We start from the raw sequence: 121,914 nt of genomic DNA, 5'->3' as shown, positions 1-121,914 counted from the left end.
TCCATAGTCCATATAAATCATAAATTAATATAGGCTACATGAAATGGAAACAAACCTGACAGATGTAAGGGTTAGTCAGAATTAAAACCAACAATTTAATATGGGCTACATCATTCATGTACACCCACAGCCTATTAAAGTATAGCCTACATGAACTAAAGGAAATAGGCTGAATCTACTTTGAGTTTGCCATACTGTGTGTGTGTGTGTGTGTGTGTGTGTGTGTGTGTGTGTGTGTGTGTGTGTGTGTGTGTGTGTGTGTGTGTGTGTGTGTGTGTGTGCGTGCGTGCGTGCGTGCGCGCGCTGTTATTCAAACGAATATAAATAAAGGTGTTAGGCGTAACAGCTGCTGCAGCAGATGCACTATATAAGCAATAATTAGTTTAGAGAATTTACCAAAGTAGCCTAAAACAACATTAACCTATGGTGTGTAGTGTGTGTAGGCTATATAGGCTATTAAATGTATATATGGGCCTACAAGAGTAATCGCATACTCAGCCAATGGTGATAAACAGTTGACAGCCAGCTCGGGACGGGGGGTAGCCCAGTCTAGCGCTGAAATAATCTTCCCGCACACGCGTTAATCTGCTTTATCCTATGGTCAAGCCTCATGCAGTCGCACTCGCACATGCAGTTCATTTAAATAAAGAGTCAAACGCAAATCGGAAGTAGAGTATAGGTTATGAGAATGGGAGTAGGCTAAACTAAACCACCGACTTTGAACAATGTTGTCATATTAAGTAACCGCGCGGGCGTTTGAATGAAGCCTGATCCATATTAATAATCTGTGTGTCCAGACAGAGGAGCCTGACGCCCCCGTTTGCGCATAGCCCATGGAGAGAGTAGCGGCGTCTCCTCTCTGATTGTTGAAGGAAGTTTACACTCCGCCAGCCAGACTGCTGCTCTGACGGAGTCAACACGCAAGAGCTGTTTTTTTTAGGGAGGCAGGTGAAATATTAAAAGTTTACACTGGGTTTTATCATTACTGGGAAACTGGCAGCGGTGATTTGGCCATGGAAAGGACAACGTCGTTTTGGATATTCCTGATAACAGCCTTTGTTGTTCAAGGTACGCCAACCACTTTATTCTGGTATTTTGTAAGAAGAGAAGTCTCCGTTATTTTATTCAATTTAGTTATTTTCCTTTAAAATCGAATTTTTCATTGAATGAATTGTTTTATTTTAATAGCACATTTTAGTAAACTGCGTTTTATTCCTTTTGTAGGCTATATGGCTACAATTTTGTTTATTGTTTGGGCTGTAATAGCCTATTTGTTTTTATAAACAGTCATACAGAATATCATCATAATCATGGATAATAGTTGGATAGTTTTAGCTTTCAGTTTGACTGCTATAAGAACATTTAAATAAATGGGATCAACAAACTATAACATGACCTTTTCTCAACTGTTTCTCCGGTTAGTAGGACGAGAACATGAAGTATAGCCTACAGTAATACAGATAGATACAGTGTTATCTGATAGTCAAAAATACAAGATGGATGCATCATGCAGGGGATGCAATAAAAAAACCCATTCAAATACAAGATCCATCTATCAACCAATAGACCAACCAATCAGGGCCCAATGTTGGCTGAATATATCAAAATAAATTAACATTATTTGGATCTGTCTTTTAATTAATCTCTCTTAGCGCTTTAGAAGAGGTTGAAAGCTATAGTTAAAAGGCTCAACATTCTGCAAAAAATAATAGTAATAATAATGAAGTTAAGACTCAAAGGCAGAAAGGGAGATTTAACCCACACTGTCTGTTTGTAACATTGTAACAGGTGCATTGGTGTAATCACTCTATGCTGAGATGTGGCCATTCCACCACACAGCTGGCAGAATCAACATGTAGTTTTAGTTGTGTGGTTTTGAATGAACACATAACTCCTTGCCTGATCGTAACAGGTGCAACTAACTGGTGTAATCAGACTAAGCTTGGCCCCCCATAAAACTGCCTGCAGGAGGAGAAGTGTAATTGTAAGAGGGGGGGGGGGGGGGGGGGGGGGGTGCATGGGGGCATATATTGCAATAATAAGAGGGATTGTCACATAGCATATGGATGTGTCCAGCCGATTTGACATGTGGTGTGATTGCTTTTTTCACTCACCCAGTGATGAAAACCCTGCTGCCAATTGAGCCAGTAATTTGAGTGTGTGTGTGTGTGTGTGTGTGTGTGTGTGTGTGTGTGTGTGTGTGTGTGTGTGTGTGTGTGTGTGTGTGTGTCCGTCCATTATGTGTAACAGTGTATTTGCAATGAGTTTGTGTCTAAGCTGGTGCCATGTGTTTAAGATTGCCATGTTGAGGGATTAGTGCTGCAGTGGGACCTGGCATGGTGTGACAGTGACATCCTCAGTGAAATATTACTTCCACCACGTCAACTGTCAGCTGCTGTAGGGCTAGGCCACTTGTGCATGTCCCAGCACATTGTTACTTACCGGTGCCACCAAAGTGATGTGGGCGTGTGTGTGACAATTTATGTGCGCATCTCTCTCTCTCTCTCTCTCTCTCTCTCTCTCTCTCCCCCACCTACGTACCCATCTATTTATCTATCTATCTATCTATCTATCTATCTATTGTGCAACACCCCATACGAATCATGGGTTTATTCTCTTCCCTCTTCTGTCCCAAAACACAGATAAAACATTCTATAATCTATAGTTAACACTCAAAATACACTGAAGGTTCTTTTGTCTTCCCATGCAAGCTGATGCTTTGGTCCCACATAGCGTTGATACATGTTTGGGGCTGGGACTTCATAGTACTCCGAGATGAAGTGGCTTAACCACTTGAACTTTCTATATTATGGGGGGAACACTATCCAAAAATAGCAGGTCATCTAGAAGCTCACAACACGTCCCTCTATACAAGCTTGCAACGGGTTGTTATTGGCTATTTCTGAGTGGTGCAACCACACTCCAAGGAACAGCAATGTCCGTATACACCCGTGTATGTGTCCTTGTGACGTTAATGAGCACGAGAATGAGTACCAGTAGGGGCGCTGTTGTGCGCTGTTGTGCCAGAAACAGAGAGAGAGAGCTGCACTGTTGCCTGCTAATGAGAGAGAGAGAGAGAGGGGGGGGGGGTGGGGGGGAGTTGCACCACTCGGTTCACACGGGTGTGATTTCTTTTAAAGACGTTTGGTATACAGTCAGCAGAGCTCCAGTTTACAAAATCTGTGGCCTTCATACATTTATGCATTCACGTGCACCTTCCAAAACACACACACACACACACACACACACACACACACACACACACACACACACACACACACACACACACACACACACACACACACACACACACACACACACACACACACACACACACACACACACACACACACACACACACACACACACACAAACCCATGTTTGGCCATGCTCATAGTTAGTACATACGACGTACATATGACTTTCATGACAAGTTCAGGCAAATGTATCAAGATGGGCGAGAATGTGTGTCACAGCCAGAGACAAGCATAGTGGGTATTCTCATCTGGATAATCTCTGATCAATCACAGATTTGATGTTCTAAAGATTAAAAAGTTAATCTCTCTCTCTCTCTCTCTCTCTCTCTCTCTCTCTCTAGCTCTCTTTTCTCTGCCTTTTTGTATCTCTCCTACTCTTCCTCCATCATTCCAACACTCTCTTCTAGTCCTATTGATTAATTGAGTGATTGAGTGATTGAGTGATTGATTGATTGATTGAATACTATATTAGTCAGAAATGTAAACAGCATGAGACATTTGGGATAAAAGTCCTCAAGACTTGTTTCCATTGTGGTCCCTTGTATTCAATGAATCAACATAGCATAAAAATAACACCAAAATACAATATCATCAACAAATATAAAACACTATACTGTATGTACAAAGTAGAAAAGGGGGCAAAAGGAGCAAAATAAAATAAAGAGAGAATATCGGCAGTGAATGCCATCACCTTTCTATGGGAAAAATATGTTTACCTCCCCTTTTGGTCTCCTGAAAGATGGATTTCCAGGCCTGTTTTGAAGGAAACCAGTGATCCACATCCCTAGTGCTTAACTATACTCTAACTAGTATAGTCTTATGAAGGAGTCACGTATCGAAAATAGCAGATACAAGCTTATAAATCATGTATTTCTGATATGCTACACCATCGTACGACAAATATCAGGCTTTGTCATTTCCCAGTATGGAGTGTGTCACTAGACCTTTTTCTACAGGAACAGGATAGAGACACTATTCAGTTTGGAAATATAATGTTGACGATTAACAATTTAATTGTGTTCTTGGCATTGAACATTGTAACATATTATAAATAAAAATTACATTTCTGTTTGTCCTTTAGGCTTCATAAAAAATAATTGATGACAGATAACTTAACTTAAATACACAAAGGAATGTCATATATTTAAAAACTTTCGAACTTTCGAATGTTGAAATCTCTGATCTACAAGCTCACAACTTGAATGATTATGTAATAATTGTGACAGGCCTAATTACTGCTGTCATTTAAATGACTGTTTCAAACATACTCATCTGTCAAACTATATTAAGTCACTGTCAGGCATGGAATTCCATCACTTTACGGGGCAAGGCCTCTTGGCCTTTGGTGTCGTTAATGTTTTGAGGGCACAAAGGCCAAAGGTCAGGGCATTTGGCCCTTGTTTGAAGATAGGGATGGAGATAGGGATAGTTGCAGTACTGTGCACGGTTTCGGGGTTCCTTGGACCATATGGTGAATGTTTGGCCTCCTTTTGGTGATGCCAGCTGGTAGCTGCCACTGCTTCTTGGCTTTGATAATCTTTAGGAGCACTGCAGCCACATGACTTCTCTTGATGAGGAGGTATTTTTCAATGGTGGACAGAAGTTCACTCAATCACAAGTTTGCAAACACATAGATTTGTTAATTTAATTCTCCTGGTTGGTCGGTATTTGTGTCAAACTATTTAACTAACTATTTCATAAATAGACTGTACATAGGCTAGCAGTAGTCGAAATAGAACCACTGGTTACAGTATGTGTGAAGAAAGAATCCAATAAGAATTCAGAATATTAACAAAAGACTCAAAATTATATCGACAGGAAAAGGGCAGAGGAGAAAAGGGTGCAATCAGCTGAGGAAATGCCACTGTAGCCTCATGGCAATACATGTTTTGAAGGGGATAAGACCAGATTGACCGGGCACAGAGGCCATGGCCCTCATGACCTCCATGAAATTCCTGCTCCATAGCAGCTACTCAGACTGTCCCATTATAAATGACCCAGAGTCAACTTTGATGTATTGTAGCAGCTAGTCCCCCTTTGGGATCAAAGTGCTGGACGGACCGACCAACAAATCTAACATTGACGTCCTTAGAGCCCTACATACTACAGGAAACACAAATATAGTAATTCATTAATAAAATAAAGCAAACTAATTCAAAATATATTATGTGTGTGGTCATGTATGGCTGATCAGTGGTTGGGATGGGTGGCGTGGATATAAAAGGACAGGCGATTTTCTGGCAGTTATTTTTGTTATTATGGACAATCTAATATCACTTCAGTCTGTATTCTAATAGCATAGTATAATAGTAGTAATACAGTCTGTATTCTAATAGTATGCATGACCACATGGCTACAGTTACTGGCTTCTACGTTAATGTGCATATAGTGATGTCAGTCAGCCACTCTCTGCCTTCATAAAAGGGCCATCAGGGATGGCCATTTACAGGACTGCCAATATGGGAGTGAACATCCATGTGCCATGTCAAATTGTCCTTGAGCCAGACACATGAACACCCATCGGATCAGTCATTTCAGTGCACTCTGGCTAAGTCAGTAAAATCATGATGTTATCAACATGTTTTACTCATTTTGTCCCTGTTTAGTAAAATGTGTTGATCCTTCCAAATGAGGTCATGTATTCATATTTCAGTGCCTTTGTTTTCACTCTACTGACTGACTGTATGCTAATTTGTCAACCACTAACAGACACTTCCTCCTAGACTAAGAAAATGCAGTAAATCCTGAGTGTTCATTAGAGTGAGAGGCCCACTTGTACACTCTGAGTTAAACAAAACACCCAGGAGTTTACTGTGTATATTTGTGATTGTGCACCACTGACAGATACAATACTGCACCTTCACTTCTGTGTACCGTCGGCATCCATTGACTATCTGATGAACTCCAGCTGTAGGTACAAGATAAGGAAGTTAGTGGTGAGGTAGTCAGAAAGAAGAATATGTCATTGTAAGGTTTCATATGAGACGAGAGAAGATGGAGGTTCTTTACAGATAACAAATAGTGGCTGTCAAAGTTGTTAGGATTTGCCCAAGTGCATCTTTGGATCCTGCTGTGCTCTTACTATACCGTCCTGTCACACATCCTGCAAGAGGAGGTGTGAAACAATGCCACTACTGTTCTAATGTTTTCCCATGGACTCTTTATGGGTTGTTGTTGTCGTCTGAGAGACATCTGTGCCAGTGAGGTCATTTCCCAGACTATTTTGACAATAGCAGAATATGAATGCACTCCTCTGCGAGGAGGAAGGTAAGAGTGGGGTCAGAGATATGGGGGCATGACAGACTAGAGGAAACTTGACAGATAAATACCCGCTCACTGTATAAAAAACTAGAAAAAGTGCCCTTCTCTGCACAGGTCTCCACCAGGAAGATAGGAGTGTGTGTGATGTTTGGCAAAATGTTTAAGAGTAATATAAACATGTTGCACGTGTGTGTGTGTGTGTGTGTGTGTGTGTGTGACGTGACGTGACCCGTGGCCTGTTGTAGCGCCACCATGACGCTGATTTGAAAACTGTCAAGTCAAGTGGCATTTCTTCCTCAGCCTAGTGGGAATATGCATGCACAGTTTCATCGGACGCTGCGTTGAGGAGTTGTACAAAATGGGTACAAAACGGGCTACTCCTGAAACCTTTATAAGCCAATCAGGATGGATTATGAGAAATCAAACAAACCCGTCTTGATCACATGGAGAGCATGTGTACCGATTTGTCTGAAATTTGGAGTAATTTCATGTACATATGTCGGCCTCCTGGTGGCGCTATAAAGAGCAGATGTGAAAAATTCCAGGCAAAGATTTTTCCTAGGTCGCTAGGGAATGTGAATACAAAGTTTTACACAGATCCGTGCAGTACACTAATCGGCCAATTATAGCGCCACCATGAGGCTGAGTTGAAAATGTTCCAGTGACATTTCTTCCTCGGCCTAGTGGGAATGCGTATGCACAATTTCACGGAAATCACACAATGTGTTCTTGATTTGCGGCATTTTGTTTGAAACGGAGCACTCCTGCGAACTTTGGAAGCCAATATTAGCCAATCAGGATGGAGTCTGAAAAATCTGAAAGGCTCTAGAGAGACTAGGTACCAATTTGCGTGATGTTTGGACAAAATTTGTAGGTGTACTGTCCAATTTCCTAAGATCTTCGTCAGTGCTGATATAACACTGATGAAGGTCTTAGGACCGAAACGTTTGCTACTTTTAATTGCACTTTGAGCACAGAGCACTTTATGAGTCTTTTTCTGTCAAGTTTTCCAAGTTTTTGAGACCACCGCTCCTGTAGTCAAGTCTGAAAAAAAGGACGAAGAACAGTTTTCTCAGTGCTTCGGCATGACAGACACAGCACATAATGTGTGTATGTGCAGTGCATGCGTGTTTGGATGCGTGTGTGTATATATTCGTGGTCGTACAGGTGTCACCGTGTCAGGGAGGCCTGCTGTCTGCTCCTCACCTAAAGCCAATAATGAGCTCAGCAGCAGTGCTCAGTTGAAGTATGTGTTTTTGAGTGTGCGTGTGCGTGTGCGTGTGCTGTGTGTGTGTGTGTGTGTGTGTGTGTGTGTGTGCGTGTGTGTGTGTGTGTGTGTGTGTGTGTGTGTGTGTGTGTGTGTGTGTGCCATTGTGCATGTTTGTGTGTTTATAGTTGGACAATGGACATGCAGGTGAAGTATGTACGATTTATAATTTCTCAAGCACTCCAATTATAGTGATTGTATATAAGCTATAGCTGGCCCAGTTTAGAATGTGATTGGTGACTCAGTTTAGGCATTGTTTGTGCAACTAGTAGCTGCACACTCCTAATAGCTGCACACTCCTCCTCATAATTACAGTGACATTTATTATTGCAGCAACATTTCGGTCACCCTGTCACCCTGAATAATAAATATTCTGCTGGTTGGGTTTGTGGGCTATGAGCTGACCACCCAAGTATCCCCGGTCAGAGAGAGTATGTGACACCAAGGTATATTCTCAACAAGGTCAGGTTTATTATCTCCTTAATCCATGGTTTCTACAAGCAAGATATAAGAAATGGAATACATATTATTAACTATCGCATGACAATGAAGGACCATATTGAATGACAGGTAAATATGCACTAGAACATATGTGAACAATCATAGTATATACAACATAGCATAGAATAAATCAGTCAATACAGTACAGGGGAACAAAGGCTTACTTTGGTCAAGTACGCATGGCTGGAGTAGTGGATAGACTCAGTGAGGTCTGCAGGTGCTGCATGTTGCCTGTGTGAAGGCTGGAGACTGAGTGAGGAGTGTGGGGTGAGTTGCTGGTTATATGTGGCACACCTAGACTGTGATTGGCTAATGAGTTGAGTGGTGTAATGGCAAACACATGTGTGATTGTGGATGCAGGGAATGGGGAGTGTCCACCAGAGGCTGCCAGTAAGACAGCATGCAGATAATTCACAACACTGAATGTGCCAAACGTTGGTTATGTGTGGCTATTTCTTTGACCAGTAGTGTATGTTCCATAGCCTGGATCTCATTAGGTGTGCATCCTTTCTGCCGTTGACCTGTGTAAATGTGAATACCAACCAAATGAATGTGTGTTGTTCTGTAGTTCAGTTCTGTTTTTGTGCGCTAATTGATAAAGCAGAAGAACTCAGTAGAACGTGAATCTGTCAGGAGACATGCTTCATCGTTCTGTCTATCTGTGGCATGTGATCACAATGTTTTGAGGTTCTCTGTGTGTGTATCTTTGCCATTGTTTTATCATTTTAACTACTTATTTTTATTGTATTCTATTTTTGCCCTGTGAAGCACTTTGCGCTACATTTATGTATGAAAGGTGCTATACAAATAAAGTTTATTATTATTATTATTATTATTATTAAAAGGGTAATGACTAATGGGGAAAGGGATCAAAAAAAGAACTAAACAAACGAGACCCTATCATGTAATCATGGATATTCTGTGCCGAGTGCCGACTGGCATCTGGTCCTCGTCTGGTCCTATAAAATGCCCTTTCTGTTGTTGCGAACATGCTGATGATGGCTCATTTGTTGATGATGATGTATCTGCGAGTGCTGTTATCCTGTTATTGTTTTTTAACTTGTCTCAGCCATGCACCCATGCAACATGGTTTAAAGATGGAGTGCCGTAACTCCCCCCCCCCCTCCCTCCCTAAAACATGATCATCAGGTATTATGATTATACTAGAATTTACAATTTACAATTTAGGCATTTAGCAGACGCTCTCTCGACTTACATTAAGCAAGAACAAAAAAAGCATGGGAATACATCACATAAAAACATTTATCATGAAACATGCGTAAGCTAAGAAAGTAACAGTGGAATATCTATAATGAAACTATACATATAAGCTATACATCTATACTACTATGCTATACATATGTACTATGATGTGCTATGACTACATACAATGCACTTATGTTGTCTACATAACATGCTATAAGTCTGTATCAAATGCTATCTAAGTCTACAGAATTGCTATCTAAGGGGGTGGGGTAAGTGCTATGGGCCATGATGGAGTCTGAAAAGGTGGGTTTTCAGACTACGGCGGAAGATTGGGAGTGATGCTGCAGTTCTGACTGCAATACTAGGGGGAAGATTGTTTTCAAAAACGTGTACAGAAAGTGTTAAAATTATGTTTTTATTTGGCCACACACACCAGTTCATTAAGTAAACCTGGTTTTCGCCTTTTGACTCAAAATGTGCTTTTGTGACATGACCATTTGTCGGAGCAGGTCACATACTGTATGTACAGACAGAGACACTAGTCACCAACTAGTAAAGTATGATGATGATGTCTCTCACATAATGTAATATCCTAAGTGCACATGTGTGACCTTCAAGACCTCCCACATGCATACAATAATACCCCACCCCCACACGCTTCATATAGTCAGTGCATAGCCATCACACAGGCCTGCAGACAATAGTAATAGTGGCCATTGAATTATGGGGAACATTTTGGCTCAGTTTCAAGCCAGTCAGTGTGATGTGTATTACAGGAACAGTAAGGAAAAGACTGTACATAGATTGATCTCATTACATCTGGTCATGACACTGGCGATAGCAGCATGACAGCTAGGGTTCGGAAGTTTAATTGTACAGATGGTTAATGTGACAGGAACATAGACTTAGACATAGACAGGAACATAGACAGAGATGAAGAATAGGCAGTGGGTGGAGGAAGTCTGTTCAATGCATTTAGAGTTGAGATATCCTGCTTGTCATTGTCCTACACATAGGAAATACACATTAAACATATCAACCCACAAGCTTGTATGCTAATACAATTAGAGTTGGAGGCGATTGGAGATGGTCTCCCATCTCTTCTATTGAGACATTTAGAACCTGTGTAGGAGGAACCTATAGGCTGCAGGAACACTACTCATTGACAGGTGGTATTGCCTGAAGCTCAAACGCAATATCATGTGGGCTTAGTTCATTGATAAAACTATTGTCTCTCACACAGGACACTTGTATTAATGTGTTAAAGAATATACAGAGTGCCTTTGCTGGTATTAACAATGTCAGGGCAACAGGCACTGCCATTCTTTGTCTTCCATTAATGACTCATTGTCAATTTGTCACCACTACCACCTCAGATTATCATCTTCTGATTATGTAAAATATCAGCATAACAGCATCATGGGAGAATATCATCTCCCGTGATGTTTGCTTGGCTATGGCCAAGTAAACATGCAAGGCAAATTCAAACGCTCGCACTGCCTCATTATACAATGAGGTCTTGTTGTGAGTCAGTGCATATCATATCTGCATTTCATCATATCTGTGAAATACTCCCAGGACAGGAAAGGGGAGCCAAAATGTGGCATACACAGCTGCCTACTACACCTCTTTGTACAGTAATTTGGCTAGGAGAGTTTTACATTCAGTTGTTTCAAATGGTTATATTTGAGGTCACAGCAGCTATGGCTATGCTGAAAAGTTGTCAATGATGTTAGTTCTATTGATTTGCAAAAAGCTTTATTATTGATTGACAGAATAAAACATTTCAAGCTGATGACCTTAAAAACTTAACCTTGGTCATTCTGAGATCATGTGACACACATGTGGGTGCTCTATGTGGAATTAAGTAAGATCAAGACAGATTTCTGATTACAATCTTCTAAAGTATATTTCATTTTAGGGGCAAAATAAGCAAAAAAAGAGAGAGAAGATCACTTTTGACTTAGTATTGTAGGTTCACAGTTATTCAGGCTCCTATCTATACACAATCCACATATATTCAGGAACCTTACTGTGCAATTCTTTGTACAAGTGATTATTACCCATATCACATCCGCCCTCTCCTCTGTAGTGATATAATACAGTAATCTCATACATTAAAGAGGTTCACTGTGCGTTTTGATAATACTAGGAACAGTGGTAGGGAAAGATTGACACCATTTTGAAACATCTTATACAGTGTATATTGTTTTATTTTTTCCCACACTGTTGAGGAGGCTCTATGGGTCTAAGGATTGTAGGTAAAACCACAAAATAATATGCAGTGTTTATTCTTTGGTCAAGAAATCACACAAATCAAGGTTTTTTGTTAATGCCAGATTTGTCATTGTGGGAAGTGATAGGCAGACCATCCTTGACAATCTGAATGCACTAAAGAACAGACATTTCTCTCTTTTCACACGTTTGACCTTGAACTTCAATGACTTAAGTTTCAGCACAATGAATGTGCTACTCCTCTGAAACTTCTTCCTGAAGGAGGATCCTCTTCAAAGTCCTGTTTTATGGTTACTCATTTTGTTGATTTATTGTTATCAAGTTCAGTGAGGTGGAAACACATACTCATCATTAATTTGACTTAGAATTTTAATTTAGCAGCGCAGCCAGCCAGGTGAAACTGACATATAATTAACAATGCTGAAAAACAAAGTCAGTGTCTCTGAGGTCAGGGACAGGGCAATGTGAGATAGTATAGAGGAGGACGGACCTCAGCCTATTAGTCTCAGTCTATTAGTCCTATAGATGCTACTGGGAATCTCCTCTAATATACAGGGAGCTGTTAGTCAGTTCCCGTTAACAGATTTAATGAAACATCAGCAACATGCCAGTAACATCCCAACACCCCTGTGTACTGACAAGTCTCTCAGTAATTTACCAGTTGATACTCATAATTCTTGTAGATAAGCACCAATAGAATAGCGATAGAACGCTTGGAACCACACAGTACAAAACAACCAGGATAACGTGTAGACATCAAACCTAGCATCTACTTACGATTCCTAAATATATCAGTCAAGTAAACAACATACATGTACATGCCATGTAGGCTATCTAAAGTAGAAATGATAAATAGAGTAATACTTGGTGAAACAGAACCGTGTACAGGGCACATATAGGCCCTAGGGCCTAGGCCTAGAGATGTCAATTTGTGCCAGTGTGACACAAAGGCTATATGTGAACTTAAAAATCACACACGTGCCATACATCATATAAAGTACATCACATTCCATGCTCACGCACGCACGCACGCACGCACGCACGCACGCACGCACGCACGCACGCACGCACGCACGCACGCACGCACGCACGCACGCACGCACGCACGCACGCACGCACGCACGCACGCACGCACGCACACACACACACACACACACACACACACACACACACACACACACACACACACACACACACACACTAATGCTGGCATAGAGATGAATCCTGTCCTCTCATTTCTCCCACCGACCCTGTCTGCCTGTCTCTTTTCTTACATTTCATACTGGCTTCAGAAACATTGCAGAGGGATGGGGTACGGGGGTGGGGGAGCTGTCTGCTTTCTTTTAAAAAGATCAACTTCCTAAGCTGACAGGAGTGACAGGGCATTCTCTGGATCCACATTACTGTCTTGTTAGAGCAAGGGATAAAGTGGGTCTAGTCTCTTGTGACAAGAAAGGAGCTTATAAGATCATCTTGCTTATGAAGTTAAGGAATTACATGAAGTATATGAAAGCATAATTATTTTCTTTCTATATGAATGGAGCTTTTATCAATGAAAACACAAGCGTTATTATGTTCCAGATCTTGAGGAAAAGGTTCAATGATTTCAGTCAAGGAATGTTTTGTTTGTTGACGTGAGTTATTAGTGTAGATGCCATCCCAGAGACAATGAAGTTGCTTTGAACAAAACGGTGTAGAACAATAGTTGACCTCATTCTCACACACACGCACACGCGCGCGCACACACACACACACACACACACACACACACACACACACACACACACACACACACTCACACACACACACACGCACGCACGCACGCACGCACGCACGACGCACGCACGCACGCACGCACGCACGCACGCACACACACACACACACACACACACACACACACACACACACACACACACACACACACACACACACACACACACACACAATTGTGTGCAATTAAGTTTAGTGGGATGGACTCTGCTGGTGACTGACCACTAAAGTCTGTGTGAGAGCAGTAGCCAGTCAGATCACACCTATTTATACCTCCCTCAGTCTAATCTGTGACCTTTCATCACGCTGTTGGGGGAAGGGGCAGCAGTTTCTAGGAATTATAAACATTATAAACATACTTAGAGCATTATAAATTATAATCTGCTTATAAGACTGAGAATTATAGTTACAAAATCTCAGAAATATCCACAATTCTTTATAATAATAATCATAATACAGAAGCCTGTGCACGCATCCGCTTCGTTGGCGGCAGACTGCTGGGCGAGCTCTGGCACTTTGGCATGGGGGGCCTTAATTTTCGGGCCTGTTGAGAACTCTAGTTTTCGCCGGCTGCCGGGCGCGGCTGCACTAATAACGTGCGTGCGTCTTGTCATGTGTGTGCTTACTTCGCTCTGTGTGTTTGTTTGTACATATTATTTAACCCCTGTATTTCTGTCCCTAATAGTGAATGGCCAGTCTGTTGAAATGGATGATGAGAAGTCAGCGCTCATGGGGTCAAAAGTGGATCTCCGCTGTCGGTTTGTCAACAGTGACCCACCAGTAAAAATCTCACAGGTATAGTCCTCCTGGACATAACTCCCACGCACACTATAATTAGTCAGTGACATTTTAAGATTTCCGACTCAAATTTGCCACGGCCATTTATTTAGTTTGGAGATCTTTGAGCAAACTGCATCAAAGTACTCACATGTATAAAGGTCCTTGCAGACTGGACAGGTTTTTTGGAAAACACTGCTTAAAACCTGAAGAATGCAGCAGTGTGTAGGGACCTAAACAGTTATTTTCCTGCAATGACAGCTTTCATGTTACATTGTAAGAATTATCCTCAATTTCCTTTTGCATATCTATATACAGCATGATGAATGTGTAATTAAAATGCTCATTATTCTTTATTTAATTTCAATTTAATTTTGTAACTTTTGCGAGCGATAAACTGCAGATTGTTTCCATCACTGGGATTAATACGGTATAATATTTTAATAGAATGTTTGATTTTCATGTTTAAACTAATAGTATGAAGAAAAAGCAATCAATGGCTGTCAACGTCATGTCAAATATTAGGCTATGACTACTGCTTTGAACATACAAGCCCTCCAAGTCCTATGGCCTCAGTATTTTTTTATGGGAAACCAAATATGTAACCCTCACTCATGAAATCGCAAAATGAACACCACCCCTGTGGCCAAGGGCGATATTAGGCGCACAGGCAGGGCTACCTTGCTGAACTTAATGATCTCATCTCATCCCAGGTGACATGGCAGAAACTGGTCAACGGTATTAAGCAGAATGTAGCGATCGCCAACCCCTCTCTCGGGGTGTCTGTGGCCCCACTCTACCGGGACCGAGTCATCTTTAAAAGTGGAGCGGTGCGTAGGCGAACTCCAGTGCTGGAGGACACCACCATCACCATCTCCTCGCTCCGCCTCTCTGACGAAGCCATGTATATCTGTGAATACACCACATTCCCTGCTGGGAACCGAGAGAACGCAGTGAACCTCACTGTCAACAGTAAGACTATTTAAGTGAAATACAGACATACTATATTAATCTACTAACTGAACCTATCAATGATTTTATTTAGTTTTTGTTTAATTGTTAATAACATTTTTACGTTGTTGTTGTTCAGCTCGCCCTACCACGGAGATGAGTCTGTCCACACCCACGCAAGTGGCTCAGTCGTCCAATGTGAAAACACCAGTGGCCAGTTGTACGTGTTCCAATGGGAAACCAGCTTGCACTATCAGGTGAGATATGATTGATTGATTGATTTGAAGTATTTATTAACGGTTTGCAGAATTACAGTACATTTCAAGCACAACTCAATAAAAAACTGTTAATTGTGAGTGGACGACACCATAAAGCATTACACTTGTTTACAAGAGGGTCCACCGTTTTCAATTCATCATAACATTTAGAGACATACAAATATACACTTCTACGTATATAGCCAAAAACAGGAAATCATCATAAAGGAGGTAAAAAAAGGGGGGAAAAACATATACAGTGAGGAGAAAAAGGGGTGGGTGGGGGATTCAGATTTTACGGGGGACAGTTTCGGCAGCCGTCCGTAGGTGACCTTTGAGAGCGGTTTTGAAGGAGTCAAGGGATTCACATGTCTTAATGACAGTTGAGTGTACAGTATGTGTGTGGGTGTGGGTGTAAGTGTGCCTGTCTGTGCCTGTGTATGCGTGTGTTCTATCTTTGGTGTATCCTGTGAGTTAATATGTTTTTTTTATTTGGGGCGGGGTAGCCGATCTATAACCTCACAAAGCGTTGTACGTTGCACAAAGCATTGCATGTTGTGAGCGTGTAGATGCGGCTTTATTTTTTTATAGAGGGACAGACAGTAGGCTGACAGGAAATGGGGGAGAGAGATGGGGGTGACATGCAGTAAAGGCCGTCGGGATCGGGAGTCGAACCCGCGGCACACTGCCAGATTTGGGGTACGGGCCAAGGTGCCTGGACCGCTGAACCACCAGGCACTATTTAAACCATTTAGATTTGTTTTTGTGGTTAACTGGTAAACTAATCCGACCTAATACTGAGCTAATATACCCGGAAAAAACTAAAAAACCTTTGACCGTTTGGTTTGGATGACATGAACAGGTGGGATACCAGGGTGGAAGGTGAAGCCATGACCCAGGAGTACAGTAACCCGGACGGGACGTTCACGGTGCAGAGTGACTACATCCTGGTGCCCAGCAGAGAGACACACCAGGAAGTCCTCACCTGTGTCAGCACATACAACGAGGAGGAATTCACAGACAGTGTCACCCTTGATATCCAATGTGAGACATTCACTATGCATCCATTCATTGTTTGTTTCTTTAGCTTTGAGGATTATTTTGTTCCTTCCTCCTATTCTGTTTGTCTACGATTGTTCCTGTATTTGGCTGTCTGTGACTTTCTTTATAATAATAGCCTTCAGAAGGATTTTATTTTGAAGGATTGCTCTCTATGAATTCCCAAGTGGCATTACAAACAGAGCAAATCTACAATCTCACAATGCGTCGTGCTGCCACACGTTGTGAGCTTGACAGTGGGCTTGTGGTTTTAGTGTCCGACCTTGAAACTGGGAGGTCGGGGGTTCGATCCCCGGCTGGGTCATACGAAAGACTGTAAAAACGGGACCCAATGCTTCCCTGCTTGGCACTCAGCATCAATGGGTTGATTGGGGGACAAATCAACGAATGATTCCTGAGTGCGGTGCACACTGCGACTCACCGCTCCAAGAGATGAGAACAAATTTCACTGCGGTAACGTGTGTGACTAATCGTACGACTTTGACTTGGAGGTTTGCTATTTTCCAGCTATCATGAATGATGCTATGTTAAAATGTCGATCCGCACAAGTATAGTAATATCAACGTGTGTGTGCCCCAGATGAGCCGGAAGTGTCAGTCGATGGGTTTGATGGAAACTGGTACCTGAACCGAGACAACGTTCAGCTGAGTTGCGAAGCTGATGCCAACCCAGCTGTCTCCCTCTATCAATGGAGAGTGTGAGTACTGCTGTTTGTAAATGTTCATGTGTGAATTTACTAGTGAATTCAACCTAAAATGTGTCAAAACTTGTACTGCTGAGCCAGTGCGGAAAGCCATTAAGCAGAAGATACAATATATTTCGTTTTGAGCTTCATGCATTCAGAAGGGGATCTCTAGCTGAATGACAAAGAAGAGGACCCGCACACTGACAGAAACCTGCACAAAATAAAAAGCTCTTTATTCAATGTTTTGGTCGTTAGACATTCATCAGAACAGACAATGTGCAATTCCAATTGTCAACCATAGTGGTTGGACTCGTTTCAAGTTTTCAATATAAGAGCAGGTAGACCAACTACAAATACTGTTGTGGTATTAATATTGTATTAACATACCAAATGTACAGATTGGTCAAAATACCTTTATATTCATGCAGAAAGGCTTTAATGTGGTTAAGGTCTTTGTGAGCGCAGAAAGTGGGCAGATGTGTGATATCCTCTCTGCTTTTCTCAGGGTAAACGGCAGCATACCGAGCAGCGTGGAGATCAAAGACAACCTCCTGATTTTCAAAGGGCCCGTGACCACTGACCTGGAAGGAACTTATGTGTGCGATGCAACCAACAGCATCGGGACGCAATCGGCCTCTGTAGCGATCAGCGTGATAGGTAAGGGACAACAAGGGTGGCCTTGGAAGCTATAGTCCTGAAACGTAATTTATGAAAGGTGTTGTGCTTATCAAATATTGTGCTTTCGATAAAATCCAAGCTAAATTGTGATTCCTCAAAAGTGCCAAATTTGTAATACATTGTTTGCATTTATGAATGTAATCTTCATTGAAACTTTCTTTTTCTTATTTAGAAAAGCCTTTACCCCTGGTAGCAACTGGTGATCTCATTGGTGTGATTGCCTTGTTATTGGCTGCTGGCACGCTTCTGGGAATCACCATTACGGTTGTGATTCTCAAGATAAGGATTAACATGAAGAAAGACGGAAACTCGTATGTACATATTATGTTACAGTATCTCTTTACCTTTATCTGACATATTCTTTTTTCCTGGAATTCCTTTATTTGTTTATTTAATTTTTTAATAATGTGTTTATAAAGTGTTTATATTGTAGCAATATGTATCATGCATTCTCTTATCTGTTGTCTAATTATATTGTTTATTGTGTATGTCCTACAATAAGCAGTTGCATTATATGTGGATAGCAAATTAAATGTAATTTTATGAACCTTATATTCTTACATTTCTTATGTTGATTTTCTTTTCCTTTTTCAGTAAAGACTCACCATCACAAAAACCTTCTCAGCCTGCAAGGATGAAGCCAGGGGATGATATTCAGGTGCTGTTTTATATAAATTAAGATTTAGAAACCCATATAAAGGTGTGGTCAGTCACCAAACCTTTATTCTAATTGCTTAAAGGCAATGGAGTTTTCACTTTTCACATACGTTGGCGGCCCCAAGTGGCAGCGGGGGTAATTGTTTTGATATGCCAGTACTAGACCACTGAAATTCAGTGAGGTACTGGTATTGTAAATGTACAGCATTCTAAATGGTGGCAATGGGCTGAGCAACCCTTACATTTTTTAGACTGATAATGTAAATTTGTATGTATTTTCACATAAGTATAATAATTGCATTTCTCTCTGTCAAAGCATATTTATACAGCCCCAGATACGTATAAATATACAAGTAAATAAGTGTAAAAGTAAAAATAAGAAGGAGAAAAAAAAGGAATATAACGAATATTGGGTCAGACCAGGTGTAAGCATTATAAGCACAGTACAGTATTGTAAATGTATATTCTGGGATGACATAGTAGGACCTAATCACAGTGTATGTCATGTACATGTATCATAATATTGCAACAACAAACAATTAGAAATATAGTAATAATATTGCAGTGATTACACTGCACACACGGTATATTGTATTTGTATATATTCTTGTATGTATATAGACATAAATGTAATATTGAACATGTTTTCCTTTTCATATACTTTTATTTACCCAACATACTATGTTACAATTAATACGATCAAATAAGTTGGTAGTTTACCACAGGGCTGGCCAGAAAGCCGTGGCCATGGACAAACTGCAGCGTGGCTGTGCATTGGGCATTGTTAGGCCCCTAAATCGATCAGTGTTGTTATTGTTAAACATGTGCCATAAGGCTTGAATGGCCACACCACTGTGCCATAGGCACCATGGGCTTCAATGTATCCGTGCTTGTTCTTAAAGCTGTCTGTAACTTAAGGCCATCGTTGAAATAAAAATTGGCAAAAATGATTGACTATACAAATGATTGACAACAGCTTTGACAACACCGTTGCAGACAGGACCTTCTATATTTAATTATTCAATTTCAGGTAATGTTTTATTCTTCTTTTTCTTTTTGAAATGGATACATCGTGTGTACTCTTCCACTGTAGAGCCGACTGTGGTTTACAGACAGGCAGTGTGTTTAGTAGAAATTGCATGTCTAAGTAGCTTCAAAACAGCATGCGGCCAGCGCATGTAACTTGGAAGTCATGACAGAGCATGCTCATTTACAGATTAGTTCTGTCTGTCTGCATGCACTGTATGCAGGTAACCATGTATGTAGTGTTGTACGTTGTGTGTAGTATATAGTATATACAGTATATTTGCATGTGTGTTCCACATCCTGACATGCCTTTTTCTCCACCCATCCACAGTATTCTGGAAAGTTCTATGAGGAGCTTCCCAACACAGCTGACTACGTCAGCTACAGACTGGCCTGTAACAAGGAGGATTACCCAGAGCCCTTCTCCCCTCCCATCATCCCCCCTCTCTCATTTCTACCTCAGCATCCCTATAACTCCTCACACGGCACCACTGGCCCCACCAGTACAAACAACACCTCCTGCACCCTGCCCAAATCTAAAAACACCTACTTTCCCCACACATCCATTCAGGGCTTGTCCTCTCTCCCACCGGGAGTAGCCCCATACACTTTTCCCAAAGAACAGTATGTCTGAATTGACATGCTTCCCTCCTCAAGTACAACTACAAACTCAGTCCTTACCAGTAATCACAAGATGAGCTGGCTCTACTTCAGTGGTTCTCAAATTTTATTTATTTATTTCAAGGACCCCCATAACTCTGAGAGTGTACACATGGAACCAAATGGACCCATACATGTCCATTGGGTTCCATGTGTACTCTGTCAGAGTTATAGACCTGTAGTGTACTGTACGGGTTCATTTGGAAACCCCTCAAGGAAGCCTGAGGGTCCGTGGATGCAACTTTGAGAACCACTGCTCTACTTCGATGCTTGACTTTTACCACAAGATCAGAGTTTGATGAAAAAAAGTAATGCCTGGATGTGAACGAACAGTGACAGACAGAAACCTCCTCAGCTGCTCACGGCATCGGAAATGTCGCTGTTACCTTGCCAGTTAGAAGTAAAGGGACAGTGGAATTCACATCAGCAATGATCAGCTTGTGTTTTGTTTTGTTTTTTTGTAATGATTGAAGAAATGTTTTTTTTTTCTTTTTCTTTTAATTGAGTAACCTTTTTCTTATTTTCTTTGTCCTAATAATGTTTTATAATTTTCTTATTTTCTGATGGATGAAGATGGCTTTCAGTGGAGATGCATTCGAAATGAAATATATTTTCAACGCAACGATACTGTATATAGGCTGGAAGTTACATAATTTATTGTTTTATTTTTTAAGGTCGCTCTTACTCTCTCCATTTTAGTTTTTATGCCCCCCTCCCCCCCTCCCTACTCCAGTAAACTGAGTCATTCCTTTGGAGAGAAGAAGACCATGCCAATTTAAATACTTCCTGTCTCGTAATATTTGTATTGTAATTTCACTGTATTTGTTTTGTATTATTTATGTTTTTCCATTAATGTATTTATTTTTTACTGGTGTTTTTTGCTGGTTAAACTCTTTTTTTGTCATCTACTGGTATTATTAAAAACTGATAAATAAAACTTGTCATGTAAATATCTGTCAACGCTGTACTGACTGAAACACAAAGAAACTCAAACTTACTTTCTGTATTTCCTAAGGTTTTGTTGTGTATGTGTCAATGATGTTATTTAGTATCAGGGAATGGGATGGTTACGTTGTAATGCATTAAATTGCCAATGTTTATCTGCATATATCATAATTGTAAACTGTATTGTTGTCCAGTGGACACATTCAATCTGTTCAGACAGTGTTGTTCTTATCTACCTTCAATATAAATCATGTTACATCAAGACACATTACATTTCGTTTCAACCCATTAAGACCTGAGGTTGATTCTACAAATGTCTTCTAAAGCCAATGGTTTTCTGAAAAACTTACGTTGCTATATCAGTGGTGCTCAAAACTTTTCATGTCAAAGATCTCCAAACTTACATGGGGCCTCCGACCTCCATCTGAAAAGGTTTTGTTCCAGGGTCCCCCAGAAGCAAAGATTTGAGTTAAAGATGTTGGCTAATATTCAAAGATTTGTACACATTTTGATGATTTTTCAAGAAATAGCAGATCTACAAGCTGCTATTTTTGAATATCCATAGAAATCACACAGATGCTTTCCTGGTGTTAATGGGTTAAATCAGTTTATTTTTAATCCATTACTCCAATCCTGTTTAGGTGTCAAATCACAAAGTGAGTCTTGTGTTGTCTGTTTTGATTTTTTATGTTTTTTGTACATTATTTTGATTCACAAACTAGCACGCATTTATTCTGGAATTCTGTGTACGAATCATATTGTGAATAAAATAATTTTATAATAACCATTGTAAAGGCACTCTAAATATTCTCACCTGGAAAAGTCTGGGCAAAAAACTAAATAGAGTATCTATGTGAAAGGGTTGGCTACGCTAACATTCTTACAAGTAGCTAAGCTCCTACCATAAAGAGCTTGATTGATCATATAGGCCGTATAAAATCTATTATTGATTATTTTTGTACAATACATGCAAAGCAGTCAACTGTATAATCTGTCAGCTATATCCAGCCTCATACTTTGCCTTATACTAGTAATAGGTTTAAAGGAGTATTTCACTTTCAAACATGTTTTAGGTCATTTTACTGTCTACTCTGGCTTGTGAACACCCCAAACAGTTTTTAAATTGCTTGATTCAGTATTTAATTATTTAACATTCATTTTAGCTGCCCCTCCCCCTTCCTATAACATTGTAACTTCCAACTTCTAACCCCTCCTTGGTTCTGGAGACTGATATATGATATTGTCCTTCTAATACTGGTATTTATTATTATTCCCTTAATAATATAGCCTACAAGTCCCGCTACCCAGATCCCTACTCCAGGAGTGGTTGCACCACTCAAAAAACATCCTCCTCTTATTGTGGCGCATAGTAACTTCACTAAAGTTCACCATTTTGCCAAGTCATTCTGCCAAGTCCACAGTCTTGCATTCATTCATGACCAGCTCGCATTACACAGGCATGATGATATTTCAAACATGATGATGACTAGTCCTCACTCTATCACTCTGCTCTCCTTCTCTTTGTCTCTCTTAAAGGAGGATATACTGTAGCCCTACAATTACAGCACGTGAGTTTAGAAATATGTTTGGATATTGGCTGGATATGGGTTTATAAACCTTAGATGGATAGTTCAGGGGGGAATGGAGGTGGTCGCTGCATGCTGTGAGGAAACAAAGGGGTATTGCACCATAATACCAGATTTCTAAATCTAATTTAATCCTAATCCCATCAGTGGCATTTTATGACCTCACCTCCCCCAAATTATTATCCCCGTACAGCCAACAGCAGCAGAGCACACAGCACCTGCAGCTCCTTATCCTTGGTGCTCACTTCTATTTAGCATTGAAACCAATTTTGAGCACTGAATAAAAATAAAAAGGCCTGAATTGTGAGTTTCAATCTCACAGTTGAAAGTTTATATTATATTATTAAATATTTTACGCCAGCCATGCAGGTGCAATGTTTTCAGTAAAACCATGACCATGACTAAGTATGGTATGTTCAGCTGACTGTGTTCATTGATGTGCATCGTCCCGTCCTAATAAACAAATAAAGTAATGTAAATTAAGTAAAGTATGCTGTTGGAATGGAAATGTACAGTAATCCGTTTCATTCTTCTTCTATTTTTCAGCGTGTACTGTGCATACAGTAGGCATTTCATGTTCTGGGTTATATGATAGCAGCAAACCAGATATGTATGCCCACAAAACATGTGTATGGCTTCAATTCACATTTGGGCAAGACTGACGTCATTGATGATGTCATATTGTTAACTAACTAACTAAGTAACTTGTTAAGCTACAGGTTGCACACTGCTGGGAATCCACGTCTTTATTAGACCGTGTCTTGTTTTAGTGTGTTGGAATGCTAGACTGTTCATCCATCCGTTCGTCTTCTATAATACATGAGCACAGGACCACAATGTCATTCTAGCCCTGCTGGGGAGTGGGTGTGTGTGTGTGTGTGTGTGTGTGCGCGTGCGCGCGCGCGCGCGCGCACACGCGTGTGCGTATGTGTGTTAATGACTGAGAGATACAGAGAGGGAGGGAGGGAGAAAGACGGAAAAAGAGAGATAATCAGGAACAAAGAGGGAGCCAGGGAGAGAGGGACAGAGGGAGGGAACAAGAGAGAGGTAAGCATGTTAATAATTCAGTTCAAATCAGTGGGGTGACCCTCATCCCTTCCTACTCTCAGTCTAATGAAGACGGTGGCTGGAAGTACATCCAGTCAGATTCCTTCATCATCGAACCGCTGACTGTCAAAAACAACATTAAGGGACATGTAGCAGTTATGGGGGAAAAAACTAAACTAACTTGAAATAGGTTGTTATCTTCTTCTTCTTGTCCAGAAGCTACGTTTTGACATTACATTTTTTGATGGAGTGGTTGTGAGACTGAAGATCATCATGGTACCATGGTGGTCCAACTGCTAGGGCTGCCGTCTCTGTGTCTGCTTGCCAGTCTGTTTGCCTCTCCAACAAATGCAGTAACAAACCGTAAGTCATTAAAACCTATTATTTTGTTCCTGTTTTAATTGGAAGTGTCTGTCTGTCTGTCTGTCTGTCTGTCTGTCTGGTCTATCTATCTAAAAAAAAAATTTATTACAGATAATATTGTATGCATACAGTCAGTTTGACCCATCAACGCAATTATTATTTGAACCCATTTAGACCTGAGGCCAATTCTATAAAAACGTAGAGTTTAAGACCAGGTCTAAATTGGTTAACTTATAATTTACACTTTTACAGCGGCATAAAGAAAAAACATATCTATCTATCTATCTATCTCCCTATCTATCTATCTATCTATCTCCCTATCTATCTATCTATCTATCTATCTATCTATCTCCCTATCTATCTATCTATCTATCTATCTCCCTATCTATCTATCTATCTATCTATCTATCTATCTATCTATCTCTATATATCTATCTGTATCTATCTGTATCTATCTATCTATCTTCTGTCTCTGACACACACACACACACACACACACACACACACACACACACACACACACACACACACACACACACACACACACACACACACACACACACACACACACACACACACACACACACACAGTGTGTAGTAGGCCTATGTATGGCAGTAGGCTAACTGTAATCCCATATCCATTGCAATTATCCCATTTACGTTTATCGGAAAGCTCTTGGCCAACATTCAGTGTAACCCAAGCTGTAATTCAACACCGTAAGGCCTAAGGGGCCAACCTACACCACCATCTCCTTTACCTGCGTGCTGCGCACACGCACATTTTTGCCAGTCAGAGTGTGATTGGATAGTTGCTTATCAGGTAAGAGATAATCGCTGCTTTCAGTTAACGTATAGCCTTTCAACTAGCACAGTTATTTAATTGTGTTTAAAGTCATGCAAACTATAATTCATTCATATAATAGTATTAATGTACTGGGTAAATTGCTACATATTTCCACATAGCCTCAACCTGAAGGGAGGTTCCAGCAAAAACAAAATATCTCATTAAGAGTAGATCAAGATCATAGACACCGTCACAGAGGGTGATATTGGTCATTGCATGTAGTCCTACAGGCTGGGGCGGCACCTGTCAGCAGGGAGTGTTGGGCAGGAGGAGTAGGATGAAGGCCCTATGTCCTCCTGGTGGGGGCTCCTCACTGCCAGGTGACTTGGTAGGATACAACAATAGTGACAGAAATGTGTGTGGGGAGGAATTAATTGGAATAATGACTAAATTGGGGAGAAAAAGGAGGTAAAACATTATTGGCTAGTCTATATATATATTTTTTTTAAAGAGTAGGTCCTAGAGACTGTGGGCTGTATTTTGCGTGTCTTAAGTACCAGGTCTTATTCCCTAACTTGAGTAAACTAAAGACCTGGAGGCGTAATCAATGCTCTTTGGCCACTCAGAATAGCCAAATGGCATTGATCACGCCTCCAGGTCTTTAGTTTACTCAAGTTAGGGAATAAGACCTGGTACTTAAGACACGCAAAATACAGCCCTGTAGGTCTAGAGTACTCAACCTTTCCTTCTCTATTCCACAGCAGTGAATATCAAATACACCGGTGAGGTGACGTACAATGACCGCAAGGTGTACGGGGTGGTGGGCAGAGCAGTGATTCTGGAGTGTGGCAACGAATTACCTGACCTGTACATCTGGAGTTTCACTAAACCCGGCACACAAAACATCCGGGCCATCGTTTACGACATAAAAAAGGGTCCGAGGATCCAGAAACTGGCACAGACACTTGGGGACCTGAATGTCATCTCCCACAGCGCCGCCATCGGCATCGGGAGGTTGCCACTCGCCGCACAGGGACTCTACACATGCCAGGCTTTCTTTGATAGACCTGAGGGAATCAGGGCACACTATTACTTTGTCCAGCTAACTGTCCGCGGTAAGATGCGCCTGCACTGTCATTCATGTCACCTGCAGTCATCTAGATTAGTTGATGTACACCCAATTATATTATTCAGAAACTTAACCTTCTTAAGGTTTGACATGTTTTCTAGGCTTAACACCTTAACACCTTTTGTAGGCACACCTCCCTCCAATAAAATCAAGGGATTACCACTGTGTTTAATTAACTGCATTACAATATTCTGATTGTGAAGTGTATTTCTCAATATTGATTGTAGTTCTAATTGAGATTCTGATTTTGTTTCTCACTTGAGTGTAGTTCCGATCAGCAAGCCTTATGTTGTGCAGATCGGTGGTATTCCGGTGGAGGGACTGTCACTGTGGCTGCGCTGCGCCCTGGAAAATGGGACTGGACCCATCAACTACATGTGGCAGCACGAAACCCCCAATGGTCAAATCACAGACTTTGCTTGGAGAAACAGCAGTATGCTCAACATGACAGAGGTTAGCCGGAACCACTCCGGCTCGTTCCGCTGTAAGGCCAGAAACCCTGTGAACTCAGTGCTCTCCGAGCCCATTTGGCTGAACATCTTCTGTGAGTTGATCATGTAATATTATACGTATGATCACTATATGTCAAACTTCAACATGTAACATAATGAATGCATGGTGTTTATATTTTGTAAGGGATTCATGTGACAGACTTCATTGTCAAATGTCCAGTTTGCAAACCTTGAATTGAGGTTGTAGACTTATAGTTTTTCTAATTGTAACACCCGCCCGGTCCCCATGCATTGTTTCAGCCAATACATTAGTAGCCACTAGCCATTGTAAAATTATAAAGACTGTAGACGAATCTTTCATATTAGATGCAACTAACAACTTTAATGTAACACAAAAATGGTTTGTGTGTGTGTCTGTTCACATATACACAACAGCATTAATGCCCCTTTCTCCACAGTTGCTCCGGATATCCCTCATATAGGCGTGACTCCGTACAGTATAACGGAGCGGGGATTCTCTGCACTGGAACGACAGACAGTTTCTCTGCTCTGTCAAACCCAGTCCAATCCTCCCAGTGAGTACGTATGGTTCTACAACTCCTCCCAGGTCTACACTGGACCCCAGTACACCATCACCAAGATCCTCCGCATGCACACAGGATACTACGCCTGTCTGGCAAAGAACATCTACCTCAACACCCAGCACAGCTCCAGAAAAACCATCAGCCTGACTGTCTACTGTGAGTTTGACCTCTTGACCCTTAACATTTAATCTTGCGGTCAACCATCCTCATATCTTCTACAAACCTCAACTGTGTGACGTCTGTTCTAATCCGGTGTTCTTCATTCTTGTTGCGGCCAGTATGAGCATGCATGAAATCTGAATTCATTTTCACCCCTTTTTTTTAATCTAATTATTCAAACCGCTTACAGGACTGAAGAACCCAACCGTGGCCTTATAAATACTTGGATCTTCATTCTACATCACTCTATCTTTTGTTACATCTTTAATTAATAACACTCTCCTGTTGACAATGTTAAGCGTAAACCACTTTTCTCTCGCTGCCCTCTCATGTTTTCCTTTCGTCATTCTGACCCTATTCAGTACATTCACCTTTCTCAAAGACTCAAACACATCCGAGTCTGCCATGTACAAACACACCCCGCCCATACATTCACAGAAACATAGACAGACACACAGCAGAGTTTGGAAGTGCAATTCGTGGCCTCCAGTTTGGACCAGCGGGGAAGGTGCTGGAACTCTAACAAGGTTCTGACAGGTACCCTGCTGTGATGTCACAGCCATGGCAAGCACTGGCTGGCCAGAGGGCCACTTCTTGTCATCATAATCACTCTTCTGTGTTGTGTTGTTGGCTTCTGATTTCTTCTGTTATGAGTTGTGTATGATTTTAAGCTAGCTACAGTATATATTTATAGCCATTATTAATACTGACTGATGATTTTTCAACTCCTTTATAAATACACAGGATCTTAAACACTATACCATATACTATTAAAGGTGTATGCCTATGTACCAATTTTCCACTGTATTTTAATCAAATCCACTGCATCATACAGTGAGCAATATGTAGGGGTTCGGTTCGGTGCCTTGCTCAAGGACATGGATTTTTAACCGGCCATATACAAGGCAAAACACACCTATGGTTTGTTTCCAAGTAGGGATCAAACCATGTCGTTTTCTGTCATGGAAAACTCTCCAAGTACTAGTCATCCCTCTCTTGTTATGGTTGTATCTTATCCCCGCAGATGCACCCGATGGCATGCCTACATGCAGTGTGGAGCCAGCTCTGAACTACACCTCCGTGAGACTGCTGTGTTCCTGGCCAGGTGGACAGCCTTCTGCCTCCCTCCAATGGACTGGAGGTGCTCTGGGCCTGATGGGTCAGAATGAGGCCCAACTGGAAATGACTGACAAAGTAACCAACAATGCCACCTTGTTGCTGTCGGGAGCCCAGACCAGCAAAAACACCTTGTTCAACTGCCTGGGCTCCCACCCCGCCCTCAACCATACCTCAACGTGCAGCGCACAAACATGTGAGAGCAGAGAAAGTGGATTGTGTGTGTTTTTCATCATTTTATTTTGTACTTTTATTAAATCAATTTACGGCATGGTTCTGAAAGAGGCTAAGCTGTCTATAAGGGTCTGTCTTCTTGTGTACACCGTCACTAGCCCAACGTACTTTTTGTTTACATATTATATACATATTCTAGTATTTAATGTGTCCAGTCATACATCAATTATGTCATGACTGGTCACGTGAAGTCAGAGATACACATGAAGCAACACCATTACTGGACCCAGTCTTTTAATTGTGAAACACTGCAAATAAACGTTTCTTTTGTTTTACACCAGATACTCCCCCAGGGGAACCTGCTTGTTTTGCCTATGCTACCCGTAACAACAAGATACTGATGCTCTCCTGCACCTGGAACGGTGGGAGCCCAAGGGCCTTACTGTGGTGGCAGGGCCCGGGTGGCCAGGGCCAACCAGGGGAGGAGAACTCAAATATCCTGGTTCTTCGCTACGGCACCGCCCACAGCGGCCTGCCCTATACTTGCCACGCTAAACACCCTCTTCTGGCCCAAATCAAGACCTGCAAACTCACACTTGGTTAGTACACTTTGAAACACAATTGAAAACCACTGCCCAATAGCCCATAGAGAATAAAGCATGTATACAGAGTACCTGCTTTATGTTAATTCATTCATTGGGTCTTTGGGTTGCAGAGGCTCCTGTGTTGATGACACAGCGAAGCGTTGTGTCAGTGTATGAGGGCAGCGATGTCCAGCTCACCTGCATCCTGAGAGACAACTATCTTCCATCTAATGAAATCACCTGGTTCAACAACCACAGACAGGAAGTGTGGGACACCTCTAAGAAGTACCTGCTGCAGAGGGCCGCGGCATGGGCCAACCTGACTGTGCGAGAGGCCGATGAGATGCACGACAGCGGCCAGTACTGGTGCTCTGCCTCAAACGCAGTGGGAGGAGCCGAGATACCCATCACACTAAGGGTCATGAGTAAGATTCCCTTAACCCATACTTAAGAGGGCATATTTCATTTTTTGTATTGCAATTTTAGCTTCCATGGTTAACGACAAGACTCTTTGCATATCTCGTCCTATCATACATGGTTGATAGGAGGAGAATAACAATAACAACACTCTGTTTGGTTGCCTCGTTCTGTCCTACAGGATATCCTATGCCACCTAACGTAACCCTGGTCATGGTCATGTACAGCAGTGGCCAGCGCACAGAGGTGGAGATAGAGTGGCAGATTGAAGGTGAAAACGAAGACGGCAGTCAAGAGGAACGCAGGGGGTTCACAGGCTTCATCCTGGAGCAAAGATGGGTGGCAGAGCGGCCTTTGAGGCGGGTCAACAACGATTCCACAGAAAGAGGGAAGAGGGAGGAGAGTGCCGAGAGAAGGAAGGGCTCCTCGGCATGGCTCCGATTTGAGATGCGTGACCCGGAGACAAGAGCACACATTCTGGGCAGCCTGGCCCCCACCACCAAGTACCAGTTCCGTATCAGGGCAGTGAACCACCGCACCATCGGACACCCATCTGTGGCAAAGACTCCAGGTAAGTGAAGCGGTGTGTTGAGGTGTGTATTACATACAGTATTATGGTTGAAGGGCAGAGAGGGTCGCATGAGAGACAAAGAGAAAGAGAAAGTGGAGCCTTACGGGATAACAGGACTGTGTTTTTTTTGCAGTGTCATCTTTTATTACACCATCTATCTGAGTTAATCACTCAACTTAAGCACTATATATTCTGTCGTACGACATAGCGAAAATAGACAATCAAGCCCAAAATGCATCAAGCTTGTAAATACTTTTAAAACATACAACTTCTATGTATAAGTTTATATAAAAGCATATGCCTATAATGTCATAATAAGGACACCAGGTTGAAAGTGGTCAAGCAACAATGCTCAGGTTTATGCAGTGTGTGCAGTGGGCCTGGGGAGGGTCAAATTAAAAAAGCGTAGATGTGTTATACGAATTTGTTGTTGATGCTTTGTGCATTGATCCCATGATTAATGTTAATGATGAACTATTAACGAGAGTCTAACATTTTTGTTTTTTTCTGTTTTGTTATCCACTTAGGTGAAAGACACACACTCATACACACACAAGTAGATGAGCACACTTGCTTAACTCCTTACCACCACATAACACACACTTTCTTAAACTTTCCCCCTGGCACCCTCAATTCCTTCCTCATTCCCTCTGTATCCCTGTTCCTCGCTGTTCCTCTATCTGGTCTGTGTGATGTCTGTTCTGTCCCAGTCTTGGTGTTTTAATGTACAGAATAAGCTAGATTCTCACTGCTGCCAATATACCCAGGTCACTCTGTTGTTGAGGATAGAGGATCACAGTTTAGTACAGGGTAGGTTAGTGGACTAAGTCAATTGTTTGGAATTATTGGGTCGAGTGGAAAGTCATCTCTGAAATGTTGTATTATTGCACCTGGTTTCCCATGGTTGAAACAATTCTTAACTACTGTAAAAAGTTGAGGGCCACTGTTAGATGATACCTGCCTGAAACTACAGCACGCTACCAGATACATTAACCATTTAACCAGTAACTTAGATTTTCTTCACTGTTGAAAGTGTACTGCATTGCAATGTTAACTGTGCTGTGTTGCAGCGGACCCGCCATTCAATCAGTACCCAGCTGTCATTGGGGCAGCCATTGGAGGAATGATCTTCGCCGCCCTCTTGACACTGCTGCTGCTCCTACTCATAATACGCAACCGAAACAATAACCCACGTGAGTCTCGAATACATAGCTAACATTGCATCCTCTGAACTTTATCACCATTCCACTGTATAGTACAGCATTATATTGTTAGATCAAAACTAAATAATCTGTGCTGTTCCCCACAGGACTGCATGACCTGCTGTTTGGCAGCAGGTGAGTATATCTAGTTCAAAGCAAAGATGGACAGTATAAAACGCTCAACTTGTATTTTCTATAGTGCTCTGGGCATTGGCTCAAAGCAGCTTTTCAAAATACATACATTTACAAGTCCCACTGTGTAACATCTATTTTGGTATAATTTTTGGTTCTGTTGGAATTGTGATTCCCAGAATTCGACTTTAAAGTCAATGTGAAAATCAAAGTCGTACGATTAGTCACACACGTTACCGCAGTGAAATTTGTTCTCCGCATTTGACCCATCTCTTGGAGCGGTAAGCCTAAATACAAAGGGAAGATCATTGCACATAACAACCACACCAATGGGTCTAATGAAGTACTGTACCCTCATAAACATGAAAAACGGAAGAAAATAATAATAATCACGGCACTCCATCTTTAAAAAACAAGTCAAGTCAATCGAGGCATCTGTGGTCTCAACAGGCCGCTTCATAAATTTAATTTCACTGCCATTAATTTCTTGATTTACCCATCAGATTTTTTTTACGTCTTTTAGATTTTGTTGTGTTACTTTTTTTTAAGCTACAACCAAGCATTTAGCATCCAAAGAATTTAGTCCATCCAAAGAATCAAGCACAAACTGAGAGCAAGGTTGCAGTTTATCAGATAATGTGCTTGTTTGTTCATTTTGCTTTATTGTTAATTTAGTCTTATGAATATTTTTATGGTGAGGCAGAGTCATTCGTTTTATTATATCTTTTCTTCTCCGTTTCCAATCATTTTAGCACTTCTTTTTCACTGTACATATAAAACTACACTAAACGACACGTTTTTTTCTGTCCATCTATCCAGGAACAGCCAGTCGAGGGAGAACATTAACTTCCCAGAGGATGAGGTGGTGGAAGGATTAGAGGGAGGAATAGAAGACCATGGTCTCTCAGCCACCACAGGTAGTGTTCAATTACAAAATGTCTTTTCAATATACTTTCACAAATGTACTGAACATGGATTTAGCCACTGAACATATATTTGCTGATGCTGGTTGAATAGAAAACGAAATTGTCGCTGATTGCGAACGCAGTGAGCACTTACTATGAGACCTAGCAGATCATGTCTGTGCGTGCGTCTGTCTGTCTGTCCGTGTGTCTGTCCCGCTATCCAAATATGGAGTGTGTTGCATCAGCAATCACTCAGCTCCTATTATGGGCACAAAAGGGGCCAGGTCCACTCAGCTCCATATATGGGCACAAAAGGGACTGTTTTCACTAATTTCACAGTACTACACAGTTCTCACTAATTCGTAATTTATTCTAATTGTTATTGCAATTTACGATCTGCGTTCGCTTCCCGCGTTCGCGCGTCTTACTCGTGCTGTCATAAGACGACTTATAAAAGGGCATATAGGGCATTAACTTGTGAAAAAACATAAAATTAAACATGATTGTACAGCAAACAAAATGACAATGTTGATCTTTTTCAGGCCTCCCAACAATGGTTCTGCCCAGAGCAGCCTCACCCTCAGCACCTTCACCCATAGTCGTCACCCCCTTGAGTGCCACGGCCACTCCTGGCCAAGCCTCTGGAGACGATGACCAACCTGTCAACGTCACAATCTCTGTCATGGCAACGGGGTCCTAATCATACATTGAGGACAAATTCACCGTGTATTACATTTTGTATTGCAATGGTTCTCAACTACTCATCCTGAGACCAGGTGGAATGCAATTAAACATCTGGTAGATTATCAGCACCCTGGGTCAGAGTTGAGAACCTTGAGATGACCCTATTTCTTTTTTGTATCTATGTAATTTGCACTTGCACTCACATCTCTAAGTCTGCAACGATAATAAATTCACGCTAGAATTCACCTCGTTTTCACTTTCCCTGGAGCTAAAACATTGGAGTGCATAGTGAGTCTTAGGCCTGTCACAATGATTACATAATCGTAATTGAGATCATTGCAATATCTTTTGCATAATCGTTATATTCATTCCCCCCCCCTGATATTTTCAAAAATGTAACAAGTGTAAATAGCACTACAAACTCTAAATGCATCGCGATGGATTTCGAGCTTGTAGATCAGCTATTTTAGTATAAAGTAATTAAATGTCATTTTATTGTCCAATCTGCCCTGTGCAACTTCTGTTTACGAAGCCTAAATGCCAACAGAAAAATTTTTTTCCATTACGAATCTCTTCCACGGAAATGGCAGATCTACAAGCTCACAACATGACATGCGGTGAGCTTGTACTAGATTAGCAATTATCACTGAATGTTTGCCCCAGAATAGGTATGCTACTAGGGCTACATGTGGTTAAAATGTTGTTACATCATTCTGAACACAGTTACAAATCCTCCAGTTTTATTTTCATCCTGTCCAAATTGGATGTGTGTCATAATTGTCTTTCAAAATAAAACACTGAAATAAGTGAGCCATGCATTTCTACATGAAACGGAGTATGTGTTATTTTCTTAATGTTGCTTTTCGGACAAAAAATATTTGAAAAGGTGCATCTTCTTGCAGCAATTTATTATTCTCGACTCTCAACTCAAACATATTTAGAACACACTTATCTTCTCAAAGAAGCAACACAAATATATTATGAATGCATACACTGTCTTATGCAAATACATAAATTCAAACCAACACACTGGAAAAACTAAAATATGGCACAACAGACCAAGGTATTTAAAATGATAAAAGGTATTTTCAGAAGTTCAGAAGTTAACTATGTACATGTTTATCTCCAACGCCCTGTAATAGACGGGTTCTGTTCTGTCCTTCCCCTGGTTTTACATAAAGAGGCATGTTCAAAAGCAATCATGTGGCAGGGAGCTGGACCTTCTGGCTGCTGATGATGTCACCAAGCTTCTGTTTGATCTTCAAGAAGTGGCGCTTAAACTCAAGACCGTCGCCCTGTAAACCATACACAAGACGACACGGGGTTGGTGACTGACTATCTCCGTCTAGCTAAAGAGCACACTCACACATAATAACAAGAGTAAGGAACAAGCTCTCGCAACACTGACAAACTGAAGCTCCCTTTTAACGAACATGGGTTTCAGATAGTGTTGTGGTTGGTTAGAGTGTCCACCCTAAGATTGGGAGGTCTGGATTAAATCCCCGCCGTGGCATACCAATGACTAGAGAAAATGGAAACCGGAGTAAGTCCCTGCGACATGCTAGCATCATGGCTGGGGGATGTACAGTACATCAAGCCGTCTCACACTATAGGAACAGGAGATAGACTCCTGCCCTATGGGCCACATGGCTTGGTATATGGACTTTTCGGCGTTCAGTTTTAGGTTTATTTTGTGCACAGCACACATGATGTAATTTTCCTTGGCTGTGAGAAATTGTATGCGTGAGCTAAACATAATGGCTCAACGGGTATGAAGAAAGTTCCACATTTTGTGGTCATCTAAGTTAGTCGTATATATATTGAATATTACTTAAATCAATATGTTTCTTTGTCGATGAACAGGACAACTGGTGACTTGTGACCCAAATGAGGGCTCTGTTACACTGGTAGAGGACCATGGTTTTAAGGATAAAACATGCAGAGACAAGGACACACTTTAACAATTACGTTTAAGTTATTTCCAGCCTTAACCACATGGTGGCAATGTTGCATAATACTTTTGCCTCACTTTGAACTTTGGTAGGTTCATTCAAGAGACACCAGCCTAGTCATTCATTTGTTTTTTCCTGTTGGATTCCTACCCATTAGTCCAGGGTTCGTATCCATTTTATAACGTTACATTCAAACACCAGTTGGGGTTTAAGCACATTAGCTATATAAATGTATAAAGCTTTTTCCCTTCCAGTGCTAACCTTGTTTGCTTCTACCCACCTTAGACAGCCTGAAGTCCACCAGAACTCTCTGATCCATCTCCAGCAGATGGACTTTGAAGATTAGCTTGCTGTTGCGTTTGTCATATGTGCTCACGGTTACCTGGTGGGTGGAGGTGGGGGAGGGCAATTATATAGGGATAAGCAATATGAATTATATCACGATTATTTAAAACTTTTGCCTTGACTAACGATTATATGAACATTAAAAAAAGTCAGTTACTGCTTCAAAATATCTGTTTTGATATATTTTTGGTTAATTGCCCAGACCTACCATTAAAGTCATTTTACAATAACTCTACTGTAGCAGATAAATACAAAACAAATGCAAATACTCAAAAAGAAAGCAAACAAAGAGCAGGCAAAATTAAATAAAGATTTAAAGTAACAATAATAATAACAATCAGCATAGCAATAATTACTGGGAATGCAAATAGAGTATGTAGAATAGATGTATATTCAAATATCTTGAGTTTAATTTTAAAAAAGTATATTTTGAAGTACAGTATAAGCTATAAGTGAAGTATACGTATGAAGTATAAGCTCATGATCATGTGTAATAGATAGCCGATAGTAGTGATACAACTGGGAAACCACTGGCGAACATTTCCATTTTATTTTAACACCGTTGGCCTTGTGGTCTCTGTCCATGAGATGATTGGCACAGTTTAAATACAGTTGTGCTACATATTTGATGCAGTTGCAGGCTCATAATGTGCACCTTTGGTATAAATAGATTACGCTACAGTTAACCCCCAAACACCCATCCATAGGTTCAAGAAATGTGTCTGCACATTGCTTATGTGAAAATGAGCGATGTGTGTAAACATTAACTTGTGTGAAAACATGAGAATGAGATGAACTCAGACAGAGTAGAGGTTGAGAGTGATTGAACCGAGTTGCTGAGTTTCTAAGGAAGCCAGATACAGAGAGATTTATAGATAGATATTCTGTAATAAGATTGCAATAACACCAGTGTTGAACTAAAACTATGATGGAAAATCAGGCATTACGATGCCATCAAGGCCTGCCAAAATATATTTTAGTAAAAAAAACAATCACCTGTAGATTAAAAAATAATAAAATATATTTAGTCAACCTAAAACTAGACTAAAATTATCAGATGACAAAAATGTGACTAAAACAAAACTTTAGTCAAAATACTATGACAAACTAAATGAAAATGTGCTGTCAAAATCAACACTGAATCAGACAGAATGTCTGCGCAGATGTCAGACGAACGCACCTGGTTGGCACAAGTGTGTTTGAAGGTGAGCCCCAGACCAAGGCAGGCATCTCTCAGGGCACAGAAAGTGCCATCTGGGTCCAGAGTGGTGAAGAACCTCGTCATCCTCCGCACCAACCTCTGCCACGGTGTCTAGACAAGGATGGACCAGGAAGACTTTCAATGCAGGTACTACGTACTGCAATACGGCTGCTGCCACCCAAAATTACTTTCACTTATCGATCGATCATTTCTTAACCCTCAGGGCTCTATAATAGTGAGTTTTCAGTTTTCACTCTACATTAAATATCCTGAAATGCATCTGTCCGTCAAAAACACAACATTAACTTTAATATATGGAACATATTCAGATTTTGGTGGAGTTTTGGTGGAGAATGTAACTTACCGTACCGGTAATACATTTTCTGTCAATCGATCAATTGGTTTCAACCCTATTTCAAGCTGCTTTGTGTAATACAAATAGAGATTACTGTATTTACCTGGCTGGCTCCTGGTGTACCCAGTAGCTGGCTACCCAGCAGCATGTGTTCTGGCTTGGATGGCTGGGAAAAGGAGACCTCCGCTTCCCTAAGGCACACTGTGGTCTCCCATGTACTGCTGCCTGGGGGAGGATCAGGCTGGGAGCTGGAGAACTGCATCCTGTCATCACTGTGGAAAGACACAACCATGACATCTAACCTGACCAAGTACGTTTTACATACAAAGAAAATATCATCGTTGTTGGGCAGAAAACCTGAATTTCCAGTTTTTTTTTCATAAATGTATTTTACTACTGGTTGTTATGACAGTGTCAAAAGTAAATAATCTAAATATTGAACCAATCAAAAGTACAAGAGCTGGTGATTTAATAACTACTTTGGATCCAATGGAAAACAGATGGTGTGGGTGCTCTCATCTGTCATATTGAAGAAAAAGAAAGGATAGGTATACATAGCCTCCTCTAGAGTGTATGCATAGTCTTTGCAATGTACTTTTGACTGATTATAGCAATAGTGTCTTAGGGATCGCGTGATAAGAATCGAGAAATACATCCACACACAAAGCCCAAAAGCTCTGACCTGCTGGTTCGAGATATTTGTCCTGAATCGGATTTAAGGAATTTGTGTGCAGGTCCGTGGGAATGAGACTGTCGGTTTCCACCTAACAGAGCAGAACAGTGAATATATTGTACATTCAATACAACATCAAATTATCGGACTACTAATGTCTATCCTAGCGCTGTTTGTAGTCATTGCAAACAATCTACTGTATGAAAGGTTTATTATTACATTTTTAAAATGTGTTAAGAGTTAATGATGGGGGAACAGTTTCAAAAGCTATGCTTACCTGCTTTATAGGTTTGAGTGAACCAACGGTCTTTCTTTAAGTCCAGGATTGATAGGCGTCCCTCTGGACTAGCCAACAATAATTTAGACAACAGACCTATAGAGAAACAACTGATCATTATATTTAAACATGCCATGATGAACACACCAAGTGTGTGGATGTTTTTTTGTTTTTGTTTCGTCTCATCAAGAAGGGACATGGGGACATGTTTTAGGTCTTACTAAGTGGCGTTGGTGGGATCTTTTTCCAAGGTGGCAAGTAGGTTTTCTTCTGGAGCCAATCTGCATACTCTTGACAGCTGTCACTGGGCTGGTCCCATGGCAACTCTGAAAGAAGCAAAGGACATGAGGCCGAGTCTGAGAACACTCTGGTTAAAGGGATAAATTCATCATTGAATCTGGATATAACCAATTGTAAATAGTGGCAGATGTATTAGCACAGACTAGCCTATGTAAGAAATTAAGTAGCCTTGGTAAACCGATGGTTCCCAATCCAAAGCCATGCCCAGAAGTCAGGAGCCCTCCGTTTCCGTAGTGTGAGGCAGCTTGATGTATAGGAACATTCCCTGGACATGATGCTAGTATGGAAGGCATTGGTCACCCTGGGCAAGACCTACGCTGTAGAGGCTATCATTTGTTTGGGCGGAAGTTGCGGGATTATAGCGGAAGTATCGCCCAAGGAAATGACGTTGATGCTTTACAAATCAGTTTACATTCTCTGCGAATGAAACAAGTGTTGTGATTGGTCGGGAGAAAATAAACCTGACAGATTTCAGAGGATTGCACCCCAACCTCCCAGTCTCAGGGCAAACAGTGGCACTGTTAGAGTGCCACTGAGCTGGTACAGAATAGTCCATGTATCATGTATGTACTATGTGAACATTTTAAACTGTCAGATACCGTATGTTGATGTTATGATGAACAACGAAAAGGCTTTCTCTTCATTCCTACCTCCGGCAAGCATGGCTGTGAGAACTATCCCACAGGCCCATACGTCTGCAGGCTGGGCTCTGAACTCTGTTTGGCTGAGAAGTTCTGGGGCCACGTAGGGAAGTGTTCCACAGAGCCTGGTGAGAAGGCGCTCACGGCCTTTGTGACGAAACATAGTGGCCAAGCCGAAATCCGTCAGCTTCAGGTTATCTTCACGTAAGAAACACAGTGAAGCGTTAATAAACAGGACTCACAAATAGACCAAGAAGACTCATAGATAAATAACAGCACCATAGGCAAGCAAATAAATCATTCAAAAATTAAGCTTTTAGTGTGCCGTAAATGTATTCTGAAGTTCTGCTGTTGTACAGACTACATTGCGGTAGTACAAGGAACAGCGAGACACTTTCATCAAATACAATACTGAAACGCAACTCACCATCATATGAAATTTTAACTGGCCTGGTCTCCTTATTTGGGCATGCCTCACCAGGAACTCCATATGGGGACAGTGCCGACCGATTACATGCTTCTCAGCGTCAAATTCGCGATCAGTAGAGGTCGCCCCTGTACATGCGCGTGCGAAATTTGCCGGGTTTGTGCGTTTCTTTGGCGTTATGTGGATATCTTTGGCCTTTCTCGTCCAAACAATAAGCATTTGCTTCAACATCTGACAACATAGTTACATAGGTAGTTTAGTTAATTTCATATCATTCTCTTCACTCTCTTTTGAGTGCCAGGTATTATTTAATTCATCCACCAATGTATTCCAGTGTTTTTTTGGTCAGCGAGCGATCGATGCTTGCAGAATGTCAACATGTGGACGAATGTCTTTATTCCACCGAGAAAATACATTTTATAAATGCGATCATCGGTTGTTTAGTTGTGGGCTGTTGAAGAAAATCTCGTTTTGAACAAAGAAAACTGGGAGAAGTGGCAGTGAGGAGTCCTTCTGTATTAATTTACCTCTGAACAGAGGTTACCTCCCAACCACCGGTACGGGGATAGGGAATTCCAAGTTTTCCCGACCATGAATTTATAACCTTGCATCACCAGGACGCCACCATGCGAGGCGCCCACCAGAGATTTTATTTTATTTGTGTTTTTTTTAGTGATACAGAGCCCCTACCCCTAGCCGACCTGGTGCCCTAGGCTGGAACTGTTCCGCATGACCGACCGGCCAGGCCTGCATGAAAGAGACAAAGACAAACATACAGGCACAACGGGTATTGCATAACCAGGTGGGGCATGCATTCGCGACTTGCGTGGTCCCAGAGTAGGCGGGAATATTCAGAGAAAGGAAAAAGAGCAATATACACATTCCCTCACTGTAGGAGCTGATCTATAATAGGCCATCACATCATGTATGTGCCATCATGCCATGTCTAATATTCCTGTTAGTGTGCTTTGTCACCCCCTACAGACATGGCAGAGAGGACATAAATTACCTGGCCATCAGAGGGCCAGGTGTTGTTGATTGGAGGTTCACAGTTTTTTACGTCTGGTTTTTGTTCAACACCTCCTTCTATTCTCAGTTACAGTTATATGCTAAAAGTATATTTATTTTTTGTTTTCAACTTGGATCAAATAAACCTTTTGAGTTCAACTTCAACTCTACGTCTGGACATTCCTCATTTCCCTTTTTTGGTTAAGTTTGCTGCACAAAGCCAGTCAGTTAGAAAAAGGTACTCTCAGTCAACCACCACAAGGACAAAAGGTCTCTACACTCACCTTTGTCATCCAGCAATATGTTCTCAGGCTTTATGTCTCTGTGTGTGATCCCAATACTGTGGAGGTACTCCTGTAATGGGTTGAAAAACAAAACATGTGCATCATGAAATGTGGAGGTGATCTGCACCGACATGCATTCCCCTACAACAGCTGAAAGTTGCCTGGAAACTTTGGGAAGGGGACATCTGGATTCTAGACTGTTAATTTTCCAATTTCCATTTCAATTAGATTGTTTTCTTTTGGGTTTTTTTTCATTTTCGGTGACCCTGATCTGGAGAAGAAGCATGAAAATGGATGAATGACGTCTGTTGGTCATTCATCTGAAAGACAGACACTCACCACGGCTGCAATCAGCTGCAGGAAAAGCCTGTGCGCTTCTTGCTCTTCCATGCCCACATCAGGTTCTAACATGGAAAAAGATCACACCCGTGTGAAGTGAGGGGCGCTCTTATCATTATACATCATCATACATCATCTCATAAACAACTGAATTTATGTGTTCGGTTAGCCGATTTGCTCATCTACATACAGTATGACATAAACGTTCCCTTGTAAAAGGCCTGTTGTGTACATTCCAAAGGCTATAATGGCTGAAGGCATACAGTATTTATAACATGTGTGATAGTGTTGCACATTTAGAGCAAACTGTGTGTGTGTGTGTGTGTGTGTGTGTGTGTGTGAGTGAGTGAGTGAGTGAGAAAACATGGTTGGGTGAGTGACTGAACCATTTTTTGAAGGACTAAAGTATGGCCATTGCAGTTACATATCGGCAGACTAACTGAGTTACCAGGACAGCCTGGGGACTATCTCACCTATCCGGTCAAACAACTCTCCTCCACTGCAGTACTCCAAGAAGAGATAGACGGTCAGACCCTCTTTTCGATGTCCAAAGAAGCGCACAATATTGGCATGGTTGAGTGCCTATTGAGCAGAGCTGGATGTTACATCAATTGACCACAGACAAGTAGAATTTATGATCCACTGACAGTAATTGCACTTAGTTACTTAATTACATGCTAACGTACAAACATACAGTATATAAAAATAAATGTCCTTTTTGGTACATACATTTGCATTTTTGAGACTAGAACCATGCAAGACCAACCTTGTGAATGCAGATCTCCTTCTTCACATTGTCAGCACACTCCTTAGCCTGAGAGGTGTCTATCACTTTTACTGCTACCGCCTCCTCTGTCTGTCTGTTTACCAGCAACCTCACTCTGGTAAAGAGGAATGAGAAAAAAGCATGACAGCAGTGAGAAGAGGATGTCGTGCTGCCTTGGCTACAACATACCAAATAAGCTAGGAGGAGGGAGGGTATAGTGAGAATGAGGTATCCACAATAAATCTGTCAGTCTTTGACACCAAACTGACTAGTTGTCAAGGTCAGAGCTATAATGCTCACTGCTATAACCGTGGTGGTTTCTGTGCTTTTCAAAATAAATCAAATCATCATGCTCCCAGAGATGTTCTGAGTCTGACATTGATTTCGAACCACCCACAATGTATTATTTGGGCTATACTACATTATAATGTAGCATCATGCTTTGTACAATGCCCTGAGTCTGACCTATAGGAATACAATGTCTACAATACCTCGATACAGCAAATTAGTTGCATTATGTTGAAATGCTGTGTGAGAGCATTTCACAGAACGTTTATACCACCAAAACAAAAATGACACCCACAGCACAAATTCCAAAAATACACAGGCTTTTCCACTACGTTAGTACTTTAAAGTTGTTAGTATCATGGTGTGTAAAACGTGACTGAATGACAGACACTGAATTAAAACAGGGAGATTATGTAAATGAAGACAATACAGTCAAAGAATCATAACTTACTCTCCATAGGCTCCCTCTCCTAATGTCTGCACCAGGTCCCAGCCCTGTACGAAAGGCACCGCCATGCTAATATACGACATACAAATACGATTACTTTTCACGTTATAATATGGAAATGCATTTGAATCATAATCGCTAAATTGTGGACTAAAGAAAGAAAACCCCGTAGAAGACTGTACCACTTTCAACCTGGTGTCCCTATTTTGGCCTTGTACTTGTGAAAACATTTTAAAAGGACCGTTGTGAGGTTGTAGTTCGGCTATTTGTAATATTGCTAAACCTTATAACTATATGGAATAAACTCTGAAGTTGTCAAGTCATTGCGGATGCGGTGGTTTACCTGGACGTATTTCACTCGAAACCAGCGGCGAGCAACAGACAGTCAGACAGAAACAGTGACATTTGTTAAGGAATACAGTATGAAGTGAGTTGTTGTCATAAAGTTGGCGCGCTGCTGGCTTCTTTTGACCATTTCCGCCATGCGCATGCGTAGCACCGGCATCGTCACTTCCGCAGATCTAGAGCGGATCTTAGATATCTATGGAGCGGGTGACTCTATAGTAGGCGGGGCTTTAGACCGGATCTGAGCACTGAGCAGTAAATAGACACCAATAACCTTGATCGACACCAGGAAAAAAAGCCTGTTGAATCGAGCCAGAGCAGGTCACGTTACCAGGGGTTTCTTATATATTTAACCATGTGTTAACTTCAAATGTATAAATGTAGCAATGCAATGACTGTACTTTGTATTGCACTTTATTTCAAAATCAAGCATATGCATAACAGGTTGTAGGGTGGATGATTTAATTGTACACACATAATTCACCATACAGTACATGAGGCACCTCAACACCACCAGCACAACCTCTCTGTCAAGTCGAAACCTTGACCACAGAGGCAGTGCAGGTTTCTTGGCAGTTGCCAGGCAACAAGTGGAATCTATTTATATTAAAAAACTACAAGGAATCAATATTATAATGCAGAGTAGGACTGGGCAATAAAATATCAATATCTTGTTAGGAGACTAGATATATGGGATTTTGGATATCACAACATTGTGATATGGCATAAGTGTTATTTTTCCCAGGCTTTAAACGCTCCATTACCATAATGTAATATTCGGAATGCTTGACTTTTATAAGTGTTCTATTATTTTTCCTTTAATGACTTAGTTATTAGTCATTACTGATGGTTATTTATCAAAAAATATCACTGTATATTCTGTGAAAGCAGCAATAGAAGTCATTGCAACAATATTGCCCTACAGAGCAAGAGAAGACTGAGATCTTGTGATCAGTGTAGGCCTGTCACTTATTACATTATCGCCCAATCGCAATTATTTGATAATCGCAATTATTTCAGATAATGATCAATTGTGCATAATTGTGAGAATCATTTCCCTTCATTACTGTATTCATCTGTTGATTTGCGTTGTGACTCGTGAGCTTGTAGATAAGCTATTTGTACTATTTTGTAACATTTCTGTAAGTATAAAATGATTAAATGCATGGCCTGTTTTAACCTTAATACATTCTTTGTATTATGGTTTGGTACTGGTCATTAGCAAGTATCTGCCCTTTTTCTTTACAAAGCCTGAAAGCCAAACCAAAGTGTGTGTGTGTGTGTGTGTGTGTGTGTGTGTGTATATAATATATATTCTTATTTTTTATTTTACAATATTCAATTTCAAAAAACACAATTCAAACATTAATACCAATTAACTGTCAGCTAAAATGTCATGATCGTGACAGCCCTAGTGATCAGGACCAGGTCTCACTCTGGAGTCGACCCGTCTGCTCCATTGTGGTGAGCATCTGGTCTGCCTCTTCCGAAGACAGACCTCCCCCTTGCTTAAATACATCTTGCAGTGCTTCACGCACACTGGCCGGCATCTCTTTGGCACGGCCTGCTATGTAAAAACAGCCACCCCTATTTGCAATCAAGTCCCACAAGAGTTTAGTCTGCTCTTTGACACGGTGCTGCACATAAATCTTGTCCTCCTGGTCTCGCGAGAAGGCAGTGAAGCAGGTCAGATGTCCAGCCTTGGTCGTGTCCTGCCAGTCTGAGTGGAAGAAATAGTCCTTGAACTCAGAGCGAGAGCCAAAGAACAACACATTAGAAGTTTTGTCCTGGGCTACTCTCTCTTGCAAGGCTGATCTAAAGGGTGCAACCCCGGTTCCAGGCCCAACCATGATCACAGGGGTCTCCTGTTTGCGTGGGAAACTAAAAGTTCCCTTCTTAACCCACAAAGGCACATATACTTCCTCATGTGCAGGGTTCAGGGAAGCTAACCAAGTGGAGCAGAGGCCATTACGAGGTTTATGCATCTTGGTTTTGTAGCGTACCACAGCTACTAAGATCTGGATGCGGTTGGGGTGTGCCAGGAGGGAGGAGGCGATGGAGAAGGAGCGTGGCTGGATCTCAGGGACCAGATCCAGGATGTAATCCACCTTCAGTTCTGCTGCAGTGTGAGGGAAGTCCAACAACACTTCTAGGGCAGTGCGTCGCGGCCGTGTGCAATAGTCATGCAGGTCGTCTTGGCCCTGGGCAGTGCTGAACTCAACCAGCTTCTCCTTTTCCAGGTCGTTGGTGGCAAAAGTGGACAGCAGCTCAAAGTAGGAGCGGCGTGGTACAGCAGAAATGTCCAAGTAATGTTTCACCAGGTGTTCAACTGTACAGGGCTGAGGTAACCTAGCTGGAACTGTAGTGTTACTGTCTGTTGCCGTCAGAGTAAACTGGGCATTTGGATCTAATCTTAGCAATTGACAAAATTGTTGTACATCTTCTTGTGTGTTATATGGACGCATCATCACCACATCACCGGCAGCAAACTCAATGTTGGAGCCTGTGATGTCAAACTCAATGTGCCGCACATCTTGGAAGTGGGAGGCATCCGTTACTCTCTGATTGTACAGCATTTTAGCTGGGAAGGAGTGGACTTGTGAAGGCACCATTTGTCGCTTTGGAGACATGTGATCTGGATTTTCTTTTACATCATCTACGAAGTGTAAAATGTACCTTGGAGGGAGTGGTTCATCTTCTCTGAGCGGAATCACATGTCCAAGAGATGGGTACAGAACTAACACTCTCTCCCAAAATGATCTGAGCCATGGGTCAACCACAGCATCTGGTCCCAGGTCATGTTGATCATCTGAAAGTCCAGCTGGCAGCAACATGCTGGCACCCAACTGCGCAAGGCGCTTATGAAGCTTCTTAGCTACAAAATTGAACTTTGGATACGAAGAGTCTCCTAGGCCCAGTACTGCACATTCTAGTTGACACAGAGAGCCAGCAGGCAAAGATTTCCGGAAGAGGAACCTCCAGAAATTATTCATATTGTCAGGAGGGTCTCCTTGGCCAGTGGTGGCGCACACAAAAACAACCAGAGGCTCGGAGATCAGATTAGCTACATTGTAGCTATCCAGCGGTGAAATTTGGACGTGCAGCCGCTTCCTCTGTGCCTGTCTCCCAATGCGATGTGCAGTGTCCTCGGCTGTACCCGTCTGGCTCCCGTAGAGAACTAACAGCGTTGGGATTGACATTTTGACTTTCCTTAATGTCTTCTCCAATCCTTCGTTTTGGTTAGTTCCTTAATTGACTTACATGCGAACTGATCACAGACTTAAATCACGATTAATGTTCAACCATGAGCATACTAGAATGCCGATTCTGAGGGGTCCTACATCGAGTGAAGTAACGTCCACTTTTACTTGCGTCAGCGGTTACGTAACAAGCAACTAGCCAATCCCAGCCCCGTCCGTCCGTCGCCAGAAATCCACAGTACTTGTTTCCTGTTTCCATCTATGGTTTCCATGCGTTTCCATGCTTGTTTCTATCATAGGTTTCTATTTGTAAATTGTATTTACTGTCTCTTGCTCAGACCCGGTCTAGAAACCGCCTACTGTATCCGGCATTTGCAGGATAGGCATATAACTATGGCAACAGGACGTGGGGCTGTTGGGCTACACGTAAGGTTTCCGTTATTCCGTATCCTATACACTCAACAACCTGAAAAGCGAATATAACTCTGATTAATCCCAGTTTTAGAAGATTATTAACAAATAGTAGCGCAGCCAGACAACTATAGTCCACAACCTGCTGAATGCTATATATCTTTAGCAGCAATTTCAAACCAAATGTGCAAAAGAGGGCATGCAATGCATTATATACCTACATAAGAAAGAAAGTCTGTTGTATTCTGTTAAGTTTAGTCTTTATATTTTTGTTTTTTGACCATGTCCTCATTAGGGTTCTGACAGCCACAGTGAAAAAAAACGTTTTCTAAGCCTTGCACCTGGGCTGTGAGCCGGTGTTACAGTTTGACATGTTGCCTGGTTTGTCTGGTTCCCTGGGCTGGCTTTGCGCGTGCATGAGCCGTCTTTCACAGCTGTTTCATGAAGGGGGCGGAGCTATCTTCTATCTTCTCAGAGCTCGGAGCTATCTTCTATCTTCTCATTAAATATCCATCCGATTGTTTGTGGAATCTCACTTGTATGAAACAGTGACAACATGCACTTATAAAACACAGTTAGAATGATGAAAATAAAAAATAAATGAAAATATCTGTGGGATTCGAACCGTCTTTGCAATGAACCAAAATAACCTGGCAAGCTGTGCGCAGCGAATCACACTATGATGCGCTGACAACTGCTGTAGGAAACGATGTAATTGATCCTATGTGTGTCTGTCTGTCCAGGCGTGAACTTGGGAACAGTATAGTCACAGCATGCCATTTCATCTTGTGACTCTGGTTTTTTAACGAATATAACCACTCCGATTGAACTGATCAATGAATAGCTGTAGAAACAAGTCAATGATGTTGGTATAGTCACATCATGAAACACAAAGGGCCGATTCATACTCCTATTTTACGCTGTTTCGGCGCTGTAGTGCCGAAAATGACAATGCAATGGCAAGAGTTTGTTTCACGTGTGACTATACCATATTATATCACAGTCACAAGTTGACATGTTGCACTGCCTGCTAGACAACAGCAGGTGGTGCTGTTTTATGCTCTGCACAGTGTACTCAGTTAAAGTCGTCTCTTCGGTGCTACTGAAATTTTCTGACGAGCCGAAATCATTTTCGGCACTACAGCGCCGAAACAGCGTAAAATAGGAGTATGAATCGGCCCTTTGTGTTTCATGATGTGACTATACCAACATCATTGACTTGTTTCTACAGCTATTCATTGATCAGTTCAATCGGAGTGGTTATATTCGTTAAAAAACCAGAGTCACAAGATGAAATGGCATGCTGTGACTATACTGTTCCCAAGTTCACGCCTGGACAGACACACATAGGATCAATTACATCGTTTCCTACAGCAGTTGTCAGCGCATCAGTGTGATTCGCTGCGCACAGCTTCCCAGGTTATTTTGGTTCATTGCAAAGACGGTTCGAATCCCACAGATATTTTCATTTATTTTTTATTTTCATCATTCTAACTGTGTTTTATAAGTGCATGTTGTCACTGTTTCATACAAGTGAGATTCCACAAACAATCGGATGGATATTTAATGAGAAGATAGAAGATAGCTCCGAGCTCTGAGAAGATAGAAGATAGCTCCGCCCCCTTCATGAAACAGCTGTGAAAGACGGCTCATGCACGCGCAAAGCCAGCCCAGGGAACCAGACAAACCAGGCAACACCGGCATCTCAAGCGGTAAGGCAAACATCCTGTGTTTTTCTGAAACTAAGCTTGACGAGTCCACTAAGGACCCAGAGATAGAAATAGAAAACTATACTGTCATTAGGAACGACAGAAACAGGCATGGTGGTGGCGTGTGCATGTATATTCACAAAGACACTGAATATGTTACTCGTACTGAATTACAGCATGATGAAATTGAAACTGTGTGGGTTGAATTAATTTTCAAAAATGCTAAATCAGTACTAGTTGGCACCGTCTATAGACCGCCTGATCAGCACGGGTTCTATGATATTCTTGAGGGGTGCTTAGCTGGGGAGGAATCTGTAGAGAAAATCCTGATTGGCGACTGGAATACGGACATGCATCGTAAGGAAGTGCCTGTGTTTAAATCGTTTAGTCGGCTCTGTGATCTGCATGGTTTCAGCCAGCTAATTACCCAACCCACAAGAGTGTGTGATTCTACTCAAACTGTCATTGATCTCATTCTGACCTCGGACAAATCCAGAATCTCCAAGAAAGGGGTTATTGTATGTGGGCTCAGTGATCATTTTATGATTTTCTGTACCCGCAAAATACAGAAACTAAAATTTGACTGTCACAAAACAGTCATATCTAGGGACCTCAAAACCTACTCTAGTGAGGCCTTTAACCTAGAACTGGAGAGACTGGATTGGTCCGATGTGCTCAGGAGCTCACTAGTCGAAGAAGCATGGCTTGGCTTTAAAACCAAATTTACAACAGTACTAAACAACATGGCTCCTCTGAGAACCATCAGGGTCAAAACCCGCTCGGAGCCATGGATGAATTCGGACATACTGACTGCAATGAAAGCCAGAGACAACAAATGCTCTGAACTTCTTAAATGCAAGTCCAAGCTAGCTAAGCGCTTCGACAGTGATCTCCAAACCAAACTGTGCATCCTTAAAACCCAATGTAACAAGCTAAGAAACGGTGTAATTGCCATGACCAAATCAGCCAAAAGTAACTTTATCAATGATAAAGCCGAGGAAATCAAAAACAATCCTCGGGAGCTCTGGAAGCTACTAAACAACCAACTAGGCTGTGGTCAGAAACTTAAAACCAGGTTTACTAACATAAACATCAAATCAAATAACACCCTCATCACTGACAAGGTTGATGTAGCCAATCACTTGAACATCTTCTTTACAAACATTGCAACAATGCTGGTTAACAAACTGCCCTCCCACTCTGGGCGTTTTGGTGTAGAGCACATCAAAGGCTTCTACAAAAACCTAGGTGTTTGTAAAGATGATTTTAAAATGACAATGGTAACAACTGAGGAGGTACTTAAGAAACTGAGTGCCCTCCAACCCCACAAGGCCACTGGCCATGACAATATTCCCTCCAAATTTCTCAGAGACTCAGCCATTTCCATAGCTCCAGTCATCACCCACATAGTTAACCTCTCCATCAAACAAGGACAGGTCCCCAGAGATTTTAAACTGGCCAAAGTAACCCCCCTGTACAAAAAAGGGAGCAAATTAGAACCCGGCAACTACCGCCCTATTTCTATTCTAAGCTCCATCTCGAAAGTGATGGAAAAAATAGTCTATGAACAGGTTGAAAAGTATCTTGCCACTAATAAATTGTTGTACGAGTTCCAATCTGGTTTCAGAACATCCCACTCCACTGACACATGCCTTCTCTATTTGAGCGACCACATCAAACACGAGGTGGATGCTGGAAAATACTGTGGCATGGTCATGCTGGACCTCCAAAAGGCTTTTGACACCGTGAACCACTCCATACTGGTTAACAAGCTTAAAGCTATTGGTTTTGATAGCACATCAGTGAGCTGGATGCAATCCTACCTGGAGGGGAGAGAACAGATGGTGGAAGTGAACGGAACACTGTCCCCCCCCCTCCCAGTGAGCTGTGGCGTCCCACAAGGAAGCATACTAGGGCCTTTACTGTTCCTAATATATGTAAACGACATGACTTCAGCTTGTGACTGCAACTTGTTCCTGTTCGCAGACGACTCAGCACTGCTGGTCTCGGACAGGAACAAACTGCAGGTTGAAAAGACCCTCAGCTCTGAACTCGGTAGAATCTGCACCTGGCTCGCTGATAACAAACTATCCTTACACCTGGGAAAAACTGAATCCATTCTCTTCGGATCAAATAGTAATCTCAAAAAGGCAGATGGCTTCTTGGTTAGAGTTGGTGATGATATTATCACACGGAAGGATCAAATTACCTACCTAGGTTCCATCCTGGAGGCCAATCTTTCCGGTGATAAGATGGCCACCAACGTAATCAAAAAAGTCAATCAAAGAACAAGATTCCTCTACAGGATCTCCTCACTGGTCGACAAAAACACCTTGAAGACCTTAACAGGAGCCCTTGTACAAGGTTTCTTTGACTATGCATCCACCTCCTGGTACCACAGCACCTCAAAGGCCCTTAAAACAAGGCTCCAGACCTCCCAAAACAAACTGGTCAGGCTCCTACTTGGCCTCACCCCCCGAACCCACCTCACCCCTGCCCACTTTGACAGGCTGGGATGGCTTAGGGTCGACGACAGAGTACAGCATCTTGCAATGGGTCTGGTCCACAAGATTAGATACACCACCAAGATACCCATGTACCTGTCTAAATACTTCCTTAATGTAAACGAAGTCCACACCCACAACACCAGAGGGAGTGCAACAAACCATGTACAACCCAGATTCGGCACAAACAAGGGACTAAATTCTTTTCGCTCCTATGCGACCAAAACGTGGAACGCCCTACCAACAGTCATTAAGACATGTGAATCCCTTGGCTCCTTCAAAACTGCTCTCAAAGGGCACCTACGGATGGCTGCAATTCGAAACTGGCCTCTGTAAAAGCTGAATTTGTATCTGGATTGTACTATGTTTTTGTATGGACGTGGTGTTGGGTGCCTGCACATATGCACACATGGCATCAACGCATGGTGTTGTGTGCAGGCGCCCTACACTCTGTCTTTGTACTATGGATTGTACTATGTTTTTGTATGGACGTGGTGTTGGGTGCCTGCACATATGCACACATGGCATCAACGCATGGTGTTGTGTGCAGGCGCCCTACACTCTGTCTTTCGTTTTCTTTTCTTTTATCCCCCTGTTCCCCTCACTGTATATATACTTTTTTCCCTTTTCGCTTCCTATATGATGAATTCCTGTTCTGTTCTTTAACTACATAGAAGTGTCTATTTGTTTGTCTCTAAATGTTTTGATGAATTGAACAATGTGGACCCTGTTGTAAACAAGTGTAAGGCTTAATTGGGTCGTCCACTCACAGTTAACAGTCTTTGTATTGAGTTTGTGCTTGAAATGTACTGTAATTCTGCAAACTGTTAATAAAGATTTCAATCAATCAAAAAAAGCGCTTCCCATTTCGCATCAAAGTCTACTGCTCAAGCACCTGTTCGTATGTCCTGCAGATCGAGTTGCGTGGCGCAGTCAGCCAACCTCACAACCTTCCACAGCAGTGTAGGTCATGGGAAGAGCCATGTCCATATAGTGATAACTCCCTGACAAGATGCCCTGGGTTATGGTGGCAGAGTAGCATCTTCTGTGACACCTTGAATTTCTTCAGGTGTTTGATGCTTTCTTTTGCCACAACCTCTGTGTGCATGATGTACCCTATGGATGTACCTCAGGGTGTTGTGCACCTGGAGGTAAATTGAAAATTACGAGAGGCAACAGTCTGGTAACACGAGACTATTTACAACAGTCTTAAAATTCAGCAGAACACGTGTCAACAAACCGCATTACCAAAATATAAATAGTCATAGTGGATCCATCCATTTCAAATCAAATATACTCGTAAATTTCCCGGTGTAGGTATTGATTTACTTTAAACGCCATGTGTTCTTTTGGTTGTGGGACAAATGACAGCATCAATTTGAGCAGGTCAATTAATCATTACTGGAAAACTAACAAAACTATGCTAAGTATGCTTGGGGTTGGGGAATTGGCAAGGTTGTTTGTACTTTGACTTAGTTTCTCAATAGTTTTGTTTATCAGACATATGACCTTAAGTTCACTCACAAAAACAGATGAAACGATAAAAACCCATGCATGTGATCCACTGCATGGGAAGTTCTTTGCTTGCCACATTTCAGAATTGTTCCTGGGCTAAAAATTAACAAGTTACAAAGCGGCAGACCTTACTCTCACTTGCACTGCGGCACTGCTTCCATCTTTATATAAATCGTTGTCTTTTGTCAGTGGAATCAGTCCATTTTCAATTATTCTCAATTATTATGTCCTTTTCCATTGACTGGTGTTGGCTTACTGCACTGTTATGTCTTCAGTTAATGGGTGAGCTTATTTACACTATACATATACAGTACAATTTGCAAATAATTATTTACTATATTGTATTTATTACAGGTATAGACTCTCTTGTTATCAGATTAGGCCTAATTCCAATATTTGACAGCATGTCTTGTTTTGATTGTATTTTTTGTTTGGAATAAGTCGTATTTTCCAAGACGCATCATACTTCATGGAAAGAAAATTAAGTTTACATTGGTTGTACTACTGGTTTCTATTTGCAAACATATCACAGTTTGAATACTCCTTGCTAGTTTTACAAAGGACCTTGATGCTTGAGCATTTTGTTTGTGCGCTTTCCCATAGAACCAGTTTGTATACCATATACATATTAGTTAACAGTGTACACAATTTGACATACTTTAATTTACTTAAGTACTATTTTACTTGACTTTATTATTATTTTCTTTATTTATTTGTTTGACATTTGATGTATATTTCTTATGATAGCCTACTATCCATGCACCACACCTCAGGCAAATATTGTACTTTATACTCCATTCAAATTATTTTGTCAGCTTCAGTTATTAGTTAGCCTACTTTGTTGATTACATAATTAAAACAAACATTCATAAACTGATACATTAGATTAGGTTATCCAATTGCAACATAAGGTGATGAACGCAACACATTGATGCATTACTAAAAATTAAATTCTGAAATGGGCCTTTTGAGTATAGGCCTAGTTTTAAGATTGGCACGGTAACTATATTTTGATAGCAATACCTTTGTACTTTTAATCAATGCAGGTATTTTTACTTGTAGTAGGCCTAAGTAGGCTATTCTACATTCTGGTATGCCTTATATACATACTGTATAGCTACTATAGCTCAATATAAATCACCAATATACACATATACTAGGCAGAGGGCAAATTCCTTTGCAATAATCTTGATTAAGAGATTAGGGATATATTTATTATTATTATTATTATTATTATTATTATTATTTTCTAGTTATTATTATTATTATTATTACTAGCCTACTACTACTGCTACTACCACTACTACTATGCTTCACCCATAGATGGCGGCAGTAACTAGCTATTTCAAATAATTTTGGAACAAACATCTATAGCCTATTGAAACAGCTGAAACCCCTATAGCCTAACCTTTATCAGCAGGTACAGTAGGCTGTATATTATTCAATTATATTGAATATTCTGTAGAATATCTGCTTGTGATATTGGGTTTTTAATTTTCTATTTAGGCAGGGTAAGAATAAATAATTATTAAGAGCTTGTTCAGTTATCAACGGGTATGGCTACTGGCCCTTTCCAGAATGCTAGCCAAACATTTCCACTTGGAGACAAGATATATCAAAATCAAATGCGACTTGCCCAAACCTACAGATTTTGGTGACCCTATGGCCCTTAATCTAGCACCACATGCAGGCAAAAATGTCCTATTGTACAGAAACTCAAAATAAGTATTTTTCTTTTATGTTGTTCTATGTTTCGTTCTATGGTGTCTTCCTATTTATTGTCTTTTGTTTGGGTTGTGCATTTTCTATTTTAACATGGTAAACCTTGAATGAGATAACCATTATTGACCTGAATTAAAGCAGCAGTAAGAACGAAACATAATCATCTCAATTAATTTGTTTTTAAGGTGGTGGAGCAGACCAGAACTGCACTGAGGAAAAAAGGGTACAGATCGAAGGAGGTCATTACACCCTCACTAACGGACTGAGAACTAACAGCAGGTTGGAATACCACTGCCCCCCAAATTACTATCCATACCCTGCTTTGTCTCGCCTATGCCAGCCCACTGGTACCTGGATCCCTAAGCCGAGGTTCCGTCCACATCAGACATGTAGATGTAAGTTAAGTGTCAATTGTGGCCACGTCTTTCGAGAAATTAGAATTTATTTGACCATTTATTCTATCATGTCAGTTCATACGCCATGGCTCCATAACTTAACTGGTGTTCAATCTTACAACGTGATGCAATGCGTTATTAGCTTGAAGATCTGTTCTTTTAGGTAAGCGTGCAGACTACTCTAGGCCTACAGAGTATAATTCTTGGGGGTTAAAGCCAAGGTAAGGAACAGTATGGTATAGGTTTGGGGTTTGGAGATACTTTATTGCCGTGATGTAACTTCAAAGGTGGGTGAGATATTAATAAAATAGTTGCTCTGCTGATTCTTACAATATAGAACGATTGGTATTGTTTTAAATAAAAAAATTAAAGAAGAAAATAGTTTTGCTATTTTCATTAAGAAGAAAACCCAGACTGGATCTGCGGATCCGGATCGTCAAATTGTTTTTTATTCTAAAAAAGAAAAGAAAAAGAAACGGCCTCAGGTTCTGTGATGTTCTATATGGTCAGGATTTATTTGAGTTCATTTACAGGATAAAGGAGTGAGAGTGACTTTGTTTCACTGTGGAATTAAGTGAATGAGGAGCATATTTTGAATAAATTTCTAATCGATGGAGCAACTCTTTTTTTAATTCCTCATCCACCTTTGGACCTACATCATAGGTATACTACACAACCCAAACTTCTACCAAAGTATTCCTTTAATACACAGTTAAAGGAGCACTTCACTCATTCTCAACCTTATTTTCATAATAATAATTCTCATTGGTGGGGTATACACAGTTCAGAAACCTGCCTACCAATGACATCATTGATGGAGATTCCAAGCTAATAGAAACTAGAGCCTTTCATTTCTTGGAAAGTAGGCTACCTGAAATGAAAAAGAAAAACATTAATTACCAAAGATTTCTGAACTGTAGAGTAGACAGAAATGGTACCATCTTTACTGAGCATTTATTGAGGACTATAAGATAATGTTGGAAGTGGTCTTAAAAGACCACTTCTTTATGAAACCTCAATAGCTAAAAGTGTACTAAAAGTGTGACTTTGAGACTTGTTTTACTTAAGTTACAATGCAATGTAAGTCAATGGAGATATTATTTTGGATTTACAATCATTAATATACGGAGGTGGAGCAACTATTTAAGATATCTTGCCAATATTGGAGACCTGATACATAATGCAAGGCAACTACACAAACATGACCAAACCTCTACCAAAGTGTTATTGTGATTGAACTAACTGTTTGTTTCTATGTTCAGTGATGGAATGTCCTGACCCAACTGTTCTGGAGCAAGGCAGTGTCTACCCTGCTGAGGAGAGGTACTATGTGGGCAATGAGACAACATATGAATGCTGGTCTGGGTACACACTCCATGGCTCAGCCTCTCGAGTTTGCCAATCAAACGCCAAATGGAGTGGAAAAACCCCTATATGTGGCCGTAATAGTAAGTCCTAAACAGCCTGGTGAATACTGTAACATCAGTACAAGTTTTATGCGTTTCTATTCATCTGTTTGAAGCAACAATAAATTATAACAAATGTACACTACAGTCAAAATACGTTGTATTTTTCCACAGCGGACAGTACGTGTGCTGATCCTGGTGTTCCAGCTGGAGCCATGAAGGTTGGGCACATATATGACATTGATGAAAAGGTGACATACAGCTGCAATAACAACTTAATGCTGGTGGGCTCGCATGAACGAGTGTGTCGAGAAAATGGCCAATGGACTGGCATGGAACCTGCTTGTTATTGTAAGATATCATCTCCTTTTCATGCCCATTTTTAAGATTTAAAGCCCAAGTAGGACAATTATACTACACGTATCTGTAAATTATAGAGGTTAAGTCTTTATGTTATTGCCATCTGACCATGGTCAGTAATTACTACATGCAATCATTCAAATTGAGTTGCCATATAAGAGGTAAAAAGCATTTAATGTCAACATTGCTGTTCATTAGCAATATATACAGTTAAAATACTAGAGTGTTAAAACCGTAGGATAGTAGAACCTATTTAAATCTGTAATAAATAAATGAATCATGGCTAACATCTTATAACGTATGTGATCTTTGCTCCTGTTACAGACAAACATACATATGATACTGCACTCGAAGTCTCTGAGGCTTTTGGTACTTCAATCAAACAAAGCCTCACAGAGCTACAAACTGGTACGTGTTTGGAACCATTTTTCATGTAACATAAATGTCATTACCTTTTTGTGTGTATAGCACAGCAACGGTGATATTGCAATCACGCCTCCTGTTCTTGTATGTGTGTCTACTGTATGTTCGTAGCAGACAGAATTAAACAACACCTCATTTGAAGGCAAGGGAAAAAGTCTTTGCATAAATACATGCGGAATAAATAATGTCTGTGTTTTTCAGAGGACACACAAGAGGGGAGAAAAATCAGGATAGCAAAAAATGGGACACTCAACATCTACATCGCCATGGATGTTTCAGCAAGCATTAATAAAACAGAGTTTAAACAAGCAAAAGAGGCAGTTATTAAACTTATTACCAAGGTGAATCAAAGCAACAAAACGTATTACTAAGGTGAATCAAGGAAACAAAACAAAAACAAAACAGACAAGACAAACACACGCACGCACGCAGTCACGCACGCGCGCACACACACACATACACACACACACACACACACACACACACACACACACACACACACACACAATAAAATGATATATATCACAGAAAATATAATAATATATAATATATATTATAGCATATAATATAAATATATAAAATAATTTCATATCATACCAATGTTCTCTATGTCTGATACATCCACACACCAACCACCAGCTTGCAGGGCATGGGTCTATTGTTCCTTGGATAAAGTATTTGCGATAATAATTACAGATGTTAATTCACATGTTCTGATGGATTCAATGTTGTCTAGCAAAGATCTACAGTAGTGTGTTCAACAAACAAATTATCTTTCATGTCTATGCAGGTTTCCTCTTTCTCCGTCAATCCCAATTATGACATACTCTTCTTCTCCTCTGACATCAAAGAGGTTGTCAACATAAAAGATTTTTTTAGTCCCAACAAACCATCACTTGACCATGTCCGGAAGGAATTAAAAAAATTTGACATAGAAGAAGGTGAGCAAAGTACATATTTAACTAAATGGGTCAGAATGTTATTTTGTAACAAATGCCTGCTTCTAATGTTATAATATTACAACTCTACCCTTAAATTGTGTGTGTGTGTGTGTGTGTGTGTGTGTGTGTGTGTGTGTGTGTGTGTGTGCGCGTGCGTGTGTGTGTGTGCGCATGTGGCGGCGTGTGCACGTGTGTGTGTCCCATTTGTGTCTCAGGGATAGATGATCTTGGGACAGACCTGAATGCGGCATTTACAAGGATCTTGGGGAGAATGTCATGGATAAAGCAGAACACTAATAAAGACTTTGTGGAGCATCATCATGTCATCATCCTCTTTTCTGATGGTAACTTCAGACTTACTATATTTAATTCTAACATCCACTCGCTTTTATTGAGAGACAGCTTTCCCTGTTTTCTTTGGTCATTTTCTTTATACAGGTGCTAACATTTAGCTAAAATGTATACAAGGTCTGAATAACCATGTATTTGTGTTTGAATTGTATGTTATGTTTACTGTACTCAGGGTGTCATTGGAAAAGAGAGCTAGCTGGCTCTCAATTGACCTCCCCTGAATAAATATAGGTGAAAGAAAAGAAGGTCGAACGTCTATGCTTGAGGCATCAACTAGAATCATAATAATGTAAAGATAAAAGTCAGCATAACAGATTTTGTCTTCAGTGTTTGGCCATTGTTGGCCTTCATGATGACTTTTATCTTTTCATATCGTCATTTTGTGTCCAGCACCAGCAAGGAACTGGATGTGCGCAACCCACTTGTTTTGAACTAGCATCAACTATTCAGCCCAGTACGAATAGTTTGGTCCATGGCATGCAACGATTCACAAAATGTACTACCACGGGTGTAGTACTATTTGTTTACAATCCTTATTATTCAGCAAATCTGTTATTTGTCATCTTTGTGACTGACAGCTTTGTTTCTGTTCATTGCAGGTGGATTTAATGAAGGAGGTTCACCTAAAGCCACTGTGGCTAAAATAAAACACATGGTCTACCACAACAAAGCTGGTAAACTTGACGAGGAAAATAGAAAGAAATATCTTGGTGAGGTTCAATGTTTAGTTTTTCATGTTATGCTTAACATTAAACGTACATGTACAGTATAGGCAAAATATTGTTGAAGTAAAGTTCTATATTAAAAATGCCTAATGGGTGGGTTGGTTGATGGTCCACTTGTTCCCAGGGAATCCTGTCGAAAGTCAAACGCACATACTGTATATGGAGATCAACCTGCATGCACTGATGTCATGTACAACATAAATCATTATGTACACAAACATACAGTATTTAGATTCGATTTTCAACATGAACTGAAACCATGTATGCATATAACCATGTAAAAAACCATGTGGGAGAACGTTTTTAGTTTAGAAAGTCTCTTATGACCTGGAAATAAACTGTTCCTGAGTCTGCTGGATGTATTACAGACCCGATGCTCTGTAGAACCACTGTTCTCCTCTTGATGTAAGAGGTATTGGATGTTGGTAGTACTGTTTTAACCTCTGTAAAGCCTAGCATTCATGTTGTGGAAACACAACCTAATGTTACTGTATGTATAATTTTGGCAACTATATCTTGTTTCTTGCAGACATTTATGTTTTCGCCATTGGATCTGATATCTATGATGAAGAGCTAATGCCTCTTGCAGCACCTGAGAGTGCTGATCATTACTTCAGACTAGCGAAAATTAAAAACTTAGAACAGACCTTTGACGACATTATTGGTGAGTGCTCTGCTATACTGACTAAATAACCGACCGACCGACTCACTCACTCACTCACTCACTCACTGACCGACCGACCGACCCACCCACTCTACACACACAGGCATGCACATACACAATGATACTGTATATTGTATCTCCAATTGTTTTTTCACAGTTTTGCAAGTATAAAAGTGGGTGCAATTCGTTTTTGTGCATTAGTTCCCATCGCGCGGGGGGGGGGGGGGATCAAGGCAGGAAAGAATGGCGCTTTTACCACAAAAAGTACAAAGGGATTCAGATCATTTGGAAGCTTGTTTCACAAACAAGGAAGATCTAAAGTCCAAGTCACCAATCCTGGTATAATCCACAGTAGGTTCAGGAAGAGGGAAAAAAGGTCTTAGGCCACTGAGCAGGGCATCGCCTTTCATGAGGTTGCTGGGCATGGCCCTTGCCTTCCACGGGAAGAACGTGATTGATTCATCTTAAGCAACTTTTCTTGATTTAAACTGAATGTCCTTTTTGTGTTTTATTTATGTTTTTCTCATGCAGATGAAGAAGATGTTGTAGCTTCATGCGGTCTTTACATTGTAAAAGATAATGTTACGACGACGGACTGGGCAGCGTACAAGTATCCCTGGAAAGCGGAAATTAATATTGGGGTAGTTAAAGTTATTTTATTTTTTACAGCTTGTAGTTGTTTGTTATATATTTGTTGCATTGTTGTATATTTGTTACAGTGACGTTTGACTTATTTCAGTAAGCACAAATATTATAACATAATAACACTAATAGTATATGTAATTAAATTGATAATATGCGAGATATATCTTCATAAACAGTATACTACACAGTATATTAATTGTATGCACAGTGTATATTAAATATACATATCCTGTATGTTCAATTTAGACACGCAAATGCCTTGGTTCTCTGGTGAGCAGCAGATTTGTCTTGACTGCTGCACACTGCATCCACTTTGAAGATACAGCTCAAAATATTAAAGTTTACACCAGTGATAGACAGGGTAATGTGTAACATGTTTTTATTTTATGCTTAATCTCTGCAGAATTCATACTGTGGATTGTATTATATAATCATTTGTTTGGCTCACTGCGGTTTGCTAATTGATTTATTTTCCAGGATTAGCGTAACCTAAACATTTCCGTTAGCTGTAACATGCTAATTCTCTCTTGATCTTGTCCCCTCACAGCTAGAAATGTAGACAAAATCGACCTTCATGATCTCTTTGATATACGAAAAAGGACTAAACAAGGAGTATTAGAATTCTTTGACTATGATGTGGCTCTCCTTAGACTGACAGAAAAAGTAATTTTTTCCTCTCAAGTCAGGTAAGCATTTACAACAGTTATTTATGTATTTGAATTACCAGCAAATTATGATGTCAGTACTGTACATCCCCAGCTCATAGTTGTACTACTAACTAACATAACTATATATAGGTGTGTGTGTGTGTGTGTGTGTGTGTGTGTGTGTGTGTGTGTGTGTGTGTGTGTGTGTGTGTGTGTGTGTGTGTGTGTGTGTGTGTGTGTGTGTGTGTGTGCGTGCGCGTACGTTACTTTCACGTTTTAATGTTAACGGATGTGGAATGTCCCAAAACGTGAGATTGTTTTTCTTTACAAGAGTGATTAACAGGCCTCAAAGCGATCTGAAAATGTACAGTAATGCACACATGCGGAACACATGAATCATGAATGACAGTCAAAATATGATAAATATGGATACCTGATGCCAGCCCAAATTGGCACATCAGTGAAGGGAAGATAGAGGAGGAGAGAGAGTGAGAGAGAGCCTATTTCGCCCATTCAATAACCCAGCCAAGGCTGTATACCCGAACCTGAACACACTGACTGGTCGGGGCAAAATCCCAGCTGAACAACCATATGGAACATTAAAATAAACCATAATTATTAGTGTTTATATCAGCCATTCCATGTCATGAATCATTATCTTTCCCAGGCCTATTTGCATACCTTGCACTCAGGCAACCAGTGATGCTCTGAAGCTGGTTGGCGTTTCCACCTGCAGGCAACAAGGTGACGCACATGTAACCCACGAGACATCACAACACCTTATGTTACAATAACTTTATCGTTCAACATCAAGCACAAAGAGGCTGAGCTTCTCAACAAAACTGTAGATAATGAAGATTTACTGTTCTAGCAGTGAAGAAACTCAGAATAACAACAATATTACATTAAACAACAACTCTAATAATTAACAACATACATACTTACATTAGGCCTATACTTTTTATTGTAGAAAAACTACAATAAAATATTACAATGATCTATACCTTGCCGGATTTGACACCAATGTGTTATCTGATCTGATTATCAAATAATTTCATTGCATGCTATCCCATCAAGTGAACACATATGCATTCTCTTAATACAGAGGAGCGATTGTTGAACAAAGAAGTTGAAAGACTTGCCTTCCTGACCCTCAAGCCATATATAAGTGAAAAAGATGTCCATGCCAAGCTTGGTGATAATGTGAGTTTTTGTGCCTATACTTTGCACAATACAGTACATAGTAAAATACCAGTGGACTTATAAGGGTGCATTTTGTTCCATTTGTACAATCTTTAAGAGTTAAATGAACACTCCATTTTTGTCTCATCTTTCTAAAGCCACTATTTGGGGATTTAGGAGTGGGGAAAGGGTATTGCCCCACTAAAGTTGGTATTTGGTTACCTGTCTAAATCCCTCCATTACCCGTTATATTATGCATAGGTGTAGTTTGGGCGTTACAATAATTAAACCAAATTTAACCAATCATCAGTCCACGTGCCATTGCCTTTAATAGATCCCTTATCCGTTGCCCGTTAGTGCTATATTGCTTCATAGCCTTACGGTCAATAGCCCATGGAAGAGTGTTGCGTTGTTGGGTTTTTCTCCACCCCGCACAGAGCCAAGAACACTCTTCTTTTCATTGAGTCACAACTGCGCTGCGGGTAAAGTCGGAGACGAAATTGGAGCCCTGAGTATTTTACTGTGTATGCTTTCATATGCCTTATAAATACTGTATATTGTACTTATCGTGGGCATGTGTGCACATGGGCTCATACGCTAACTATACCTCTGTTGTTTTCCTATCCTCCAATGCAGAGAGCTGATTGTATTAAACAAGCCAAACATGCTTATGGAGTAACTGCAGATGATGTCACCCTGGCTGTGACTGATAACTTCATCTGCACTGGTGGCCAGAACCCTAAAGTAGATCACATAGCATGCAAAGGTATGATCCATTAGTATATTCATCTCCAGACCACGTGCAAATGTGGCAGCATATTGTGTGTATATTGTTCAACGGGTGACTTCTTGGTATGGACATCTGACTGGAAGGGGCAACTATGTCACATGTTGACTAGGGGGATATGAGTTACGATTCTGTCCCTATATGGGAACAATCATTTGAACGAGAAGCGTCTGGATGCAGAATGAGTTTAGGAGAAGAGGTCATCACACACAGACGCAACACAGTTTTCTTTCGCCCTATATAGTATTAGACCGCGACTGACTGGTGCTGTCTCACGTGAACTTGAGTCACGAGAGACTCCACCAAGCAACTAAAGCGAGTGGGTTGCCGTGTGGAACGTTGTGAAGTTTGCTTGAGCCGACTCAGTCCCGTTAGAGTGTGGCAGAAACCGTGGTGGTGACGTCACATTCCAACAGACGAGGCCTGTGATTGGTCTTTTGAAAAATATCATTGGGCAGAACTGTTACTAGGTAGATTTGCTGAAATCAAATTTCGAAGATCTACAGTACCACCTCGAAAAAAACTTTCCTTCTGGGCATCATTCTGCAGACAGATCCTATTGACTCGAACAGCGCTGAGTCAGAGACAACGCAACGTTCGGTGGTGCCTCTGGTGGCTCAAGTCCGCTTTAGACGGCATGACTCCGTCGTTTTAACAGTTTTTTGCCGTTTTGGGTTTGAGAACTGCACTTCCGCAATCCTGGACTGCGGAAGTGCAGCGGGGAGGCACCGTTTGACTTCCAGTCACTGTTTTGACTTCCAGTCACTGTTTTGACTTCTGTCCCAAGAAGTCACAGTATACATTTTGGAGAGTGAGACAGTGTTGGTGCAGCTCAAGATTCTTCATATTTATTATTTCTGAATCAAGAAAACAGAAAATAAATGTATGTATATATATGTCTGTTGCCACAGGGGACTCTGGTGGTGCTGTGTTCAAGGAGTATGAGCGCCGCATAATACAGGTGAGCAACTGTTCATTGATATTAGAGTCATATCAGAAAATGGTCTGATGTTGTGATAGTAAACAGATGCACAAAAAGTATTTAATGATTTTAAGTGAATCCTTTTAGTGCTTGTTGTGTAGGGACTCATATAACAGGCCGTACAGTACAACCTAAGTCTTTATATAATTTTCATATACATTTTCATTTTCATTTTCTGTTGTACAGTATGTGTTGTGCTCTGTGAGCTGCTGATCTCCCTTAAGGGGGAAATCAAGTATTGAACTCATAATAAAGTCTCCTTGACAGGTTGCAGTGGTCAGCTGGGGAGTATACGACATGTGTACAATGATGGATATGCCAAAGTCAAACATGACCTCCAGAGATTTCCACATGAATCTTTTCAGAGTTGTCCCTTTTCTCGAAAGAATACTTGGTGATGGGACTGGGTCTCATGCACCAATGAAGTTTTTACCAGATAACTAAATGTATTGAATGCCATTTGTGTTGCTTGTTGTGTTTATCTTTCAAGGTCTTTCAATTCTAGTCTGATTTAACCATCAGTAAACTGATTTGTCTTTTTTCTTAGTTATTAGTCATGACATCACGCCTCCATATATGGTCACGCCTCATGACATCACGCCTCCATCTCCATATATGGAGCTGACCTGTTCTGACATTCCATATGTTGATCCTTCCCTACCCATCCTTCCTCTTCGATGTCTCCCTTTTGACTGATCCCTGTCTATTCAAACTCTGACGGCCACAAAGTTATTAGTGCAGCCGCGCCTGGCAGCCGGCGAGTTCTCAACAGGCCCAAAACTTAAGGCCCGGCCCTACCTGGGCCTTCATCAAACCCTGTACACTCAAGACACTGCCCCCGCTGCCACCCTTAGATTTCCATATACTGTATGGAGCTGACCTGTTCTGACATTCCTTATGTTGATCTGACCTCATCAAACCCTGTATACACTCAAGACACGCTCCATATATGGCCAGTACAGAATTCATTCCATATGTTGATCTGACCCCCCATGCCAAAGCGCCAGCGCTCGCCCAGCAGTCTGCCATCTGTCACCCAGGCGAATGCGTGCACGCGAGTTCGCTCTTTAGGTCTTACTGGTCCTAGTATTAGCGAATGGGGAAGGGAATCAACGTCCTGTGATTCCTTGTTTGACCTGGATGTGTGGTTCAAAGAATATGATTATTGGCAGAATCGCTGAAAGTTTAGAATATCTTGTGGCCCCATTTTCATTTTTCACAAGAGTGGTTGTTGCAATTACCTGCACTGCAATACGATCACCATACTGTATGTTGCGCTATGACGAATGTATACATTCCATAACGCAATTCCAATTGTGAAAACTGTGTTGTTTTACCCCATGAACGAATGGTGGATTTTACGCCCCAAAATACCCGTTTGTGTGACTCAAAGAATAAAGGGTTCTAATACAAGTTCACCCGCGCACATTGTCAGCATGTAGGCACAGTGACATGCAGTCAAACATGAGAGAGATGTGCCATATTTGCGCACGCACGATGATTCCATTCCCACCCCTCTCTCTCTGCACCCTCTCTCTCTCTCTCTCTCTCTCCTCACATGACCATGACCATGAAATGGAAAGCAAAATACAGGATATAGTTTCACATGCGGCTATGCACACACCACGCATAGACTTGTTGGTGTAGGCTACTGCGCAATGGCACCCAATGAAAATATAAACTTCACAGAATATATACCACTTCGAATTATAACAATCGGTTGAAGATTATCTGAATATCGCACAAGTAAAATCTCAACTTCTTTGCAATGGGCCATTGCACTGGCAGTGTTTTACCTATACTTGTGAGGACCATTCATGGTGAGTGGGGCACCGACGATCTGCAAGCTCACAACGCGCTACATGAGGACGCAACACTTCATGGAGCTTGTAGATCCACGGCTGTATATCCACGGATATCCTATATCCACGGCTTCCGTGACAATTTAATACCTAAACATGAGAGAGATGTGCCATAGGCCAGTGATACGCCACATCAGGCCCGCGGGACCATTATGACTGGCCCACCAATGAAAATCTAAAAAAAAGAAGAAAAAAAAATCTGGAAAATGAAATAAAAATAAATAAATCTAAATGAAGTTATCTTTAATTACATTATTATAAGTAATACTATTAGAGTTGTACTATTACTCGAACGAAAATAAAAGCATGGGGGGGGGGGGAATTTTCAATTCATCAGAACATTTAGAGACTTTTATATAGAAATCAGGAATGATTGAATGTAATATGTCAGGTATATCAAGTTAGTTTCAGCCTTCTAGTGGAATCTGATATTTCCTCTTGTACTGTGTCTTATATGTTAAGAATTGCATAATTATGTACCATAATATGACATAAGATTCAGGAATACCCCAAAGATGTATAAGTTTGTAGTATAAGGATATAATGTAACCTTAAGAGGCAGCAGGCATTTCTCTGGCAGAGGATGGGGGTTGACACACATTTACGAAGTGAACACTTCTGGTTATAGATGTGATGTGTAAATGGCTCAATTGAATAACAACATTGCTGTAATTTGCATCAGTTGAGTCCCAGTTTCAATGTATTGATTTATAAACAGTATGCAGGCAAATGGTTTGGGATACTTGGACAGTGGTTTATATGAGTTGAGTTGCTTAAAGTAACTTTGAGACAAAAATAAATTCCCCTTTAATGGTATGGTCACATATAAACCCCTATAAAGAAATTGCTCAATGTTGACAGCCGGTCAGCAAGTGGTTTCATGAATATATGTATATAGACAATATTTTAGGCCAATAAAAAGGTCTATACCAAATTTTGCACTTAAAATAATCTGTTGGCTGCCAGAATAGTGTGACATTGTTGTTGCACTCATACTTTCTTATCGATTTTTTTGTTTCACCCTGTACAGCACTTTCCATTTTGATTGTTGTAAATGTGCTTTATAAATACATTTTGATTTGATTTCGAACCAGATAGGAGGTGATAAATAAAATCATATGTGGATGAACAACATTTTTCAAATGCTAATGCTGTGTGTGGGATTATTGTGTTTGGTTTGTATGAAATGTGCTATATAAATAATATTTACTTTGCTACAGTATGTCAATTATATTTCCCTGCTGTTACAGTGCAAACTGACAGCATCCATTGAAAGAGGAGCAGCTGAAATAATCATTACTGGAAAACTAACAAAAGCAAAATAGGCTTGGGGTTTGGGAAATGATGAGGTTGTTTGTACTTGCCTTGGTTTCCCAATATTAGTTATTTGATCAGACATGTGAACTTGTGTTTGCCAGAATTGCCACACAAAGAAAGACCCATGATTTGTTACAAAAAGTTCTTCAGGCTTGTCAAATTTCAGGTAAAATTGGGATTTGGATTAATTTGGATACTCGTTTGGTCATCCACCCCATTTGTATTTTCAAAAATAAAAATGTCAAATTCCAAAATCTGAAATACAGATTATGATATAAATAAGATATAAATACAATTCTTTATGAAATGTAAAAAAAAATAAAAAAATGCTTTGTATGGCATATTTTCTATTTGTCAACTAATTTTCAGTTTCTTTCTTATACTACAATGCCACAATTGGTTCATAATTGTTTTCAATCATGTTAGCTATATTGATCACCTTTTAGTTTACTCATAGTTAATAAGTGACAGACCTATTGAATCCCACTTGCGCTGCCTCTTTGTAATAAATGTTTGTCTTTTGTGGAATCGTCTCATTTTCAACATGGCATTTTCCAGTGACTGGCATCGGTTTACTACACTTGTATTATGTCTTCAGTTTAACTTCATGGGTGAGCTTGTGATCTTGTTTTGATTCTATTATTTGTTGAGAATAATTAATATTTTCCAAGACCTTACAAAAAAAGGAAAATATAGTTTATGACAAAATGTTCCAATACTAAAGCCACAAGGCAAATATTTTCTATCTGAATATTGACTCCTTGTTTTGGATAGGATTTGGAATAGATCTTTCATCTTGTTTTTATAAAGCAACACTGAGTGAGCAAAGTAACCTATTGGAAAATACTATGTACACTTTGTACAGTATATGTTTTATTTATTAAAGTGCACTTTTGAAGGTATGTTACTTATAACAGAGTAGGCTATTCTACATTGTGGTGGTGCTACTTAAAAAAAGGCAAAACATTAGAGTAGAACTTACTTCTTCAACAACGGCTCATACAGTATAGCCTAAATGTGAAACGTCTGACAAGTATATACATACTGTAGCTTAGGTCATAAACCTACTCTTTTCAAGGTGGAGTGCAAGATTATTTTTGTGATCATTTAGAATATAAATGGGAAGTTCCAGATTTTGATAATTCAGATGAATTGAATATGAAGGACCCCAATGGAAACAAGCCCAGTGTTTTCTTGGGTAGTAAATCTGCTTGGCAGACCTTGTATTGAACTCTATTGTGCCTTTTTCTACAAACTGTCAATAAAACATTCAATCATTCAAGTAATTAGTGCAATATTAGGCCCATTGCTTCACTGCTTCACTCATAGAGATGGCGGCAGTGATTAGCCATTTCAAATATAGATCTCTACTACTGAAACTATATATATATAATATCTGCTTAGTATATGAGGCTTTCAGTTCCAAATGCAGACTATAGGCCAGTATTTGGAAGTTTCCTTAAAAGACCACACCATGGCATGGACGATGCTAAACCCCTTATCCCAAAACTTTTTTACTATTTTGAAAATAAAATTGAATAGTTAAAATAGCCAATCTACATCGACATGCTGTGAGCCTGTAGATTGGCTATTTTAACAATTAAATTAGTTTAGGGATAAGGGTTTTAGCATGGACGAAAATAGAGCCATAAGTGTTTAGTGTTGTTAGTGTTTAGTGATTATTGTTAGTTTTTAATGTTAAGCGTTAAGTATAGGCATGATAAGGTATGATAATGATGAAATACTCATCTCAATGAATTTGTTTTCAAGGTGTTGGGACAAAGCAGATATGCACAGCGCTTGGCTTACAGATTTCAGGGGGTCATTACACCCTGACTAATGAGCTGAGAACTAAGAGCAAGTTGATCTATCACTGCCCCCCAAATTACTATCCATACCCTGATTCGTCTCGCCTGTGTCTACCCACTGGTACCTGGAAACCTAGGCCGACTTCTCAGCAGACCTGTATGAGTAAGTGACGATTGTAATATTTCGCAACCATACCCTAGGATTGGGCCAGGGCTAAACACGACGTAATATTCCCAATATACATTTTCCATAAATTATGGAATATGAATTATGAAAATATTACAATATAATGAAAGTAGCAGAGCAGGGCGTTGTCAGGCTGGAGCATGGCTTTCCCGGTCAGTCCACCGTATCCTGTGAGTGGCATCTCACAGGGTTGTAGAAGGGGTAACAAGAAGACTCGCCACATTTACTCTTTTTGGCGAGTTATCTTGACAACTCGCCAAAACGTGTAGAAAACCCGCCAGAGTGTTAAGAAGAATCGCCACGGGACGACTCTTCTTCACATTCTGGCGAGTTTCTTCACTTTTCGGGGCACTTTCAGCAGCTGCAGCTGCAAGTTTCTGAATGTTCTCAGAGCCTGCATCTCCGCATGCTGGGGGTGGCTGATCTACAAGCTCATTCACAGATGTCTTTTGTTGGGCGTTCGTGGCGATATTATGGACACGTACCTCCTCGCTATTTTTCGTGGCACTTAGCATACCAAGTGATCAATTGCATTCGAGGCTGGGCTACGCCCCAGCATTATAATTTTGCATATTTGCATATCGTTAGTTAGCCTATTCTGTACTGTTGTAGTAGGCTAGCTATTCATTCAGTTTCTCAGTCGATCTGAGCTGACACGTTTCTTCTGAGAAACGATGAATAGCTAGCCTACTACAACAGTATGAATAGGCTATGACTAACGAGAAATAAAACCACGTATTTTTATACAAATGGAAGTGTACACTACACCACTTGCTTTCCCCTTTATGACAGCAGCAAGACAGTGCTTGCATGCGAGGCGCACGCATGGCTCGCAATCATAGCTGCCTGGGAGAAATGCGAGGCCCTGTGTTTTAATAATTAATTTGTTAATATCCAAAACTATACAAAAATCATCACATTTCTATCTATAAGGACAAACCTTATTATAAAAAATATTAATAGCATATGAAAGCCTTTTGAAATGTGTATAGGTTACTGAATTGCAGGTGCTGCCAAATAAGTATAATTACTAGGCTACCTCATGCCTGCAGTCAGTTGCGCAAATATATGTCAGATCAATTATCAGAGCGGATTAGCTTCTCACTCTGCAGCACAATGACTCTTCTTTACTTACTTTAATAATATGACATAGTGTTGGATCTCCATTCTCCAGACAAACAAACCTTATTTAATTATTCTTTCTTCAAACCATGGCACGAGCCACGATCGAGGTAAGAAACTATATAATTATGTGAAAGCTGAATGCTTTTGCATGCTTTTATTGATCTGCTGTCTGTCAGCGTGCATGATCATCATGCAGTAGCTAGATGCGCGCTCCAGTGGCGAGATTTCTTCCCCTTTCGGCGACTCTTCGTCACTTTCCGGAACTCGTTCTCAGAGAGAACTCGACCCCAGCATGTGACGCGGAAAGTGACGAAGAGTCGCCGAAAGGGGAAGAAATCTCCCCAAAGATGAAAAAGACTCGGCGGGTCGAGTCTTCCGGTATTCGTAGAAGGTTGCGTGCAGCGTGGTGATTGCAGTTAATGAACTTTTTCATTTCATTTTCGTAGTGATTGACTGTCCTGACCCAAATGTTCTGGAGCAAGCCACTGTCTACCCTGTTGAGGAGAAGTACTATGTGGGCCAAGAGATAAACTATGAATGCTGGTCTGGGTACACACTCCGAGGCCCAGACTTTCGGGTTTGCCAATCCAGTGGCAAGTGGAATGGAACAACTCCTATATGCATTCAGGAGGATAGTAAGTCATAAACAGGCTGTAAACATATAAAGTTGACAATGTCCTTAAAATATGTGTCATATTTTGTATATTTGTATAGTATTATGTCCTATAGTGATTGTTTTTCTGCATGGTAAAGTCATCCCTCTTGCTTCTCTCCTTCCGTCTGTTTGTCTGATCCCACTTTTCCCAGTATTATATAAACTTGTCCTTTTATAGTCCGAGCATGAAATAAGCTTTTCCATAACCATAATGTCCAATTTTCTTTGGTTGGGGATATAATTCGCCAGGGTGCCATTGGCCATTTCGGCCTGGCGGGGATAACAATAAATGATAAATAAATACGTTGTATGTTTCCACAGCGGACAGTACTTGTGCTGATCCTGGTGTTCCAGCTGGAGCCTCAAGGCTTGGGTTTACATATGACTCTGGTGACAAGGTGACATACAGCTGCAAAAACGGCTTGATTTTGGTGGGGTCGCGTGAACGAGTGTGTCAAGAAAATGGCCAGTGGACTGGAAGGGAGCCTACTTGTTACTGTAAGATATTACAGATATAGGGCTCCATTTTTGTCTCATCTTTCTAAAGCCACTATTTAGGGTTTTAGGAGTGGGGAAAGGGTGTTCCCCCACTAAAGTTGGTATTTTGGTTACCTGTCTAAATCCCTTAAACACCTCCGTTACCCATTATATTATGCATGTAGGTGTGGTTTGGGCGTTAAAATAATTAAACCAAATTTAACCAATCACCAGTCTTGGCTTTAAGAGATTCCTTTAAGAGATCCCTAACCGTTGCCCGTTAGTGCTATATTGCTTCATAGCCGCTGCCCTGAAGTCTCACTGCTGCTTCTCCACACGCACAAGCCAAGATCACTCGTCTTTTCATTGAGTCACAACTCACTCAAAACATGCTCATTTAAACTACTAAATTAGGGCTTTCATTTGGTATATAGATCGTGCGTGTATGCCGTCTCTATGGAACGGTATGAAGTGAAAAGGAAATTAAAGTTCGGTCAATAAACCCAATTTGCTGCTATGGGGTGATCATGAACTGAACAATTATCATCCAAAAAAGACAAATATAGTGTATGCTTTATGCTCTTTATGATTTTAGTTATGCTCTGCAGCTATTAACGAGCGTGTAGAGTTGAAGCAATAGGACATAACATAATACGGTTATATTTCACATTGACACTCAACATATGCAAATGATAAAAGTCAAGGCTTTGTCTTATTGCATGCATGGTCAGCGATTAAAACATGCAATCACTCTAATTGAGTTGCCATACAAGAGGTGAAAATAATTTCATGTCAAAATAGCTGTTTAGTATTAATCTGCTTACATACTTCTGTTAAAATCTGAGGATATCCTATGTTTAGACTCTTACTAAATCTACAAAATGAAATGAATAAATTAGGGCTAACATCCTGTACTGTACAGTATGTGTCATATCATGTGAACTTTGCTCTTGTTACAGACAAATATACATATGATACTGCACAGGAAGTCTCTGAGGCTTTTGGTGCCTCAATCAAAACTAGCCTCACTGAGCTACAAATTGGTATGTTTTTTAATCACTTTTCACAGCAACTTGACAGCATATTAGTTGGGTAATATCTGATACTCCCATGACCGCGGAGAGCAAAGGTCCGTCTCTCAGTGGATTTATCATCTATGAATGTTAAAAAACAAATTGAGCCCCTTGCAAAAATGCGGGCAAAATTCGTGAGAGCCCCAAAGCCATATGGCCACCATTAACAACCTGGATCGTGAGGCTAGTGCCAGTGAAATGCTCAAAATAAGCAAAGAAGAAGAGCATCGCTCATCCGCCTGACCCGGAAGGGATTGCCCTCCATATCTGTAGTCTAGCCTCACTCCAGGCTGTGAACTAACGCCCTTGGATTAATGTTTTATTAAGGCTCTAAACATGGTACTTTATCCCATTCTGAGCACAAAAACCATTAATAACTGTGTGCATGGGCGCATGCACCGACGATCGGGATGTAGGCTGTTTCTACCATGGGAGTGAGATGGGCTCCAGCCGCGAAAAACTAAAGTTCAAATCTCATAATCTCGAGGTTGGCACCAATAAGGCACAATAAAGCAACATTTTCTACGTTGTAAATTGAATTATGCTTCAAGTAGCATGTGATGCAAACTAGGGGGTTTTCATGATTCTGAAACCATTCCAAGCGTTAGTTTTGCACAAAAAACACTAGCCGTTATCACAAATGTAATGAGGTCATCACATTTGGGCACATTTGGGCAAGTGGCTATGGCCAAATGTAGTGAGTGCTTCTTGTGCAAAACTAATGCTTGGAATGGATTTAGAATCATGAAAGCCCCCTAGTTTGACACGTCACTTACTTAAAGCATAATGCAATTTAGAATATTTCTCCCACATTTTTGGGGGCTCAATTTCTTTACCTTCGTAGATAACTCCACTGTGAAACAGTCCTTTGCTCTCCGCGGTCACGGAAGTATTAAATATTACAATCATCCCTGTCTTTGTGTGTGTCTACAGTATGTTCATACACGCCATACAGTAGTTGCTAGATCATAGATGTATGATTGGTGTTGGATGAAACACATGTTCTTCTTGTATTGGTCCATACCATACCCAAGGATGAGTGTGCCCCAACTGTGTGCACAACTAAAATTAACTCCAATACCGATATGCCAGAGAAGTCCAAACAGGAGTGTGATTTAAGGCCCAAAATATCAAAACATGTATGTCTGTATTTTTCAGAGGACACACCAAAGGGGAGAAAAATCAGGATACCAAAAAATGGGACACTCAACATCTACATCGCTGTGGATGTTTCAGGAAGCATTACTAAAGAAGAATTTTTAGATGCAAGAAAGGCAGTTACCAAACTTATTACCAAGGTGAAGGAGCAGAATCATGTTTCTGCATAATAGGTTAGACTATAAAGCATCAGAATATGATAGACACAAACAAACAAATACAGGCACTGGTCTATAATTTAATTTGGACACATTTAAGATTAAATGTCACTCAAGCAATTTCAAGACAAATAGAGCCCTTTTGACTTAAATTTTGATGATTTAGCATAAAACTTTGGAGTAATAACATAACATGTTAATTCACAAATTTCTGATTCAGTCAATGTTGTCTAGCACAGATTTACAGTATTCTGTTTTAACAAACATTATCTTTCATCTCTTTGTATAGGTTTCCTCTTTCTCTGTCAACCCCAATTATGAAATACTCTTCTTCTCTGCTAACATTATTGAGATTGTCAACATAAATGATTTTTTTGGTGCGAACAAACCAACACTTGACCATGTCCGGCAGAAATTAGAATCATTTCAGATATTAGAAGGTAAGTAAAGGTTGAATTTATATAGGCCTATATAAATGGTCTTATAATTAAGTTCTAACATGCCAGAAATCTACTGGATCTACCCTTAAATTGAATTGTGTGTGTGTGTGTGTGTGTGTGTGTGTGTGTGTGTGTGTGTGTGTGTGTGTGTGTGTGTGTGTGTGTGTGACACGCGTGCACATGTGTTTGTGTGTCTCAGGGACAGATGATATTGGGACAGACCTGGATGGGGCGTTTGCAAGGATCAGGGAGAGAATGGCATGGATAAAGCAGAATACTAACAAAGGCTTTGTAGACCAGCGTCATGTCATCATTGTCTTTACTGATGGTAAGTAATGAGTCTTTCTATCTTATATATTTAAATATCCACCACTTCTGACAAACGTGGGTTTTACTCTCCCTATCTTCATTGTTGTCTCCACCAGGCCGAAGGCATGGGGAGAGAGTATGTGTGTGTCCGTGTGAACTAATCATAAACAAACGGTTTACATTCGTAAATGATTATTAAATCATAACTATTTATAAACTATAATACCCTAGAAATAATATGCTGCTATAATAATATATATAAATACCCATAAAAGAAAATTGTGTTCTGATTGTGAGGGCAAATAACCCAATCCCTATTATTCCGTAAATCTGTCATCTTTATGACAGCTTCGTTTCTGTTCTTTGCAGGGGGATTTAACTCGGGAGGTTCACCTATAGACACTGTGGCTAAAATAAAACACATGGTCTACCACAACAAAGCTGGTCGACTTGACGAGGAAAACCGAAAGGAATATCTTGGTGGGGTTAAATGTTTCTTTAAACCATATTTTTCCCGATATATTCCATAAAAAATATTTCTCATCCAAATATATTAACCCGCCTGGATTCAGAGCATTTTGGCTTTTACACACCGAGAAAAGCATAAGGGCATCACTAATGTTGTGTTCATACTTGCATATACAAAGGCTACCATTATCTTTCAATGGAAATGGAGGTCATGGTGACATGATAAATCCGATGTTTGTAGCAGCTACAACAGCAACAAAGCTACAAAAAGTTGGTCTGGTTTCAACTTCAGCTACAAAGATACAAAGCTACATGGATAAATAAATACGCTACGTAGCATTGTATCTTCGTATCTGCAGATGGGATGCATGTGTTTGGTCTGACGTACTAACAGTCCTACAGTTTTGAGTTTGACACATACCCAAAACCCAATTATATAAACCTAACCTCACAGGAATTCAAGCCACGGGTTAGTTTTAACCTACCACGGGTTGTAACCTGCCATGCATGTCAGGAGCCACGTGTGAGTTTTAACCCGGCCATGGGTTAGTCGTAGACTTGTAACCGGCCGTGCATGTCGGGAGCAACAGTGTTGTCGAACTAATGCCAGTCAGACTGTTACGAGACAAATCCTTGGTATCTTTACCTATAGCTTTTGAATGTGCTTTGAGCAGCACTGTCACTACAAGCTGTATTTTGGAACACTTGCTCCTCTTGCTGAAGAAACACTAAATGTAAACCTGGTGATGTGCTGTACGTACGTTTTAACCATGCTCTGTAAAGTCTTGCATTGATGTTGTGGAAACACACAACCTAATTAATAAATATTCTGCTGGTTGGGTTTGTGGGCTATGAGCTGACCACCCAAGTATCCCCCGGTCAGAGAGAGTATGTGACACCAAGGTGTATTATCAACAAGGTCAGGTTTATTATCTCCTTAATCCATGGTTTCTACAAGCAAGATATAAGAAATGGAATACATATTAGCTATAGCATGACAATAAAGTAGATTAAATATAGTTCAGAATATGGCAACAGAATGGATATGTATCAACAGGTAGACTGGGCATTTATACATATGTGAACAATAATAGTATAGGCAAGGTGATCAACATAGCATAGAATACATTAAGTCAATACAGAACATAAAGGCTTACTTTGGTCAAGTACGCATGGCTGGAGTAATGGGTAGACTCAGTGAGGTCTGCAGGTGCTGCATGTTGCCTGTGTGAAGGCTGGAGACTGAGTGAGGAGTGTGGGGTGAGTTGCTGCTTATATGTGGCACACCTAGACTGTGATTGGCTAGTGAGTTGAGTGGTGTAATGGCAAACACATGTGTGATTGTGGATGCAGGGAATGGGGAGTGGCCACCAGAGGCTGCCAGTAAGACAGCATGCAGATAATTCACAACATAATATTATGTTTAATTTTGGCAACTATCTTGTCTCTTGCAGATATTTATGTTTTCGCCATTGGATCTAATATCTTTGATGAAGATCTAATGCCTCTTACAGCACCTGAGAGGAGCCTTGATAAACATTATTTCAGATTAGCGGAAATCGGAAAATTAGAACAGACCTTTGGCGACATTATTGGTGAGTTCTCTTTTACCGACATGAAGCTGATAAGACAATGGAACACATTTTCATATGTAGGCCTATGTAATATTACAGTCCGTATGGGAAATCAGTAAGTTTGCGAAAGGAATGCTTGTTTTTCATTGCCACAAACCTCTAAGCTAGTAACAGTATATAACGGGACTCCTCGTGGTCCCGTCCCGGATTCCAGAGCTGGAGGAGGACGCCCTACGTGTATATATATATACAATATAAACATACACACACAGTATAGCGTATTCCTCACACTCCTCACAACACAAAATTTGGAATTGTTTACCAGCAAATATTATGAGGATTATGTGATTTATTTTAATCAACTTTTTCTGCTTTTGTTTTTCTTTCATGCAGATGAACAAGAGGTTGTGGGTTTGTGTGGCCTTTACATTGAAAAAGACAGAAAGGTTGTAAAAGGATGGGCAGCATTCCAGTATCCATGGATGGTGGAAATCACTATTAAGGTAGTTTTAGTTTTTACAGTTTATAATTTGTTTGTTTATTGTTGTTTAATTACAGTGAAACCCGACACATTTCAGGAAACACAAATATTACTTAATATATTGTATGTCCTGTATGTTCAATTTAGTCACGACAATGCCTTGGTTCTCTGGTGAGCAGCAGATTTGTCTTGACTGCTGCACACTGCATCCACTTTGAAGATACAGCGGAAGACATTAATGTTTACACCAGTGATAAACAGGGTAATATGTAACATGTTTATATCATACGCATTCATAATGGTTTTGTTTTCATGCTGGTAGCTAATTATCTCCGCCTGGCCATGAATGACCGGAGGTACGAAATTATATAGTTATCAGATGAATTTTGCGTCCTAACTATCTTCAAATGTCACTGTTTGTTGCAGAAACAACCCAATTCAGATTCACCATATTTTTGCTATTATGATGTGAGAGTAAAATGGCCGCTGTGTGAATATAGTCCATTAGGCCACAAGGGTCTCATGAGTCATGTGACAGGGACCACCAAACAGGGTTTTGATACTCCAGCTTTGCCTATACTGCCTTCACAAAATGTGTGGGCAGGGCACAACATCAATTGATGTTGAGGGGCATTCCTCCAAAATTCCTTTCAATACTGCCCATAGGGGGTACCACAAACACGAACAGTTGCACCGTCGGTCGTACAAATTTCCCTCCTGCAGCTTCCTTGTGTCCTGATGGCTATAGGCAAACACAGGCCTTGCGGAGATCTTTTGTATTTGATTACTTTGCCAAGATTAGCGTGACCTAAACCTTTCTGACTTGCTCATTTTATCCTTGTCTTTTACCCTCACAGTTAGAAAAGTAGAAAGTTTCCACCAGCATCCAGACTTCGATCTTGAAAAAAGACAAGGACAAGGAGTGTTAGAATTCTATGACTATGATGTGGTTCTCCTTAAACTGAAAGAAAAAGTAATTTTTAGCAGTGAAGTCAGGTAAGCATTTACAATTATTATGACATTGTCTTAAAATTACTTATTTTAATTACAAACAAATTATGATCTCAGTACTAGGCTAGTGTGTGTGTGTGTGTGTGTGTGTGTGTGTGTGTGTGTGTGTGTGTGTGTGTGTGTGTGTGTGTGTGTGTGTGTGTGCGTGCGTGCGTGCATGCGTGTGCGTGCGTGTGTGTGTAGTTACGTAGGTGTACCCACCTATGTAACAAATCATTATTATTTTCCTAATGTTTGTATGTCATCATCTTTCCTCAGGCCTATTTGCATACCTTGCACTCAGGCAACCAGTGATGCTCTGAAGCTGGTTGGTGTTTCCACCTGCAGGCAACAAGGTGACATACATACAGTAGGCTAATATGTAACCCACCACCAACACCTTAATATTAAAATAGCTTTATCATTTATAGATGTGCCAACTTCTAACAGTATACAAATCAGAGAATCAAAATCAGATTAACTGCAACTAAATAACATTAAACAACGTTATTAAAAGTAAAACTAAACTAAATCATTATTACCAGTAAGACGCCCTAAAGGGCGAGGTCACGTGCGCCTCCGCCTGGGTGAGGGCAGACTGCTGGGCGAGAGCTGGCGCTTTGTCATGGGGGGTCAGATCAACATATGGAAAGAATTCTGTACTGGCCATGTATGGAGTGTGTCTTGAGTGTACAGGATTTGATGAAGTCAGATCAACATGTCAGAACAGGTCAGCTCCATATATTGAGATCTAAGGGTGGCAGCGGGAGCAGTGTCTTGAGTGTACAGGGTTTGATGAGGTCTTTGAAGTATGGTAATGATTACTTATGCCTGTTATGGCAGTGGTGTCAGATTACATACATGTATACATAGGGGCATTACCTTTAGACCACCCGACACTGAAACATGTCATCGTTAAGTCACCATCGATAATCAATTATACCCTGGCATTGGTACATATATTCATCACGTCATATGCTCATATGTCTATATATATATGTCTATATGTATGTATATGTAATTTCTGAGTTGGTTAGTGGTATAATGTGGTTACCGGTACTCGGGTGGTTTGATGCGTATGTCCCTTGAATCCACCCGACACTGAAATATATCATCATTACGTCACCATCGTAAACCAATTATACCCTGGCATTGGTACTGTACATATCTGGGACTGTATACACTTCGTAGCATGACGGAAAACATATGTCCCGTGCCAGCATATGACGTCATATCATTTGCTGCTAAGGGACATTGGTACATATCTTAATCACGTCATGGGACATACACTTTGTAGCATGACGGAAAACATACAGTACCTGCACGGTCTGCTTCGTGCCAGCATATGACGTCATATCATATGCTGCTAAGGGACATAGACATACGCATCGTAGCACTTGACTGATAACATTACTCGCACGCTCTGCTTGCACAAGTAATCGTAGCACTTGACTGATAACATTACTTGCACGCTCTGCTTGCACAAGTAATAAATAAAGTCAGGCTTTGTTGTGCCATTTTGATAGTTGGTCTTTATTTATTTTTTTAATGTTTTCATACTCTGATACTAAATATGGTCCTTCTACCAGTTCATACATTATAAAGAATCAATTTACTTAATAATAGAAAGCCTATTTTCTCCCCCAATAACTTTCTAATAAAGTTGATCTGATCATTTCATCACATGCTATCCCATCCGCTGAACACTATATGCATTCTCTTAAAACAGAGGAGCGATTGTTGAACAAAGAAATTGAAAGACTTGACTTCCTGACCGTCAGGCGAGACTTGGTAAAGGAAAAAGATGTCCGCGCCAAGTTTGGTCATTATGTGAGTTTTTGTGCTTATAATGTGTAAATAATAGTATACAGGAAAATCACAGTGGAACAATATAAGGATGAGTTTTATTCCATTTGTATAATCTTCATAGTTTAATCATCACTAAGGATTTTACTGTGTATCCTTTATAATATCCTCATACTGTACTGCATGTCTTATATTCCTATTCATATTATATTCCTATCTGTACACCACGTACATGTGCATGTGTATATATACTGTACAGTATATGTACTCATATGTACCTCTACTCTACTCTGTTCTCTTGACCTCCAATTCAGAGACCCGGTTGTATTGCACAAGCCAAATATGCTTATGGGGTACCTGATGATGTCACCCTTGCTGTGACTGATAACTTCATCTGCACTGGTGGCATGACCCCTAATATAGATTACATAGCATGCCATGGTATGATCCACTATTACAGTATATTCATCTCCAGACAACATGCCAATGTACAGTAATAAAAGCATATAGCATAAATGTACTGTATAAGCATTTTGTATCATTCACTTACTGTAGCTCAAGTTTCTTATTAAAGAAAAGAAAACAAATGTATGTATCTATGAATCTGTTCCCACCAGGGGACTCCGGTGGTGCTGTGTTCAAGGAGTATGAGAACCGTGTGATACAGGTGAGCAACTGTTCTTTGATTTCTACAAGTTAACTGCGTGTCACGTTTGGCTATTTTCACAATGTGTGAAATACAGTATATATACAGTAGGTCCTTAAGTGGAATGCCACTCAACATTAAAATATGTCATCTCCATGACAAGGTTTGCCTTTTTCACCCACACCTAATTCTAAAAGAAAATCTGTAATTCAAAGTTCTCTGTAATCGGCAGAGTGTGTGGTTGTCGATTATTCCCTGTATCAAATATGATTTGATCACCAGTCAGCCAAAGACACTGGGTTGAAATGTAAGTGTAGGGTTTGGCATCTTCACTGGCACTGCAGTTGTTTAGGGAGAGAGAGAGGGAGAGAGAGAGAGAGAGAGAGAGATAATGCAATGTGAGGATGTGCTGCAAGAGTGAAATTAATGAATGAATGAATGAATGAATGCATGAATGAATGTGCACTGCATGTCCATTGTCACGTACATACAGTACTCAATTCTGAGTATTTTACTTATTTTTGTGATACAAAATATTGAGACGGCAGGCAGGGTGGAAAGGATGGAGAAAAAAGCCAGGTGTGATTTGTGAACGAAAGGTACAGCACGAGTGCAAAGAGTGAAAGGGAAGGTGTATAACAGGGTAGTGAGACCAGCTATGCTTGGAAATGGTGATACTGCCGAGGCTGGAGGTGGCAGAATAGAAGTTTCTTGGGACATTTGTGGCCGTGGTGACTACATCTGTCATTAATTCTTTTTTTTTCAGCGATTTTCTTAGTTTTAAGGGTAACTGTTGTATAATTGCAATATTACACTCAAGGGTGTGGTTTTGCCACGACAGTGATGCGGTAAGGAACGAGACGAACGTTAACCCACACCCTCTCGTGTAATATTGCTTAAATCTGGCATGCAGGCTGATAAACATCCCACTTTTATCTGAAATGATATTTAAATGGGAAGGAAAGAGAAAAAGAAAAGGCTGTAGAGTTGGTTGCTTTAAGACCTGCACACTTAAGGGTGTCAGCCAGGGAACATAATTGAAAAGCAGTGCTGGCTTGGTCAGATCAGAGTACGGTAATTAAAGACTATTAACCCTGTAACACCCAGATTAATTTCTTACTTGCAAAAAATAGATTTCAACCTTACTACTACTTTTTACTACTAGGACTCTGATGTGTGGTATGTAGTTATGTACAAAATGTGTTCTTTTTGTATGTGCAAGAAAACATAATGATACCATTGGAATATGGTAGAGTTTTAACTGTTTAAATGAACCATTTTAGTGCTTGTTGTAGACTGACACATTACTAGAACCTCAACAGACAGGCCCCGCACCTTGGTCTCACGTGGCCAGACTGTTGCCTCCTGCAATTTTCAAATGCTTCCGTTATACAGTCTGGAGCATGGAAGCTCTGATCATGAGCAATAAAGCGGAAGTGAAGCCTCCTCCCCACTTCCGTTTCGTCTTTACAGTCACGCAAATTTAGCCTAATATAAATATAAATCATCTAAGCATAGCTTTCTGCTTAGCAGAAATGTATATTTAAAAAAAAGCCAGCTTCCTTTCTCAGATTTGTGTAGTGTATAGTTCCAGACTATATAGCATTCGGAATAGTTGTATGGCTACGTGAGGCTACCGGGTACCCGCACCCTAAGATATAGTCTTATTGTTATCCAACTTGTCCATATAGTTGTATGTTGTATGTGTTGCTGTTGGTCTTGCTAATTGGTGCAAATCAAGCTGTGAAACTTTTCATTGACAGGTTGCATTGGTCAGTTGGGGAGTATACGACATGTGTCAAAATGGAGAGATCATGCCATTGTCAAACCAAACCTCCAGAGATTTCCACATCAATCTTTTCAGAGTTGTCAGTTTTCTCAAAGACATACTTGCTAACGAGGACCAGTTTGATTTTAAACCAATCACGTTTTTAAATGATGTATAATGTATTTGACCACTATAGACCAGCTTACTTATACTTACATACTTATACTGTAGGCATGCATTCAAATCTGATACACAATTAATTCACCATCAGCAAATTAATTAGTCTTTGTAACTATTTTGTAATAACCAGTTATTACTGTAGTCATTGACAATGATGTAAACAATAAATAAATGAATTAAACTCAAAAGCGATGTTTTGGGGTTTTTTTTAAAGGGAGGCTGGCCAGTTTATTTCACTTTACTTTGATTTGAACATTCTTACAAAAATCAAGGAATGTTTAGCTGTCATAATTATTTGTAATTATTTTGTTTCTTATATTTTAGTGTCCGTGTCCTTGGCCGACCGGGCCCATGGGCCGACCGACCGACTGACCCATGGGCCGACCCATGGGCCGACCGGCCGACCCATGAGCCGACCGACCGACTGACCCATGGGCCGACCGGCCGGCCCTGGACCTGCTGTGAACTTGGTTGTTTTGCGTAACATTGTGCCGGAAATGGCAATTGTTTCATTTAGACCAGACCACTAATGGTTGGTCTTAGGTCTCACACATTAGGTGGTTTCACTTCCGGTCTGGTTGTTTTGTTTGACAGCATGACACGGGACCAACAGTTTTGTGTGTTTTGTAACGTTAACTTTAAGACAATATTGTATGGTTTGAACATTCTATAGAGCACAGTGGTGGGAGTGGTTTTCTGGACCTACTGAAAAATCTGCCATTAATCTTTTCCCCATAGAGATTTACACAAATATTTATATAAATTATTTTAAGCCTAGAAAAACACTAACTAAATACAGAACATGTCACAGAACGTGACAATGGAAGGAAAGGAATTGTGTTACCACTACCCCATGCTGGGCCATCCCAGTTTACTGTAACTTGGGTCAGGGTGAAATTACTTAAAAGGCCCAGCAGCTGTTCATGTGTGCCTACTGCCTACGCAATGTGGACCAGCTGTCTGGCATTGCGCCAACTTGGATCTTTCAACTCATTGCTCTGTATGTGTCTAATGTACAAGACATAAACATGCTTGCCAATGAAATTGAATCTGTTTTGAACATGCATTGCTACATTAACTAGAGAGCAATATATTATTAGATTAATTACAGTAAGTGGTTCAAGGTATAAAAAAATAAAAAATGTAAAAACAAGTCACGATTGATTGAACATGCCCTGAAAATGCATGTGAATCTGTACATTTTAAATCGTGATAAAGACTGAATTTTGATCTAATGGTCAATATTAAATGTATCCCCTGAAGAAGCAGGCAGGCTCTATTAACCCAATGGTAAAATATTCAGCACTTGCTGGCCGGCTCCATATGCAGATCTAGGTGATGATAAGTTATAACATGCCAGAAATCGACTGTATCTACCCTTAAATTGTGTGAGCGTGCGTGTGTGTCACACATTTGCATCACAGGGGTTAATGATGTTGGGACCTGAAACCTGAAAGCAGCATTTAGAGTGATCATGGAGAGAATGGTATTGATAAAATACAACACTAATGAAAGCTTAGATCACTGTCATGTCATCATCCTCTTTACTGATAAAGAGGAGGTAAACTGTCCAACTGTTTTAAAAAACTACCCCATGGGTAGCCTAATTGTTACAATAGTCAAATACAGTTTGCACTGGCAAATGACTGGAAGTCATTTTGCACTGGCAAATCAATAATTAATAATGCAGTAGTGGGAGCCTGGGAGTGGGAAGCATGGGTATGTGGGAGGGGGAGAGCATAGTTTAATGAACGAAGGAGGAGGGCCAAGGTGCTACATATCTGCAGCTTGGAGAGGGGAGCCCAATGTCTTCTCTGAGCCTGAGTAGCTTAGCTGGAGCTTAGGTAACGCTGCATCAGGTCTCTGCTCTATACTGTAAATGTCTTGAGACGACTTATTGTGATTTGGCACTACAATGAAATTGACATGAATGGAATTTAGGAAGTAGCGGGGTAGGTGAGGGGACAACAGGGACAGCCATTGTTGGTAGCATCTCAATAAACCTTTATAGGCCTACAGCACATATTTTCAGGCCTTACTATCCAAAATATTGCACAATGCAGCTTTAAACATCCAAGCAACAGATAGTTGGCCAAGGCGGTATAAAATCACTTCACAACAACCACAATCTTTGACACATGATTTTACTTCAATTTTACTTAAATTTGTTAAAAGCAAATTGACTTCCCAATTTGTCCAATAAAATTAATTTGTAATTTGATTGTGAAGGCAAATGTGGTAGAATATGTAGGCCTACATATGTACATTAAACATGTATCATTGCAACAGCTTGGTTTCTGTTCATTGCAGGTGGATATAATATGGGAGGTTCACCTAAAGGCACTGTGGCTAAAATAAAAAACATGGTCTACCAAAACAAAGCTGGCCAGCGTGACGAGAAAAATCTTGGTGAGGTTACATTTTTTGTTTTGTTTGTTTGTATGTGTCAAGTTAGCACTACATTTACTTTAAAGTGTACATAAACGTTATATGTACACTTTACATTATTATTATATTTCAAATATAAAGTGCTCCCCCGGGGCCACGGATGTTAGAATTGTTCATGGGCAGGTATAGGCACCCGTGCCTTCCGTATTGTTCAATAAAAACATTTTTATCTGGCCAGTTTGTCTTTTTTTTTTTTTACATAATGCTTTCAACTATGCGCCCCTATCGGTTGCAATCAGGTTCCGTGTTCCGGGCTAGTGTTGTTTACTGATTGGAGACTGGAGATGACGTTAGCTTTATTTGTTATGCTGATTGGCTGAAGAGGTTGTCTGTCAACACTGTAGTCCTGCATAGCCAGAGTCCAGACTCCACTCCAATTGGATCGAGCAAATCATAAAATGTCAATGTCATCTCATTGGGAGATCTAAAGGAGATCAAAATTCGTCTTTTTTTTAAGATTTTTTTTTTTTTTTTTTTTTTTTAAGGGACAGACAGTAGGTTGACAGGAAACGGGAGAGATATGGGGGAAGACATGCAGTAAAGGCCGTGTCAGGCTCGCGAGTCGAACCCGCGGCACACTGCGACTGGATTACCAGTCGGGTGCCCAGACGGTTACGCCACCGCCTGGGCCTAATTCGTCTTTTGACAAAATAATGACTGTGAGCTTCTCATGGCCCTCTACCATATTGCAGAATTTCGTGGAAAACAACAGCACAGAACTGCTAAAACTGCTAAAAATGGCGGAATGAGTACAGAAACTCCGAACCGATTCAGACATAACCATAAACAAATGCCCAAACGCCCATAGGCATATAAGGAGTTCCGGTTGTCCAGAAACACAGAGCTGACCGCTATGCCCATATGGTGTGCATACCTATATGGGACCAATCGACTTCAATCTCAGTGCACGCATCGGTGAGGACTCGAGGAGTGAGGTGTCTAGGGTTTGGATATACTGTAGGCTGTTATCCAAAACCGCTGATCCGACCAATATGCCCATATATAGGCAAATATGGAGATCTAGTTGTCTAAAACCACCATAATTATACTGATGATGTCAGGAATCGTCATCCTATTATAAATGCACCACGTCGCTGTATGTGTGTACGTGTGTAATCCACCCAACTCGAGAACCACCACAAAAGGCTTCGGTCAGGCTCTGCCAGTGGACCTAATTCCTAGGGCCTAAATCCCATCACCTGTAGATTCCATGACGTCACATTGAGATTAGGCAACACGCTTCATATTTGGGCATTCCTGACACAGAACTCCATATATAGGAGGAATCGGAGCAGCAGGAGGAAAGGAAACAGTCCGTATCTGTCAGTCTTCTGAACACTTCTTTGAGCTTCTGTCACTTAAACCAGAATTCAACATGTGGAATCAAGGAGGAGGATATGGGGACTCCAGCATGGGTGGTGGCTACACTCAGTCCCAAAGAGGTTTCGCATCGCCATTTTTATCCCAAGGAGGGGAAAAGAAACAGAGACAGCGTGCTACACAGATCATCCCGTGCACAATGTCTCAGTTGATGTCTGCTGCTCAAACTGATGAGGTCTTCAAAGTGGGAGAGGTGGAGGTTGCCCAAGTTACTGTTGTGGGGGTTATCAGAAGCATAGACAAAACCATGACCAACATCCAGTACAAGATAGATGACATGACGTGTGCTCCTATGGATGTAAAACACTGGGTCGACTCAGAGGATTCCAGTGTAGACAGCGCTGTCCTAACCCCCGGCACTTATGTCAAAGTCTCGGGCAACCTGCGGTCCTTCCAGAATATCAAGTCTGTGGTGGCGTTCAGTGTTAGTCCCCTGGAGGATATGAACGAAATCACTTCACACATGCTGGAGGTTGTGCAAGCGCACATGCCTCTAAACAAACCACAGAACACGACATCTGGCGGCGGTGGAATAATGAACTCGAGCAGCACTCCCATGTCCCGCCCTGGCAGCAGTAATGCAGGGGGTAATGCTAATAACGGGCTGAACCAAAATCAGAACCAGGTGCTGAGTTTGATCATGCGTTGTCAAGATGCTGAGGGCATCAGCCTTCAAGAACTGAAGCAGAGACTTGGTGGCACAAGTATGCCTGTCATCAGGCAAGCAGTGGAGTTCTTGAGCAACGAGGGACACATCTTTTCCACCATCGACGAGGATCACTACAAATCTACAGACAATGGTGACTAGCGTATACTCACCCTGATCCCATTGCTCATACCACAGAACACATGTGACAGAAGCTGATATTGTACCTAAACCTTTAACAAGGAGTCAGACCTCCACACTCTTCTACAGCAGTTTATTTTGTTTGTTTGTTAAAGAACTACAGTGGAACGTTTGTTTCCACATCTCTTTTCCTGTTAGTCCTTCTGTTATTGTAGCAGGTGAAACAGAAACAGACATGACCCATTTTCAACCTTATCTAATGTTTGAGCCTCACTAACTAAACTCACTAAAATAAGATGACAACCATTTCTGTCTACTCACTCTGTATGTGTCTTATTGTTGGGTTATGGACGGAACCCTTTTTATACAATGAACTGTCCACGGCCCTCTTGGGACACAGTGAGTAGACAAAATTGGTACCATTATATTGAGTTTTGGTGCGTGCCGATTATCTGAAGATAGGTTGAAAATGGGTAAAGAAGTCCTTTATTATTACAATTACATACTGGCTGCCAAACTCGTATAAATAAATGTTTTTAAATAAAAAAATGGGGAAATAATTGCTCAGTTTTGAGGTTTTCATGTTTATGTTACTATTTGTCAAATTAAAATACTCAGAGACACAGAAAGACAGATACAGAAATGTCCATATTGGAAACTCATGTCATCATGTCAACGTTGCAACACAAATAATACAAACTATGAAAAACTATGCCAATGCCATCACATCAAATGAAATAGTGTTGTATAAAGTACTGAACTTTATTCCTACAAAATCACGACTGTACGTTCAAAGTGAATGAGTGGCTGCCGACCGGAAGCGTTCTGGTGGCCCAAACTGAAGTGTTGGCTGCATAGAGCCCATTCTGTTACCACCACCCCTCTCTGCTGATCCTGGGCCATCCCATTGTACCGTGGGTCAGGGTGAAATTACTTGGAAGTCCCCTATCCTATGTGTGCCTACGCAATGCGGACCCACAGTCTGGCATTAATCCAACTTGGATCTTTCAACTCAATGTTGTGGTAATTTAAATTTCCTATTTTCATGTTCATTGTCATCCAGCTATATATTTGTTTCATGGCAATGATCAGTAGGCTGCCCTGAAGAGAGGATTAAAGTTGCAGTGATATTTCTTTGTTAAATGGTGTTTGTTCAGTAACAGTGGTCTCCCCATCTCTCCAGCTCAGAAACATATTTTTCAGATCAGGATAAACAAGTGAATGCATGGAAATGATGACACAAAGAAATGAGTGGACACAATTGAAACTGGAACACTATAACATTGAAGCTAATAAATGGGTACTCTCTGATTGGATGAAATTGGCATCCCACCTGAAAATGTATTTTTTTGTTATATTAAGGAGCTGTAGAGACATACCCCTGTTACTGACCAAACAATCTATATAGCAATGATTACTATTGAAATATAGAGCTTTCATAAAAAACTGCTTTAACTTGTTTATCAACTTAAACCCTATACTAAGTTGACCAGTGTCTGCCTGGGCATTATACTAGGCCCCCTCCTGCTTTGCCTCTACACTAAAAAATGTTGTTGATGCAACGTGTTGTGTGCTTGTAGACAGGCTATTTTCGCAGATCTAGACAAGCCCTAGAATAGAGATGCTAGAGTTCAAACAGAATAGTCCAGAATAGTCCACAACTCCACACACACAGGAGTTCCCCTTTACACGTTTACTGAAGCCATCCACAAGTGATATTTTCAGATACAATCTTCATCTGCTCTCCTGGTCAGGAAAAGGTTGTGTCTGCATGCTGTGTGTGTGTGTGTGTGTGTGTGTGTGTGTGTGTGTGTGTGTGTGTGTGTGTGTGTGTGTGTGTGCGCGCGTGCGTGCGTGCGTGCGTGCGTGCGTGAGCGAGTGCTCGTTTGTACAGTATGTGTGTGTTTGTGTGTGTATGTATGGTTTGATGATGGTGTGTGTGTACAATTTGTGGTTTATATGGGATTGTGGAGGGGTTATGTGATAGGGATTGTGGTGTGTGTGTGCGTGTAGTATACTATGATGACTAGGTGTGTGTGTGTGTATGTGTGTGTGTGTGTGTGTGTGTGTGTGTGTGTGGTACAGTCAGTCAGTGATGCACCATGTTCCCTGCGGCCATCCATCTGAGGTGCCTTTAACTGATTGAGAAACGGGAGGATGTTAGATGGGAGGAGATCAGAGAGCTGGAGGAGATGGGGAGGGGCGGGGGGGCTGTGTGCTGTGAGAAGGGAGGTGGAGGAGTTCAGGCCAGGGTACGTACTGGGCAGAGGGTGCTGGGATAATATAATACAATTCTGTCTGACTCCCAATTAGACGTTTCAGATGCCATACTGTATGCATTGGGAAATTCAAAACGCACAAGGAGCCTTGCTTTAGTCAATATTTCCAGTGCCCCTCAATCGCATTTTTGTCTAATGAGGTGCACGTCATCCACGTGCCCACACGCGCACGCACACACAAACGCACGCACGCGCACACACACACACACACACACACACACACACACACACACACACACACACACACACACAATAAATCATGTTGACGTTAAATGTTAGGTTAATATTTTCACACTGAAACCGATGACCATGTGTTTAAGCAGGATCGTGTTATCACAATCACACACAGTTTGACTGACGCAGGGAAAGTCTACACTCTACTCTACCCAGTAAAAACCTCAGTGCTAATTTAACTCGGAGTGTAAAAATGGACCCATCCACTTAGACCCATATATCACTCTTTTAGTTAAGTTACCACTGAGGTTTCTTTATTTTTTTTCTTTACTGTGTAGGGGCATCCTCATTTAAACTCTCAGCCCTGTTTCATAGCATAAGCACATTGCAGATGGCACACTTGTGGTGGATGCATGCTTTAAATCAACCTTATGGGCCATTTTAGAAATTACTACAGTATCATTAAGGAATGCACATGGCCACACACACAAACTCATTTATGCTCCGAAATGTGGGTTCTGCTGATCCTGGAAATTCAGTGTACAGTGAATGTGTCCAAATGTCTGAATAAAAAATCTCCCTTATTACTTTTATCATATTAGATCCTACACTCACTGTTATGAGTGTGTGTGTGTGTGTGTGTGTGTGTGTGTGTGAGAGAACATTCTTTGAATCATCAGTGAACAACTTTTCGTGTTACATCGTTATAATGACGATGTCAAAAGCTAAAGGAATAAAGGAATGAAGTCTGCCTCTTGTCAGCGTTTACGGCCAGGAGCACTTGCATGATTAGATGTCTTACGATCGATGGAGGCTCTTCTTCCAATCATTAAGACTGCTCTTAACAGATTACAGCCCCCCTCCCAAACACATTCTCCTCCTCCTCCTCCTCCCCTCCCCTCCCCTCCCCTCCCCTCCCTGGCTCCTTCTGCTCTTCCTCTGGTCTGGTCACACATTTTCTTTCTTCCAGCCTCGGGCTGATGGAAAAAGGATATTTGCCGTTTATACAATTTCACTCTGAATTTCAGAATTTCTTTCTAAGATTTTTTTTGTTTGTTTCTTATTTTGTAAGAAGTATACAGTAGGTAGGATGGTCGAGTTTCACACTGAAAGGTTGAGCGGATGAACAGGGGAAGGGATGAAAAGTTGAACACAGAGGGATATGAGCAGACGAATGAAAAAGATGATGCTGATAACAGTTCTCTGTCAACTTCTACTTTTATATTTCATTCCATCAACAGCACCTAACCTCATCACAGGTAAGTGACAAGTTTACACAAACACACACACCCAGCGCGCACACACACACACACACACACACACACACACACACACACACACACACTTAATTTTTTGCATCTTTCTGCTTCTTTTTCTTATGGTCTGACTACATGGCTTCTCCCTGGACGTGAAGCAAATATGTTTGAAGCCAGAGGTACGTTACTGTATCCGCTCACAACTGACCCTGTAATTGACTAATTGTAGAGAAATGTTTCATTTTCAATGTTTTCATTTCCATTTTAGGGGTTGGTTAGTGTGGAAGCTGGTGCCAAACATAGCAAAAGTTCTAAACACACATGTGTGTAGATGTGGCCATACATATCCTACAGAGTAGACTGATTATTGTACGGACAGACTAGTCTCACTGTTAGTTAAGGGCCATAGATAGACACTGCATGTGGCCTATGTTCTAGTTCTCAGGATTGAATGTTCAGTGTTGGCACTGATAACTTCAAATCAATATCACGATGATTTCAAACCTTTACCTCAATTAAGATCAATGAACAATTATTAATAGATAGCCTATAGTCACTAGTGATAGGCTGATAGCTGATCCACATGCAAGCTCAGAACGTGTGGCGATAAGACACATTGTGGGCTTGTAGATTGGCTACTTGTGCACACTACCATTGTAAAAGGAAGTATAATACAGGCTAATATTTGAATGTATTCGTGTCAATTCATTGATACATACAGAAAGGGGGGGCTTCCACTTGATTAATCTACAGTATGAGCAAGATTAAGTTCATTATTGCTTCTAAATGTCAGTTTCAACATATATTTTTATTGCCCAGCTTTACTGAAAATGTCATGATTATCCCTTCTATCTAATACTAATGAGAGGCGGCATGTGTGTGCAGGTCAGCGTGTCTGTAGGGTTGGCAAAGGGAAACCGTGTTACAAGCTTGCGTATTTCTCCGAGCCCCGGCGGCGCCTCAACTTCGGAGAGGCGGAGCTTGCTTGCCGAAGGGACGGCGGAGAGCTGCTGAGTGTGGAGTCGGTGGCCGAGCAGAAAATCATAGAGCAACTGATAACAGAACTCCGCCCATCCGATGGAGACTTCTGGATTGGGCTCCACCGTAACCATGGAGACCAGGACAGCGTTGAGACCGATTGCTCTACGCAGTACTACTGGGTGGATGGCAGCAAGTCCACATTCAGGTGCACTGCAATAGCACATGGTCACTGTAACTTAAAATATTGCAAAGTAGTTTTCACACCTTTTTGTAATTCACTTTTTTTCAAAAAAAGCATATGTATATCTGCTATTTTTTAAATAGCCAATGCAAAAGTCTAAAATGACACAGATGCCCTCCTGCATGGTATTAATGGGGTAAGATGCTCTCTACGCCTGTCTAGTGTCTAGTATGAGATAGTCCGGTATACTGTAGGCCCCTCTTCGTTATTCCTAAAACCGGGGGGGTGATTGGGCCTTTGTGTGGGCAAAATCAGTGATCCTATACTGTAAATCGCTCCTGAAAAGGACTTTTATGTTAAGGCCATCATTGTATTTGTGGCCTCTCTTTCATCCTGTATATCATTTAATGCTAGTTTTTAAATAGTTGTATTTAACTGTTATTTCTTATATAGCCCACCTTTTAATTTTGAATGGTGTAATTTTTGTCTTTTTTTTTTAAAAGCACTTCTTTAGCAGGTGCAGTGCACATATATCAGCATATATACTTACGTATAAGATACTCCACGCAACACTGACTGCAATGCGGACAATTGTACACTTTAATCACAGTGCAGTGATTCTTTTGCAGTGCAGTGTTGCGCGGAGTCTCCGATAGATCTTCACTACCACACGTACACCCAGCTGGCCTCGGATCTGCACATTCTGTCAGAGTTCTCCTCAAGCACCTTTCCTCACTGTCTCCCACTCTGTCTGGCTAAATGATGAAGAATGATTAGGGTCTGGCTAGGGTGTCCCCAGCTACATGATTGATTTAGGAACCAAATGGACCCTAACTCAATCATAAGTATGGCACATCGTGTCATATGATCTGCAATTTGCTGCGTATGCAAATTGTAACAGGTTCGAGAGTTTAAAAGGGACGTGAGTGTAAATTCATGTAAGAGAGTGTAAAGAATTACCTAAATGGACAGCTCCATTTGTACACTGATAATTTTACAATGTAGATTGGAGTCGAGGAGATGAAATATAGCATCAAATGGGGGTCCACGGCCTAACACATGATAACAAATTAACAAGGTTGAGCATCATAGTAATAAAGACAAGAGCCTGCCCATCCTGCCACATCTTTGCAACATTCTGTGTGTGTGTGTGTGTGTGTGTGTGTGTGTGTGTGTGTGTGTGTGTGTGTGTGTGTGTGTGTGTGTGTGTACGCGTGCGTGCGTGTGCACTGCGCATGACTGTAACTGTGTGACTGTGTGTGATTGTGTGTGTGTGTGTGTGTAGGAACTGGCACTGGGACGAGCCATCGTGTGGGTACGAGGTGTGTGTGGTGATGTATCACCAGCCGTCTGCTCCCCCTGGCCTAGGAGGACTCTACATGTTTCAATGGAATGATGACAACTGTGAGACCAAGAACAACTTCATCTGCAAATACACTTCAGGTATGGCATACACGTGCACATGAATATGCGCACACACAAACTAACCGTCATCGTTAACACACACATGGAGGAAATGATAGGCAAACACGGTAAGCCTGATTTTGACTTAGTTGCACACTGTGGTCGCACACAATATAAGATCTACACTTTCACAACATTTTGCAGAAAGTTCACACACACACAGGGACGGGCGGAGACACACAGCGATGTGTATAAATATAACTGCATATGAATTTCATTAGAACTTTCTCAAATGATTGTGAACACAGAACATTTGATGTTTGTATATAATTTCATTTGCAGAAAAATCACTAGAGCCTTCGCCTTCCCCTAACTCAACCCAAACTGGTAAGACCAATCTTTTAAAAAAGAAAAATTGTCAAGGTTGAGGTTTACTAATACAGAAGGAACTTGCTTCGGTACATAGTACAGTGACATCTGACAACTAACGTAGAACCTCCAACATACTGGGGGTCATACAGTATACAATAAAGAACTCACATATACAGTAGTTAACTTAGGGCTGCAATTGGGGATTATTTTATATCGATTACTACTTTTGATTAATTGGATAGTTGAGAAGCTCCATAATTTAAATTGGATTTTAAGACTACAATTATTTTTATAGATTTTATATAATTGACTAAATGGATCAGCAGTCTGATTAACGACTTGAGCCCTATTGTGGGATGGAAAAATACACAAGCTCACAACGAGTCACGTTGCCATGCATTGTGTTTGCGTTGAGAGTTTCTATTTTCTGTATTTTTGATACTATATTTCAAAAAGAAAATACGATTCATTTTTTAGAATATAAAAATATTATTTTATTAAAATCAAATAAATTACTCTCCAATTGAATTCCATTGACATTTAGATATGTTATACTTTACTTACAGTCTCATTAATTGACAGATTAAATTAACTATCGGCAATGCCAATAATGTAATTCTGTATCAGAATCAACATTTTGACAACAAGTCATTTTATGGTTACCAATCATACAACAGGAACTATTTCTGCACCAGCCTACAAGACACTACATATAGAGGGTATGCGCGTGACATAAACAAACATTCTGCAAAAATAGCTTATGAATTGGCTTGGAGGAGAAAAAGGATGGGGCCAAGTACAGATCCTGGGGGACCCCAGTCAATATGGGTTCAAGTGGTTAACTTAAGCTTGTCCTAAACTGAAACAATAGCCAAAATAATGTGTAAATATGATTAGTATTGATTATTTGAGTCTTACCGTAACTAATGCTGTTGATTACAGATGCCCTACCTACATCTATCCTTCCCTGGAATCCAGCTGACCACGAGAAGAACAGGGCTACAGGTCTATAACATTCATTTATGACCTTAACATGAAGATGTGACAGAGGTCACAAAATCACAACCTAATTTAATATTTTGGTCAGCTGTTGCTTCTTTTTCAATGTCATATATTGGCAGGAAATACATTGGTCAACATCAAGCTTTCTGTTGCAATGGCCAACAAGAGTCAACGTGGCCCAACGCTACAACTTAGGGCCCTTTCACACTTGAGAAGAAATACATGAATGTTTTTTAATTTGATCCGCACTGTTTGATGTCTTTGGCAAGCGTACTTAACTTGACTAAAACAAAGCCTTATGTACAGCATGGGTATGGGTATTTAAGCAATTGTAAGCGATTGTAAGCAATATGGTCACTAAATCCAGATCTTTATTTTCTATTGCAGCCCTGAATTTGATTTACATCATCCTTCCAACCATACCTCTGCTCCTGCTGTTTCTGACTGTGACAGGAGTCTGCTGCTACAAACTGCTGGTCAGACGGTGAGAAGCAGCAGCAAATCTGGCATGGTTTTAAGGAGAGGGAGGGCCATATTTCAAAAGGGCCAATTAAGAAATCCAGATTATTTTAAATATTAAAAAAAATTAAATAACACAAAATTCATGCGATTACTATGGATGGTGTTGTTCAACAGTAGATTTACCACTAACCGTTTACGATTATGCGAGTTTCATAGAATAATAAATTGTACATAACTTTAAGTGCCCACTACATCGTAAACATGTTGGGACACTCCTAATAAATTAGGGAAACCCCTGGCACAAACCGTGCAGATTAAGCATTCCATATACTGTACTAAAAGAGAAATGTGCTGTCTGAATACTGATGAACAGCAGTTACTGTATATCCCCTCCACGCTGACTAATCTAAACTGTAGCCAAGTAGCTAATTCATACACTAAAGGCTGCACTTGGCTGGCTGAAGTCATCAATCAACACATTTTTTCAGCTGTGGACAAAGTAAAAACTACTCTTATATGCAGCATAATCATTTTGTGACAATGCAATTAGGCATGTCAGTTGACACGGCAAAGTACTTTGGGAAGATTAAGATTAGTAATGAAGACCGTAACGGTAATTGAGGGCATTAAAGTCACTATTCTTATTCCAATCGATTGCATTCTTTGTTGAGGAATGAGGCTTTCGCATTTCTACTAAATGTCAATTTTTCTTTTTTCACTGGTGTCAGAAGGAAGAAGCAACAGAAATCAGAAGTGTGTCCGACCGAGCTAAGACTCTGTCCCAGCCCGACTTCGAACGACGTCTACAACGTAATTCGCTCACAGAAGGAAGACGACCTGATGGCAACGCGTCCGCACACCAAAAATACCTCCTTCCTATCTCAGGTTTCCTCCCCCGAGATCTCCTCGCCCACCACCGGTGACTACGACAACCTGGGGGGTCGGGACACAGAGAGTGGCTTTGTGACTCTCGCTAGCACAGCTAGCTTCCTTAACTTTGACCTCAATGACCTCAGCCTGGGGCGCCTGGGCATGGACACAAGCCTCACTCGCACAGGAAAGGACACGTACGACACAAGCCTCACTCGCACAGGAAAGGACACGTACGACACAAGCCTCACTCACACAGGAAAGGACGCGTATGACACAAGCCTCACTCGCACAGGAAAGAAGGACGTGTACGACACAAGCCTCACTCGCACAGGGAGGAAGGATGCGTATGACACAAGCCTCACTCGCACAGGGAGGAAGGATGCGTATGACACAAGCCTCACTCGCACAGGGAGGAAGGATGCGTATGACACAAGCCTCACTCGCACAGGGAGGAAGGATGCGTATGACACAAGCCTCACTCGCACAGGAAAGAAGGACGCGTACGACACAAGCCTCACTCGCACAGTAACTGACTTGTACGAATCAAGCCTGGCTCGTGCAGGAAAGAGGGATTCATACGATACAAGCCAGACCCACGCGGGAAAGGGAGAATCATACAAAACCAACCTGACTCGCGCAGCAAGCCTGACGCGTACAGCAAAGAGGGACTCATACGACATAAGCCTGACTCGCGCAGGAAAGAGGGACTCATATGACTCTAGCATGAGTTGCTCAGGCAAGAGAGACTCATACGATAGAAGCCTGACTCGCTCAGCAAAGAGGGACTCTTATGACACCAGCGTGAGTCGCATGGGGAAGAGGGACATGTATGACACTAACCTAGGCCGTTCCGGGAACAGAGAAATGTATGACAGGAGCCTAGGCCGTCGTACAGCAAAGAGTGAGCACTTTGGGTCTGGCAGCTATGGCGAGCAGGAGATATATGAGGGCAGTCTGGGAGGGAGGGGTGAGTTCTACGATCTTGGACTTGCGCCTGGTGGGCATACAGTGAAGGCTGACATCTATCAGACGTATCTGAGCAACGGAAAGGAAGATACATACCAAACCAGTCTTGGGTATTATGGAAACCGCAAATCCTACAATCCAAACATGGATTGTTACAGAAATGAGCTGGTCCTTGGCAGTGGCAGGCGATACTTCAATGAAGCAGAATGGGTCAACAACAACTACTAATGCACCATACTGCCTCTGTGTGTCCACTGCTATGTGTGTACAGTATGCATGTGTGGGATTGTGGGGGGGGGGGGAGGTGCCTTGAGATACCAGTAAGATAAAGCCATTCAGTCCGGTAACAGAGTGGCATTCCGATTTCCGACGCACCGCTATTCCGACTACCTGGCTTCCGCGTGCGTTTAGGGTTAGTATTGAGTGCGTCAGAATGTCTGTGCATCACATCGGGCTTCAAAATGCCGGTGTGTAACCATTTGATCCTAATGGGAGAGTGAGAGCTTTTTGTTTTTTAAGCGAACAAATCCGAATGCGACTTTTGTAGAACGCCACCTCACTCTTTCTCCCTCCTCGCAATCTAAACAAATTTTAATAGGAGATTTAACTAACTTTTCCCTTTCCTGACCTAAACTGCACGGAGTATAGGAGTGTTTGTCCTGTTTGGCCGCCTATTTGCATGGCCTTGTTATGCTGCTCTTGCCTTGTGGGATCACTGTGGGGTCATGAACCCATAAAGTCTGAGTTATATTTTGTTGTGCGCAGGTGATAGATCTGCTATTTTCTATGTGTGACACTGGTGCACAACTAAGTATAACAATCTGGTTTAAGCCTAATTTATAGTTTGTCGCACGACAGCTTTCCTGAAGTCGACCACCTTGTAACTGCTCACCAGAGGGTCCACTAACTAAACATCATGTGACGTCTGCACTTCATGTTGAGTCAGTTATTTTTGGCGAGCAACTTTGTGTGACAAAATATAAATTTGGCTTTCCCTTTCTATGCCTGAAGATGCTGTTTTTTCTAATGGACCACATTGTCATGGAGAGACTACCTCTATGAAGTTATGGCACATCAAACTGACATCACTTGAAAAGGGAAGGAAAAACAAACCAATATAGCCTAAAGGTAATTTTCAAGTAATGTAAACGTTTATATAATTTATAGCTTTGTTCACGGCACGCCATCACCACCTACCAACGGCCCTGTGTTTGCACCAACCAATAGAGGGTTTGCAAGTGGAAAGGGGTTCACTGACTGAAATGTGTTTGAGAGCCTGCAGCCTGAACAAAGCACTGGCATGATAAGAGAATGAGAAAGTACTGCATTGTATGTTATGTAAAATGCATCATGCCTTGTTCCAATGAGAACTCACCTAATTACAAGTGAGTGATTTGTATGTTTGATACAGTATCTAAGAACTCCGAAATAAAATGTCTGAAACACACTACTTGTCAGTGTGTGATACTGATATTTGTCCAACAGAACAGCCAAAGCAGAGCACCCCCCACCATAACAATGTATAATATTGGTAACTTATTTTTTTTCCATTGAACATAACTCAACATGCATTTGCTGTTGAGTCCAAAACGATTACATTTGAGGAGATGGAAAAAGGATGTGTTCCAGTGGATCCAATGTACTTTCAATTAGTTAACTATTATGAAACTCACAGGATTATTTTTCAAAAACAAAAAAAGATCAAGCTCACAACGCCATGAAAAGCCATGTGAAAAGTTGAAATATGGATCATATACTGTACAGTGTACATGATCTGATGAACAGCAACTATATGTTTTAAGTGGCTGTTTTTGATTAGTGCATGTGACCTACTATTATGTAGCCTGGTTCCAATCTGGTGTGATCTAATTTGACCAATGTAATCTATTTCCTCCATAGTAGAAGACAAGGTGTGTACTTACTTACGTTTTTTTATTAACATTTCAAATTAAATTAATCATGCACCCTCACTTTGACAAAGACATTCATCCTCGACCATTTATGTTTCAAATAGACACACACCAAATTCATGTAGGGGTGAATCTGCACTGTGAGATCATTCTTTTAACAGAGTAAACTTGAAATTGTTCACGACACATTTCAAGGTTCAGCATGAAAAGAAAAGCACTCAATACTATTATGTTTAAATGTTTAACTGGGACTAAATCTGGTCTGATGTGCATCACCCTCACATTCATTTCCTGCTGTCTCTCTCACACACACACACACACACACACACACACACACACAATAATATGCTTGCTACACAGATCCTGCTTATACATACGAAGCATACACACATGCACGCACGCACACACACAGAGGTCAGATATCTTTGACGCAATTGAGATATAAACTTCAATATTTTTTACATAGACACATACATCATACAGTATCCCACCTACACTCACACACCCGTATACACACACCCACAACGTTTGAAGGATGGACGAATGACAGGTGATGTTTGAAATAGAGTTGAGGGACAATCTGCGAGTTTCAGAACCAACACTGTTCCAAAGTTCTGATGGGCGAGGCGGCGAGGTCAGCCGTGGGAACGCTTGCGCGGCTGCTTCGACCGCCGTGGTTTCAGGATAACATAGCGACTGTAGCTGATGTGTTGGTCTGACAGGAATGGGATGTAGAACGCCCGAAAGAGAGGAGATGACCTGAGAGAGAAATAGTGCTTATAACGACGTGGGCTCCATCAGAGGCTAGCCATCTACTTATAAGAGCGTCTATCCGTCGGTGTGTGTCCAATTCGCAAATTGCTGGACGCATCAGCGCCAACATATGTAGAAATACTCTGTCACAAGTAAAAGTCCGGAAATCAAAATGTACAAAAGTACCAAAAGTAGAAAGTACTCATTATGCAGAATGTCCCATTTCACAAGTTGGGCCGAAATGCATATACGTACAGTAGGGCTGAAGCGTGTTTTGTAATAATAAGCCAAATCTACAAAGTAACTAAAGTTTTCAAATATAGTGGAGTCAAAGTACGATATTTGTCTCTGAGATGTAGTGGAGTAGAAGTAAAAGTATTGAAAATAGGAAATACCAGCAGAGGAGAACGGTTTCCATAGAAAACGGCAAAATAAAGTATCATTTGCAGGGGTCCGTTTAGATGGCAAAGGCGTTTTCGGTGGTTGAACAACAAAGTGAAAACACCTTCCAGAGTGGAAATCTTTGAAAACGCTCTGCCTCGCATCTCCATGTAAACGGGCAAAACGATGAATCCGCATAACGTGTGACATCATGGCTCACGTGGACTCACACCGCTTATGTTTATTACATTGATGCAGAGCCGTAGGCAGTATTTGGAGTTCCTAAAATCAAGGACTGTCTAAAGAGGACGAGACGCAAAGACCGTACAGGCGACGCCATGTTGCTCCATGGAAGGAAAGAAATACTACAGAGTTTTCTGTCACTGCCGATTAAAAAATGTGAACGCAAGGAGACTTTGCCATTTTCTCTGGAGACCGTTGCCGTGTAAAAGTGGCCATTGTGTCTCCAGAGGTCATCAAACTATTAGCTTAGGATTGTGACAAAAACAAAACAATATCCATGAATTCAAGTCTCCACAGGGTGATTAATCGAGTAGTCATTTTGGGGGTGAACTATCCCTTGAGGTACAGTACTTATGAGTTACTTTACACCACTGCTTGTGCACACTACTAGTAGGTCAAGGAATTAGCACCACATATGATATTTCACATTGTAGGAAGTATTTAACTTTATTTTAACAATGGAAGATGAAACGGCTCTGAAACCTTGTCCATATATCTAATCTATGTCGTACTGTAAGTCATAGATACTGGGCTACATGAAGTCTGAGATCCACATTAGAGCCATGATGTCATTAGACCATGTCTTGTTTTTATTTTTCTATACTCTATTTTGATTTGGTTTTAATGCACGTGGCACCGAAGCTCTCCAGAATATTATCTACATGATGTCCACCTTACAGCGAAGGGTTTCTAGATGCAACATTTTGAGTCTTTGATTACCTTAGTTCTCTGCTTTCCCGGGCTTTGTCAGAGCATTTCTTTCTTTTTTCTTTCTTCACCAAGCTTAAAGTTCTCAGCAGCACATTCATGTTCATGCAGTGGCCAAGTAAACTATAATTGATCCATGTCACCATCATAATAGGAACTTTTCTAGTTTGCCTGACATAGGCCAAGAAAGAATTACAATGTTGTTTGTTTTTTAGGGAGAATAGATAGGACAATGTACTATATTGAGTAATGTCAGTTAGGGTTAGGCCACTTGTGAAACCTCAAATAGCGTTCACCACACAGATCAATGTACAGTATTTCAGGAGACCTCAAATAGCGTTCACCACACAGATCAATCTACAGTATTTCAGGAGACCTCAAATAGCGTTCACCACACAGATCAATCTAAAGTATTTCAGGAGACTGTAGGATTTCCTTAGTATGTGTCATGAAAAACTAGAGGAATAGAAATTGAATAAACTTGAGAAGCACTGAACTTTTTTTGTGTGTGCAAGGACTCAGTATTTATTTAGTAATCAATATGCAAAATGACTAAAGGGCACTTTGAGTCCACTAGAGGAGAACATGTAGGCCTACTGTAGTCTTGTGCCAAGTGTGGCACAAGACTACATACTCTCTCAGCAACAAATATGTCTTCTTAGCACGTCATAGTACATATGTATAGCATAGTAGTATAGATGTATAGCTTATATGTATAGTTTCATTATAGATATTCCACTGTTACTTTCTTAGCTTACGCATGTTTCATGATAAATGTTTTTATGTGATGTATTCCCATGCTTTTTTGTTCTTGCTTAATGTAAGTCGCTCTGGATTAAGAGCGTCTGCTAAATGCCTAAATTGTAAATTGTTCTTGGTCATCGTATTATTTTCAATTAATGGAACTGCATACATGTGTTTGAGAGAGCACAGTACCTGGATGCTTGAAGAAAAGGCTTGTAGGCAATAACACTCCACTCCTCTTTATTAGCAGAGTAGCGTGGCTCATGTGCCGTCTCGCTCTCTGTGTCCAGGTCTACCAGGTAATGGCACTGCCGAATATCCATCTGCAAGACGCAAAACAATTCCATTATGGCATCAGTAAAAATAAATACAAATAATCAACAGCAGGGATAGGCATTTAGGGTAAACTTTAATGTAAAACTCAAGATAATGGTATGGTTATATTATATTGTTATAACCCATTAAGACCTGAGGCTGATTCTACAAATGCCTTCTAAATCAGTAGTAGTTGTACAAACTTTCAACCATATCTACTATTTTTGAATACACGGTTTTAATGGGTTAATGCAAATGTATTATATATTCATGTTCATCAATTAAATAAAAATACTTATTGAATGTTATTAAACAATGTACTATAAAAGCAATAGTTGAATGAATTACTAACTAGTAACTAGTACTAGTAACAAAACAATTACCATAACATAAACATTAACATAACATTTAGTAATGGTTAATTCACCATAAGCCTTATCAATATTACTTGTTACTGTTATGTTGCCTGATTGACTCACATATCTGCTTGGCTCTTCCAGGTTCTGGTCATTCATATTGGCTGGAATGATCTGAGTAGCCAATGGAATGGAAGCATAGGGCTGAGGCAGCTGTCCTTTGAACTCTGATTGGATGAATTGCAATTGCCAGCTGGAGATGTGAACGAAGCATTATTATATGCATAAAGAAATATACTGTATATAAAACATCTAATGGAGACCTTTCATAGTTTTATATTTTAGTTAGTGATAGCCGTCCATATTTGAACCACATCTTCATTCTATGCTATGCATTGTCACGGGATTGATTCACTTTTCACTGTGTGATCAAAGTTTAGACTTTTATAAGGTCTCAAAGATCGCAGTTTCTCATTTTGAGGCGAAAAATCACTATTAAGCGTGCTCAGTGCACACAGCCATGTATATATATATTTTTTTTAATTGCTGGATGAAATGAAATGAAAGAAAGACGAGTTCCCTCGTTTTGGCACAGGTGGGTCGTGGAGAGAAGAACGAGGTCCCACGTTCTTGGCATACATTTGGTTAATAATTTAGTTTTTTTACATGAAATTTCAAATTCAATTAACTGCTGGATGGAAACAGTGGTGGTGACATTATAGTTGAATACTGACTTGTTAGGTAGGAGAAAGCTGCTTGGGAAGCGGTACCACTCCTTGCCCACACACACGCTAACATTCCTGCCTTCAGGAACAGAGTGGAGAGTAGGGTCCTTGGCGATGCGGTGGAACTCTGGGTATAAGTCCAGAGGGGCGTGATAGCCTGCAGACAGAAATACGGTAAGTGACATTACTCCTACACTAACCCATAACCCATGCAATAAATGGTGCATTTATACAGCAGCTTTATCCCATTTCTATGAATTCATGCCTATTTTATGACTGTGCTTGAATGTTGTCTGGATCAGAATGCAGCTAAAAGGCTAAAATAATAAGTGATAAATGATGGGCATCATGCTTCCCATACTGGTAAACTGAACAGTGTTTGCATGTGCACACAAGTAGAGTTGGTGCCTCTATTGAATACAGCAACACACAATCATGAGACTTAATTTTAAGTCTTCATGACTTCTATGATACCTTTTGTCTACAGCCTGGCATGGCCAGAATAATATCACTGCGTAGATATTAGTCTGGAACTTTGGTGTGTGAAAGATTTATTTCCAAGGGGCGGTTACAAACATATTCAAACAGGAAAAAAAGTCTCACTTTGAATAGTGGGCTCTGATTGGTCACCCACAACTCTGGGGTGAGCAAAATGAAATTGAAACTGAGGACTGCCAGACCAATCTTGCCAGGGATTAGTGTGGTTTCCAGGCTATGTTGTCTAATGTTCAATTCTTGTGCAGTCGATTTGCACAATATACTTCTTTAGTAGTACTACCGCTAGTCCTATTGTTTAACATTGCGTTGCCACTCACTCACTGACTGTATCACGGGCCAAAGTTAATTCCTTATAAAATTGCCATGCTTTGAACTACATTATTTCTAGAATGCGTTAAGCTACCAATTACGTGTGTGTGTGTGTGTGTGTGTGTGTGTGTGTGTGTGTGTGTGTGTACCTCTGAAAAGGGCCATGGAGCGAGACAGTGACAGCAGTGTGAAGACCAGTAGGGAACCCAGAGCCAACCAGTTGGAGGAGACAGTGTAGTGCTCCAGACGATAGCGCTGGAACAGGAAGTGGTAGCATTTCTGCAGACACCGAGGCAAGAAGCAGTCATATAAACTCTGAAAAGTGTGGGTGCTGAAACATACATGTAACTGTTGTTGCAATGGTGTAGGGTTACAGCAGATGGCGCTATTGTTTCTTAGGATATCTTACAGTGCAGCTTTGGGGTCGTGATCTAGTGGTTTACAAATGGTGTGAGGTCTCACCACCTACCTGCAGGGAGGAGAGCGCAACTGCTCCATTGAGGCAAATGAGGGGGTAGATGGGAAACAGAAACCTCTCTTCTTTGTGTGGCCTGGTAAAGAACACCAACATCCACAGGTACATGGGAGACAGAGTCATCCAGTATGGACGTCCAAGGTTCTGCACTGAAAAGACAATCAAAACCACAGTAAACCACGTACAATTTAGGCATTTAGCAGACGCTTAATCCAGAGCGATTTACAGTAATAGTATAGTATATACACACTATAGAATGGCAGATCTACAAATGTCAATGACCTGACATCTGTCTACATAACATGCTATCTCAAATTTAGCCTTTGGATAAGTCTGCAAGGTTGTCAAAGCAGTGCTACGGCAAGAGCTACAGGCATAGCGGAGTCTGAAGAGCCTGTGAAACGGCGGAAGATTGGGAGTGAGTCTGCAATTCTAACAGCAATGGGGAGTTCATTCCAGTTTGGGAGCCAGAAGGGAGAAGTCTGGGATGTGTGGAGCGCTGTCCTGGATGCTTTAGCGAAGGTTCTGCCAGTTTCCCTGTGTTAGCTGATCTGAGTGAACGGGAGGGGTTGTAGGGTTGGATACAATGGATATATTGAATATATGGAGGTGTCATACCTTTGGTTTCTTTGTAGGCCAACATCAATGTTTTGTACTCTATGTGGGCAGTAACTGGGAGTCAATGGAGGGAGCGGAGAAGGGGGGGGAGACATGTGAAAATGTTGGCTGGTGGAAGACCAATCGTGCTGCAGAATTCTGGATCATATGGAGGGGCTTAAGTGTTCATGCTGGAAGAACCCAACGGGACGAGCTTCAAGCACACTCTTGAGCAACGATAAGATTAAAAAGCCTTTCATATCTAGACAGGGCTATCATTTATTAAATAAATAAAAGGCCACTCTACACCGACCGGTTTCGACACACAGCTGTGTCTTCTTCAGGGCGTGGCTAGAGGACTGTCACTGCAAGGTAATGTCCTCTTATACTCCCTGTGACCGAGGGGACCAATCAAATGAGTACATCATAAATTGAGGATCAGTGCAAAGAAAGGAGGAGGGCAGGAATGCTGCAAAGACAATACAATATATGGCCACACTTTGTGACATTTTTGAGGGTTTGTTTTTAGGTCAATGTTTGTTTTAAAAACACCATTGACAATGAAGAGAAATTAATGTTTGTTTAGTCACTAACACAAACATTAAACTCATTAACAATAAAGCTAATCATGGCAACATGAGTTAGACTTTAATATATTAGCGCCCCTCACTTCACATGGGTGTGATTTTTACATACATAGCCTACAAATTATATTTAAGACATACAAAAATCAAAAAGATGACCAAGGTCACAATACGTAGAATCCCATTCGAATTGTTATAGAGTGTAAACCTACAGGATCGAGTGACCTCTGTGATGTGTGCCTTGAACTAGAGTCGACTGTCCAGGACAACAACAAGGTTCTTGGCCATTGGAACCAAAGTCACCAGATGTTGTCTTAACTTTTCTATGGAAATAGTTAGATCCTGCGTGGGGTGGGACTTAACTGGCAAGAATAGAAGCTCGGTCTTGTCTGGGTTCAGCTTGAGGTGGAGGGATGAGATACCACCTCAAGCTGACATGATTGTATAAACAAGATCCAATTATGACATCATGGCCACCCTGTCTAATCTTATGAGTAGTTTGTTAACAAAGCACAAATCAGTGGTCTATATACCTCATTTGGCCGAATTGTTTAGTGTGTGTGTGTGTGTGTGTGACTGTGTGTGTGTGTGTTATTTAAGTAAGTAGATTCCTTTTGGGCCCACACAGTACTCACCATTAAACCTATGCAGCAGTGTCTCCATTAGAGCGGTGAGTGGTAGAGAGAACAGTGCCAGGGCAAACACCAGGTTAAAATTCAGGAGACCATTTTTAAAGTAGAAATGCCAAGGCTCTGTACCTGCAACAAAAACAACAGCCCCTGCTTTAAAAATCTGAAAATATGAATACTTAATACTGTATGTCTATTGTGAGAATATGAAAATATGCATCTTTCATAAATATACTGTATGTCGGGAAGAAACCAGCTAACTCCAAAACAATTCAGAAAATGAAAAATATTTTTTTTTCAGGAAATAAAGAAAACCTTATATCATCATCATCCTATAATCATACAATAATTCACTCAATGTCTGAATGTCTGTCTGAATGTCTGAAACACTGTCGTAGCTCCTCACTGGCTGCACCAATCGCTCTGACTTTTCACACATGCATTGACCATAATATTACGGAGGTCTTAACGAAGCCCTTTTTTCACAAATTATTGATTAATAATTAATGTATTAGTGCATTAAAATTTCCCATCGACTTGCAGTAAATGGGACAATGCGAAATCTGTGCAAATCTAAAAAAAAACGGTACACATGATCTCTGGACATATCCGATTAAAACACCACAGGCAGAATTCGTATCGTTCGGCTGTAAACAGCTTCCAAAGTTAGTGGGAGGGGCCTGTTTTACCAAAAAAAAATTATTGCAAAAACGTTTGAGATAGTGTAGCCTACGTGCGCTATAGCGAGACAGGACAATTCCCTCCCAATCAGTAATATGATCTATTACATCGCATTACCCACACTGTACATAATTTGGTGTTCATATATTCAAAACGGGTAAGGTCTAGTTTTTAAAACAAAGCAATACTGCTTCATCAAAGTTGGTGTTTATATATTGTCAATTACTTGCATGAGAGGGGAAGAGATGGTGGAGTTAGCTGTTTTAGCAGACAGTTTGAAGGTCCACTGGAGTTAAGAGGTTTTGTCCGAAGCCCTTTATACTACTTTTGCACATTGTAGTTCAATTCAATAGCACTGAATATGCAAAAAAAATCTAAAACCTCAAAAGTTTAGTTAGGAGTTAGGTCCTGACCATATACTGTAAAAAGTCCTGACAGCAACGAATACTGTATACTATGGAAGATATGAAAGCTAATGTTGTACAGTATGTCGAGTGTCTTATCAAACCTCTCGCCCACACCAAAATGTATCATGCCAATTTCCATCGGTCAACACACAATACAAGCAGAGAGGCACTGCTGGTGTCTTTAAAGCCAACACGGCTTTACCATAGAGATCAGGACCGTGCTCAGTGAAGACGTTGTAGAGTAGTATATTTAGTGGAGCGATGACGAGCTTCCCATAAAAGAAAGAGTCCACCACCACTAGGGGTACCTGAGAAAGAAAGGGAAACGAGATTGGTAAAAAAGCGGACACACACATGTGCACACATTCCCATTAAACGACCGGTGAGTGTCAGGAGCAGTCTCACCAGCAGAAGTAGCAGAGCAACGGCTGACCAGGTGATGAAGCTCTTCCACTGTCTCTTTATCAACAGCAGGTCCAAGGCAATCGGGATCCTACCAACAGCCAGGCCATAGGTAACATTAACAGAACTTCTGAGAAAGTACTTTATTTTTTATTACTTCAAACTCTCTCTATAGAGGGTATGCGTGTGACATCATCATCATACCAGGAAGTTATGCAGGAAAGCCTACTGAGTGGCAAAAAACTACTTTCTGGCCTTGACAGCCCATACATCCAAACAGAAAAGTCCTATTTGATTGCATGAAATTACTTTAAACAACATTAAATTCACCTTGTCACTCACTTTGCCACTGACTTTATGCATGCGCATACCCTCTATAGTAAAATTGGACGCAGAAGTGAGAGAAAGTAACTACAAATAAAAAACTATATCAGACTGTTAATGTCTGTGCAGTGATGATACATACAGTACAGGATATGAGTATGTCAAATGTTATTTCATATATAAATTGTGTATGTAATATCAAAAACACTTTTCGAAATACCTTTTTAACTCAAATAAAAATGATTTGTGAGCTTTTCAATCTTACCCAATCAGAGCAGAGAAAGGCCACCCAACAATGGCACCAGCAGCTACGCCCAGGATGGCCAATGGAGGCGAGTCCTGGAACCAGCCTGTCATGGCAACCAAAGTAGTGTACATGCAGAAGGAGGAGGGCAGGAATGCTGCAGACAAAGATGGAGAAAAGGCCACATAAAATGATCAGCAGGTGTCCTCTAAACATGTTATTATGTGGTGTTACATTATGTTCTCTGGTGTGGACATGCCCCATTTAGATTTACCCACTATGCTCCTGAATTGTGTAAGCATGACTGTGATTGGCCTCATCGACACAAATTACACTTGCACTTGATAGGATACGAGGTGGTTCTGCAAGCAATTCGACTTTAAATGTATTAAATTAAACAATATTTAATGAACGATATGGGAGAGGATGCCATGTGTCGTGTCCCAGGCTGAAGATCCATGACATTGTATTTCCAACTGTATGTGGTGAGTGCACAAACTGGTTGAAGCTAATCAAGTGGCTGTTTTAATGATTTTAGTTTTAGTGATGTTTTATTATTATTTTATTCATATGTATTTTTTAATTAGGAGTTTTAGAAGTTTAAAAATAAAACGAATAAAAATAAAAAGAGAATGGAATTATTTTATTGGACCAACCTGCTGATGAGCAGAACATTCCGGTGCTCAGGACAAGAAAGGCCAACATCAGGCGGCCAACATGCAAGCCAAACTTTTTACACACTGCCCTGTGTCACACACACACACACACACACACACACACACACACACACACACACACACACACACACACAGTCAAAAAAGTCAAATTTTGTATAAATTGTGTATTGTACTAACACAATCCTTAAAAAAAATTACAAAACCATTGTCTACATAAAATGTGCTTTAATTCACAGCTTTGCTAAATACTCAAATTCTGATTGGTCAATCATGACAATCTGGGCTCTGTTAATGCTCAATAACAGACAGCTATACTGTGCTGCTACTTATTGTTTAGGATAATGTAACAGACCGCTACTGTGCTGCTACTTATTGTTTAGGATAATGTAACAGACCGCTACTGTGCTGCTACTTATTGTTTAGGATAATGTAACAGACCGCTACTGTGCTTCTACTTATTTTTTAGGATAATGTACATTGAGGCAGTCATTAATGGAAAATAAACCATGACAGGGTGAAGACATTATCCCTTACGAGCAACTTTAAAATATAATTACCGATGTGCCGATGAGACATTTTGGCCGATATCGATATCCGATAATTAATTGCTGTAATGGCCGATAATCGATATAACCGATGTTGATATGATCTCATTCTGTATTGAAAAATTATAATAATTTTGTCCATTCTGAAAAATACATAACAGGGTGCACTGCAGGCTTAGGCAAGTCAGATTTAACTTAAATACCTCTATATTTAATATTGTGTTTGCCGATTAATCTCCCATCACTACTGCATACATTTTACATAAAAAAAAGAACCCTGTTCACAGATTCATTGAAGTCACTCACTTATAGAAATAGAGCTCACAGACACAGCAGAAGAAAGCAAGGGCACATCGTACAAAGTAGAACACCAAAACCTGCAACATAGACAAATTATATAGATTTTTACAGAGAGCAGAGACCTACAGTATGTATGTGTCTGCAAGAGATAGAGGGAAAGAGATGAAGAAAGAGAGAGCGAGATAGAAAGAGAAGGAGAAATAATTGTAGTTACCTTGTTGGTCTGTAGTACATGAGCATGTAGACAAGCAGGGAGGGCGTGTAACCAGAGGTAACCATAGGATCTGATGGCATATAATGGAGAATACTCCCATGTTTGCATCCCTGTGCCATATAACAGGTAGTGCATCTGTCCAATGGGACAATATGTTAGAAAAAAATAAGAAAGAAGAGTATAGAAAAACATATCAGTACAGTAACCTGCTTGAGGCATTATTTTAAACTTTAAGTCTACAACTCTACAAGCTCATAGCACGCAGTGCCACGCTACAAGCTTGTAGATCTGATATTTTAGAAAAATCATGAAAATGTGCCGCAAATCTTTGAATATATATTCTTCCACAGCAAACGTTTAACTCATTTGCTTCTGGGTAGTCCCTGAAACAACACATTTTGAGATGGGGGTCGGCGGCCAATTACAGATAATTCTGGGGTTCCTTGACATGAAAAAGTTTGAGCACCAGTGCACCACTGATACATTTTTCAGAAAGACATTTTGTAGAATCTGGTCTCACATCTTAATGGGTTAACAACCTCTCATAGGTTTGGCTAGCAGCTAGCCCTGGTCCAGTGCTTACAGCGAGTCTCTCTCACTGACGTCCTGCCGGACTCCCATCCACTGCTCACTAGCAGCTTTTCCCACTGCGTGTGAGGGTTTACAATTTCCCAAAAATAAACAAAACGACGTAACTAATCACCGAAACAAAGCCTGCTAGACCTTGGTAAAAGTCTATTCTCGAAGCTTCTCACTATTTTAGTCATTAAATAAAATGAATCCAACCAGATCGGTGCAGGCAAAACCCGGAAATGCGTTACATTGCTGTATTAAAATTGCACAGCGGTCATTTTAGAGAGAAGCTGGGGACCTGAGACGCTTCCCAGCTTCGAGAATAGACCTTTACCAAGGATTAGCAGGCTTTCTGTCGGTGAGTAGTTACGTTGTTTTGTTTATTTTTGGAGAATTGTAAACCCTTGCACGCAGTGAGAAAAGCTTCTAGTGAGCAGTGGATGGGAGTCCGGCAGGGCGTCAGTGAGAGAGACTCGCTGTCCAGGGCTGGTTCAGGGCTAGCAAGCAGTCAGCAACCACATTTTGAAGTGGAAGGTATCTGATAAAAGGTGCAGACAGATGTCTGAGTCAAATGATACATTATTTTCAGCTGCAGCCAACATAACATCAAATTAAATCAAATGTTTGAATATTGCTGGTATGCCAACAATGATTCAATAATGGTTCACAAATTGTATAGTTCCACTCTACTTCCAAACATTGTTTGATGTTTGACATTGATGTTGCAAGACCTCCTTTATTCATCATATCTTCACACCTCTTGACAATGCAGAAACTATACTTACAGGCTCCCAGTAATTAAAGGTCTCGTCACAGTCGGAGATGTTACTAAGCAGTGCTGCGCAGAAGCGCGCAGAGAGAAGGCATTTGAATGCCGTCGACCCCTCAGGTGCCCATACCTGCCCTCCTCGACTTACTGGCCTGTTTAAAAACACAAACACACAAACACACAAACACACACACACACACACACACACACACACACACACACACACACACACACACACTTGTTATTACAAATTTGCAATACCACATCTAAACAGTAAATCAATGAGTGATAGTGGCATATAGGTGCTAGAACTTCTAGCACCACTGCACTTGAAGCTATGATGTTTAGTGAGACAATTTGCAAGCTTGCCGTAATTGCTTGCTGTATTAATAACTTTATGTAAAACGTTAAATACTGATATTGCACCGATCAGGGCTGGGCAGGTTTATGACAACTGCAGGTGTCATTTTCCATGCAGTTTCCCCATGCCCCAATAGGCACTCGGCAGGCTTATTAAGTCTGCCTAATGCCTATTGAATTACATTGCTTTCTCCACTACCTCAAACTGTAACCAAACCGTAAATCAGTAAAGATTTGTACCCTACATAATAATTCTAGGTGGAGCTGATCCCGGCACGTTGCTGACGTGTCAAAGAGAAAAATAAATCCCAAGCTGCCATAATCCTGAGGTGTCTTGGCTGTATTAAACGGACCTTAGAGACCAAGATATGAAATTGTACAGTATTCTTACATAGTATTTCTAGTCACAGCAAGTTAGTCAATACCCGCGATTGACCATTATGGTAAGTGTAAACCTGTGTGTGACAGGTAGTGTAAAAAAAAAATTAAGTCACATCCGATTCGAGGAATAATGAATGAATCAAACCAGGTGATGACAGACCAAGCATGTGATTCATTCAATACAACACACTCACACCCTACTACAAATTACGTTATATTTCAATCCAGTGTGGGTGCATGCATGGTCCAAAGTTATAGGCTATCTACAGTACTGATCCATCAACATGATTATTGACATCATGAAGTGACAACGTAATGGCTATGTGGCAGCTCGTCCCGTGCAGTTGTCAATGAAGGGATATGCACACAGACAGTAGCACGATACCTAAATGTTCCTGGCCAATCCTGGGTGATACTCACTCTTGCGGAGCCTCTGCGCCTTTCATGTCATCACTGCCCTTGTCCTCCTTCGCGGTTCTAGCTTCGGTAGGGACATTATTCGCGTTGATTGCATCCTGTCTGCTTCCTCGCCTAGTTCGCTGCCGAAGCCCCTTCGCCGCCATGTTTACTAGAAGCTCAAGGCTTCGTGTGTTTCCGCCACTGGCCGTCACAATCTCGCGTGACGCAGAGCCAGTCTAATATCGCGTGGCCTTGTGGTGGTGGACAACTAAACTCCAATGTAAAATTTAGTTTTCCAAAATAATACATACATACAATGTAAACTTAAAGTATACATGATTTGAAGAATGAAGATGCACGCTCGATAATTAAATTCAAACATCATTACATGTTTGGCCCCATTATAAAATAAAATCTAAAACTTTAATAATCATCTATAAATTGTCTAGTCTGTGTACGTCTGTAATCCATGTAACCCGAGAACCGCTCGCCCCACCGATTTCAAATTTGACACGCGAGTTCCACACCACCACAGGGAGTACAGTACCTGGTGTCAAGTCCGTCGGATCGCCGGTTGTCCAGAACCAGCACAAAATCTGGACCTGGCCTGTTCTGACATCACAACACTTCATTGAAGTTGAAGTGGTGTCATGTTATGTTCGGCTCCTCAAGCTCATTACCTGTACACTGCAGTATCACATTCAACCCTATATTCTGTAACCCCTCCAGTACAAATGAATGATAATTATCATTAAGAACACATTTTATTTTCTACATGTTTCAAAAGCTAAACTAAATTTCATCGCAAAACTAAACCGCAGACCATACAGTATGGTCACAAAAACATGAAAGAATGACAAAAGTGGAAAGGTCTCTTGGTACAATGTGGTTTCTGAAATCCTGAGTAAGCTGATTCAAGTCAAAGGTGTCACTGATGTGTTTTTTTTTATGTACCACGTGATATGTTTGGTAATAGCCTTTAATTAGGCCTATAGAACTAAAAAATACATTGCATGGATGCACCTGGGACGTATCCTCAGTGATGTATCCTGAGGTCAACGGGTGTTCAGTCTACCAACATCATACCCCTCACTCAGGTGACCCAGCTTGAGGGGTATGATGTTGGTAGACCCGTATATTAATAGGCTATTATATTACATTTCACAACTAGACCAAAACAGCATACAGTACAACTACACAAAGTCCCAAACAGACCTGAACAGTACCTACTACCTGAGCAATTTTGTTGGCAATAGCATAGCTCAAGATAGGATCACAAGAAGTTTGATAACATTGATGAGATTAAAATACAATCACACACATGTGACATGCATCACAATTACTGACATTGAACAACAACAATGGACATGTAATAACACAGTCTCCACATTTCTGCAGATACAAATTAGCCAACAACCCAACAATTTGTCAGTTTCTCCTCGGATGTGATTTGCCAAGATCCAGCTACCTGATGGTGACCTGTAATCGAGTCGACAGCAGTGATTCCAAGCAGCTGTGTAGACGGAGGGCGTGTGTGTGTGACAGTGCATGAGAGTGCGAGTGATAGATCAGCCTGTAGCAGTAGCTGGTCTGAATAAGGTCTGGGTGTGAAAAGGTATCAATAAGCTTAACCTGATTGACGGTGCCATTGCTGGCCTCTCTGACCACAGCATGGAAGTCCTTCTCCTCCCAGGCTGGTCCTGCCCAGAAACTGATATCAAAGCTGAAGCGCTGGGGGAACAGGGAGAATGGGCAGAATGCTTCGCCTGGGGACAGGCATTGTTCAAAGTGCTTTAAGAAACGTGGATCACGCGTCCAAAGCAACCGCCAATCAGGTAGCGAGAACAGGAGCACGGCGAGGAGATCCAAATTTAAGGCCACGTTGACGCTAATGTCGCCGGTGTTGTTACTGATGTCACTACTAAACACCTTCCCTAACAGTCCCATTGGCTGTGCAGTTAGACACAGGTATCCCTGTTCTGTAACCAGGGTGACGCCGTAGGGAGCAAGCAGGGTCTCCAGGCTCTGGCCTAGAGATCTGATTGGTTCACATGCCACAGGGAACGTTCCACAGAGGACCAGCTGGTGAAAGGCAGGTGTGGCCCAAGGGCTGATAGGAACATTTCTGAAGACCAGACCACTGATTCCAAATAGGAGCTCAGTGAAGCCATTCCTGTCCCCATTGGGGGTTTCATTGGCATTCTCTTTAGCTTCAACATCACCGCTATTATCCTCTCTCTCCAAATTATTCTCTGCAGCACTTTTTAGCCCACGTCTTTGTTCTTCCTCTCGCATATGAGTCAGAAGCTCTTCCATCTGGGGAAGGAGTGATGGGCGCAGCACAAAAACACCCCTCATCTCTTCAAAATCAGTTTCGAGGCAGAAAGCTGACCTCGGGTTTTCGGCTCCTTGGCTTTTACCTTTGCTCACTTTGTCTGAAACTACGCACATGCTTAAAACAGTGACCAGTGTGTCCGCAGGTTTGTGACCGTCCCGTAAGGTGGAGTTATCTTTTTGTATATCCCCACCTGAGTGATGTTCTGTCAAAGGATGGCCTGGTGAGGTGGTGTTTAAGTGAAGGTGGTGTATCTGGTAGCATTGTGTGTCATCTTTCTCATGAAAGCACCTCTGTAGTCGTTTGGGGGTGAGGAGGAAGGGGACGGACTCAGACATCATGGAGACAGTCCATTTCTCCGCCAATCCTTTCAGCACAAAGTCCTGAACCAGCCGAACAGGATGGACTGAGGTCGGAGAGAGAAATCCCCTGAAAAAATAACAGTGACCATAAGCATGTGCAACAAATTTAATTTATATTTTCATGGTCTAGTGTAGTTTCGTTAATTTGCGATATAATGTGGGCTAAAAATAAATATAGAGAAGAAACGTTACACTCTTGCATGAGATATAAAACAAGCCTTAGGTACCAGTGAAAACATCTTACAAACAAAAAACAAACAAAGATATGAAGCTGAAGACATGATTTTGTTGACATAAGTCGGTGTAAAATCAATAACAAAAATATATATAAAGTATAGGGGACAACTTTTACAATTTCAGATTGCCCATCTCATATACAGTAGGTACATAATTAGAACCTGTTTCATTCCGTATTATTACCTGAATATGTAATCGCTTAGTTCGGCAATTGTATCGTATCGAAGCTTCTCCCCCTCAACGGTCTCCTCCACTGTGATCCTCTGGGCAGTGCCGATGGGAAGGCTGCGTGCAAACACGTGAAGCAAAGCCTTCTCCACGTGGAAGCCCTTGTCCTGGCTCCTGCACACCAGAAAACAGTGTAAAAACTACAAAAAGGCAAGGCAGAGATAAAAACAAACTCACCCAGGTAGTCAACCAGTCAAGTAAGATCATTGGAGACAAACAATTGCAACTTCAGGACATATACAACCGCTCCATAACCAAAAAAGCAATTCAGATTTACAAGGAAACAAAACTAGCTAAAAAGAAGGGTTACAAAACTTTGTTTGTGTCAACTGCTGTGGACATTTTAAATAAGAAAATGTTGAAATAGTTCACCTAACCCCCACTGTTCATGATCACTGTTGCTGTGTTTATGTGAATGCATTTTATATAGTATTTTAATGCATCTGTGTATTTTACGTAATGTTTTATTGTTGTAACTGACTGCCGGTGTGCCAAAGACAAATTTCCATTTTATGTAAATTTAATGGACAATAAAGTTTTCTTTATCTTTATCTTAAAACAAATCACCTGGAATAAACATTTTATAAAGCAAATTCTGTGCACACACGCATTCTGTGCTTCCATGCTGTAACACCAGTGGTTCTCAACATCTGATTGAGATCTGAGTCTGACCATGTGACCACTTAGGGTCAGGAATGGACTCGTATGGGTCTGTAACAAGAGTACAAATGGAACTTGGTTCCAAGTGTACATTTTGACAGTGTACATTGGGGTCCCAGAGAAATGGTATCAAATGGGGGATCAAATTGGGGGTCCGGTCCTTGAATTGAAAAATGTTGCGAATCACTGCTGTAACACTCACCTTCCATCTCCTTACCTGTAACCAGTACACCTGTAGTCCTTGTATTTCTCATCATCAAAAGGATGGACATCGCTTAAGATGAGGTCTGCCTCTGCTGCCATAGCAACAATCTGCCAGCTGTTGTGCCAGTCCCTCTGTGGTCGGTCGGCTGGTGTGCCACCCTGCCCGTTGCACAGGGCAACATGTATCTCCCCTTCCTCGCTTAGCATCTGAACACAGCTGGGCCCACAGCATGAAAGCAACAAAAACTTGTGTTCAGTGGGATGTGCTGTCCTGTAAAACCACCAGGACTGATGATTCGCAATCCACATACCGGTACTTGCTATTTTAGTCCAATTAAAGGTTACCTTACCCATAAAAACATCAATATAACCTACCTCAGGAAGAAACTTTTAAGGAGTTCACGGTTCTTTTTAACGCCACTCTTTCGTCCGCAGTGAGGAAAGTTAAATACGACACGGTCAAATACGAGACCCTGCAGAGCTGCACATTCTCCAAGCTTTGTAGAGTCCACCTCATACAGCACCACTCCACCTGTAAAGGATACACAAGGATATACAAGACATAATAAATGCAGCATTCATGCATACACTTTTCTTTCAATTTTTTTGCCAAATTAAACACGTTTGCCAGTTTGTGTGATGAGTTAGGGTTCAGCTTAGTCCAAGGTAAGCTAGTATTTATATTATACTGAGAAGTTAGCTGTTAACGTTATAGGCTGTTCAGTTGTTGAAACCTTTTTTTATTGTGGACTACCTGGATTTATAGACAAATGTTTCTAACATTTCTGTGCAGCTGAACTCACAATCTGAGGTTTGCACACTCACCTACAGGCTACAGTATGTCACCTATCTTCTATCTATAAAGGCACGAAATATCTTTGTATCCGTCTGTGCCGCACATATCTCGATACTGGTAACTGGTCTATTTCAAACTTTGGGTGTTACCGAGGACCCAAGGCATGATGTGTCGAAGTTGGTGGGATTGGCAGTTGTAAATTGTATTGAACTGTACTTTCCTCAAACTGTGACTGTTAATAAAATGTTCAATCAATCAAAGAGGTCCCAGGGGATCGGGGGCTGGCAATTGCCAGTTTGCCACCCCCTGGCATTCACAATAAACCCTCAATTTCATTTATGTTATGCATTATTTCTCCACCTTTTTATAATCTTATTTTTAGGGCTTTAAGTGGATCTCAATCCAGGCCCTACATCCTACATAAACGGGCTCACATATGACTGACGTGTGTGTGTGTGTGTGTGTGTGTGTGTGTGTGCGTGTGTGTGTGTGTGTGTGTGTGTGTGTGTGTGAGAGCTGAGACAGACAGACAGACAGACAGACAGACAGACAGACAGACAGACAGACAGACAGACAGACAGACAAACAAAAATGACAATCAAGGAGTCCTCAAGGACACACGCACACACACAAACACACACACACACACACACACCAGAGTCCTTTATGATCTGAATGTTGGAGGCTGCACCCTCCTGCTGTAGTGCCCCCTCTTGGCTCTGCAGGCAGGTGGCCGTGATGGTCTCTGCCTCGGAGAACCGGGAGAACTGAGTCAGAGCTGCCGAGAACGAGAAGTTCCCCTCTCCCACCAGTAACACGGCGCGATGATGATGATGAGTAGACATGCTGGATAAATTACACGAAGATGATGACAGTAAAGCTGCAGATGTAACTTGCTCTCTTCTCCCTCTCTGTTTCTAATAGGTGGAAAAGGGGGAATGCTTTTAAATGAATGGTATTAACTATGTTCTCCTCCTGAGTGAGTCCGTAGTCCTCCTGCCAATGAACGCTGCTGCCGCCGTGAAGGATACCGTCGCCGTTGTCATGATCATCAAGTGGCGAGATCCTCTGATGCGAAGTCGTGTTGAAATCATAGACTATAAAAAGGTTGAAATAACGCCTTTTGTCCTGTTGTTAATCGAAGCGAAAGGTGGCCCAGAATGTGGACACGTTCAAATGTTTTTCAGGTTACAGCTTGCCTTACCGTAATCAATGTAACAAAGCGTATATTATAATAACGTTATTATTATGCCACAATATCACACACAACCAAGTGTTGCTTCTCGAATGATGTTAATGTGTGTGTTACAGTTACAATGGTCCGATGAGAAACAAATCCCGGAACCTTTCCCCATGTGACACCTAGTAGTGACTGAACATTATGGTGTATATTTCCCAAAATATTTTGTCCAGCAGTACATTACATTATTCATGTATTTATTTATTTATTTATATTATTTATTTATTTTATTATTTATAGCTATATGTGAGCTTTCCCACCCAGGCCCACTCATGTCAATGCCCCTGAAGTGGGGTAAACTTAAACCTGCTCACCCCCATTTGTCCACCTTTGACGGTCTGTGTCTGTGTAAACACAAACATTGAAGACAAAGGTAAGTGCGTAAACACAAACATTGAAGACAAAAAGTGAGGATAGGAGTGAGGACACAAATTGTGATTGGCCGGATTCGCCGGAATGAGATGATGTAGGCCTATGATGTGTCTGAATGATGATTAGTGCCCATCACTTCACAGTTCACAGGTGTGATTTTTTGTTTGACACAGAACGCTCGCCCCCTGCAGCAGAACAGTCGCCCCCCCGTGGGCCGTGGCCCCAGCGAAGGTAACTGGACAACTCACCCCTTTTGATGAGGTGAGATATCTATACTTTCGGGGTGATTGATTGATTGATTGAAATCTTTATTAACAGTTTGCAGAATTACAGTACATTTCAAGCACAAACTCAATACAAAGACTGTTAACTGTGAGTGGACGACCCAATTAAGCCTTACACTTGTTTACAACAGGGTCCACATTGTTCAATTCATCAAAACATTTAGAGACAAACAAATAGACACTTCTATGTAGTTAAAGAACAGAACAGGAATTCATCATATAGGAAGCGAAAAGGGAAAAAAAGTATATATACAGTGAGGGGAACAGGGGGATAAAAGAAAAGAAAACGAAAGACAGAGTGTAGGGCGCCTGCACACAACACCATGCGTTGATGCCATGTGTGCATATGTGCAGGCACCCAACACCACGTCCATACAAAAACATAGTACAATCCATAGTACAAAGACAGAGTGTAGGGCGCCTGCACACAACACCATGCGTTGATGCCATGTGTGCATATGTGCAGGCACCCAACACCACGTCCATACAAAAACATAGTACAATCCAGATACAAATTCAGCTTTTACAGAGGCCAGTTTCGAATTGCAGCCATCCGTAGGTGCCCTTTGAGAGCAGTTTTGAAGGAGCCAAGGGATTCACATGTCTTAATGACTGTTGGTAGGGCGTTCCACATTTTGGTCGCATAGGAGCGAAAAGAATTTAGTCCCTTGTTTGTGCCGAATCTGGGTTGTACATGGTTTGTTGCACTCCCTCTGGTGTTGTGGGTGTGGACTTCGTTTACATTAAGGAAGTATTTAGACAGGTACATGGGTATCTTGGTGGTGTATCTAATCTTGTGGACCAGACCCATTGCAAGATGCTGTACTCTGTCGTCGACCCTAAGCCATCCCAGCCTGTCAAAGTGGGCAGGGGTGAGGTGGGTTCGGGGGGTGAGGCCAAGTAGGAGCCTGACCAGTTTGTTTTGGGAGGTCTGGAGCCTTGTTTTAAGGGCCTTTGAGGTGCTGTGGTACCAGGAGGTGGATGCATAGTCAAAGAAACCTTGTACAAGGGCTCCTGTTAAGGTCTTCAAGGTGTTTTTGTCGACCAGTGAGGAGATCCTGTAGAGGAATCTTGTTCTTTGATTGACTTTTTTGATTACGTTGGTGGCCATCTTATCACCGGAAAGATTGGCCTCCAGGATGGAACCTAGGTAGGTAATTTGATCCTTCCGTGTGATAATATCATCACCAACTCTAACCAAGAAGCCATCTGCCTTTTTGAGATTACTATTTGATCCGAAGAGAATGGATTCAGTTTTTCCCAGGTGTAAGGATAGTTTGTTATCAGCGAGCCAGGTGCAGATTCTACCGAGTTCAGAGCTGAGGGTCTTTTCAACCTGCAGTTTGTTCCTGTCCGAGACCAGCAGTGCTGAGTCGTCTGCGAACAGGAACAAGTTGCAGTCACAAGCTGAAGTCATGTCGTTTACATATATTAGGAACAGTAAAGGCCCTAGTATGCTTCCTTGTGGGACGCCACAGCTCACTGGGAGGGGGGGGGACAGTGTTCCGTTCACTTCCACCATCTGTTCTCTCCCCTCCAGGTAGGATTGCATCCAGCTCACTGATGTGCTATCAAAACCAATAGCTTTAAGCTTGTTAACCAGTATGGAGTGGTTCACGGTGTCAAAAGCCTTTTGGAGGTCCAGCATGACCATGCCGCAGTATTTTCCAGCATCCACCTCGTGTTTGATGTGGTCGCTCAAATAGAGAAGGCATGTGTCAGTGGAGTGGGATGTTCTGAAACCAGATTGGAACTCGTACAACAATTTATTAGTGGCAAGATACTTTTCAACCTGTTCATAGACTATTTTTTCCATCACTTTCGAGATGGAGCTTAGAATAGAAATAGGGCGGTAGTTGCCGGGTTCTAATTTGCTCCCTTTTTTGTACAGGGGGGTTACTTTGGCCAGTTTAAAATCTCTGGGGACCTGTCCTTGTTTGATGGAGAGGTTAACTATGTGGGTGATGACTGGAGCTATGGAAATGGCTGAGTCTCTGAGAAATTTGGAGGGAATATTGTCATGGCCAGTGGCCTTGTGGGGTTGGAGGGCACTCAGTTTCTTAAGTACCTCCTCAGTTGTTACCATTGTCATTTTAAAATCATCTTTACAAACACCTAGGTTTTTGTAGAAGCCTTTGATGTGCTCTACACCAAAACGCCCAGAGTGGGAGGGCAGTTTGTTAACCAGCATTGTTGCAATGTTTGTAAAGAAGATGTTCAAGTGATTGGCTACATCAACCTTGTCAGTGATGAGGGTGTTATTTGATTTGATGTTTATGTTAGTAAACCTGGTTTTAAGTTTCTGACCACAGCCTAGTTGGTTGTTTAGTAGCTTCCAGAGCTCCCGAGGATTGTTTTTGATTTCCTCGGCTTTATCATTGATAAAGTTACTTTTGGCTGATTTGGTCATGGCAATTACACCGTTTCTTAGCTTGTTACATTGGGTTTTAAGGATGCACAGTTTGGTTTGGAGATCACTGTCGAAGCGCTTAGCTAGCTTGGACTTGCATTTAAGAAGTTCAGAGAATTTGTTGTCTCTGGCTTTCATTGCAGTCAGTATGTCCGAATTCATCCATGGCTCCGAGCGGGTTTTGACCCTGATGGTTCTCAGAGGAGCCATGTTGTTTAGTACTGTTGTAAATTTGGTTTTAAAGCCAAGCCATGCTTCTTCGACTAGTGAGCTCCTGAGCACATCGGACCAATCCAGTCTCTCCAGTTCTAGGTTAAAGGCCTCACTAGAGTAGGTTTTGAGGTCCCTAGATATGACTGTTTTGTGACAGTCAAATTTTAGTTTCTGTATTTTGCGGGTACAGAAAATCATAAAATGATCACTGAGCCCACATACAATAACCCCTTTCTTGGAGATTCTGGATTTGTCCGAGGTCAGAATGAGATCAATGACAGTTTGAGTAGAATCACACACTCTTGTGGGTTGGGTAATTAGCTGGCTGAAACCATGCAGATCACAGAGCCGACTAAACGATTTTAGTGCTATAGTCCCTAAAAACAGTGTGTTTGTGTGTGTACTGTGTGTGCGTGTGTGCGTGTGTGTGACAGAGAGAGAGTGCAATCTATAACATGGACAGTGAAAGTCTACTGAAGCCTTTTGTAACCATTGTAATGTAAAAGGAGTATGTAAAAGGTGTAGTACTATAACTTGACTATAGTTAGTTAAGGTGTACTATTTTAATGTCTCTTTAATTGGGACATAAAAATCACTTTAATTATGGACATAGAAACATCACAAAGCACCCAGACCACACCACTCCACACACTATTCATCCTGCATGGCATGCCCTGCTGGCATTTTGTAACTACAGTATCGTACAGAAATAGATGATTTATCA

The 121,914-nt window shown here is 41.0% G+C and overlaps 10 protein-coding genes across 12 annotated transcripts; 6 read left to right on the top strand and 4 right to left on the bottom strand.

Moving 5' to 3' along the window:
• The first annotated feature begins 914 nt into the window (after positions 1 to 914).
• On the top strand, positions 915 to 20,261 carry LOC308326647 (nectin 1a-like). Its single transcript, XM_080779617.1, has 10 exons — positions 915 to 1,068; positions 14,183 to 14,292; positions 14,988 to 15,246; positions 15,365 to 15,482; positions 16,345 to 16,526; positions 17,121 to 17,238; positions 17,732 to 17,883; positions 18,077 to 18,215; positions 18,499 to 18,562; positions 19,919 to 20,261. Exons 1-10 carry the CDS (start codon positions 1,014 to 1,016, stop codon positions 20,219 to 20,221), a joined length of 1,500 nt encoding a protein of 499 aa, XP_080635743.1. The 5' UTR covers positions 915 to 1,013; the 3' UTR covers positions 20,222 to 20,261.
• Positions 20,262 to 24,106: 3,845 nt separating this feature from the next.
• vsig10l2 (V-set and immunoglobulin domain containing 10 like 2) lies at positions 24,107 to 33,097 on the top strand (the record flags this gene model as incomplete). The annotated part of the gene is made up of 12 exons (XM_080781125.1): positions 24,107 to 24,188; positions 25,734 to 26,087; positions 26,370 to 26,645; positions 27,012 to 27,293; positions 28,321 to 28,608; positions 28,928 to 29,185; positions 29,302 to 29,595; positions 29,769 to 30,158; positions 31,229 to 31,351; positions 31,468 to 31,495; positions 32,312 to 32,409; positions 32,940 to 33,097. 12 exons carry the CDS (start codon positions 24,107 to 24,109, stop codon positions 33,095 to 33,097), a joined length of 2,631 nt encoding a protein of 876 aa, XP_080637251.1.
• An 877-nt stretch (positions 33,098 to 33,974) lies between these two features.
• On the bottom strand, positions 33,975 to 42,854 carry chek1 (checkpoint kinase 1; the record flags this gene model as incomplete). Of its 2 annotated transcripts, XM_080780019.1 has the most annotated exons (14): positions 33,975 to 34,376; positions 35,314 to 35,415; positions 36,559 to 36,690; positions 37,038 to 37,206; positions 37,617 to 37,698; positions 37,885 to 37,980; positions 38,106 to 38,210; positions 38,835 to 39,023; positions 40,545 to 40,614; positions 40,884 to 40,948; positions 41,357 to 41,465; positions 41,650 to 41,764; positions 42,389 to 42,454; positions 42,729 to 42,854. In XM_080780019.1, the coding sequence occupies 13 exons, from the start codon at positions 42,451 to 42,453 to the stop codon at positions 34,281 to 34,283; spliced, it is 1,395 nt and encodes a 464-aa protein (XP_080636145.1). In that variant the 3' UTR covers positions 33,975 to 34,280. The 2 variants fall into 2 exon arrangements, with proteins under 2 accessions (XP_080636145.1, XP_080636144.1); XM_080780018.1 differs by lacking the exon at positions 42,729 to 42,854 and having other exon boundaries at positions 42,389 to 42,468.
• A 321-nt stretch (positions 42,855 to 43,175) lies between these two features.
• On the bottom strand, positions 43,176 to 46,064 carry ndor1 (NADPH dependent diflavin oxidoreductase 1). The gene has a single exon (XM_080779815.1). The coding sequence runs from the start codon at positions 45,928 to 45,930 to the stop codon at positions 44,149 to 44,151; it is 1,782 nt and encodes a 593-aa protein (XP_080635941.1). The 5' UTR covers positions 45,931 to 46,064; the 3' UTR covers positions 43,176 to 44,148.
• Positions 46,065 to 47,992: 1,928 nt separating this feature from the next.
• LOC308327601 (complement factor B-like) lies at positions 47,993 to 63,743 on the top strand (the record flags this gene model as incomplete). Its single annotated transcript, XM_080781124.1, has 18 exons — positions 47,993 to 48,053; positions 53,977 to 54,186; positions 55,449 to 55,634; positions 55,767 to 55,943; positions 56,277 to 56,360; positions 56,577 to 56,716; positions 57,166 to 57,316; positions 57,532 to 57,660; positions 58,267 to 58,377; positions 58,922 to 59,056; positions 59,588 to 59,666; positions 60,105 to 60,121; positions 60,249 to 60,387; positions 61,016 to 61,092; positions 61,454 to 61,551; positions 62,167 to 62,296; positions 63,229 to 63,278; positions 63,567 to 63,743. 18 exons carry the CDS (start codon positions 47,993 to 47,995, stop codon positions 63,741 to 63,743), a joined length of 2,151 nt encoding a protein of 716 aa, XP_080637250.1.
• A 4,833-nt stretch (positions 63,744 to 68,576) lies between these two features.
• Positions 68,577 to 85,564, top strand: LOC308327600 (complement factor B-like; the record flags this gene model as incomplete). The annotated part of the gene is made up of 16 exons (XM_080781123.1): positions 68,577 to 68,643; positions 70,045 to 70,233; positions 70,575 to 70,751; positions 71,690 to 71,773; positions 72,962 to 73,101; positions 73,409 to 73,559; positions 73,759 to 73,887; positions 74,217 to 74,348; positions 75,791 to 75,931; positions 77,249 to 77,387; positions 77,730 to 77,737; positions 79,111 to 79,211; positions 79,502 to 79,628; positions 79,805 to 79,854; positions 85,038 to 85,093; positions 85,510 to 85,564. The coding sequence occupies 16 exons, from the start codon at positions 68,577 to 68,579 to the stop codon at positions 85,562 to 85,564; spliced, it is 1,746 nt and encodes a 581-aa protein (XP_080637249.1).
• A 40-nt stretch (positions 85,565 to 85,604) lies between these two features.
• Positions 85,605 to 86,417, top strand: LOC308326972 (replication protein A 32 kDa subunit-like; the record flags this gene model as incomplete). Its single annotated transcript, XM_080780076.1, has 1 exon — positions 85,605 to 86,417. The coding sequence occupies one exon, from the start codon at positions 85,605 to 85,607 to the stop codon at positions 86,415 to 86,417; it is 813 nt and encodes a 270-aa protein (XP_080636202.1).
• Positions 86,418 to 90,268: 3,851 nt separating this feature from the next.
• layna (layilin a) lies at positions 90,269 to 97,554 on the top strand (the record flags this gene model as incomplete). Its single annotated transcript, XM_080781122.1, has 6 exons — positions 90,269 to 90,284; positions 90,991 to 91,291; positions 92,553 to 92,710; positions 93,014 to 93,058; positions 94,433 to 94,529; positions 95,236 to 97,554. The coding sequence occupies 6 exons, from the start codon at positions 90,269 to 90,271 to the stop codon at positions 96,572 to 96,574; spliced, it is 1,956 nt and encodes a 651-aa protein (XP_080637248.1). The 3' UTR covers positions 96,575 to 97,554.
• A 530-nt stretch (positions 97,555 to 98,084) lies between these two features.
• Positions 98,085 to 112,013, bottom strand: alg9 (ALG9 alpha-1,2-mannosyltransferase; the record flags this gene model as incomplete). Of its 2 annotated transcripts, XM_080779364.1 has the most annotated exons (16): positions 98,085 to 99,015; positions 101,278 to 101,408; positions 101,880 to 102,009; positions 102,491 to 102,638; positions 103,438 to 103,567; positions 103,758 to 103,912; positions 104,382 to 104,435; positions 105,580 to 105,702; positions 106,864 to 106,969; positions 107,067 to 107,154; positions 107,653 to 107,788; positions 108,288 to 108,376; positions 109,160 to 109,230; positions 109,368 to 109,502; positions 110,726 to 110,861; positions 111,871 to 112,013. In XM_080779364.1, the coding sequence occupies 16 exons, from the start codon at positions 112,011 to 112,013 to the stop codon at positions 98,892 to 98,894; spliced, it is 1,899 nt and encodes a 632-aa protein (XP_080635490.1). In that variant the 3' UTR covers positions 98,085 to 98,891. The 2 variants fall into 2 exon arrangements, with proteins under 2 accessions (XP_080635490.1, XP_080635491.1); XM_080779365.1 differs by lacking the exon at positions 104,382 to 104,435.
• Positions 112,014 to 112,641: 628 nt separating this feature from the next.
• Positions 112,642 to 117,952, bottom strand: fdxacb1 (ferredoxin-fold anticodon binding domain containing 1). Its single transcript, XM_080780083.1, has 5 exons — positions 117,327 to 117,952; positions 116,251 to 116,407; positions 115,889 to 116,092; positions 114,967 to 115,125; positions 112,642 to 114,613 (listed from the first exon to the last, which is right to left on the bottom strand). The coding sequence occupies exons 1-5, from the start codon at positions 117,514 to 117,516 to the stop codon at positions 113,314 to 113,316; spliced, it is 2,010 nt and encodes a 669-aa protein (XP_080636209.1). The 5' UTR covers positions 117,517 to 117,952; the 3' UTR covers positions 112,642 to 113,313.
• Positions 117,953 to 121,914: the final 3,962 nt, after the last annotated feature.

Source organism: Protomyctophum bolini (genome assembly GCF_963924005.1).
Source record: "Protomyctophum bolini genome assembly, chromosome: 13".
NCBI lineage: Eukaryota > Metazoa > Chordata > Actinopteri > Myctophiformes > Myctophidae > Protomyctophum > Protomyctophum bolini.
The sequence above is the reverse complement of the archived record's forward strand: the minus strand, read 5'-3'. Positions and strand labels throughout refer to the sequence as shown.

Bases quoted from the DNA above. Each gene is read 5' to 3' on its own strand.
- ndor1 (XM_080779815.1), bottom strand. From the start codon at position 45,930: ATGTCAATCCCAACGCTGTTAGTTCTCTACGGGAGCCAGACGGGTACA.
- LOC308326647 (XM_080779617.1), top strand. From the start codon at position 1,014: ATGGAAAGGACAACGTCGTTTTGGATATTCCTGATAACAGCCTTTGTT. The intron at 15,483-16,344 runs GTGAGATATGAT...TGACATGAACAG, and splicing joins AAACCAGCTTGCACTATCAG to GTGGGATACCAGGGTGGAAG. The intron at 16,527-17,120 runs GTGAGACATTCA...TGTGTGCCCCAG, and splicing joins TGTCACCCTTGATATCCAAT to ATGAGCCGGAAGTGTCAGTC.
- fdxacb1 (XM_080780083.1), bottom strand. From the start codon at position 117,516: ATGTCTACTCATCATCATCATCGCGCCGTGTTACTGGTGGGAGAGGGG. The intron at 115,126-115,888 runs GTAAGGAGATGG...TCTGGTGTGCAG, and splicing joins TACAGGTGTACTGGTTACAG to GAGCCAGGACAAGGGCTTCC. The intron at 114,614-114,966 runs GTAATAATACGG...TTATTTTTTCAG, and splicing joins CTAAGCGATTACATATTCAG to GGGATTTCTCTCTCCGACCT.